General features: G+C 41.9%; 2 protein-coding genes and 1 pseudogene across 5 annotated transcripts; 1 reads left to right on the forward strand and 2 right to left on the reverse strand.

The window, feature by feature from the left end:
* The first annotated feature begins 28,870 nt into the window (after positions 1-28,870).
* Akap17a (A-kinase anchoring protein 17A) lies at positions 28,871-76,493 on the forward strand. 4 transcript variants are annotated; one of them, XM_042268820.2, is made up of 7 exons: positions 28,931-29,044; positions 44,557-44,658; positions 56,314-57,082; positions 62,071-62,201; positions 68,935-69,169; positions 69,563-69,631; positions 72,140-76,493. In XM_042268820.2, exons 3-7 carry the CDS (start codon positions 56,330-56,332, stop codon positions 73,775-73,777), a joined length of 2,826 nt encoding a protein of 941 aa, XP_042124754.1. In that variant the 5' UTR covers positions 28,931-29,044; positions 44,557-44,658; positions 56,314-56,329; the 3' UTR covers positions 73,778-76,493. The 4 variants fall into 4 exon arrangements, with proteins under 4 accessions (XP_076418122.1, XP_042124754.1, XP_015842593.1 ...); XM_015987104.3 differs by lacking the exon at positions 28,931-29,044 and adding an exon at positions 36,046-36,391; XM_076562007.1 differs by lacking the exon at positions 69,563-69,631 and having other exon boundaries at positions 28,871-29,044.
* LOC121825655 (riboflavin kinase pseudogene) lies at positions 60,189-61,609 on the reverse strand (annotated as a pseudogene).
* A 2,213-nt stretch (positions 76,494-78,706) lies between the features above and the next one.
* Pgrmc1 (progesterone receptor membrane component 1) lies at positions 78,707-86,530 on the reverse strand. The gene is made up of 3 exons (XM_006993614.4): positions 86,080-86,530; positions 82,652-82,807; positions 78,707-80,050 (listed from the first exon to the last, which is right to left on the reverse strand). Exons 1-3 carry the CDS (start codon positions 86,405-86,407, stop codon positions 79,947-79,949), a joined length of 588 nt encoding a protein of 195 aa, XP_006993676.1. The 5' UTR covers positions 86,408-86,530; the 3' UTR covers positions 78,707-79,946.
* Between the last annotated feature and the right edge of the window lie 57,649 nt (positions 86,531-144,179).

A 144,179-nucleotide genomic window follows, 5' to 3' on the forward strand; every position in this document is an offset into this window, starting at 1 on the left:
GCTCATAGCTCATTTTTCATAGAGGATTTCTTGATCCCTCAAGGCCATTTTTTTTTTAAATCTTGTCTTATAGTTTTCTTTGCACATAGTATTATTTACACTTACCTCTTTTAGGAAGAGATTTACATGTTTATTTTTTACATTCCCCCACTAGAATGTGGTTTCCTGAGGGCGGGAACATTCTTTGCATTTTCCATCCCTTTATCCTGGTGCTTGGAATCATGCCTGCTGCTGTGGGAAGTAGACACACTTCAAGTGTTTGTCAGAAGAATGAATGACTGAATGAAACAGCCAGAAGGGGGCAACAATGAAAAGTATAAGGGATCTTCTTGCTTCTCCAACTTCTCTCCTGAAAGGATCATGTGATGATGCTCTTGAAACTCTTGACCTTTGAGATCAGGTTGTGCCAGGATCTAAGTAAAACAGTGTCTTTCCAGACTGTCTTTACCTAAGAGACTCCATTTTATAAGCAGTTTTGATTCTGTTTTGAGGATGAACTATGACTGTACCTGAGTGGACATGTTAATAGTCCTTCTATCTGACACTACCTCTGTAGTACAGACTGATAAATGACTTGTGCCTGAAATTATGAAGGGTGATACTGTATACATTTATTGAGGTATATTGGGCATATTAAAATCATTTTAGAAAACCAGGCCTATGAAGTTGTTGAGTACACCAGACAGAGGAAAATGTGTAACTTTTTCGTCTAGACTCCATAAGGAGGTGAACACATAGAACTATGATGGCAACAGGCCCTATCCACCTATTAACTGACCAGTCTTATGTGTGCATCAAGGATGGACAGGCACAGAACTCCCGACTGACCTCAGGGACTTCAAATTGGTCTGCTCTCCTTCTGCCATGTTTGTCCTAGGCCTTGAGCTTATGTCATCAGTCTCAGTGGCAAGTGCCTTTGCCTGCTGATCCACCTCACCAGCCTTTTCTGTTGGTGTATTGCAACCACTGCTTCAATTTTGTTAATGATTGTAAGTCTGCTTGGTTTTCCCATTTTTTCTTGAGTGAATTTTGGCAAATTGTAGCTTGACGCTACATCTATCTGCAACTTCTTTTTTTTTTTTTTTTTTTTTTTTTTTGGTTTTTCGAGACAGGGTTTCTCTGTGTAGCTTTGTGCCTTTCCTGGAACTCACTTGGTAGCCCAGGCTGGCCTCGAACTCACAGAGATCCGCCTGGCTCTGCCTCCCGAGTGCTGGGATTAAAGGCGTGCGCCACCACCGCCCGGCTATCTGCAACTTCTTAACAAGACCTCTCCAGCAAGTACATCCTTATCAGGCTCCCAGCCTTGGTCTCCCAGGCCTTTTTCAATCTCTTTGCCTCTTTTAACCCTTTACAGCCATTCTGTAAAGCTCTCTCTCTCTCTCTCTCTCTCTCTCTCTCTCTCTCTCTCTCTCTCTCTCTCTCTCCTGTCTGTCTCTCCCCCATCTGTCTGCTGTCTGTCTGTCTGTCTGTCTGTCTCTCTCTCTTTCACACACACACACACACACACACACACAGAGACACACAATGTGTAATGTGTGCTGTGAGAGTTAACATTAGTAAATTGATATTGGCATAAAAGGATCCTTGTTTGCTTTGGCCAGGGCTATTAAGGAAAGTGAGAGTATCTGGCACCTTGCTTACAATTAACTTTCATACATTCTGAATTTATTCAATAAAATCTGACATTGTGGAAAGATACAAACAAGTCTGTTTCTTACATAGTTCACTCATGACATGATCTGTTTTTTTTCTTCTTGCTGGTGGCATTTCATTGGTTATTTCCATAATTCTTAGCAAGGTGCCTTTGTTTCAAAATATTGATTTATTTCTCATTAGCAATATTGACTCCTCTTTATGTCAGGTAAGGGATTTGTATCTTCCTTTCTTTTTTAAAGTTCAATTTTTTACCTTTACTTTATTTTATAATGCTCTTTAAGTTTCATTTGTACTTTTAAAATTAGTTTGTTGAGAACTTTGTACAATGAGTTTTAACCATATTCGTCCCCCAATCCCTCCCAGATCCATTTCCTACGTACTGAACTTTTTGAGCTCTTTTCCCCCATCAAGTACAATTTATGCTACCCATATATTCATGCATGTGTGGCCTTCCACTGGACCATATGGACATACTAGTAATATATACTTACTTCTTAAGGATCTACACCAGTGGTTCTCAACCTGTGGGTCATGACCCCTTTGGGGATCAAATGACCCTTCCACAGAGGTCAATATCAGATATCCTGCATGTTAGATATTTACATTGCTATTCATAACAGTAGCAAAATTATAGTTATGAATTAGCAATGAAATAATTTTATGTGGGGGTCAGCACAACATGAGAAACTGTATTAAAGGGTTGCAGTGTTAGGAGGGTTGAGAACCACTGCTTTACACTGTCAAATCAAGAAATAACTCCCAACTACTGCCAGTTATTTGATTCATTTCTATGCTGCTAAAGGTCACTTCTATATTTACAGTCCACTGACAGGGGAATGTCTTTCTGTATGCTGTGAAAATATGTTGCTCTGATTGGTTGATAAATAAAGCTGTTTGGCCTATGGCAAGGCAGCTTAGAGGCAGGCAGAAAATCCAAACAGATAGAGAAGAAGGAAAAAGACAGAGCAGGGGAGATGCTGCTACCCGCTGCCAGAAGAAGCAAGATGTAAAGGTACTGGTAAGCCATAAGCCACGTGGCAAAGTATAGATTTATAGAAGTGGGTTAATTTAAGATATAAGAACTAGATAACAAGAAGCCTGCCATGGCCATAGTTTAAAAATAATATTAGCTTGTGTATGTTTATTTAGGTCCAAGCAGCTGCAGGTGAGAGAGATTTGTCCTCACCTTGGGGCAGGCAGGACACAGGAAAACTTTCAGCTACAGTCCACTCTGTAACTGTATTCATATTTCATACTTTTTCTATAGGTTGACTTTGAAATCCAGAAAACATGACATTACCATCATCATGGTGTACATTTTATTTCCTTCACAATTAGAGTGTGTCATTTGATTACTGGAGAAGATGTAATCCTGTATCTTCATATATCTGGGCCATTTGAAGGGTAATACTACTACTTTCAAGTTCAATTGGTTTCTCTTCTTATTCTCTACCAATTGCTTACTCATATTACATTTTATTTTGGTGAAAGGGATGGAATCCAGGCCATACAAATGCTATGTGTACACTATTGATAAGCTATAGTCCCAGCTCCTTATGTCCCATTTTACATATGTATCATGACTTTTTGAGGGTATTTCTTGGCATTTAAAATTATCTTTTTGTAGATAATACACATGTCTTTATCATTGAATTATTGATGTCTTCCAACCATTTGCATAGACTAATTTTGAATTCGCTGGCATGTTTTAAAGTTTCCCTCCTATTTGGTTAGTTCAGGAATTTTTTTTTTTATTGCAATCTTAGGTGTCTTAGATAGGGTTTCAATTGCTATGATAAAATACTATGGCCATAAACAACTTGGGGAGCAAAGGGTTTATTTCAGCTTACAACACTCTCAAGTCATATTCCATCACTGAGGGAAGTTAGGACAGGAACTCAAGCAGGACAGGAACCAGGAGGCAGGAGCTGATGTAGAGGCCTTTGAGGAGTGCTGCTTACTGGCTTGCTCCCCATGGCTTCCTAAGCCTGTTTTCTTTCTTTTTTTTTGGGAGGGGGTGGTTTTTGAGACAGGGTTTCTCTGTGTAACAGCCCTGGCTGCCCTGGGCTTACTTTGTAGACCAGGCTGGCCTTGAACTTACAGAGCTCTGCCTGCTGAGTGCTGGGATTAAAGACATGCACCACCACTGCCTGGCATCAGCCTGTTTTCTTATAGCACACAGGACCACCACAATGGGCTAAGCCCTCCCACATCAATCACTAATTAAGAAAATGCATTACAGACTTGCCTATAAGCCAATCTGATGGGGGCATTTTCTCAGTTGAGGTTTCCGCTTTCCAAATGAGTCTGGTTTGTGTCAAGTTGACATAAAATTAGCCAGCACACTGGGTTATTGTTTGTTTTTCAGACCCCACCCAGGTCTTGTTGACTCTTTTAGGTTGCTTGTTGAAGCACATCCTTAAATCATGTTTTGTTTGTTTCCAGAATAGATAGTTGTGAGGTAAAAGTCCCAAGTTCTTTCATAGCCGATTATATATTTTTACTTTTGTTCTTGTATCTGACTAATATAAAATAGGTTCAAAGTTATTTTCCAACTTTGCAGGTGTTAATTCTAGGGTTTCTGTTTCAATGTTGAACTCTTGTGTGTTAATGAGGAGTTTCACTTCTCTGTAGATAAATCTTTCTTTTCTCTATCTCTCCAAAAGCTTTAAGGATATTTTCTTAGTGTTTGACTTTCTAGGATTGCACAAGCATGTTTTTATATGTAAGCTTTTCTTTTATCCTAATTACAATTTAGCGATCTTTTCGAACTGGAATCATTCTTCAATTACAAGAAATGTTGTTCTATTTTTAAAAATGATACCCCCATCTCATCTCATCTCATCTCATCTCATCTCTTCTCTTCTCTTCTCTTCTCTTCTCTTCTCTTCTCTTCTCTTCTCTTCTCTTCTCTTCTCTTCTCTTCTCTTCTCTCTCTCTCTTTCTCTCTCTCTCTCTCTCTCTGATAGGTTTTCTCTGTGTAGCTTTGCACCTTTCTGGGATCTTGCTCTGTAGACCAGGCTGGTCTCAAACTCACAAAGATCCACCTGCCTCTGCCTCCCGAGTGCTGGGATTAAAGGTGTGCACCACCACCACCACCACCACCACCACCACCACCACCACCACCACCCGGCCCCTTTCCCTCTCTTGTTTCCATTTGGAATTCAATATAAATAGACATCCCCCCAAGAGGAATATTTTATATTAAAAAAAAAAAAACAACCTTTTCTACTAAACTCCCCTTTTACTCATTAGCATGAAAGGCCTACTTTGGAAGAAAGACTGAAATTGTGATTTTTAACCACTGGAAGCCCACGCCTGGGTGTATGTGGTGGTTTATACCAGTAAGATTAGGTTGCCACTAGAATTCTACCTGAAATCCTACATACAAATTCTACCTGAAAGTAACCAAGACCTTGAGGATAGGATTTCTTTTTAATGAAGTATTTCCACTAATGAGTGAAAAGCAATGATAGAATATTTTCATTTGGAAACCTCCAAGGAAACTGAATCTAAATGATGATATCGGTAACCAATAGTGTCACAAGAAAGAGAGGTGGCCTCTGATGAAGGCATGTAGCGCACCTTGTGAAATTATTTTGCTCTAAATCAAACTGAAGTATGAACAAGCTGGACATAGATGAATATAGTCATAGTATCTGCTAAATATTCCAGACCTGGCAGTAAATAAGGGAGGTACTCTTAGAGTGATTGCATTCTATATGAAAAGCTAGCTCTTTTCTTTTCTTTCTGGCTACTTAGGTTTTTTTTTTTATTAAGGAATTTTTTTTTTTTTAAGATTTATTTATTTATTATGTATACAGTATTCTGCCTGCATGTATGCCTACGGGCCAGAAGAGGGCACCAGATCTCATTATGGGTGGTTGTGAGCCACCATGTGGTTGCTGGGAATTGAACTCAGGTCCTCTGGAAGAACAGCCAGTGCTCTTAACCTCTGAGCCATCTCTCCAGCCCCTATTAAGGAATTTTTTAACTCATTTTACATACCAATCACAGATCCCCCTCTCCTCCTTCCTCCTGCCCCTCCCACATCCCCCTCCCCAACATACCCCTCATTCCCTCCTCCAACAAGGCAAGGTCTCCCATGGGGAGTCAGCAGAGCCTGGTACATTCAGTTGAGGTAGGTCCAATCCCCTCCTTCTGCATCAAGGCTGTGCAAGTTGTCCCACCATAGGTAATGGGCTCCAGAAACCCAGCTCATGCACCAGGGGTGGATTCTAATCCTACTGCCAGGGGACTTAAGCAGATCAAGCTACGCAACTGCCTCACTTATGCAGAGGGCCTAGTCCAGTCCCATGGAGGCTCTGCAGCTGTTGGTCTAAAGTTCATGAGTTCCCACTAGCTTGGTTTGGTCGTCTCTACAGGTTTCCCCATCATGACCTTGATGCCCTTGCTCATAGAATCCCTCTTCTCTCTCTTCGACTGGATTCCTGGAGCTTGGCCTGGTGCTTGGCTGTGGATCTCTGCATCTGCTTCATCAGTTACTGGATGAAGGCTCTATGACGACAGTTCCTTTCTATAGGACAACCAATGAAGGCAGTTGAAAGATACTCTGGGGTGCAAGTAGAGAAATTCATAGAGTGAGAAACTCTACAGGAAAAGCTAACTATCACCTTCATCAGTAAATTCCAATGCATAACATAGATGGAGGAAAAAAAATCACATAGATAAAGAGACTTAAAAGACATGTCTTAGGTTGGCTTTCTGGAGCCCATCGCCTATGGTGGGATTCCTTGCTTGGCCTTGATACAGAGGGGAAGGGCTCGGTCCTGCCTCAGCTGAATGTACTAGGCTTTGCTGACTCCCCATGTGAGATCTTGCCCTTTTGGAGAAGGGGATGGGGGTGGGTCGCAAGGGGAGGGCTGGTGGGGAGTGGGAGGAGGGATGAATGGGGGATCTGTGGTTAGAATGAATAAAAAATTTCTTAAATAAAAAAAATTAGACATGTCTTAGTTAAGGTTTCTATTGCTGTGAAGAGACACCATGATCACAGAAACTCTTACAAAGGAAAACATTCATTTGGAGCTGGCTTACAGTTCAGAGGTTCAGTCCATTGTCATTATGGTGGGAAGCATGGCAGCGCATAGGCATACAAGGTGCTGGAGAGGTAGCTAAGTTCTACATCTGGACCAACAGGCAACAGGAAGAGACAGTGAGCCACTAAACCTGGCTTGAGCTTCTAAGACCCCAAAGCCTGTCCCCTGACATACTTCCTCCAACAAGGCCACACCTACTCCAACAAGGCCACACCTCCTAATAGTGCCACTCCCTATGAGGCTATGAGTGTCATTTTCTTTCAAACTACCACAAGACATGTCAACAAATTGCAATATGAGGATCTTATTTAGATGCTAATATGAATAAAAAGTGTATACAATTATGAAACTATCAGATATATTTGAATACTGATTGTATCTTTGATGATACTAAGGAACAATTCTTGACACTCTAGATATATTAGCAATATTGTAGTTGAGATGTAAAAAGAGTTCATACTACTTAGAGAGATGTAGTAAAATATTTAGGGATGAAATAATATGTTACCTGTGGTTTGCTTGAAGATACCCTATGGATAAGTAATCTGTGTATAAATATAATACAATTGACATCAAATGAGTTGTCAAGCTGAGTGAAGAGCTCATGAGGGCTCGTGGTTCTTAAAATACTCCTTGGTCAAGTGTACAGACTCAGAAAGGTAGCTTATTACCATGATGCCTATTTACTTATTTTAATTAATTAATTGTGTGTGGAGCATGTGTATGCAATGGTACATGTATGCACATATAAATTACTAATGGCAGAAGTGGAATGGTCTACTTTTCTAAAACTAAGGAGCAATGTTCTTCAGGGACATCTAAGGACCTCCTGATAACTTGTTTGACAGCCTGTGGGGGGGAGAGACACTCCCTCTACAGAGACAGACAGACAGACAGACAGACACACACACACACACAGAGAGAGAGAGAGAGAGAGAGAGAGAGAGAGAGAGAGAGAGAGAGAGAGAGAGAGAGAGAGAGAGAGAGACACTGCCTGGACTCCAATACATTTCCATATATGGAGAATGACCTTATTAATTCTTGATCTAGTAGAACCATGTACCTTAATCTTGTAGTAGGACAAGTTTGGAAAGGATCTTCTAAGACAAGTGGCAAATGCTGAAGTCTGGTATAAACCTGTGTAAAAAGTGCCCAGGGGTTGGAGGAAGGGAAGGAAAAAGAATGTGATTACATTTTCATTTCAAAAAATTAAAAGCTGTTTTAACAACAACAATCTGTCTGCAAAACAGGCAAAAATACTTGGGGGTATAGCTCAGCAATAGGGTGTGTGGTAGTTTGAATGAGAAATGTCCCCCATAGTCTCAGGCATTTGAACACTTGGTCCCCAGTTGGTGATACTGTGTGTGGAGGTTTAGCTGATGCACCTACGTCACTCAGGGCAGGTTTTGAGAGTAAAGACCCTCTCCTACTTCAGCTGGCTTTCTCTAATTCATTCTTTTTTTTCTACTACCTCTCTCTCTCTCTCTTTTTTAAGATTTACTTATTGTATATATAGTGTTCTGTCTGCATGTATGCCGGCATGCCAAAAGAGGGCGCCAGATCTCATTACAGATGGTTTGAGCCACCATGAGGTTGCTGGGAATTGAACTCAGGACCTCTGGAAGAGCAGCCAGTGCTCATAACCTCTGAGCCATCTCTCCAGCCCTTGATTCACTCTCGTGGTTAGAGACATAAGCTTTTGGCTTCTTGTTTTTGCTGCTGCCAGACCTACCGCTTGCTGCCATACTTCACTGCCATGGTGGACTCTTTTATTTTATTTTAAATTCATCTATTTATTTTACATTCTGGCCATGGCCTCCTCTCCATCCTCCCCTCCCAGCCCCATCCCCACTCCCCCAATCCCCTCCACTTCCATCCCTGTACATGATGGACTCATCCCTTTGGAACCATAATCCCAAATGAAGTCAGTCAGATATATATATTTTAAAAGGGATACAATTGACTATAAATTATAGTGGATAAAGTGCAGAACTCCCCTGACTCCACTTTCTTACTATATTTTCTGTCAAGAAGAAATTTTTATACCGAAAATTCTAGCTCAGTGTTTACATAACTTCGACATGTATATGCCATACATGGGGATTTGGTGGGTCTGAAAAATTTGCATTATGAGTAAGCTCCCAGATGACACTTGCTGCTGCTGCTGGTGATTCTTAACCACACCTTGACTGGTGTGAGTCTAGGTTAGATACTGATAAAGGAAGAAAAGTCCAAGTTGAGTAAAATGCTTATCAAAAAAAGTGTCCCATTGCTTGAAGCAGGTTTATGTCTGTGGTCTGGACAAATTACATCTCTCAAAATATTGAGGAGCAAATGAGACCCCTAAATGACTGTTGGACATAATTTTATTTCATCAGTTTGGAGATTAGGGGAAGTGCTAAAAGCCCAAGGGCATACAAGTTTAATCATAGATTTTTAAATGGAATGGAAGTGTGTGGGGGACCTGCTCCTACTTTTCCCCCAGGGTACTCTTGAGGAGGGAGAAGTGAGAAATATTTAGATACAAGGATAGAAGGGAGAGAGAAAGAAACACAAGATAGCCTCAGGAGGGCCTGGATCCTTATCCATCAGCCCATTGTCTCTTCTAAGGGCTTTTAAAGGAACACCAAGGGATGGAGCAAAAGACCTCTCTTAGCACAGCCAAGTGCAGACCACCCCAGACACCTGGTAACTACGCATGTGGTCAAGCAATCCTCTAATGCAGCTCTGCTGGGTAAAGCAAGCTCAGATCTCACTAGGAACCTTTGTGAGCCTCCACAGAAGTGTCAATGGATAGGTCAATACACTCGACAATTCCAGGAGACAGTCTAATAAAATGGCTTAGGTACACTGGGACTCCCTGGGAACAAAAGTTGACAGACTAGTGTCATTATCTGTCATAGGTTTACTAGCATACTAATTCAGGGAGATTGGATAGAGAGCTAGTGACATTTGCTGAATTCTACCTGAGGACATTCATATTTTTATTTGTGTAAAACACTATAATAGGGGCTGGTTGTGAGGATAGTTAGGGGTGGGGTTAGTGACTGGTTGCTCAAGTCTGCCCAGACAGCTCTAGTTAATGCTGACAAGCTCCCAAGGGGCAAATCTCCAGCCCTGCTACAAATCTTCGCCCTTGACAATTTTATTGGTCACTCAGGGATTCTCGAAGATTAGGGTATATTAGAATATCTTGGTGGAAAGGGGATGTCTGATAGAAATGTAGGTTCAAGTCTCTAATCCCGTACTCTGTTTTTGCAGGTTTTGAATAGGGCAGTAATTTTTTTTCTTTTAATGCTGGGGATTGAATCTAGTTCCTTGTGCATGCTAGGCAAGTGTTCTACCACTGAGCTTCAGTTTTCCTAGAAATAAGATGCTTTTTTTTTACTTTGGTCTATGTCTATGTTGTTGTATCAGAGGTCTACTGTATCTCTGATTTGTAAAGAATAGAGGTCTACTCTATCTCACAGTTCTAGAAGGTGGAATGTTTAAGAGCATGTTGTTGGAATCTTCTGGGATTCTGGTGAGGCATCATACAGTTTCAACTTATGGAGGCAAGAAGAAAATGAATCAAACGCATTCAGAAGAGAGAACGCAAGGGGTGGACTTGTCTTATAATAACCTCCTCTTGTAGTAAGTAATCAGTCCCACACTGAGAACTCATTCATGCTGGGAGGGTACAATCCATTCACGAGGGCTTTGGCCCCATGACCCAAATAGCTCTTACCAGGCCTCATTCCTCAACATTGCCATACAAGGTCATAGGTTCCAATGTATGGATTTTTAGGGGACACTCTCAAATTATATCAGTGTATACTGTTTTAATTAATTATTTATAAAAGAAGTCCAGGGAGCAGAGAGCGGGAGCTCAGCGGTTAAGAAAGAGTACTTGCTGTTCTTCCAGAGGACCAGAGTTTGGTGTTCAGCATCCATATCATGCAGCTTACAACTGCCTGTAACTTTAGCTCAAGAGGATCCAACATTATGCTCTGATCTTCATAGGCTATGTGTGTGTGTGTGTGTGTGTGTGTGTGTGTGTTTGTGTATGTGTGTATGTGTGTGTGTATATGCACAAATGAATGAATGAATGAATGAATGAATGAATCTTTTAAAAAGTAGTCTAGGACTTTTGCTTTTATTATTTCTCCCACAAATGACAACTAAAAACTCCTGACACTAATAAAGACAAAAATAAGAATACTGTGATAAATGGAGAGAAAGTAGACTAGCAATCTTGGAGCCTAAAAAGCAGCATAATGGTAGATTTCTTGGGTTTTCTCTTTGTACTATCTGTTCTAGTTGCAGTTAAGAAGGCATCTATCTGGAATTTCTAAAGACATCTCTAAATTTCTAAAGAGGAAAAGTCTGCTCTCTCTAGTCTAAAGATCAGAAAAGGGTAGCTTCCAAAGGCATATTTTTAGACAGAATCATACTCCAGGCAAACACTGCAGAAAGCCTGTAGCGGGGAACCTAGACTTCTACCCACACAAGCTTGTGACAACACATTCCAGTCCTCCCACCCAGTGGTATCAGAGACGCCTGAATAAGAGTCAGGGCTTGCAGTACTGCTGATAAGATAAGGAAAGAGGCAACTTCCCCTTGTGATGTCAGTAGAGAATCTACAGGAAGGAGCCTGGGACACTGTTCTATAAGCCAGGGAGGTATTGATGGAGCCTGTGTGGGAACCCACAGCCTTCATTCCTACTCAGTAGCCCTTTCTCAGACGTGAAAGGGAGTCAGGAGGGTAACCTGAACTTTCACCACAAACTCGCAGTAAAGTTCACTTATTTCTCCTTTTCTGTGATGCGACCCATCACAAGAAAACAAGCAGCTAAATCCTCAGACTTAAGTATGGTTCAGACATACTCAAAATGTCAAGGCTTCATTAGAAAACATTTGTTGAACCAAGAGCCAGGAAAAGCTCCAAATGGTTGAAAAAATAGTGAAAATCTATTCGTGTTTTAGACAGCTTTACATCACCAAAACAAAATGCATGAGACTTATAAAGAGAAAAGGTGGGCTAGATGGCTCGGTGGGTAAAGCATTTTATGCTCTTTTAGAGCACCCAAGTTCAGGCCCTAGAATCCACACTGGGAAGCCTCAAACTCCAGCTCCAGGGAATATGACATCCTTTTCTGGCCTCTGAGGGACACACATGGCGTGTACACATGAACACCACACACACACACACACACACACACACACACACACACACACAAGAAAATTTTAAAAAAAAGTTTAGCAAGGTATGGTAATTCAACCCTGAAGTTCCCAGCATTTGGAAGGCTGAGGCCAGAAGTTGGATGCCAGTTTGGGGAACATGTAGATAGAGAGAGGGGAGGGAGAGAGGCTGATTTCAACACATAGTTTGAGGTTCTGGTCCATGACTGGTCAGGCCCATTACTTTTAGGCTTCTCATGGCAGTAGCTAGATGGTAAGAGCAGGGAGTATGTGGTTCATCTCTTGGCCAGCAACTGTTATAATAGAATATTTGATTTTAGGATATCTTTACTATATATGCCTTGCCTATTTTCTAACTGAATATGTTAGTGTTTCATTTTATTTTATTCTGCAGTGCTAGGGATCAAACTCAAAGCCTTGAGAATGCTCGAGAATAACTCTGCCACTAAGCTACATCCCCAGCCCTAATACTTTAAATTGCATTTATTTTTAACTAATGACATAAGAACATAAAGGTGAGACCACGCATGTGAGAGAAAGTTGGGGGGAGGGGAGTTGGAGGTGGTGGGTTGGAAATAATGGAAGTTATAATGTAAAAATAATGTAAATAGCATTTGTGCATGAAAATCTTTTAAAAGTAAAAGTTAAATGAAAAGAACATAAAGATTGTACATATAAATGGGGTAAGACATGATGCTTTGACACATGCATACATTGTACACATTTGAAGTCATAACAACTATACCTATCTCCTCAAATATGTACAGTTTCTTCATGGTAAAATGTACAAATCCTGTCTCCCAACTTTTTGAAATGTGTAGTTTATTAGGGTTAAGTATGGAAGTTTCTTTTACAAACACTGGCTGACCCAGCAACTTCACAGAGTAGTCACTCTTCCTGGAATTGTCTTAGAAAGCATAAAACAGTGGAGGTCCAGTAGTGCAACAGGTTAGCTTGCAATATTTTCACAAGTATAAAATATCAAAGCACATGAGCACCTGGAGTTGCAGAATTACCAGCCGGCTTAAGAAATATGCAACCTCTCCGCCCCCACCCCCATCACCTTGTCTGTCACTCTAGATAAGCACCATTTCTCCCCTTGGCTAGCATTTGACCTCGAGGAGGTGATCCATCTGTCTAGGTTCTGTCTAGAGTTGCCTGGATTTGGCTCTCTTCAAAACCCCAGATATGTCATGCAGCTTTTCCCCTCCCCAGGGTCTAGGTAGCTGCCTAACACAGGAAGCACGGAACCACGAGGCAAGTAGGTGACATCCATTTTCCATTGCTGCCAGTACACTGCCTGGGATCACAATGGAGGTCAGGAAGCTGGGTGAGGCCTTCAGCTGAGAATTGACCTTCTCTACTTTCGTGGGTCACATAATGATTTGTGACTTCCCTCTGCACTGCACAGGTTTCTTGGCTTGCTTTCAAGGAAAGAGTCAAAGTGAGTCTACACCAATTCTTTTTTTCTTGGCTAGGGATGAAAGTTCACTTCCTTCCCCAGGGAGTCTTTGCCTCTCTTTCTCTTTCAGCTTGTCACATTTCCAGTCTCTTTGACTCCTTTCTCCAACTCATGACACCTTTTCCGATCCTTGCTGTCTTGTTTTCAATTTATGCTGATGTTTGTGTCATATGTGAAACTTTACAGGACCTCCGGCATACTGTGCAGTTGCAAAGCATCATTACTCTTGAGTCTTGGTTGGGTATGGCTTTGTGCCTTGTGCTGACTCACAGAAGTTGCATACACGAGATGGGAGTATAATTAATGTTAATACAGAAACATGTACTAAGAGTTATAGACATAGTATAGAAAGTAGCTTATAGATTCAGGTCTCTTTCACTCCTGTGTTCCAGGAATCCAGAGACTAGATAGAAGCTGAGGGCTTTCTTGGAGTCTTTTCCAGCGTTATGCTCAAAGATGCCATTGTTTCTCCAGTAATTTTTCATTGCTGCTTTAATAAATTATCACAAATACAGTGGCTTAAAACAGTGACCCATTATCTCTAGTTTACTCAGAGGCTCCTCAGGATGACAGTAACTGTCTCTGTCTTCAGTGGGAGTGAGTTCTCTGTCTCTCAACAGAAACCAGCATAACCCCGGAGAGGGCATTTCTTCCAGTCCTGAGATACCTGGGCCTAATTGACAGCAGAATTTCAGGAGTAAAGACAGCTAAATGTATTAGCTTAGAGATGTCTGCTCTGAGAGGGCCTCCAGCAGAATCAATGCCTTAATCAGCTTTTCTCAAAGGCCACTTGCAAATAATCTAAAAGTTTTACAGTATCCTTTGTAATTTAGTTAAAATTTTCTTTTAATTCATTTACCATTTACATTTGGATTATATCTGAAAATCTTGGCTAGGTGTACAGGATAGATTTTCTAACGGTAGATAATAAAATAAACACAACGTACTAAAATCCTTCCTACAGTGGTAGAGTAGCATACTTTGGGAAACACCTGCAAGTAAACCCGTACTGACCCTCCGGGCAGTATGGAAGAATACAGGAGACACTTCCAGTTGGCTCTGAAATAAAGAGTATAAGGAGACAATTTTTTTACAGGCTTTCAAATGAAATCATATCTACTCACCTGCCTGCATCTTTGCCCAGACTCTGCCCTCTGTCTGTGGTAGAATATTGTTTTAAGGTGTGTTACTTTTGTTTATGCTCTGGAACGCTTGTTTAGTGATGCAAAGATGTGTTACATTTGTTTGATTAAATAAAATTCACCTGTAGTCAGGAAGCTGCGTCAGCAACTAGCCGACAGGACGTGGTAGGGAAGAACCAGGTGGAGAAGGGCTTTTTATTTGGGGCTGAAAGAAGGATGGGGCGCTTTTTGAGACTGCTGCTGGTAGTGCTGGAGTTGCAGTTGCTAAGAACAGCGATTGCCTCAAAGGCAGCAACAGTTTTTAAGAAAGCAACATCGATCACATTTCCATCTATATCTTACCTGTACAACCCTTCCACTTGTATTCTGTATCCTCTTCATTCCTCCTACTCAGTATCATTGCTCCAGCCCCCCACTACCCTTGCCACCAACACATAATTACAAAGTTTCCCTCTTACTGGACAATTTCCATTAGCACATAAACATGATGTTATTTCTTCCACTGTGAAAATTAGTCTTTGGATTTAACTTCCTCCTTTAACTAGTGGACTCATTTCCTGGCTCCTTCCTATAACCAAGTTCCTTGAAAGATGTGCACATTTGACAACTCAAAGTTTTCCTCTTTTCCTTTTCTCTCTTAAACACAGTCTTTGTAAGTTATTACTGCAACTGCCATACCTAACAGCTTTTGCCAGGGCTACCTTCATCATCCGCCTCCCACGACTTAGAAGTATCTCACTGTCTGTGGGGTGCTCTCAAACTCAGAGATCTGCCTGCCTCGGCCTCCTGGGTCCTGGGATTAAGAATGTGAGCCACTGTACCCGACTATGGCTCCTCTAGATCATAGTCTCTATGGCTGTTTTCACTTCATCTATTCAAACTTGACGAATTAGTGTTCTCCAGGGCTCAGGCCTCAGAACTCTTTTTTTTTTTTTTTTTTTTTTTTTTTACCAGTATTCCCCCTTTGGAGGCCTCATCTGATTTCATAGCTTTAAGTACCATCTATATGTTAATGATATAACATGCATGCCCCATGCAGACTTTGTTCTGAACTCCAGACTCATATATCTGCCTGCTTAGTTGACATCTGCTCTTAGAGGTTGTGGTAGACAGAATTCTAATATAGGCCTTGGATTGTTGCATTTGTGCCCTGCACAATCCTTGTCCCTTCAGTGAAAATGGGACCTGTGCATATCTCACCACTTTGGTGATTAGATTAGTAATATAGCAAAAATAAAGATATTTTTAAAATCTAAAGATATTAGCATTTAGAGAGAGGTATTATTAATATTTTGGTAGAGGGGTTGGGGATTTAGCTCAGTGGTAGAGTGCTTGCTTAGCAAGTGCAAGGCCCTGGGTTTGGTCCTCAGCTCCAGGAAAAAAAAAGAAAAAAGAAAAAAAATAGGTCCAAGCCCCTTCCCACTGCACCAAGGCTGTGCAAGGTGTCACACCACAGTCACTGGATTCCCAGAAGCCTGCCCATGCACCAGGGACTGATCCCGATTCCCCTGCCTGGGTGCCCCCCAAACAGTTCGAGCCAAACAAACATCTTCCATGTTCAGAGGGCCTAGCCCAGTCCCATGGGGGCTCCACAGCCACCAGACCACAGTTCATGGGCTTCCACTACTGTGGCCGGTCATCTCTGCACATCCTCCCATCATGATCTCCACGTCCTTTGCCTGCAGAATCTCTCCTCTCTCATCAATTGGGTTCCCGGAGCTCAGCCTGGTACTTGACCATGGATCTCTGTATCTGCCTCTATCAGTCACTGGACAAAGGCTCTATGATGACAACTAGGCTATTTGCTAGGCTGGTCACCAGAGTAGACTGGTCCAGGCACCCTCTGGACCACTGCCAGCAGACCAAGGTGGGGTTAACCTTGTGGATTCCTGAGAGCCTCCCCAGCACCCTGCCTCTTCCTATTCCCATGATGTCCTCATCTATCATGGTATCTTACTCCCTGCCCTCCCACTCTGTCCCTGTTCCAGCTTTACCCTCCCATTTCCCTATGTTCTCACCTCCCACTCCTCACCCTCTGCCACCCCCACACCCAGTCCACTCATGTAGATCTCATCCACTTCTCCTTCACAGGGTCATCCATGTGTCCCTCCTAGGGTCTTGTCCTGTTAGCTAGCCTCTCTGGAGCTGTGGGTTGCAGTCTGGCCACCCCTTCCCTCCCATTTAGTATCCACTTATGAGTGAGTACATACTATGTTTGTCCTTGTGAGTCTGGGTTACCTCACTCAAGATGATATTTTCTAGATCCATTTATTTGCCTGCAAATTTCATGATGTCATTGTTTTTTTTTTTTTTTTTTTTTTTTTACCGCTGAGTAGTACTCCATTGTGTATATATGCCATATTTTCTTTATCCATTCTTGGGATGTGGGGATGCGGGGTGGCTTGGGAAAGAGGGCTGGGGGGTGGGAGGAGGGAGGATGGTCTGTGGATAGCATGAGGAGTGAGTAGAAAATTTTTTAATTAAAAAAAAAAAAAGAAAAATGAATGGTATTCCAACCTTAAGAGTTGGAAAGACAACCAGACTAACAACCATCTTGTTTTTACTATACTCCACAGGATGGTTTCCTGTTTCATATATGGAACATTTATGAATAATATGCTTGCATGCTCTTCATAATTAAGAGACTCTGATGGTGACTTATAATTGTCTTCCCTGATGAAAAACCCTGTTCACTGTATAGGAATAGAATGATATTTCTATTTTGACATTGAAGTAATATTCCTAGGGTTATTTCTTCAGATTATCCACAAAGGACTCTTTCTGATATGTGAAACTGTCCTTGAGATTAAAGGCATGTACCACCACAGCCCAGCCTATGGTCTTTTAGAAAAAGAAGAGAGCACATGAATTTGAGAGGTGTGTCTTGAGGTTCCTATTGCTGTGCTAAAACACCATGACCAAAAGCAACTTGGGCGGGAGAAGGGTTCATTTTACAGCTTATAGTCCACCATCCAAGACAGTGAGGACAGGAACCTGGAAGCAGGAACTGAAGCAGAGGCCATGGAGGTACACTAATTACTGGCTTGCTTCTCATGGCTTGCTCAGCCTGATTTCTTATAGCATCAAGGAGTACCAGGAAAGGGGTGTCACATCCCATAGTGAGCTTAGTCCTCTCACATCAATCAAGAATGGGGAAACTACCCCAGAGCTTGCCCATAGGTCAATCTGGTGGGGACATTTTCTCATTCGAGGTTTCATTCTCCCAAATGACTCTAGCTTGTATCAAGTTCACCTAATACTAACCATAATAGGGAGGGATCAGAGGGGAAGGAATGGTGGTGTACTTGACTAAAACTCATTATAAGCATGTATGAAATTCTGAATCAATTTAAGAAACAGCTCAGCACCTTCAGAGTCTTGTCCTCTGAATGGAAGTCGGCAAATCTACATTTGGAGAACTCCAAGCTGATGTAGGTAGTGTGCTGAGCTACTGGCTGAAATACTACTCCTTTACTCTCTCTATTTAGGAGATTCTTCATTGTTAGTCATGACACAAGACCCTCAATGTCATGATTTTAACATTGAAGGGAAACTTCCTCCAACCACTGCTTTCAAGCTGTTGCCATGGGCACCATTTTTAATTAGCTGGGACAAATTACATGACTCAAGCCACCCCCACCTCCTGACTGCCCATCAGGAATTAGGTATGGCCAAACAAGAGCTCAAGAAATACTATTAGATACAGTTAAGATGCCTAATAGAAAGTTAACTTAGAGTTAATCCACTGGGAACTTAGCCAGAGTGAGCCTGACGCAGTGAAGTGACTGAATCACACTTTGTTTAAAAGGGAGTCTGATACTTAGATTGTCTTTATGAGACCTGACACTATATATAGGATATATATACCAATAAAACAAGGGAGTTTGGAGAACAGACAACTGGTCTTTTTTCTTGGCCTTCAAGAAGCAAGCTGCCATGAGTTCTACAGCTTCTAACAAACATTTAAGGTTGAAAGGAGAGTCCTTCCTAGTACTACTCACCATCTGCCATTATAGATCTGTGTCTAATTTGTGAATTGTCTGCTTCATTCTGGTCCCTAATCCCTATGGGCAGGGATTTTTTTTAAGCTGTTTTGTTCATTAAGGGATTTCCTTAGTGCTTCAAGCAGTGACTGTTACATATTAAGTAGTAACAGATACTTGTCACATGAAGAAGTACATGAATTCGATTTATTGAATTTTGTGTGTTCCTATAACCAATTTCCCTCACTATTAATATTCCTTTACCCATGTCCATCAGAAACTGATACCCCTTACACTGAAATATGAATTTATTCTATACTCTTGTCCTGTGATGTTTTCCTAAGGAGATGTGAATAAATGTCTATTCACCCCAGATGTGTTACAGATGACAGGTCAAAGAAACAATATATCCAATTCCAAATTGGTGAACTGATAAATTAATTAATTGGGCATACTTACAGGAACATGGGCTAAAGGTTACTTGTAGGAGAGTTAATGATCTAAAAACAGCTATATCACTGAAAAGTCCCAAAAGCTGCATATCAAATGATGAGCTTCTGAGCTTCTAGACTGCCTTGATACCTGAATGGCAGTTCATCAAAGGAATGAACAACAGGGAGATACCAGTTACTGCAGAAGAAAGATTATTGCCACTGTTGCTGACTCCATGCTGGAACTATATATTATAAATTATTTCCCTAGGAACCTTGACTTGGCACAGATATTGCTACATTTGCTGTCAAGTGACCTGGGCAGGCCCCTTTATCTGCCTTCTCTTCTCTCTTCTTCATTAATTTAGCACATTATGCACCAAACTGACATACTGGGTTAAGTCATTCAAATCTCCCAGACCCTCCCCTACCTAAATAATGATCGTGATCCACAATGAGGCTTATTGAAACCACAAAAGCCCCATACCAATCCCAAGTCCCTTCTGAGTTGAGCTGCTTTCTGCACGCTCCTGTGAACACAGTCCTCACTAGCCAGGTGAACTTTGCATCACATACCACCTCTTTTGTGCCCAGTTCCCTCACTATTACTATTACTATTCTTCTGTGTTTTCTCCCTCTTCATTATTCCACTGTTCTCCTGAGTGCTGAGTTATTGGGTCCCAGGAGGGGCTGTGTAGCTCAAATCTAATTTGTACTCTTTTCCCTAGGACTCCCCATCCAGACATAAGAAATAGCAAGCCAGTACTGCTGTCTCATCCTCTCCTTCAACCAATTTACCTCCCAAGTCAGAAAATAGCATTTAGGATGCCACTGACATGCCTTTTATGTGTACTTCTAGCCTTATGTGCACACTCTTGCTGGGCAGCCAGCTGAACTTCAGTCTTATCACTCTCAGCAGTGACAGTACAACGTCTGCCACAATTTCCTTGCAATCGTGTTCTATACGTTTAGCCCATGTTTGACTGCTGTGAAGAGACACCATGACCGTGGCAGCTCTTATGAAGGAAAGCAGCTTCATTGCAGCTTGCTTACAGTCTGAAACTGTTTAGTGCATTATCATAGTGAGGAGCATGGCAGCATGCAGGCAGACATGGCGCTGGAAAAGTAGCTGAGAGTCCTATATTCAGATCCTTAAGCAGCAGGAAGAGAGAATGGCACTGGGTCTGGCTTGAGCATTTGAAACCTCAAAGCCCACACCCAGTGACACACTTTGACCAACAAAGCCACAGCTCCTAATCATTTCACATAATTCCACTCCCTAAGCATTTAAATATATGAACCTATGGGGGCCATTCTTATTCACACCACCACAGTGCTACTAGAAGGGATTGCGGCATATTCTGTGGTGTGTCAGCCATTTTCAGGATGTCCCCATATCTTTTGATAGACCACATTCATCAAGGAAGTATACCCCTATAAAAAAGAAAAACAATAAGTAAGATGATGGCTTTACTGGGGTTTCTCTTTCATATTTTCCACTTTGGATTTCCCTCTGGGCAGACGATTTGATCTCAGCTGCATGTCTTCACTCACAGTAGGAGCAATACACTATTATAGCAAAGAGACATACCATTCCAATATGACCGAAAGAAGGGCAGACATGCTGGGATTGCCCCCATAGCTTAGTTCCAATTGCATATCTTATCACCACTAGCAGAAACAGTGTAACTTCTTCCAAACTCATCTTTGGTTCTGCTGTGTTCCTACTTGGGAACTGAATGTTGCATGACTTTCCCTGGGGATATGTGAAGAACTTTCAAAAATGATATACCACCAGGCAGTGGTGGTGCACACCTTTAATCCCAGCACTCGGGAGGCAGACGCAGGCGGATCTCTGTGAGTTCCAGGGTAGGCTCCAAAGCTACACAGAGAAACCCTGTCTCAAAAACAATAAAAAAAAAATGATATACCGAAAGATTGCTGCCCCATCCCTCCAAATTGAGGGGTTTCCAGGTATTCCAACCTGAAAGTTTTCATTCATTTTGGTTTGGGGTCTATATGGACCTGAATAGAAACTTGGCAGCTGTGTGTACAACTCTGAGGCCAAGTTTCCTTTCTGGAGAGTGAGACTATTACCTGTAATCATAGGGTTGGTAGGACCAAAAGCAGGAATGCATTTCTTATGCCAAGATCAGTTCCTTGTATGAAGATGATATCAAATTATATGCATTGTTCTGTAACTTACTATTTGGGCAAAAATAAGTTTTATGATATAATCATAGATAACCGGTCCTTTATATTCTATAAGGTAGATTCCCAAAGCTAGTTTACTCCAATGTTACTTGCTTTCATTTCAACCCGGACTGGAATTTTTTGTAATAGCCAGAACCTGGAAACAACCTAGATGTGCCTCAATTGAAGAATGGATAAAGAAAATGTGGTACATTTATACAACGAAGTATTATGCAGCAGTAAAAAACAATGTCATCATGAAATTTGTAGGCAGATGGATGGGACTAGAAAAAAATCATCCTGAGTGAGATAACCCAGACCCAGAAAGACAAACACGGTATGTACTCACTCATAAGTGGATATTAGATGTAAAGCAAAGGATAAATCTACAAACCCAGAGAAGCTAGGTAAAGAGGAGCACCCTAAGTGGGACACACATGGATGTCTCAGGAAGGGGAAACAGTTAAAATCTCCTGGGTAAACTGGGAGCGGGGAGTAGAGGGGAGGGAATGGGAGGTGGGAACTTGAGGGTTCAAGATGGCTGAGTTGGGGGAGGGACAGAGAGGGAGAGTAGAGAAAGAGATATCTTGACAGAGTGAGCCATTAAGGGGTTAGGGAGAGGGCAGTGGAGGCGCACGCCTTTAATCCCAGCACTCGGGAGGCAGAGACAGGCAGATCTTTGTGAGTTCGAGGCCAGCCTGGTCTACAGAGCGAGATCCAGGAAAGGTGCAAAGCTACACAGAGAAACCCTGTCTCAAAAAAAAAGGGGGGGGGTTAGGGAGAAATTTTGAGCTAGGAAAATCCCTAGGAATTCACAAGGGGATCCCCAGCTAAGACTCAACAATGGTGGAGATGGTGCTTGAATTAGCATTCCTCTGTACTCAGATTGGTGTCTACCCTAACTGTTATCATAGAACCTACATCCAGTGACTGATGGAAGCAGATGCAGAGACCCACAGTCAAGCACTTGGCCAAGATCCTGGAATTCAGTTGAAGTCAGGGAGGACAGATTATAGGAGCAAGGTGGTGGTGGGGGGTCAGGATCATGATGGAAAATACCATAGAGACAGCTGACCCGAGTTAGTGGGAGCTCATGGACTCTGGACTGACAGCTGGGCAGCCTGCATGGGACCAAACTAGGCCCTCTGAATGTGGGTAACAGCTGCGTGGCTTGATGTGTTTGTAGGTCCCCTGGCAATGGGACCAGGATTGATCCTGGGTACATGAACTGGCTTTTTAGAGCCCATTCCCTATGATGTGATGCCTTACTCAACTGTGATGCAGTGAGGAGTGTCTTGGTCCTGCTCCAACTTGGTATGCTAGCCTATATTGACTACCCAAGGGAGACCTTACTCCCTATGAGGAAGAGATGGGGCGGGGAGAAAGGTGGAACAGGAGAAAGGGAGTAAGGAGGAATAGGGGTTGGTATGTAAAATGAAAAAAAATGTAAATTAAAAAAAAAAACAGGGTGGAAAGAGGCCTCAGTGGGTAAGAGCACTTACTGCTCTTATAGAGGACCTGGATTCAGTTCCTAGAACCCACATGGCAGGTCACAAACATGTGTAACTCCTGTTTCAGGGAATCGGATGCCCTTTTCTAGCCTATTCTGGCACCAGACATGCATGTGATAAGGTACACAGGCAAAACACTAATGTACATAAAATGAAAATGAACAAATCTTAAATAAACTAGTGTCAGATTATTTTCTAAAATGGTTGTAACAATTTATAGCCCTAACTGATGTGGTTTTTTGTTTGTTCATCTTTGTGTGTGTGTGTGTGTGTGTGTGTGTGTGTGTGTGTTAGCCAGTAGTAGATTCATTTTTTTGCTAGTCTGACTAGAGAAATTGTACCTTATAGTGTTGATTTCAATTTCCTTTTTCCTTTACAAAGTTGAACATCTTTCTTCATATACACTGTCATAGTTAGGGTTTCTATTGCTGTGAAGAGACACCATGACCACGGCAACTCTTTTAAAGGAAAACATTGAATTGGGGGTGGCTTACAGTACAGAGGTTTAGTCCATTAGCATCATGGTGGGAAGCATGGCAGCATGCAGGCAGATGTGGTACTAGAGAAGGATCTGAGAGTTCTTACATCTTGACTTCCAGGCAACAGGAAGTGGTCTGTATCACATGATGTGCCTCCCTCCACAGTGACACACTTCCTCCAACAAGGCCACACCTCGAATTAGTGCCACACCTTTTGGGAGCCATTTTCTTTCAAAGCGCCACATCCACAAATTCGTGTGTTTTCTTTGGGAGTTGTTTTCCCTTTTTCTAATCTTTTGAGTCTTTCTTTTTAAAAAAATAAATTTGCTAGTTTTGATCATGAAGAGTTACCATTAATGGGCTCAGATGGGTTCAAGTTCTCTTTTGAGAGAAAGTGTGTTCCATGTGTAAGATATATGGTTAGTTGGTGATGTGCAAGGTGGTAGAACCTTTAAGAGGCAGGGCTTGGTGGGAGGCTCTTTCCTGATCTTATTATATTTCATTATGAGTATGTACATGTGTCTCTGTGTGTATGTGTGTGTGGAAATTTGCATATGTGTGCAAGTGCCCATAGAGGTCAGAGGCATTGGATTACCCTGGTACTAGAGTCACATACAGTTTTAACCTGCCCAGTGATTGCTAGGAAAGGAACTCAGGTTCCCTGGCAAAGCAGAAAGTCCTCTTAACCACCGAGCCATCCCTCCACCTCCCTGGGTAGGAGCTTCTTGGATCGAGGTAGTTCTTTGGAGATCCTGAGTTAGTTGCTACTGTAGGGTTGTTATATAAACAGTAAGCCTGATCCCATCCAGACTCTGGTTTCCCGTTTAAAGACGTGGTCTCTTCAACACATATGTGCTCCTACCATTGTGATATAATGCTTTGTTAAGTCCTCACTAGATTCCAAATCAATGGTGCTGCCTGATTTTGGACATTAGCCTCCAAATCCTTTTGGACTAAAATCCTCTTTTTTTTTTTGTCAAAAGAAGTCTGTCTCAGGCAGTTCATAATAACAGTGCAAAATAGACCAACACATCAGGATATTTCTTCAATGTTGAAAATACACGAAAAATCTTTTGGAATTTTACAGCTTAAAAAGAAACTATGGAACATAAGTAAGTTATATCCCAGAAAACCCCAAAATATAAAACATTAGCAACAACAAAAACAAACAAATAAAACTCTTGAAAAGTGATTTTTGATGTCTGCATAAAATTCCCTTTTGTGGACTGTTGTATTTTATGTAATCCTCCCAATTGTTTCTAATTATTGCCAAAGTTCTCTTTTTCAAAAATACAACAAATAGGGTCTGGGGATATAGCTCAGTGGTTAAGAGCACTTGCTGCTCTTCCAGGGGTGACAGGTTTGATTCCCAGCACCCACGTGGCTGCTCACAACTGTCTGTAACTCCGGTTCCAGAGATCTGATTCCCTCTTCGGGTTTCTGTGGGCGCCAGGTACACATGTGCTTTGACACACATTAGGCAACACATTCAGGAACATTAAAAATAATAGTAAATAACTATTTGCTGGGCAGTGGTGGCGCACGCCTTTAATACCAGCATTCAGGAAGCAGAGGCAGGTTTGAGTTTGAGGCTAGCCTGGTCTATAGAGCAAGATCCAGGACATCCAGGGTTATGTAGAGAGGTCCTGTGTCAAAAAAAAGTGACAAATAGCTTTGGCCATGATTTTCTCCATTTTAGAGGAAACATTTATAGTGAAAATTACTGAAAAATATCTAGCCTTTTAAAGCTAGGCATAATAACTAATAAAAGTCTGACAATACTTGGCAGAGATTCCACATCAATCTGAATATTTGGGGATTTTCATGTTTAGTTCAGAATATCACGTTTAGCACTGCAAAACTCTGACTTGCCCCTTCTGACTCTGATGACACCAAGGGTCACTATAGCTGATAGCAGAGACCATTTGCTGGTCTCATCACACAGACACATAAAGTGCACTCTCTTTGTCACCAGTTGTTTAATGGTTACATACTGATTGCTAGAAAAACAAGATGAGAACTTAAATTGCTTTCCCTGGCTCAAATCCTTGGGGAATCGGGGCTAATTTTAGTGCAATTTTTTTTTTTGGTCTTGTCAAAAGCAGGAAGCAGTGCCTATGCGGTTCCATCTGCTACAATTCATGACACCTTCCCTTCTTGTTAGCATATGCTAGAATAATACAATAATAAGGGTAATAATAATGATGTGCACTATTGACTGGTAAGCTGAAGTCCTTCTTTGGACAGAAAAAACACGATTTTCTTGGTTAATTGTGCTAAAGTCTGAGAAAGAAATGTAAAGGAAAGAGTTCATGTTTCTTATCTTATATCTAGACTCACCCTCAAATCAAGGCCATATCCCATTGTCAGGTGTAGCTTGAGAGCAGAGTCTCTCTCTCTCTCTCTCTCTCTCTCTCTGTGTGTGTGTTTGGACAGGTGTGGTAGCTCATGTCTGTACTCTCAGCATCATTCTGGGGGGCCAAGGCAGGAGGATTGCCATGAATTCTGGGCCAACCAACTTGGGATACCCCTTTTCAAAACAAGGAAAAAGAACCCTTTCATGTAAGTCTTAAAGGGGCCCTTAAAATCAGCTAATTGAGCTAGGGAATACAATCTATAAGATCTGTGCAAGCTATGTAACAGGTGAAAGGCAGAGGCAGAGCTAAATCCCAGGATTTTTATTTTTATTTTTGAGAAAGGTCTCTATATGTAGTCCAGGCTGGCCTTGAACTCCTGATCCTCCTGCTTGCACCTCCCAAATGCTAGATTACAGGTATGTGCCACCATCCCTGGCTCATGCTATTATGGTTCTAGAGACATAATAATTCTAGAATTCTTCCATTAATGAATAGAGTATGAAATACTTTCATGTTAAGATCAGGTGAGACAAACTGGGTGGTATCAGAAATATATTATGATTTTGGATATTTTAAGTTAGATTTTTAAGACTAACACAAACACATACATTTGAGCTTGCATAGTTTTTTTTTTTGTATTTACTATAAGTCACAGAATCATACATAGTGGATTTTGTGGTATGTAAAGTTTACCTTGGTATAACCATTAAAACATACACCTGGCTATCATTCTATATTCAGATACTCATGATTTGGCTATATAAAACTATGTGCATTGAGAATCTGCTGATGTATACTCATACATTAAGGTGAGTGAGAACAAACACACATGTTAATCATCTTGGGAGTTTTCTTGGCTCAGAGAAGCCACTGGGCTCTGGGGAGATTGATGGAGCTAAAATGTCATTGTCACAAGGGAGGCAACTATTGATTTCACTGACAAACCCTGTAATTATGGGAGCACAATGCCTAGTTACATTAATTAGAAGGGAGTGAGAGAGCGGGGCTGGAGGCCCTGCTGCCAGGAGCGAGAGGAAGAGGAGATTGATCTGCTGTAAGGTGTGGCAGAGAGGAAGCTGAAAAAAAAAAAAGAGGAGATTGGTGTTTGGAAGCAGTTTGGAGATTTCCATGAAAACGGCCTAAGATTACCGCCTTGGGTTGCATGTATGTTCCATAAACTCACATGTGGTATAAATTCTCTAAAGACTGCCAAGCGTAGTTGTAACATAAAACATTGTAACAGAAAATACTAGCACATCACAATTCAAAAGGTATCAACAAATGATGAGAAGGGGTAGTTGGTGGAAAGTCATTCTCCTCCCCACCTTTGCCAACAGCTTGCTCCACAGAAGCATCCACTATTTGTGTTTCATGGATCCCTCCAGAGACAGGTCCACTACCCTATGCAATGCAAACATTGATGCAATTGTGTATGTATGTGTGCATTGCACAAATGATAGGATGATGCTCACAGTCTTCTTCAAATCTCTATTTGTATTCTCTTAATAATATGGCTTAGAAGATATTCATCAGCACATATCGATCTGCTTCATGTCTTTAAAACATTGAACATCTATTTTGTTTGCTAGTACTGCAATTTATTCAAGCAATCCTCCTTGAAGCTCATTGAATTTGTTTCCACAGCATCTGGTTTGTCTTTTTAGAGGTCAGTAAACAGGACAATCATCAGTCAACACAGTGTCACTGTGGAGATTGCAGATATTTTCTTTTAATGAGCATGCCAGTTTATTTTCATTTATATTCCAGTAAGCATACTAGTCTTTGTATTCCCCCAGACATTTTTAAAAAGATGATATTTTGATGACACAATAAAGAGCTGCATGGAAACCCAAGTGCAAATCACTTATAAAGAGCTGGTTTGGCCTGGACAGAGATAGCCTGCCAGGCAGACTGGGACGGAGGTTTTTCTGTATTCTAGGTCCACTGAGGGAGGACATCCAAAGATATAAAAACAAGTTCTCAGAAACAGTACAAGACTGTGATAAGATTCCATGGTCTGGCATCAGGAGACTTGTAGTGCAGCCTCAGTTTTATCACTCACCCTGGAGTCACACCTAGAGAGGCACAGGTCTTCCTTATGTGTTATATAAGGGCAAACATATCAAACTCATAATGCCATTATGAAGATTGAGTGAAGAGAGCCACACAATATGCTTGATGATTATTGCTAGTAAGTATTACCCTAAGGGACTGAAACAAAAGGCCAGTGTGCTCAGAGCATCAGGTGGAGTCAACACACTCTCCAGCATGGATTGTAACCTGCCAACTAGATGATGGGCTGAGAAACATGGAGCTCCGTCTAAGTCAGGTTGTTAGTGATCCAGACTGTAACACAGGGCAAGGTAACTCTTTTGAAAAAAAATTCCTGTGGTTGCACAATTAAAACATTCATCACAAACTGTAGGATTGTGCATTGGCAGTCTTTGTAAACAAATGCCCCTTTTCTTTTTAAAAATATTTATTTTTATTTATTTTATTTAATGTGCATTGGTGTTTTGCCTGCATGTATGTCTGTGTGAGGGTGTTGGATCCCCTGGAACTGGATTTCTAGACAGTTGTGAAATGTCATGTGGACACTGGGAATTGAACCTAGATCATCTGGAAGATCAGCCAGTGCACTTAACTGCTGAGCCATCTCAGCCCGCTCCTTTCCTTTGTATACTTCTCTATATTACACCTTCCATCCAGACCAAGAACATAAACTCTATGGCTATCAGTGAGCATGAAAGAGATTTGTATTTCAAGGGAAGGAATGCTCCTTGTTTAGATATGTCAATAAAGCTCAGGAGGTATGTTTTAGAAAATTATGCCATTGCCATTTCCTTTGGAAGAGACCTAGGAACAATACTAGAAAGGAAAATCAATCAGTTCCCTAGAGACAAGACAATGAGAGAGTGAGGGTTACTAGTGTTAACAGATGTTAAGATCCTCAGAGGGTCTTATATATCACATACATCAAAACTAAAAGCACCCCCCAGGCAATTCCCCTTCTTTCTCGGACACCTAAAGCCATTAGGTGAGGTGAGGCAGAGTAAGTAAGCCATCTGCAATGGACAGTGGTGGGAGCAGGGAGAGGTAGCTAGGTTAGAATGTTGGAGACTAAGCAGAGAGAAGGGTATTTTTGTTGAGGGTGCTCCTAGGAGTTCGAGTCAAGCGGGTTGATGAAGGTATCCCTGTGGAGTGGCAGTCTAGTGAGGAGACTGACAAAGACAGCCCCAAGGCCTGGGTTCTCAGACCCTGAGTGGGATGAGGAGGGTGTCCATGTGTGCGAGTGCTGAAGCAGGGGGCTAAAGCCTGAGCATTCTGGGGAAGGAATGTGTAGTGGGTAGCCATTCCAGCTTGGATCTGGAAGTTCCAACCCCCATTGAGACTCTGGCAACTGTCACGCCTACGAGGCGGGGCCAGGGGAGGCGCCTGGAGACCCGAGAGCTGGATGGGCCAGCGCTCTCTCGGCGCGCTCTTTCTGTTCCGGGACCCTGAATGTTGGAGGTGGACGGAGAACGCTCCAGAGAAGACCGCTGGACTGTTTTACACCTTTCCCAGACCCTGCGACCTACCTATCACTTAATTTGTGAGTTACCCACTGAAGAAATATCCTTTTAACTACGTGGAGTGGCCAAAATAATTTCTCCAATAGGGAATCCATGGAAGGGAGCAGTTGTTATGCAGAATCTGAAACTTCAAGCAGGGTGCAGTGGTAATGGAGATGGAAAATTGGTTGCTGTATTACTGATCCATATCTCAAAATTTGGCATCTTTAAACAAGACACATTCGCCGGGCGGTGGTGGCGCACGCCTTTAATCCCAGCACTCGGGAGGCAGAGGCAGGCGGATCTCTGTGAGTTCGAGGCCAGCCTGGGCTACCAAGTGAGCTCCAGGAAAGGTGCAAAGCTACACAGAGAAACCCTGTCTCGGAAAAAAAAAAACAAAGAAAAAACAACAAGACACATTCATTATCTCACGTGTGTGTGTGTCGAATCTGTGCACAGTTTGCCAAGGAATCATAGGAAGAAGGAGGAGGAAGAGTAGACAAAGGTCAATCGTCTTATTAACCTAATTTTGAAAGAAATGGCTCACATGTTTTCACTGTATTTTATGATTGGAAGTGAGCCAATAGATTCAGCTTACATTTAAGAGGTGATTTCACAAGTGGGTGAATAATAGGAAGCAGAGATCACTGGAGGTCATCTTTTTAAAATTAATTCTTTGAGAGTTTTGTACAACAACGTATTTTGATCGTATTTTTATATTCACCCCCTTCTCCAGCTCTTCTCATATATATCCCCTTTTCTACCTATAGAACTTTGAGTTCCTTAAAAAATCCTTCCAGACCAATTAGTTTTCTTGGCTGTATGATCTTTCATTGGAGTATTGCTGATTTACCAGGGACTATACTCTTAGAGAACCCCCCTCTCTCTATCAGCATCTAACAATTGCAACACAGCTAGGGATGGCTTATGTACCCCACTTCTCTTTCTATGCTGGAATTTGGTCTGGCTTGGGTTTGCACAGGTTTTGTGCATACTGTTGCAAATTCTGTGAGCTCCTATGTGCAACTACCCTTGCTGTGTCCAGGAGACACTGTTTCCTTGTACTCATCCACCACCTCTGGCTCTTACACTCTTTCTGACTTTCTTCCACAATGATTCCTGAGCCTTGGTGGGCGAGGGATTCTATATATATTTCCTTTAGGGCTGAACATTCTGCAGTCCCTTTTTATACTGTGCACCTTGGTCAGTTACAGGTCTTTGTGCTCATCGCTATCTACAGCAAGTAGAAACTTCTCTGATGAGGGTTGAGAGATGCATTATTTTATAGGTATAATGATAAGGTATTGGGAGTCAGAGTTTAATATTGTGTCAGTTTAGCAGCATAATAGTAGTAGGTTCTCTCCTAGGGCCTATAACTTGTCTAGTCATAATTTCTTGGTCCAATAATGGTGCCAGACATGGATTTTATCTTGTGGCGTAGGACTTAAATCTAATTAGAAATTGGATTTATAGTGGATGGTTGCTTCCACAATGCTCATGCCACTAGTGCATGAGCAGGCATGTATTGCCAGGCTAGTCTTTAGTGTAGCTTGAAGGATTCACAGCTGGATATAACTGATAATTACTTTTCTCCTCCGGCAGCTTGTGTAGCACCTCTAACACTATAAAAGCTAACCAGTAGGGGATGAAGATTCCAGGTCTGTACCACCTTGATTTTTCCATGTTCTATGTATGACTCAGGCATGTGATGTCTTCAGCAATAGGATCTTACTGTCATGTTCTGAAGTGCAAGCAAAAGCAGTGGCATTACTCAGTAATGTTTGGGGATCATTCTATTTCCTTTTCTCAAAGACAAATACACATTTACACAATATTTAAAATACAAATATATAATATAAACATGATATATGTGTGTGTTCTGATTATTAAACAGATACATGCCCATTACTTTTTGTTTTATTTGTTTATTAGTGAGAGGATCTTGCAGTATTACTCAGGCTGGCCTCAAATTCCTCTCCTCCCTTGATTCTACCTCCTCAGCTTCTTAGGTAACTGGAACCACAGGTGCTCACCACTAGTTTCCATTAAAGTATGTATTTAAAATGCTAAAGTGACAGGGGCAGTCTACTGTCTAGATATCAGCACTGTTGACATTTTGGCATATTGTATTATTTTTAGCTTCCTTTAAATTACATATTTCTTTCTACCCAGTATAATGTAATTTTATTTAAAAAAATCTCTTTTCCAGTCCTCTTATTAATAGCCATAGTGTTTTGGGAGCTGGCAGTGAGGATCTCTGATCCATTTTAGAGAAGAGACATATTAAGGAAATCTTTGGCTGGGAAGGAGCAAGTGTGCACCTGCACAATAAGCAATGCCTTCTGCTCACCCGTTGATGAATGTAAGTCTAGACTCTGTGCTCTTCTTTCCTTTTGTATCGTCATGACACTGTCTTCTGTGCTCTGTAATTGTTTTGAGGGATGGGGATGAGATTAGTGTTAGCATCTTTTTGAGACTCACCCTTGCTAGTAGCTCAAACCCTTGATCCTCTTATCTCAGGCTCCTGAGTGTTCCCACCACACCTAACTTGTCATTGCACTCTATTCTTAATTTGACACTTTTGCTGAGGTCAGCATGTTCAGCTGACTGTGTCTAGGGATGATGAGACATTCTGGAAAAATTTTCAGGAATCCCAGATTGGGGCACGAGAAAAGATTTTTGCAGTTTTCATTTATTGAAAAAGTATGATGATGGTGAGTTCTAGAGTATTAGAATGGTAGCCTCAAAAGTAAAGACCCAATTCTTCCCCATTTTACAATTGAAGAAACTGAGCTCAGAGAAGTTAAATGAATCACTGTAGGCCACACAGCCTCTGCAGGCAGAACCTGGCTAAAAGTTGAGTCTCTAGAGTTCTAAGGCCACTGTTAAAGAAGACTTGTGAAAACCTTACTATTAATTAAGTAATCCTTGTAAAAACTCAGTGAAGTAGGTTAGCGTTATTTGTTCTGACTTTAGAGCCATTTACTGCAAAGTGATTAAATGTGTATAAGCCAGAACTGATTCCACTATAATTAAACATGTTTTTAATCACTCTCAAAAGAACAGACTATTAAGTAGGGTTATTATTTTAGGAATTAGCTTTCAGTTTCTGGTCCAACCAGTTTGAAAATCACTTCTCACCTGGTATCATGGATTCCTTTTATATTCAGCATAAAGCCTGTATTTTCTCAGTAAGATTAAGCAAATACATTGTGTTTAATGAGCTGCATCTTAAGGCTCCTACAGCCTTCTCTAGTAAATAAATGAATGTGGAGGAGGAGGGGCCTATGGCCTGGAGACTTAGGTAAAGTGACATTGACCTGCTGATATTCCTTCCAAATGAAGACTTTAGGCCACGGTGTCTTTGTTGTTGTTGTTTTAACTTTTTCTTGTATTTGTGTGTGTGTGCATGCGTGTGCGCGCACATGGGTCAAATGACAACTCGTGGAAGTCGGTTCTGTCCTTCCCCCATGTGAGTCCTGTGACTGAACTCATGTCATTCAGGCTCGAGGCAGCAGGCATCTTTACCACCGAGCCGTCTCACCAGCTGCGCAGGCCTTGGTTTCTTATCTGTCCTCATTGCTACCCAGAAGAAGCAGGGGATGCTCAACAGATAGCTAAATATAATTTATTTTGGCTACCATTGTCTGAAGATGATCAAATAGTTTGCCAAAGCACTCTTTAATCAAAGTTTGCTTAGAAGACTCTTAGGTCAGTAGAGCAAACAAGCTGTAGTTTTGGGATCAGATCTGAAATGAGACAGGTGAGTTTTGAGTTTAGAGCTTCTTGTTTGAGATTCCCATTTTCTCTCCTGCTTTTCACTGTTTTCTGTGATGTCTGTATTGGCATTCTACCAGTACATGTCCTATCTAGAAGTACAGTTGATACCAGAATGACTTCCTGTCCCCATTAAAATCTCTAATCACCCCCACGCCACAGTGTCTTCCTAGCTCAGGAAGCAGGAAGGAACAGATTATCGACAAAAGATACCTGGAGAGACACTGAATTCTAGAATGGCATGGTCACACGTCCCAAGGTTAATGGCAGAACAATAGTCCAAATACCCTAAAAAAATGGTAGCTTTTCCCCTGTAAAATGAAAAGCAAGGTACTTACCTAAGTTATTATGTGGATAAAATATGATAAAAGAAGTAAAACACTTTGAAAATTGCAATTCAGTACAAGTACTTTTAAAATTTTCCCATAAAGCCATGTTCCTTTCCTTATGCAAATGTTAATAATTAGCTAATATTACTATGTGATTCTTCTAAATGGGATTTGAATTTGGAAAAAGGACATTTCAAACTATAGAGAAGTAAAGGATGGACAGGGGAACATCTGGGGAAATCACAAATTACCCCAGATGTGGTGAACTCAGCTGTGTAGACTTATTTGTTTTAACAGTAATAACAAAGCATGCTTGTAGAGGCCAAAGAATAAGAACTTTGTAAGGAACATGAAAATCTACCCCACAGTGGCAGTTCAAGCACATGAGTTTTGATAAAATTAATTTAAAAAACCTATTTAATACCAAAGCTCTGTAATTTCAAGATTGCAATTGGTTCATTTTGACAACATACACTCCTGTTCATGTGCTTGTTCTTTGGACCATTAACAGCTACAACATGCTATCAGTTTCTTATTTGATATGATACACAAGAAAGAGAAAAAAAGCAGCACACACAACATTTTAATAAGTTGAGTTTTAAAATTTAGGCTGAATATGAAAGAAAAAGGCCATAATCTCTAGCCTTCAAATTGGCAAACTTCGTGAAATGAATTTAAATACCATTCAGTGCTACTCAACAAGGGAGAAAGAAAAAACGTTTCATTTTCCCCAACCTCTCATTCATTTGGTCATATCTGAAGTCCAAAGGAACTGGGGTGTGTGTGTGTGCGTGTGCGTGTGCGTGTGCGTGTGCGTGTGTGTGTGTGTGTGTGTGTGTGTGTGTGTGTGTGTGTGTATAGCTGGGTGGCTGGCTGGCATGTGTGAAATCCTAAATTTAATTTCCAGCCCCCAACAACCAAAACCAATTAACAGCCTTGATGTCTGTTTGCCGATGCTAAGGAAGCAGGGCTGTTACTTACACCCTTCTCAGGAGCTCCTTGTGGAGGCATCCACTCTTACACATTTGTAATCTTACAAGAAAAGCAATTCACAGAATGTATTCCATGCCTAAGACATGTGGATAATCAACTATTAATATTATATGTTATTTTAATCTTCCACATCTTACACCCCCAAGTATTTGACACATGGTGAGTGTGCATAGCGATTTGCATAGTGAATAAAAAGATACACCCATGAGTTGTAGGTCAGGCAGAAGAGGGTAGGGATCAAGTTAGTCTAGACTTTGTATAAAAGGCATGAGAGAGAATATAGTTCACTGGAGAAACAGCAGGAATTTTGGTTTAGTTGAGACCTTACTCTAAGAGCAGTGGGGGCAAGAGGGGAGTGGAAAAACATTAGCAGCTGTGGTGGGCCTTTAAGTCGGGATGCAGTGTGGGGACCCTATTATATTTTAGAGCCAGAGTTATGGCTTCTTCTGTGAAATGGACAAGGAAAGGCGTGTTGGGAGCCTTCCTAGCCAGGAGCATAAAAGTTTAGAGGCAAGTTGGCCAGTTAGGGGCTCTGTGGTAATTGTGTAAAGAGGATGGGAGTCTGAACATCAAGCAGAGGCGAAGATTTATTTAGGACAGAATGAGCAGCAGGGATCTTGACAGAAGAGAGTGAAATTAACATTAACCCCCCACACCAGGTAATCAAGCAGAAAACAGCCCCGTGACAGCTGCTGCTTCGAGAACCTCCCCCAGGGAAGGAGTTGACAGTAAATCTAATGAGTGTCAGCTTTGTGACTTGTCATTCGAGAAAGTGAATGCCAATTTGGAGAACTCTAGGAAAGGTCCTCTAGGCAAGGGCTGTGACTCCTTGGTCTTCTCCGTGCGTGGGGCTAAAGAGTGAGGGCAAGTCAGCTCTTGGTGTCTACTTTCCAAAGATTTACAGCAATTGGCTTACATTCAGAGAAGACCCTTCATTTGTGTCTTTGAACAACAGAGTCTGGAACAGTGGGCCAGAATAGTCTCCAAATTGTTACATCACCACGGAGAAGGACAGGCAAGGTCCGCATTCTTATCCTCAAGCCAGAGACCCAAGTGGCCATCACAGAGCCACAGAGTCTTGGTGACTGGTCCCTGGAAGTTTCTTGGTGACTGGTCCCTAGCAAGCTCCTATACTGGGACAATGGACAACTCAAAGAAAATAAACACACAACCAGTGCACATTCTTTCAGGCCCTTGCTGACTATTTGATGGATAAGATCTGGTCAAGTGAGTGGCTGGTTCTCAGCTATAATGGTGGTTAACACTCTTTCCAGGCTTTTTTCCCCTCTCTTTATAAAAAAAAAATGTGTGCAAGTGTGTGGAGGCCAGAGGTCAGTGTCGGGTGTCTTCCTCATTGCTCTGTATCTTATTTTGTGAGACAGGGTCTCTCACTGAACCTGAAACTCACCAACTGGCTACACTGGCTGACCAGCAAGGTCCAGGAAGCCTATCTCCACCTCCTGCCCTATTCCTATTCCCTGAGCAATGGGATTACAGATTCACCCTGCCACATCCCGGCTTTTACATCTGTGTCAGGATTCTGGTCTGGGTCCTCATTCTTGCATCTCCACAGTCTTGGCTAGCTTTCCTATACTAATTTCTTTGAAAAAAAAAATAACGTGGTGGTGGTGGTGGTGGTGGTGGTGGTGGTGGTGTTTACAGTCTCTAAATCCCATAACTGGGGTGAGGGGGTGAGTAATCTGAATAAAACCTTGGGCTGATCAGAACCTTGCAGTGGTATTAACTTTGGCTCCAGCTTGCTGCACGGGAGGGGCGGGGGTTACATTAATGTTTGCTCAGGAGAAGGCGATTGGCCCTGGGGAACTCCAAGGGGCGGGTCTAGTCGGTGGTTGCTATTGGTTCTGCGGGCAAGTTGAAGGATGGCAGCGAAGGGGGCGGAGCTCACGAGGGGAGGCAATTGGTTCCGCGCAGGAGCCCACCGAGGGGAGCGAGCTGGCAGGCGTGTGAGCCCGCAGCCTGCAGCCCCCAGTCAGGATCCAGGAAGCATCCACCAGGGAGCTCACTGGGCCTGCAGCGGGGCGAGGGGCGCACGGGGCGTTGGCACGGGCACGCGCGCCTGCGTCGCCGTCTTGGATGCGGCGAGGACGCCTCAGTGTCGCGACCTGAGCCATTCAACAGCTGGCCTCGCCCGCAGCAGTCACAGAGAGCGACCGGGAGCGTTGATGGTTGACACTGCGGCGGCTGGAGGGAGGCGGTGGCAGGAGCAGTGGCGGTTCCGCTATCCCAGCGGAGCCAAGCGCGGAGGTAGAGCGGCTGCCGAGGCGCCCGGTAAATGCCCCAGCTCTGCTAATCTTGCAGGCGGCCGCGTCCTTCTGCGTCCCGGTTGGCTGGCCGCCCTGGCCTACCAGAGTCATGGGTGCCTGGCAGGCAGGGCCGCGCGGGACCCTGAATGGGGACTGGGGAGGGGCTTCCTAGAGGACCCGGGTAGCCAGGCCTGTTCTATCTAGCTGGAGTCGGGTTTTCTAGAGATGTTCCTAGGCTTTCCCCTTGGATCTGTCAGGCTGCTCGCTCGGTTCTTGGTGCCGCACTAGGGGGCGCTGTGGCTGCTGCTGCCGCCGAGGTCACTGGAAGCTTTCCCTTAGGGTGCACTAGATTGCTTAGGAAAGCTAAAGGATGTCCTCCCTACTGGATGCATAAGTCAAGGGCTCTGGTTCTCAACCTGTACCCGCGGCATTTATCCAGTTAACCGCTAGCCATGGTCTGTCGCCTCTGCCCTCTAATGACCACCAGGTTCTTGGTTTCGGGAGCTCGAATCTAAGCTTGAGGTTTTAGCGTGGGTGTAATTAAATTGCTTCAAATTTGACCAAGAAAGCAGGCTCACCCTCAAAGCCTTTGGAGTGCAAGTCTTGAGCTTGGGTAGATGGGCAGGAGGGTCAGAGAAGACTCATGCTGTGGATACTGCTATCCCTGAGCATGTTAGTCATTGGGGACTGGTGCCTTCTTTACATTTATCACCTGCTTATTGTGATTTTATTTGAATCCAATTTCTACCTGAGCACTTTTGAATGCCACTAACTCTAAGGGTGCTGATTGGAACCCTGGAAGTCAGCATGGGGAACACCAGGGCCTTATTATTTGCCACAGGGTCTCAAAGATCATGCCCATTTTACCTGGTGTTCTTTCTGCCTCAGATCTGACTTTGAAACCCCATACTGTTGAAAAAATGTTAAGGTTGTGCAGTATAATTGATGGTGATGACCTTAAGAAAATGTAGTTGGGAATCTCTCAAATTCATTTTTTTAAAAAGGAATTTTAAGCATTCGAGATTCTAGTAGCCGCATTTTCTGTGCTCTGTTTTTTTTTTTTTTTATTCCTGTGTGTGGACTGTGTCCACACAAAAGGATGGAGTAACTTGAAGCATGAGGTAACTTACATGAAAGTATTTTTTACTTCAGTTCTTGTAAAGCACACAGAACAGTGGAATAAGCCTCCAGGCACTGGTGCCCAGGGACTACCAGCTGCTACACATGAGAGCATGGATGGGGCTGACTTGACCGGGAATCATAAGGTAGAGGGTAGGGCATGCAGAGACCATCTTCTGCAGTAGGTGGACCCAAGGTTTCCCATTGATTCTTAACCAAAGATCACACCTGAAGTGTGGTCCATTTGTCTGCTTTTGCTAGCATACATTCAGGTAAAGTGTACCCTTTTACTGGCTTCATGTCATCTCTAGCATTAGAAAAATGGTGAGGCTTGGAGCTTAGGAAATGTGGATTTGAAGATGAAGCAATACAAAATGGTGGTGATGGTGTGTGTGTGTGTGTGTGTGTGTGTGTGTGTGTGTGTGTGTGAGAGAGAGAGAGAGAGAGAGAGAGAGAGAGAGAGAGAGAGAGACATACAGAGAGAGAGAGATGGAGGGAGGGAGGGAGAGAGGGAGGGAGGGAGGGAGGGAGGGGGAGAGAGAGAGGGAGGGAGGGAGGGAGGGAGAGAGAGAGAGAGAGAGAGAGAGAGAGAGAGAGAGAGAGAGAGAGAGGCAGCTTGCTGCTGAGACTAGCTATGCATTTATTTTCCCAGCATGCATCCCTGCCTTTGCAAGTGAAAGGAACTTTTGTTTTTCAGGATGGAAAAACAGTCTTACTTTAATTATAATTATAGAATCCTTTAAAATAAATAATATTTTATTAATCCTTTGAGAATTTCATACATGCATACAAAGTACTTTAATCGTATTTAGCCCCATTCTTTCCCCTAATTCTTCTCAGATCTCCTGCAACACCATGTCCTCTTTAAAAAAAAAAACATATAGTCTAGTTTGTGCTGCCTATATATTCATGGATGGGGGACCTTCCACTGGAACTAGACCCTTAATGAAAACTGACTGTTCCTCCCACCCCACCCCACCCCAAGCCATTAACTATCAGTAGCTGAGAGAAGGGTTTTTGTTGACTTCTTTTGGAGGTGGTAGGAGTTTAAGAATATTAATTCAATGTCCATTCAGGTCTACAGAGGGTTTTTTTAATTGTTGTTTCCAGCATACTCATGGTCTTTAAAGAAGCTTTTAAGCTCAGTTGCAGATGGAGGCAGGCTAATACCTGGCCACAGTTGGAGCAAACACAGACTGCATGGAATCCAGAGGGGTATTTCTCAGAAGAGGCAGTGTAAGAACTGGGGCTCATAAAGAAGGACGGCCAATGAAAATTGAGTAGCCATAATAATAATAAGGGCTCATATTAGTTGAATGCTTACTTGGGGCCAAGTACTTGATTTGCATCCAAAAATCATATATATGAGGAAATGTGGGCATGGTGGCTCATGTCTATTAATCCAGTACTCAGAAGATAGACACAGAAGAATTAAGGTCATCCTTGGCTAGATAGTTGGAGGCTAGCCTGAACTACATGAGACCCTGTCTTATACACATGTAAAAGATAAAAAGAAGGAAAATCCCTGTGAGGTAGGTGCTAGTCACTACTAGGGCTTTGAATATCTTGAATCCAAAAACCTGAAATCTAAAACACCCCAAAATCTGTAACTTTTTGAATACTGTCATTATGCCACAAGTGGAAAAGTCCACATATGCCCTTCTATGTATGATAAGGCTGTTGTAAAATGAAGCTGCATTAAAAAATATTGTCTAAAATAACCCTGAGGCTACACATAAAACATGCATGTGAAACATGAATGAGTTCTGTGTTTCTACTTGGGTCTCACTTTATATATAGACATTTATGATCGCAAACATTTTGGATACGGGATACTCCACATGGATCTTCTACAGTGCAAAGAATTTAGGTAACAAACCCAAGAAAAATCCCCTAGCTACTCAGTGGCAGAGGTGGGATTTAAACCTAGAATTACTTGTGCTCAAAGGTAATCGTGGCTGTTACTGTCTTCTGTCACAGTAAAGGTTTTGTGAAGAAGGCTTTGAAGGGTGGGTAAAATTTGTATTGGGAGGGGCTGTTTGGTGAGGGGCTCGGCATCACCTCCAGGAAGACTGGCTCAACTAAAAAGGGGAAGTGAGCAGAGCATCGGGCTATGATGTAGGTTACGGCTGCTGAGGTGGGGAGGGTCTTGTTTTTAGTGCTTCGAGGGCAATTTGATACAGTAATAAATTGAGAATGCTGAGAAACTATTTCTCTGGGGGTGTGAACATGTGTGTGGAGCCCAGAAGACAACCTCAGTTATCTGTCCTCACCTCCAACTTGTTTGAGATAGTCTTTTTGTTGTTCAACCTTGGGCATGCCAGGCACTAGCCTGGGAACTTCCAGGGATTAGCTCACTACATGTGCGGCCACGCCTGGCTTTCTGTGGGTTCTGGAGCCCTGAACTCAGGTCCTCACTCTTGCATGCAAATGCTTTAACCCACTTACTGAGCCATCTCTTCAGCCTGGCATGTTGAGACTCTTTGAGCAAGGAAGACTATGACAACAGTAGAGCCAGTTACCTGGTGTGACGGACCTGGGTCCCTGAGCCCGTGTCTCTCCCCATTTTTGGAGAGGCTTGTTCAGGTGTGAGTATACTTAATTATTGCTTTTGATATTCCTAAACCCTTAGGGAGTACCAGATGTATACAGTTGAGCAGATTCTTGGGTCTAGTGGACAGGAAGAGGAAGCTAGAAGCCTTGTATTCAATCCAAGCCTCAATGAGTAGGCTTTAGCCTATACTACTTGATTTTTGTTTTGCTATATTTATTTATTAATTTATTTATTGGAGCTGAGGACCGAACCCAGGGCCTTGCACTTGCTAGGCAAGCGCTCTACCACTGAGCTAAATCCCTAACCCCTTGTTTTGTTTTATTTATTCTTTTATTTATTATTTATTTATTTATTTATTTGAGACAGGGTTTCTCTGTGTAGCTTTGCACCTTTCCTGGAACTTGCTTTGGAGACCAGGCTGGCCTCGAACTCACAGAGATGTGCCTGCCTCTACCTCCCAGTGCTGGGATTAAAGGCCACCACCCGGCCTGTTTTATTTTTAATACAGAGCCTTAGCATGTAGACCAGGCTGGGCTTGAACTCACCGAGATACACTGCCTCTGCCTTCTAAGTATTGGGATTAAGGGTGTGAGCTACCACATCTGGCAGGCTATACTACTTGAAAAAGCAATTGAATTGAGGGAAGGTCAACACTGAAAAGCTGGAGATCTTGGTAAAAACCAAGATCTTTATAGCTCGTTTTGAAGTTCTAGAAGGTCTGGGTTATTTCACCCACAAAAGACTGAGCTTTCCAGAATGGACTCCTGTAGCTGGGGGGAGCTGAGTGCTGTTTCTCCTGTCCTGTCTCTGATTTCATTCCTGGTGGCCCCCGTAGTCCCTGGACTCCTGCCCAAGGGAAACAAGCCCCATCTAGGAAGATTCCAATTCAAGATTATTTTCTTGCCTTCCCCTGTAATCAGAAGTTTGTCAGCTGACCTCCCACAGCACTGCCTATGTGAAATGAACATAATCGAAGCATTTAGAGATCATTGTGGAAGAGAGGCCTGTCAGGAAATGAGCATCATCCATAGGCAGCTTCTTTCCTCAGGCCTGGTTACATTATGACACATTCTGTTGAATCTTTATTCTCTATTCTTTTCTTAGACTCTGGTTTTCTTTCTGTTGCATTCTGAATGTATATAGGATTTGGGTCAAAATATTAAAAAAACAGTTCAGGGTAAAAACAGAAGAAAAACAATTAAAAATAGCATGCTAGTTTGGAAGGAGGAAAGGGAAGGGGGAATGATGTAATTATATTATAACCTCAAAAAAAATCCAAAAAAATCTTAAAGAATAGCATGTTAAAATTATTAATCTAGAAATCTCTGAAAGGTTTAAATCTGTTGTGTGTTTCTGTGTATGACATATGTTTGTTCATGTGTATGAGAGGAGAGCATATACATGTGAGGCAGGCAGAGGACAACCTAGGGTGTCAGTCCTGAGCTTCTACCTTGTTTTAAGACAGAATCTCATGGTATTTACTGTTGCATTTGTCAGACTAGCTGGTCTTTGAGCTTTTGAGGACTCTCTTGCCTCTATCTCCCATCTCACCATGGGAACATTGGGGTTATAGACACAATACTCGTCCAGGCACACATGGATTATGGGAATCTGAACTCACATCCTCACACTGGTGTGGTTACCACTTGTATGCTTTACCCACTGAACCATCTTCCTAGCCCTGAAAGCACTCTGTGTTCTAGATAGGTATAAACCACTTTTGTGTTGGCACTAGGCAACATTATGCAGGTCTGTCCAGGGCATTTAGCATTAGTGGCCCTCTGTTTCCCAAATAGTGATGATGTTCTTCCCCAGGGCAATTGTTATGACAACTAAAATTGTTCTTATATGCATACCATTGCTCTTTAAGGGCGCAATAGTAGCACATTTAATGCCTACAGAGCATATTCTCAAATCTGACATTCATTTCATATGAACAAATGTTAATTGTATCATCGCTAATCTGTGGCACAAAGTGTTCTAGTCCTCTTATGGTACTTTCTGCATCAGATTCCAGTTATTTGTCCTAATTTCTCTCCCTTTAAACCCAATTCTTTGAGGGTGAACTCATTAAGACTCATCACTATAGCCCCCAGTGTGTCTAACTGAGTAGGAGATTGGTAGGGACACCTGAATTACTCTCAGTGTTCACTAGGCTTAGTAGGTCTAGTCCAAAAGAGCATGCTAGCCCCAATTACCATTGCACTATTGGCCCTGAGATGCTGGTGTCAGCATTCTAAATACAGAAGCAATAGCTTTGGAAAAGAGTTGTCAGGCAAGGTTTCTGTTAACTTGGCTTTAGGCTTATTGAGTTTCCCCTGTCTTCCAGCTGTTGCAGGCTCCGAGGTAACACTGGGGAAGCAGACATGCAATTCTTGCTCTGATGAAACTTAAGAGTTGAGGGAAGGAAGGAAAGGGGTACAAACTCAAGCGGATGAATACCCACTAGGACTGGGGAGCACTGATATTAGGAGGACAGTGTGTTTTTGATAGCATCTCTGAGGAGGAGACTGGACATTGAGCCAAATTCGAAAAACAAAGGAGCCAGGCATGAAGAAATCTTGGTTAAGGGAAACATGTTCTACAGAAGAGACAATGCAAAAGCCCTGAACAGTATACCTAATGCACTTGGGTCCAGTAAAGAGGCCAGTGGAACTGGGATGGAGAGGAAATTTAGGTGCAGACACGAATTGAAGGAAGCAGGTTGAGGCCATATTTCAAAGGTAAGAAGTATAGATTTCCTTTCAAGCCACTGGAGATATCTGACATGATTTGGCTTAGGGTGTTTAAAGTCAGGCATGGTGGCACATGCCTAATTCCAGTACCCAAGAGGTATTGCTGTGAGCAGGAGGATTGCTGTGAGTTTGAGGCCAGCCTGGTTACATTATGAATTTTAGGCCAATCTGGGTTACAGTGTGCACACCTGTCTCAAAAATATGCAAAAGTTTTGATTTTAAATCACATTGGCACTTATTTAGGGTAAGGATGGAAGTAGAAAGGCTAGTTAGGAAGCTTCTAAACGATTCAGGTTAGGGTGATGACAGATTAGACGGATTAGATTAGGAGGTAGCAGCAGCGGGGGAATGGGTTTGGAATATGTATTAGAAGTGAAGGGATTGAAGTGGAGAGGAAGGGAGGGTAACTCCTAGGTTTCTAGCCTGATCCCCTGGGTGGAGGTGCCTATACTCAGGAAATGAAAATTACTGGGTGGGAAGGAGCTAGTGTGAAGTAGAGGGCAGGTTTGGGGATGGGAATTAAGAGTTCGGGTGCACTTGTTTGGCTGCGATGCCAAGGCAAAATTCCACTGGAGACAATGAATAGGCAGTTGAACATGAATCTCAGGTTGGCAGAGCTTCAGCCCACATAAAATTAAATGCAAATTAAAGGTGCTTCGGGGTGCCAAAATATACTAGCATAGGCATCATACCTAAAATGATAATGATCCAGTGTGAGCCGGGCTGGAAAGGGATCAGGCATGGTAATTCTGCTGATGGCCTGATTCTTTGGCTTGATGCTCCAGGAGACCAATTTGACAAAAGGTAATGTAGCTGTATGTGATTATTCCTGACCCTTGATGTAGTAGATTTTGAAGAAACAATTTTTAAAAGCTTTGTACAGAGCTTTTCTTGCTAAGTGTTCATTCTTATAATAATAGTGCAGAGTAACACTCTTTTAAAACAGGTAATATTCTTTCAGGAGAGAAAAAAAGGAACCAGGAGTGATGGCTCTGGCCTGTAATTCCAGTAGTTAAGAGGGTGAGGCAGGAGGATGGTGAGCTCAAAGCCAGCCTGGGCTGCATAGTGAATTCCAGGCTAACCAGGGCTACCTAGGGAGGCTCTATCAGGAGAAAAGAAAACACAAATCCCTAAAGAGAAGGGAAAGCTAACTGCACTCGTTTAATTCTGTTGCTTGATGAGACACTATGACAGGAAGCAATTTAGGGAGAGGAAGGGGTGTATTTGGCTTATTGCCAGGTCCCAATCTATTATTGAGAGAAGTTAAGGCAGGATTCTAAGGCAGGAATCTGAAGCAGATACCATAAAGGAATATCACTTGCTAGCTCACTCACAAGCTCATGTTTAGCTAGCTTTCTTGCATAACCCTAGACCTATTGCCTAGGGATGGTACTGCCTGCAATGGGCTGGGCTCTCCTACATCAATTACTAATCAAGACAAGCCTCCACAGACATACCCGTAGGTCAACATGATCTACGCAACTCCTCAATTGAGCCTTTCCTCTCAGAGGACTGTAGGTTATAACAAGTTGACAGTCAACGCTAACTAGAACATTAACCAAAGCTATAGTAACCCCATATAGAACCTCTCTGTATATAATTTTTACATATCAATATCTGGAATTGTTAGCCATGCAGGTGCAAAGCTTGAAGAGGGGCAATGTGTGGGTACAACTGTGTAAACCTCACAAGCTGCCCCCGGTGAACGTGATAAACAGTTGTGTTACTTATTTGTCAATGACTTCATTCACTTTTGACTTTGTACCTGTGTCTCTCTGACAGTGTTCCTGCTGTAGGATGCCACAGCACAGTGCTCACCATGAAGAGTTCCCATGAATCGTGGCCTCTGTGACATTTCCTTCTTTGACACATTTCCCACATAAGGTATTGGGTAATATATCCTATTTCATGGGACTTGGATTCAAATAAAGTCACCTTGGGGTTTTAAAAAGGTTGGGAGACATGCTCTCAGAAACCCACGAGTACACCCTGGTGTATAGGTTGCTTTTCCCCTCTAGGTGGCGACTGGTAGGCACAATTTTGCTGGTAATTTTCAGACTGAAGCTAGAAGCTGCAAAACACTGGCAATGTCGTGATAAGCATTTCCCACGAATAATACTCAGATTATTCAAGGAGTGAAGCAAGAGCCTGGCAGATACTCAGCCACATTCCTTTAAATCCCCGATGGCCTTTCCCCCCCCCCCCCCATGTGTATAAGAGAAAGCAGTAAGTCTGCAGCATCGTGGTAAATTAATCCAAGGTAGAAAGCAGCTTTCTTGACTGGGGGTGTTTGGGAAAAGGTGTTTCCCAATAAAGAAAGGGAAAACGACCAAAGGACTTGTTAGACAGGTCTGCCAGCTACTTTGTGCATATAGTTTTTAACTAGCTTCCTCCCTTGCTGCCACGGGCTCACTCTTATATACAGTAGCATGAAGAGTCATGTAAACACAGCATTTATTTGTTTGATTGCTTGTTTATCTACTTATTTATTGGTTGCTTTTGAGATGTGGTGTCATGTATCCCAGGCTGGCCTCAAATTCCCTATGTATTCAAGGATGGTCTTGAACTTCTGACCCTCCCGTCTCTTCTGAGTGCTGGGATTACAGGCTTACGTCCCCCATGGCTGATATATGTGATGCTAGGAATGGGGCCCAGGGTTTTGTGCATAAGGAAAACAGGAAATTAATTTGCCTGAAACAAATTAATGAGTCTGATTTTCTCCTTTCCTGGATTCCCTCCCTTCTTCCCATCCCCTCCAATCCCCTTTTGTTTGGGTTTGGTTTTGAGACAGGATCTTGTTATATATCCTATGCTGGCCTTGAACTAGAGATCCTTCTGTGTCTACCTCTAGATCCCTGAGATGTCAAGGCCTGTGTCACCATGCTTGGTCAGTTTTCTTTGTTAAAAGATTATAGTTCCCCACACTGAACTCTGCCTTGCAGCTGAGTCTCAGTAGTGGTAGAAGAGAAGAAACTCCCTCTTAGAATTCATTGTTGAAAATCTGTCATTCCTGAATGGCTACAGGTCTCTAAAATCCCTTTCTTTTCTGTCCAGAAATCCCCCGTGTCTTATATGAGTTCTTTCAAACCACCAGAATCTGGGAATTCCACAGAAGGTCATAAATTGGCTACTATTGCAAAATTGAGTGCTGCACAGTTTAATGATGTGATTTTTGACATTATTCAAAGATCAGAGCACATGGTCAGTCTCAGTTTTTGAAATGATGTGTAGGTTAATGATGTGTCTGGATATGTGAGCATCTTGACTGAAGAGCTGTGGAATATTTGTATTCGATCATGGTTTACTGGGGACTCTGTATTTGCCAGAAGATTGGAGATGGGGCTAGGTTGGCCTGACCCAAATAGATGTTGGCTGTCCTGCTGACTTCCATAATGTGTTGGTAGAATTTAATATGTCCTAGGTGCTTTCAGAATGACAACCTTAAGATTCAAAAGCCTGGAGAAGAAAGGCAACAAAGAACCACTTTCAGAGAGGATTTGGGTTGTGTAGATTGTCCCATTTTTTTCCTGCTGCTACTTTTTGCACATCCTTCATTCAAATGGCCTTGCTAATATTCTGACTGCAAATGACTAAGAGTGAGAAAAACCAAGGAGTGGCTGTTGATGTGTATTTTTCCTGTAACACAAGTGCTTTTACTCTTTCAAAGACAATTTCACTAAAAAAAATTATATATAATTCCATGAAGTACTGGATGAATTTCTCTAGTCCGTCCTGAACTGAGGGAAACTACTAGAGTGACTTTGGATGCTGACTCCAGAATTTGAGTTGGCCTTGGGCCATGAACATCTCTAGTCTGTCTCTTCAGCCCTAAGCTCATATTCACTGTTATCTAGGCAGCTTTGCTCCTAGGTAGAAAAGCAGGGAAGAGCAGACAAGATGGTGGAAGATCAGATGGCTTGATGAGTAGAGAAAGCAGCCGTGTTTCCTGGGACTCTCCCAGGATTGTTCTAATGCTGGAAGCATGTGTGTGAAAAGTTCTAATAAAGCTCTGGACACAAGATACTGGTAAAGCCAGGTGTGGTGGTGCATGCCTTTAATCCCAGCACTCGGGAGCCAGAGGCAGGTGGTTCTCTGGGAGTTCGAGGCCAGCCTTGTCTACAAAGTGCCGGGACAGCCAGGACTACATAGAGAAACCCTGTTTCAAAAAACCAAAACAAACAAACAACAACAAAGCGATACTTATAGAATACATGCTGTGTAAGCATGGTTGAGCAATCATAAGGTTTTTATTTTAATAAATAAAATGACTTCATTTTATTAGCTCACAAATGAAAACATCACACAGCTGATTTAAGTTCCTGCCCTGACTTTGCATGATGATGACCTGGAAGTGTAAGCTGAATAAACCCTTTCCTCCACAAATTGTTTTTCATCAGAGTTTTATCACAGCAACAGAAAAGCTATCTAGAACACATATTGGCACCAGGAATGGTGTTGCAGCTGTTATGAACCTGACCATATGGCTTTGTATGCCTTTGGACTATTTTGTTGGAGGATTGAGGAGGATTTGGGCACTTTAAACTGAAAACAAACAAACAAACAAACATTGAGTGCTCAGGGCTTCATGGGCTGGTCTAGTGGAGCTTGGAAGATAAGAATATTGAGAGACATGCAGGCAATGGAGGCTTGGATTGTGAAGTTTCAGAAGGAAGCAAAGACTATTGAGGCCATTTGTGTGATATTTTGGATTAAGACTCTGTGGTTGCTGGTCAGCTGGGGCTGAAGACTCAGCTGTGATTAACAAGAGACCAGCACCACTAATGTGAAACCTGTTTCACGGAGACAATGGATGCTAGTCAGCTGGGGCTGAAGAATCAGCTGTGATTAGTAAGAGATCAGCGTAATTGAAGTGAAATCTTCTGGCAAGTATTTTCTCACAGTCAGAACACAAAAGCTGTGATTCAGGGGAGCCAAGTTGGCATCTCAAGCTGACAGCTGAACTTGTCAGTGTGTAAGAATCACCTGTATGGTACTGGTTTGAAGACATGAATGGGCCATGGAGAGCAGCTGAGGCTTGGTGCCTTCGGGCAGGTTTGGCGTTACTCCAGAAAGGCTCTGAGAGGCCACTGGTGAAGGGTAAACCTCAGATGCAGGGGAGACCCCGGAATATTAGAGATTCCAGAATTCTAGGCTGTTCACCAAGGGCAGTGGGAAGTGGGAAGTGGAGCCTGGCTAAGTCTACGAGACAAGGTGTGTGTTTTATAGATAGCAGAGCTTAAGTGGGGTTACCCAAGCCCTTTGAAGCCCAGAAGATCATGAGTGAGTTCCAGATGTCAAACATTGAGCTGCATTGTGGATTTTGATCTTGTTTAAGCATAATTGCTCCTATGCTCTGGTTCTTCCCTTTTGTAATAAGTTTTTTTAACTTGTTTTTAATTTTATAAGAGCCCACAGAAAAGAGACCTTGAACTTTTAAAGCACTGGAATTTTTAAAGACTATAGAACTTTTAAAGTTGTACTGTATTTTATATTATGATATTAACATGAGCTCTTGGAGACAAACAAGAAAGGAAATATTATGATTTAACAGTGATGTGCTCATGTGTCAAGTTGGTAAGGGATAGAGTGTCCTAGATGATTTTGATTGTCAAATTAACACAACCTAGAGTCACCCAGGAAGATGGAACATCCGTTAAAGAATTGGCTTGATCAGACTGGCCTGTGGGCAAGTATGTGGAGCATTGTCTAGATTACTAATTAATGTAGGAGGGCCCAGCCCTCTGTGCATGGTACCATTCCATACCTAGGCAGGTAGTCCTGGGCCATGCAAAGAACAGCTAGCTGAGTGAAGCAAATGAGCAAACCAGTAATCAGCATTTTTTCATGGTTTCTGCTTGAGTTCTTGCTAGAGTTTCTGCCCTGACTTAACTCAATGATGGACTGTGACCTGCAAGTGTAAGCCAAATAAACCCTTTCCACCGATATTTCATCATAACAACAGAAAAGCAAATTAGAACAATGAGAATAGTTAAAAAATTTAGATTTCAACTTTTGATAATTCATGGAGATTTTAATTACAACATTCTTTGTATGAGGATATGGTTTATACTAGACTCTTAAATTTTTTTTGAGTAACTGGTCTATGAGTATGATAGTGATTGATGAAAATGATGAGAACAGTGTGAATTAATTCTACTATTACTATCAATTGAAGCAAGGCTTCTTTTCTGTTTAGCAAATTTATTTTTAAATTTAATCTTTATGTTTTAAAAAAAAAAGCAAATCATCAAATCTACATCGTACCTTTCCCCTCTGATTTCTTCCTCAAACTCTCCCACCATTATTCCTTCCCAACTTTGTGTTTTTATAAGCCAATTGAGTCTGCTTAGTTCTGCCAGTATGTGCATGGATGTAGAAGCTTCTACTGGAGCATGAGCAGCCTCTCAGGGGCCATCCCTTGAGTAAACAACTCACCATCTCCCAGCAGCTATCAATTGCTACTAGCTCCTCAGCTAAGGGAGCTAATGATGGCTCTGACTCCCTCTGCACTCCATGCTGGGATTTTGTCTGGCTTGATCGTATGCAGATTTTGTGTGTACTGTCACAGTGATTGTGACTTCATGTACGTGGTAAAGCTGTCATGTTCAGAAAATATTGTTTTCCTGCAGATATCCACGGCATCTAGCTCTTACAGTCTTCCCACTCCTTTTCCACGATGATTTTGAGCCTTGGGAGAAGGGTATAATGCAGATATACCATTTAGAGCTGAACACACCATTTTCTTCCTAGCATGTTAACTACTTGTAGGTCTCTGCATTAATACCCATCTACTGCATAAAGAAGTTTCTCTGATGAAGGTTGACAAGTGCACTAATCTATGGGTATAAAGATAAGAACTTAGGAGACAGGTTGTTGTTGTGTTGGCTTAGCAAACAGTAGTAAGTTGTCCCCAACTACAGGTTCCTGGCCTAGATTAACAGTACCAAGCATGGATTTCATCTTACTGAGCTGACTTAAATGCAATTGGAAAGTAGTAGGTTAATCCTATAATATTCAGAATCACCAGCTTCTTTAAGCACAAAATTGGAATGCAAATTTGGCTTTTAGATTCGGTTTTAAGTATTATAAAGTTTTAAGTATTATAAATAGCCTAATAACTTGATTAAAGACATTCCACTTTCCTTGGTATCTGTATTTTTTTTTTGTTTTTTTGAGACAGGGTTTCTCTGTGTAGCTTTGGAGCTTGACCTGGAACTCACTCTGTAGCCCAGGCTGGCCTCAAATTCACAGAGATCCGCCTGCCTCTGCCTCCCGAGTGCTGTGATTAAAGGCTGGGATATAATGCTTAGATATGTTTATTTGATTTAAACAGGGTTAAAAATAGAGATCATTAAGCTGGGCGTGGTGCCCTTTGATCTCAGCACTCGGGAGGCAAACACAGGCAGATCTCTGAGTTCGAGGCCAGCCTGGTCTACAGAGTGAGTTCCAGGATAGCCAGGGCTGCACAAAGAAACACACACACACACACACACACACACACACACACACACACACACACACACAGAACTAGAGATCATTAAAAAAAAAGCCAGAGATTGTGTGGGGAGAAAACTAAAAATGTTTTTAGACCAATTTTCAAGAATAAAGTAGGATTCTCTAACAGATTTAATTAAATAAGGATTGGCATATTGACCTTGGAACCGAGAAAGTATTCTGATTTAGAGGAAAGTACCTGCTAGTTCATTAATATATAAATATTTTTGAAGAAATATCTATTTTTATCGTGTTACAATATAAATGGGTTGTGAATTAAACGCTTTGCAGGTAGATGAGTGATTGCTGAAGACAGAAGGAGGGATTACAAAAAGGCACAAGAAAATTTGTGAAAATAATGGTTGTTTCCAATCTCTTGATCATGGTGATAGCTTTTCTGCGGGTGTGTGTACATGTTGTCAAGACTTGTTAAAAATGTGCGCTGTTGGCATTTGTTCAGTTTATGATATAGAAATGGGTTATTACAGATCAATCATGTCTCATTAAAACAGTTTTTATGTTTTCATGGTACTGGGGATGGAACCCAGGGCTGCCTGCGTGCTAGACAAGCTTTTTACTACTGTGCCACATTCCCAACCCAAATCAATAAAGCAGTTTTCAAAAATAACCTCTGTACCCTATGATATAGCCAGCACCACAGTTTCGGAGTGATCCTTTGTTTCTCAGAATCCCACCCTAGTCTCACAGGCTTCATTCATTATGTACTTCAGTGATGGAGTCAGATGCCAGTGATGGCACATATTGGGGGTGGAAGGGGACTGTTACTGTATTAATTTGTTGTGACCCTTTCCTAGACAGTATATATTTTCAGACTTCATGTATGTGTATGTTTGTAGACATACATACCTTTTTACATTATTTTTATGAGTTTATGATATTGCTTTCATGAAAATATACTGTGAATTATTCTGCACCATTTTTTCTCTAAAAACTGTCATGGGTACTCCATCTTATCAGCAAGTATGACTCCTTCCCTCCCTTCCTTCCTTCCTTCCTTCCTTCCTTCCTTCCTTCCTTCCTTCCTTCCTTCCTTCCTTCCTTCCTTCCTTCCTTCTTTTCTCCATCTTCCCTTGTTTTCTTTCCCTTCCTTGTTTATTTTTCCCTATTTTTTAATTAAAAATCTTTTCCTGCAAAATATTTTGATTATGTTTCCCTTCCCCAGCTCCCCCCAGCTCCTCCCCTTGTCTCTACCCACCCAACTTTATGACCTCTCTCTCTCTCTCTCTCTCTCTCTCTCTCTCTATATATATATATATATATATATATATATATATATGTGTGTGTGTGTGTGTGCGCGCGCGCGCGCGCGCGCGCGCGCGCCTCTGTGTCTCTTTCAGTTTCTCTGCCTCTGTTTCTCTTTGTGCATCTCTGTCTCCTTCTTCCTCTCTTTTTCTCCACCCCCATCATGTCTGAGGCATCCTTAAGGAACAGGTGCCACAATGGAATTGATTGTTTGTCGCTATGTGCCAGGTGTTACACTAATTGCCCAGGGCATCACTATAGCACTGAAACTATGATATATGCAAATACATGACTACTTGGTATGCACCAGGTCCTTGACAGTAATTGGAAATTAGTCCTCTATTCATGGAAAGTAATTTAAGATGAAATATCTACATGCATTTCATTTTAAGATCTAAAGACTATGACTAACTGGAGAAGGTATAAGAACAACTGTTTTTGTTATTGCTGTCATAGGAAAATTGGAATTTGAGAATCTGAATTGTGACAATTTGAAAGGGGGGCATTTAAAAAGTTAAAAATTTTAATTGGTACATATATATATTCATGGAACACAAATTGACATTGCAATGTATGTGTGCAATGTAATGATCAAGTCAGAGTATCTGATATGTCCATCTACTCAGACGTGCATCGTTTCTTTGGGTGGAGAATATTTAAAACCTGACCTACTGGCTATTTTGAAATATACAATTATTTTTTCCTTATCTTTGCTTACCTGACTGTTCTGTAGAATAGTAGCAATTATCTTGCCTAGCCAGCTGTTCTGTATGCACACCAACCAGAGTCCCCAGTCCCTCTTCCTCTGTTCTTCTCAGCCTGTGCTGACTACCATTCCACTCTCTTTTTCTAGGAAAAAAAGAGGTTAAATAACTCTATAATAAAATCTATAAAACACTGGTAAAAGAAATTGAAACACAATCACACACAAACACACACACACAGAGAGAGAGAGAGAGAGAGGCCTTGTGGAAGGCCCTCCAATACTTGTCACTACGTTCCTGGCTTATTATAACAAAATATTTCTTAGCTCCATCCATGTTGTGGAAATGACAGGATCTTATTCTTTTTAGGGTTCAATAATATTCCGTTGTGCTTTTATACTACATTTTCTTTATCCATCTACTCATCTATGAGCATCCCAGTTAATTCCATACCTTGATTATTGTGAATAATGCTGCAGTAACCATGGGGGTGTTGATGTCTTTTTGACATACTGACTTCATTTCCTTTGGACATATGCCCAGTTAGGAGACTTCTGGGTCATAGTCTAGTTCTGGTTCTATTTCTAGTGTTTTCAGGAGCCTCCATGCTGTTTTACCTAAACCAGTATCCTAAAGTGTTTTCCCCTATGATTTCTCCCAGTAGTTTCATGCCTTACATGGAAGTCTCTTGCTCTATTTAAAGTTGATTTTTGTATGTGGTCTAGTTTCAATCATATATAATAGACAATATAATGTTAATATATCTATCTATCTATCTATCTATCTATCTATCTATCTATCTATCTATCTATATATATATACCATTTTTTGAAGACACTTCTCCAATATTCTTGGTGCTTTTTAATAGTTCTTTAGTTATTTCTGGGTTCTTTATTCTGTTGCATTGGTCAATATGTCTGCTTTTATGTTAGTACCATGCTGTTTTGGCTACAGTAGTTTCATGTGGCATGTTTTCAAGTCAGACATTATTATGCCTCCAGCTTTGTTGTGTTAGCTTTTGCTCAGAATTGCTTTGGCAGTTCAGGCTTTTTTTGCAGTCCCATACAAGTTTTAAGAGTGTTTTCTCTTGTTTCTGTGAAGGATGCCACTGGTATTTTGATAGATGTTGCATTGAATCAATAGATTGTATTGAATAGTATAGCCATGTCACAGTATGGATTCTTCTAGTCCAGGCATCATCCCAGGCTGTTGTTCATCATTCCAGGCTGTTGTTGTCTATCTTTGTCTCTGTCTCTGCTCCCTCCCTCCCTCCCTCCCTCCCTCCCTCCCTCCCTCCCTCCCTCCCTCCCTCCCCCCCTCTCTCTCTCTTTCTCTCTCTCTCTCTCTCTGTATGTGTGTGTGTGTGTATGTGTTTCAATTTCTTTTACCAGTGTTTTATAGATTTTATTATAGAGTTATTTAACCTCTGTGGTTAAATTAATATCTAGGTATCTTTATAGGTGTTTCAAATGGGATCATCTTCTTGATTTCTTTTTCATTTAGTTCATTGTTGTATAGAAATGTAAGCCAGATGTGTTGGTATACTCTTCAATCCCAGCACTCAGGAGGCAGCGACAGGATCTCTGTGAGTTCAAGGAGTTCAAGGCCAGTCTGGTCTACATAATGAATTCCATGCCAACCTGACATACATAGTGAGCCCTTACCTCAAAAACAAAAAAGAAGATTTATTTATTTTTATTTTATGTGTGCAAGTGTTTTGCATGCATGTTAGTGGAGCCCAGAAAAGAAGACGAGAACTCTGTAACTGGAGTTGCAGATGGTTGTGAGCTGCCATGTAGGTGCTGAGACCCAAACTCCTGGTCCTCTACAAGAGCAGCCAGTGCTTTGAATTGCTAAGCCATCTCTCTAGCCCAGTACTAACTTTTGTATATTGATTTTGTATTCTGTAACCTATCTATCAATTCCAACATATTTTTGGGTAGAGTTTAGTAGAATCTTTAGGCTTTTCTGTATATATTATAATGTTATCTGCAAATGGGTGGTTTGACTTCCTCCTTTCCTACTGGATATTTATCTTTTTCTCTTGCTTAGTTGCTTTAGCTGAAATTCTCAGTGGCCATATAAAAAGTGATTGACAGAGCTGGAGAAATGGCTCCAGTTAAGAGGACCCAGATTTGATTCTCAGGACCCACATGATGGCTCACAACTGTTTGTAACTACAGTTCCAGGGGATCTGACTCTCTCTTCTGGGATTCATGGGTACTGTACACACATGGTACTATATATGCAGGTGAAACACCCATACACATAAAGTAATAAAATTTTAAATATTCATTGATAATAGGTCTTTTGGAAAAAAGTTAGCTGGTTCTTTATAGTCATTCATTTTTTTTTCCAAAGCACTCCCAATTTCTAGGTCATTTTAATGATTTCTGAATATCTAATTCAAGGTCTGGGATGTAGTTCAGTGGTAGAGTACTAGTCTAGCTTGTACAAGGACTTGGGTTTATTCCCCAGCACCACAAAAAATTAATCTTTTATATTTTTGGTTGTGAGCCTAGCCTTTAATGGCTGAGCTATCCCTCCAGTCCAGAAAATTAATCTCTATTAATGCTATTTAGAAGAATGTAACCAAGACTTTGAAATTAATCTATGAGAGTCATTATTTAAAATTCTTTTTGTCTTCAGTATAATTTTGGGGGAGATGTGTTAAGATATCTTGTCCGTTTTTCTGTTGTTGTTGAGATCAAATTTAAGGCATACACATGGTAGGAAAATGCTCTCTTAGCTACATCCCCAAACCCGCTTGGCTGGCCCATTTAAACTTTTTGTTATTAGTTATGTGTATATATGTGTGGGAAATATGTATACAGGAGTCCAGTTGCCTATGGAGGCCAGAGAGAGTGTCATATCTCCTGGAGTTGGAGTTACAAGCTATTTTTAGCCAACTGAACCGGGTGCTGGAAACCAAACTTGGGTCCTTTGCAAGAGCAATGTGTGCTCTTAACATCTGAACCATCTCTCCAGCCTAGTTGGGCCCATACTTAGATTAGAGCATTTGAATGTCTATTATTCCAGCACTATTCATTGAAAAGATTATCTCGGCTAAGTTCTTCCTACATCCATAGATGATATGTGAATCTATTCTGTTTGTCTTTTCTTTGAGGAGTGTCATCTTCTCTTAATGACTGTGGTGTTAGATCATTTTTGAAGTCAGAGAGTGGCACTCGGACATTTCCCCACTCTCCTTCAATACTGAGTTGGTTATTTTGGGTTTATATGGAAATACAAAATATGTATTTTGTATTTCATTATAAACTTTAGAAATTTATTTTTGAGGTATGGTCCCATTATGTAGCTCTAGCTGGCCTAGAACTCTCTGTGTGAATCAGGATGGCCTTGAACTCAGAGTTCTGCCTGCCTCTGCCTCTAGAGTGCTTGGATTAAAGGCGTGCGCCACCATGCACTGGACTTAGATTTTATATTTGATCCAGAATACAACTTGTTGAGCTTTTTATTGGGATTATGTTTAATATACAGATCTAGTCAGAAAGAACATATTGAGCCTTCTTATGAATCTACTGCAATACTTAGTTCTAGAATATTTTTCATCAGAGTTTTGTAGTTTCTTTTATAACATCTTATGTATATTTTGTTAGATTTCTACCTAAGAATTTCATGGATTTGGTGCTAATGTAAATGCATCGTGCTTTTTTATTATTGTCATTGTTGGGGGAAGGGAGTAGTTAAGACAGGGTCTCATTTGGTCAAGATGGACTCAGAGTAGTAGCAGTCCCTGTACCTCTATTTCTTGAGTGCTGGGATTGCAGCGTGAGCCACCATACTTGGGTTGGCCTCATGTTTTAAATCTCTAATTCAGCTTGTTTGCTACTGGCATATAGGCATGCCATTGGCTCTTTTGGTTAATCTTACATCCTACAACCCTACTATAATGGCTTATTAGACTCAAGAGCTATAAGATACTATTTTAATTCTACTCATAGTATATTTTCCCCTCTATCAGTTGGATCTAAGTCTAGCAATGCTAACACCATTTCACAGTTCAAATCTGTGTTTTGCTCCATCTGTATTAAATTTTTCTCTTTTGTCCTCTAAGGTGGTGTGAGGACACCATGACAGTCACAGTGGTTTATGATAACTCTGAGGCAACAGAGCTCTGTGCTGCTCAGCACCTCTACCTCAAGCCCATAGCAAAATTAATGATCAACGTATTGCTCCCAGAATGTATAGAACCCGTGAGGCCCTTCTCTAACTGGGAAGTTCTTGACCAACTGAAAAGTCTGATTTGCCCTGACCAGTTTACCACAGTGAGACTCTCCAAGAGTACAAAAGACTTCATCCGATTTGAGGGTGAGGCTGAAACCCGAAGTTTGGTTCAGATCCTGAAAGCGAAGCTACATGGGAAGATCATCAAGCTAAATGGCTTGAAAACTGACTTAAAAGTAGTGGCTACAGATGCCCAGGGAGAGTGGGAACACTTCCCCAAAGAGAAAGAGGCCTCGGTGGTTGCGGGAGCTGAAGATCAAGACCATGATAAGAGCCCAGATTCCATCTATTTTGAAGGCTTGCCCTGTAAGTGGTTTGCACCGAAAGGTTCCAGTGGAGAGAAGCCCTGTGAAGAGATCCTTCGAGTAGTCTTTGAGAGTTTTGGGAAGATCAAGAATGTGGATATCCCCATGCTTGACCCCTACAGAGAAGTGATGACAGGTGGGAGCTTTGGGGGTTTTAACTTCGGCTTGCAAACATTTGAAGCCTTTATCCAATACCAGGAGTCAACTGACTTTATCAGAGCCATGGAATCCCTTCGAGGAATGAAGCTGATGCTTAAAGGAGACGATGGCAAAGCTCTGGCGTGTAACATTAAGGTAAGCAGGGTCCAGACTTCGGTTTCCATTGTTCCAGTGAGCCTGAGCCTGAGTTGGAAAGAAGCATCGAAATTAAATGTCTTTACATTCCACTAGGGTCGGATTAGTTGGTGCTGCAGAGATGCATGCTGTCATTTATACATGCATGTTTAGGAAGAAAAACCATCTTAATGTGAACACCCAATCTTCTGAAATCAGGTAGCCCACTTGCTGGGATTTTCAAGTGATGGTTCATATCACGTGGGTCTCTGCCCAAGCTTTGGGAGGGCATTATTCATGCCTCCCACAGGACTATTTCATATGCTTATTATACTTGACAAGTTGCTGTGAGAGAGAGTTATGAAGTCTGAAACCACAAGGCGAGCAGTTCTCTCCCTCCTCATTCCCTTGGACCAAAATCCTAAAGGCCTGTGTGCTTTGCTTTCAAAAGCAGCCTGTCTATCTAGACATGTCACTTCAGTGATGTCTGGGATTGCTCTGGTCATCTTCCTAGTTTATTTGCGTTCATCAAGATTTATTTCAAGGCCTGGAAACATTTAGACTTATCAAAATGGAACTGGTGTAATTTTTTATAATATATAAGCACAATATAAAATCTGAAAATGTACACAGTTAGCTAACACCTAAACAATATACTATTTTAAAAAACAATGGCTATTTAACAAAATATAAGGGGCCAATAAAATATCAAAACACTGGAGCTGGAGAGATGTCTTCTCAGCAGTTAAGAGCATTGGATGGATGCTCTTGCAGAGGACCCAGGACCCAGGTTTGGTCCCGAGCACCCACATGGTAGTTCACAAGCATCTGTAATACAGTTCCAGGGGATCTGAAGCTCTCTTATGGCCTCTGTGATTCCCAGGCATACAGGTGGTACACAGACATACATGCAAGCCAAATACTCATACACATAAAATAAAATAACCAAAGTATCACATGCTAAATGAGAACATAGTGAAGAACAAACATAGAGCTGCTTTAGCCATTCTGGGTTTGAGTTCTAAATTTGTCACACAAAGCCACTAATAAGTGAGCCTTCTTTTAGATATGGGATTTATAACATTAAACACTTTTTAAAAGCTAGACATGGCAGTATATGTCTTTTATCTCAGCACTTATGATATGGAAGCAGGGGGATCAGGAATTCAAAAGCAACTAGGACTCTGCGGGACTTCAAGTCTCCAAGAAAGCAGTAGCTGGTGCTGTGGGTGGAAGTGGGCTGGTGGAGTGCTTGCATCCACACAGCCTTAGGTTCCATGGAGAAATCTGGGTGGATTGTTGTACTTTTTTACTTATGATAATGCATTTTATTGCCTTTTCACTTCTTTTATATTTAAAATACATAGGTACAAAACCAAACATGTACATATATATATATATATATATAGTCAAAGTTTATATTGTATTCATATATATAAATCCATCCAAATTTCTCCATGACTTCATTCCTGTTCTCTAAGTTTTAATGTTCTTCTACAGATTTTTTTTTGGTTTTTCGAGACAGGGTTTCTCTGTGTAGCTTTGCTCCTTTCCTGGAACTCACTCTGTAGACCAGGCTGGCCTCGAACTCACAGAGATCCACCTGCCTCTGCCTCCCAAGTGCTGGAATTAAAGGCGTGTGCCATCACTGCCCCTTCTACAGATTTTAAGTGCTTATTTCCATCAGTAATTATAATTTACTTATGCATCTCAGAAATGATTTATAATGTGATATCTTTAAAATGACCTTCTATATACTTCAACTCTACCCTCCCATTCTGCCTCTCCACCAGAAAATCTGTTGCTGAAATGAACAAGAATATAGGGAACTATCTGATGCAGCTCCTAAACATCCCAAGATTTCTGCCTATATAAACCAAAGAACCCAATTGGCTAAAAGTTATAGTTAGTAGGAGGAAAAACACAAGATATTTAACCAAACCTTTTTAATCTCAAGTGATACAACACTCTCTAGTTGAGCATTAAATTATATTGGGTATATACAGCCGGGACAGCTTAGGGCTGCTGGAACATATAATCGTATTAAAAAAACAACAACCTTCTAGTTGTTTCAGAATTTAATTGGTTATTAATATTTTTAGGGGAGAACTAACTAACTTGTGTTAATAAGCAGGTACATATAAATGGATGGCTGTTTTCACTTATGCATTTATTTAATTTTAATTTATTTCTTTTGTTTTGAGACCAGCAGGCCTGAAACTCAAGCTTGCAGTCTTCCTGCTTGAGCCTCCTAAATGCTGGGCTTTCAGGCACGTGTCACCACGCCTGGCCCGTGTGCTCATTTAAGTCCTGCAGAACCGCGAGAGTGCCGTGCAGGCACACACTTGATCACGATTCCTATTGTGATGGAATAGAAGGGTATAGACGCATTTTCTTAAATGTGCAGTTGCAGGTTATTCCTAATGGGAAAAACTGACACAGTCTTTTCAAGCTAGAATGAACCAAAGAGAAAAACAGTATTGAAGGAAAAGAATATCTACTGTTTTGAAAAGGAAAAAGGTGTATTATAAAACACAAAAACAAGATCTGCAGAGCAGAAAAACACCTGTCTTTAACAAACAAACAAAAACCCCTGATAGGCAGAGGGAATCTAGGCCACTTGGAATTGAGGACACACCACACAGACACAGAGACAATACAGTGAACTGCCCTCGCAGGGGAAATCAGGAAAGCAAAATTCACAAAAGTCGTCTTGCCTATGATAAGTCCTCTTACCTGTAATTATATATTAATGCACAAGATAGCAAAAATTACAGTCTTGTGTTTTCCTTCTTGGGCTTAGAATGAATTATTAAACTGCTGTTAATACATTTACTTTTCAGGCTTCCTCTGGTTAGCAGTGTATGCTATACAAGTACATTTACACTCATATTTCACGATAATAATTTTGGTTCTTGTCTCAAATCATTGACATACTTTTTGTATATATCATCTTATTTTCATTATAATGCACTTACTATATTTCTAGTGATTCATTTTAGTTAACTTATCACATTAAACACATCTTAATTTTAAATGAATATTTTAGTAGTATAGTAGGATGCATTGAACTTAGCAACTGAAGCACAGTAGAGTAACTACATCGTATTGTTTAATTCACAGCTATAGAAAAATGTTTGCCTTTTAAAATACAATCAAGATGAGACTACATAGTTTATGAACAGCGAAATACTAGGAAACAGTGGATGAAGAAGTAAGGTCATTTTTCATCCATGGCCATTCATAATTTTGTTTTTAGAAACCTGGAAGAAGTGTTCGTCTTTGAGTAGTAAATATTCTGGTAAATCTAGTCATTTATTTGTTTCTTCAATCTCATGAGTTACCGAAATAAGTGTTGCTAAAGAACCAAAGTTCTTTTCTGGGCCGAGGTAGGCAACAATGACCACGTTGAGGACTTCCTCATAAAAGTCCTCTTTGAAGGTATGCATGATATGTGCTTCTATGGATTTTGTCACAGTCTTGCGCTATGGGTTCCAGCCTCGTATTCATCACCATCTTATGAGCATTCCCACTTCCAACATCAGAGAAATGATCATAAACTGGAAATCTGTTCTGGAAAAATTAGCTGTGGCAACACCCAGCTGCTTGGAGCTACAGCAGAAGCCTTGCATCACTTGGCCCAGGCAGAAGTACAGCAGCCTTTAGGCGTTCAGCAGGTTTCCAGCAGGTTTATTGTGAACCATTGCTGGGAACACGGGCTGTGGCCTGATGCATACATCCCATGGAACCAATAAGCTCAGTCCCCTGGACCAGGTTGGGTACTCAAGCAAGAACTCTGCATTTCCGGGTTGGTGGTACACTAGCAGGATTGCACCAGCAGCACAGGCATCAGCTCATGCTGACCCGAGTAGCTATCTCTAGGAGGCACATCGATTATCAATCACCCTGAAGCCCCAACTCAGCAATGGAAAAGACGCAGCCAAATTCTTCTTTAAACCAGTCTTTGGCATGAATTTGCACTTTCAGTTTCGTGTGTGTGTGTGTGTGTGTGTGTGTGTGTGTGTGTGTGTGTGTGTAGCTACTTGTGTTAAAAGTAACCATGGTTGGAAATGTATTGTTTCATGCATATCTACTTATTTATTTTTTGCAGCACTGGGAATACAACCCAGGATTTTGCTAATGCCAAGCAAGTACTCTACCACTGGGCTACATCTCTAGTCCCCTTGTGTACATTTCAATGACTAGTTCTCCTCTTTATTTATTTTTTTATTATTTATGGTGGGCATCAAACTAGAGATGTCCTATATACTGACGAGTTAACAGAACATCTGCCTCTGTTCTAGTCTATAAGCATGTCTATTTATCTCGCTTATTACATTTCAAGATATGAAATGTAGTTTGATAATCTGATTTTTCATTAGGTTAGTTTTCTTGTCTCTTTCTGCCTACCCCATTCCTTGCCATGTTCATTATTTTTATCTCTGCTAACTTAAAAAACAACAACACATCAATCTAGTTGATTTTTATGGCTTACTAGAGGTAATATATTTCTGACCTGTCCCTAGACAGCCCTGTGATGCTACCCATGGTCATATGTAAAGTAAGTTCCTGCACAAAAAAATTTAAGACATGAAAGTAGGCAGGGCACTAGTTGGGGAGGAAGTGGTGTTTGTTGGAGTGGGAGGGTAATAAGAGAGCAAAGAGGTGACTATGTTCACAGTACAGTACAAATATGTATGACATTGTTAAAAAATAAATTAAAAAATAACGAGAAATACTGCTATACAGTTAAGTTTAATTGTATAAAATTAAGATGGTAATTTGATCTACCATTTCAAAGGTTTGCCAAAGAACATCCTAGTGCCTCCAAGTTCTGTTCAGCTCCTGGCCCATAAGCAGTAGTGCAGTGTGGCTGGGATTCAAAGGGCATTTTGAATTCCTTGGTTTTGACTTGCTGTGTGCCGTCTTAGCTTCCTCTCTCTCATCTGGGACCCATCCAGTCTACTGACAAGTCTTTCTAAGAAATCTTTCATCTGTTTTGGGGGCAGGTTATGTTTGATACAACCCAGCATTTCAGTGAAGGAGCTATACAGAGGAGGAATCAGGAAAGGCTAAAATTACAAGAGCTGGAGGAAGAAAGGAAAAAAGAAAAGAAGAGAGAAGAGGAAGTAGCTGAAAGGTAAGTAGACTGATTTTTAACAATGAAGAGGTTTTTCCTTTTGAGTTTTGGATTACTTCATTTTGGTGAATAGCTAGATTTGATAGATAACATGGAGGCAAGGGCAGGCTTTGGCACAAACGGAAAACTCCATCAAAGACAGTCTTGGAAAGTGCGGGCAATAAAATAGATGAAAACAAGAAACCAGAAAGGCATGCCCAGAGTCAAGAACAAGTAATAAGGGATAACGAGACTAGCCAGATTAAGAAGTCTGGGGGAAAGAGATTTTAAGAGAGACCAAGGAACTTCAGTGCTGGGGTTTGAACCTATGGCCTTGTGCTTGATAGGCAAGCATCTCACCTGTGTGTTTATGGGCTATAGTCAGATCCAAAAGTTTGTAGTGATAATCCTAACATATTGAGTTAGAAATTTTATAACTTTACCAATATTATCTAACCTACCAATTTAAAATAAAAAAAAAAGTAGTTCTGGTAAAGCTTTCTTTTTCTAAAATGACCAAGAATCAAAGTAACCCAGAATCATAGACTTGTTGGGATCATTTTTTTCTTGTTGGGCAGAATTCTTACTGTGAATTTGAGGTACTTCTATTTTGTTTCTTTAATCTTAACATTAGTTACCCATCTTGGAGCTTGAGCCTAGCTGAATATTTGCCTAGTTAGACCATTGCCAAACCTTTGCCAAGAAAGGACAGATACCAGCTTTATAGGGCTCTGAGAACCATTTTTTAACCTTCTGGCCCCTCCTATTTTATGTAAATTATACTATTTAAAAAAATTAAGGACACTGTTGAAAGGATGACAAACAGCACTGGTGGTGGCACTGGTTACCGCATGGAAAGGTCATGGTCACAACAGAACCCACTGTTAGTTTTTAGAGCTTTATTAGGAGGGAAAAGGGGGAGGAGAAAGAGGAGAGCCAGGCCTGGGGAGAGAGAAAGATGGTAGGGTGAAGGAGGGAGCAGAGCAGAGAGAGAGCAGAGAGAGAGCATGGGGTCTGCATCCAGCTTTTAAGGTGCAGGTTTCATGACCATGCCATGTGTACGTAGTCGCCAATACCTGCTGATGACGTAAGACACAAGACCCTGAACTGCACATGTGTAGGAGTGAGGGCAGAATCCCAACATTCCAGACTTTTTGCTTATTATAAAAAGTGAGTGAATAGGAATAGGGGCATTGTTTCTCCCAGAAAAACTTGGTGGGCATCAGTTGGCTCTTACTGGGTTGGGAAGGGGGCCTTCTGAGGTAGACAGGCGTTCTGGGATGGTGGGCTGTTCCGCTGCCCTGGAGCTGTCCATACCTTTTGGCTTGTCACTCTGGCCACTTTTGTGTCTGACAGGATGCTGGTGAGACAGAAAAGGCCTGAAGTTAGGTCCGACCTGTCCAGATGGATTTAAGCTGGTTTCTGGAGCTTGGGAAAAAATTTGAACATGTTAAGAAGCAGCCATGAGAAAATTAGTGACCATTGTAGTGTTTAGTACTCTGCTTATATTGGTTAATGTTAATTAGAGAGACAGAGAGATTGGAACATGTTTTTAAGCTTTATCAGAGACAGATTATTTTAAGGCACCTGTTTCCTTTACTAGTTCAGCATCCAGGAGACACAGGTGATCAATTGTTGAGAGCATTTAACAGTAATAGGTGGTTATATTAAAGTCAGTTTTTGTAGAGCCCAGATACTCTTGGGTCTGGGAGTGTAAATACCTTTTAGCTGTTACAGTTTCTTACTTGATGATCTCTAGACTCCAGTTTTGTGGTGATCCTGTGACCATTAGCTGAGCAGTTAATTAGAAGAGGGAACTGGGAAGAGAAAAGTTTGTGGGGTGAGAACTCATTTTTTAGAATTAGGGACAGGGCAGAGATCAAGGCCCTGTATTGGTTTCAATATTAAGGCAACTCCATGTAGTTAAAAGGGAGGTTTATTTTGTGGGGTAACTTACAAGTGAAGGGATAGGTAACAGGGTCTGGGAAAGGTGTAGCGCAGTCCAGCGGTGTTCTCTGGAGAACTCTGCTCGGCCTACCTCCAGTGTCCAGGGTCCAGGAACCAAGAGAGCTGGCCTATCCAGATCTCGGGTCTTCAGGGTCCTCTCTCGGCTCTGCCTTGTAGGTGTGACAGTTCCCAAAGCCTCAATGGGGGTGGCACTTCCAGGTCAAAGCTGGAATGGCTACCCACTACAGCCCTATCTGTGTGCATGAGGAGGAGAAGCACTGTGACAGGTCTGGAGTGAGGCACATGGAGGGAGCAATGAAATGAAAGCTCCTACCTTAGCGGGGAAAATCTTTTCCCACTAAGTAACCCTGAAAGTGCAATTAAGTCTGGGGGTGTTGGTAAGGTTGCCCTCCCTACCCCAACAATAGGGAAACAATGAGAGGTGAGACCCCAAAACTCCCAGGACCAGGTTAGTGGCTCTGGTGTACAGAAGGAAGGAAACAGATCGCTTCCCTGCTGCATTCTGGGTTCCCTGCAAACGAGCCTGTGGCCAAGCCTAGAGGTCTGCTGGAGGTCTTTGTTTGTCCCCCTGCCTCTTGGTGACTGGGTGCAGTCAGCTGACCAGTTGTCTTTCTAGGTGGCACTCTGAACAAGGCTCAACTGATGGCCTGGCAGGGCACGTACTAGCCCACGTGACCCACCCCTCCCCCCCACTTAAAACAGGGACCCAGAGGCTTTTGGGAGTCAGCATGTGCCAGCACTTGGCAATTCTGTTTTTAGGCTTTTTTCTCTCTCCCCCCGGTATACCTTAAATGCCACAGCTGAAACTTCCACCTGTGGAGTCAGGAGCTTTGCTCTCCAGATGCTTAAGTTTTAGCCCTATGTTGGGGAGCTCTGGGAGACAAGAGATGGATTTTACTCCGTGTCTTGAATGTATTTTTCCTTGATGTCTGTTGGCTTGAGGATAGCTTTAGAAAGACCTGCCGGGAGGCAGGCTATAAACTGATCTCTGGCTAAAGAGCCATCCTGATTGCTGTAAACATATTTGCAAATATCTTAGCCTGCTTTCAGACCCACCCGTCTGTGCTTCTCAGGGCAGCTTGGGAATGAGTGGGTGGAGTTAAGGTGAGTTAAAGTGAGAGACAGGGTTGGGCAGAAGCGGCCCAACCAATACTGGAGAGTGGAGAGCAGAGTGCAAGTCAGATAGACAGTAGTGGCTGCACATGGCAGAGAAAGAAATGGAGAAGGAGAAGGGTTCAGAGCTTTGGTAGAAAGCTTGGGGATAAGGTAACACTTTTCATTTGCCCATTCACTGGCAGAAGTTAGATAATTCCTGTGAAATATTGAGGTTGAAACAGCCAAATTTACTGGTATCTGGGGATATTTAAGGCATTTGTCAGAGGAGGAATGGAACTATGAGAAGGAAGCCCCTGCCTCATGGCCGCAGTGCTGAGAAAGAAAAATAAAAAATTAAAATAACGAACGGGATCCCAGGCTCCTATTTCAAGTGTCCTTGAGAATAGGCAGTCTATGGACCAGCATTAACAGCACAAATTACCCAATCATCATCATAAAAAGGGTAAGGGCTGGGGCATACATACCGGAGGACCCCCGGGGGGCCCAGACAACATCCAATACTTTGTCAAGATTAAATGTGTCATGGTATGCAGCCAAGGTCCAGTGCAAAGAATATAGCTCAGGCTGCAGTCGTGGGAAACAGTGGGGGACTCACCAATCTTGGTGGCACATGTGGCGTGCGGGTCCAGAGGCTGGGAAAATGAAAAAAATCGGATTCGGATCAGGCAGTCGCAGGTCATCGGTATAGGTTCCCAACAATGATCAGCCCCAGACACTGAGTGAGTGGAATTTCCTATCTGAGTCACGACACCAATGAAAGGATGATAAACAGCACTGGTGGTGGTGCTAGTTACCGCATGGAAAGGTCACGATCATGACAGAATCCAGGGTTAGTTTTTAGAGCTTTGTTAGGAGGGAAGGGGAGGGAGGGGAAAGAGGAAATCCAGGCCTGGGGAGAGAGAAAGAAGGTGGGGCAGGGGAGAGAGGAGAGAGGAGAGAGGAGAGAGGAGAGAGGAGAGAGGAGAGAGGAGAGAGGAGAGAGGAGAGAGGAGAGAGGAGAGAGGAGAGAGGAGAGAGGAGAGAGGAGAGAGGAGAGAGGAGAGAGGAGAGAGGAGAGAGGAGAGAGAGAGAGAGAGAGAGAGAGAGAGAGAGAGAGAGAGAGAGAGAGAGAGCAGAGAGAGAGAGAGAGCGCAGAGAGAGAGTGTGGGGTCTGCATCAGGCTTTTAAGGTGCAGGTTGCATGACCATGCCTCACGTATGTAGTCACCAGTACCCACTGATGATGTAAGACACAGGACCCTGAACTGCGCATGTGCAGGAGTGAGGGCAGAATCCCAACAACCATTCTACATGTCCCTCATGTTTTTGGCTGGTCAAATCCAGGAAATTTGGCCAGAGCTTCAGCCACTTCAAGATATTTTTGTTTGTTTGTTTTTGTTTTGTTTTGTTTTTGAGACAGGGTTTCTCTGTGTAGGTTTTTTTTCTGGTACTTGTCCTGTATCTCTCTCTATATATATATACCAGGCTGTCTTCAAACTCACAGAGATCCGCCTGGCTCTGCCTCCCAAGTGCTGGGATTAAAGGCATGTGCCACCACCCCCCAGCAAGATACTATTCTTTCTCAAATTCCAAGCCACACATCCTATTTAGACAAATAATCCTTTGTCCTTTGGCTAAATCCTGATCCATGTAGTTGCTCTTCATTTCCTCCCACATTTTCATGAGGGTCTAACTGAATTTATAGGGTTCCTTTTAGTCTCTGTATCTTCTCTAGCATTTATTTGTTTTCTTTATAACATCTATTCTGACAGAGGTAGAACGGAATCTTAATGTAGTTTTAAGATGCATTTTAAGTTTTTTATTTGACTACATGTATTTATATGTACTATGTGCGTGCCTAGTACCTGTAGAGACCATAGAGGATGTCAGGTCTTCTTGAGCTGCAGTTACAGACCCTTGTGAGCTGCCATATGGGTATGAGGAACTGAACCTGGATCCTCTGCAAGAGCAGCCAGTACTCTTAACTGTTGAGCTGTTTATCCGATTCTTAGTGTATTTCTGATTTGAATGATGATGGCTATTAGACATTGTTTCATATCGCTATTTTCTATTCTCGTTTTGGGAACTGTCTAATTCATTTGTTCACTTATTAATTGGATAATTTGATTTTTGATGGCTAACTTTAAAAGTTCTTTATACATATTAAATTCTTTATACATATTAACTCCTTCAGATACATAGCTGGAAAAGCTTTTCTTCTATTCTCCAGGCTCTCTTACAATCAAGAAGAAATTTATATATATATAAATAAATACATATGTATATAAAAATTTAAAGTAAAAAGAGCAAAAAGTTAGATTTTTTTTAAATGAAGGGACTGGAGAGATGACTGAGTGGTTCTAGAGCACTGTCTCCTTTTCCAGATGTTCTAGGTTTAATTCCCAGGTCCCATGTGGCAGCTCATACCTGTCTATAACTCCAGTTCCAGGGAATATGACACCTTTCTGGCCTTGAAAGGCACCAGGCATACACATGGTACACAGACATACATGCAGACACAACATTCATCTACAATAATTAAATGAGTAAAAATAATGGTAACCTCTTAGAGCAGCTTCTTCCTGGGTCCTCTTATGTCAGAGTTGAAGTCTCCTATCTTCATACTGTACAAGCAGGGGTTGAGCACACACCTGTCAAGGCCAGATGTTCATTGGATCTGCATTCACTTTAGGGGTTTCCCCTTTTTGCATTGCCACAAAGGGTGGGGCCCACCCACCACTATGTTCTTCCCAGTCTGAGCCTTGTCCTGCCTGAACTTCTCAGCGTGGCATGTCAGTCTCAAATGGTAGGCCTCCACTCAAGATGACACTTGACTGTAGCCTTCCAAAGGATGGGGCGTGGCAGATCTATCTTCCAGGAGGAATCACTGTCACACTAAATCCTCCACCTGGATTTAAGGCTCGTGAGAACTGTAGCCTTCTCATGTGGCTGTGACTGCCTTCCCTGTTTTATCAGAGCTTGCTGTGTCTGAGACTCCAGGGAGCTGGGTGGACTGGTTTCGCCCATTGTTTGTTTTTCTGGGCTTTTCAGCTGTCCTAGTTTTGTGATTTCAGACCATATCCCTTTTTCTGCCTTCAGAAGAGAATCTGCTGTTCATCTTCTTGCCTCTTCTCCTTCACAGCATTACAGGAAAGGGCCAAAGCTCTCTTTCCTCTCCTTTCTTCCTCCCTTCCTTCCATCCACCCATCCTTCCTTCCTTCCTCGTTTCTAAGGTATCCTTTACACATTTATATTTTACCGAGAAAATTGTGTCTTTTCCCTTGACTGATGTTTTATGGATTTTAGGGGGTATATGTTTTATTTTTTTATGTATGTGCTTGTACAGAAGTGTGTGTGTGTGTGTGTGTGTGTGTATGTGTGTGCGTGCATGTGCCAGAGGACCTCAGGTGTCATCCCTCTGATGTTGTCCATCTGTTTTTTTGAGAAAGAACCTTGTGTACAAGCAGGTCCTTGTACATATAAGGCAATCACATTACTGATTGAGCTCTCTCCCTAGCCCCTGGTTATTATTATGTTACTATGAACTGTCAGTCATAGGTCCCAAGGTTACCTACCAGTCATAGGTTTCTAGAAACCTAAAGGATTCATTCTCCAGGGTGGGGGGATGGGAGGGAGACCCAATGGCTAATAATTATTGCTTGAACGAATGATGAATCTTAACTTTTGTCCAGAAAAAGAAAAGACGAAGTAAGAAAAGCTCAAGAGAAGAGAAAGAAGGCCAGGGACAGGAGGCGAGCTCTGAAGGAAAGAGACCGACACCGGCAAAGAAGGGAGAAGGTGAAAGCCAAGGCTGAGACTCGTCAGGAGCTGGATTCTTCAGAGGAGTGGGAGGAGAGAAAGTACTTGCTGGCTCAGAGGCGTGTTGAGGCCCTGCGTTTGCTCCGGGTACTCCTGAAGAAAATTGCAGTAAGGCTGTTTCCTAATTATTCTCTTCAGTTTTAGTAGGTACTAGTCTTTCTGAGCCCCGACCTTTGGCTTTAAGGACTGTTCCACTAACAATGAACTGTGTGGCAGACTTGTGGCATTCATAGGGGTTTCCTTTAAATCAATGGCTCCCACCTAACCCCAGCCATGGATTTCCAGAACCAGTCTCTAAAACAGTGCTGACTCAACTGTGCCCTCAGCTCATGCTTCTAAACTTCAGGATGGCATTCAGAACACTTTCGCTACTTCATCTTCTTTTCTGAGTTCCTACTGGATACGATGGGGAAATGGCAGGGGGAATCAAAGGGTGGGCATGGTGTGGGTGTTAGATCTGTGGCCTTCTAGTAACTGTATTCATCCATCCATCTGTAACAGGTTTGGGTGAAAAGGGAGAAGGACCTCGAGCCTTGTCAGGCTCATATTAGCCTTGTCCTCAACTATCTGGTAAGGAATTTTTTTAACTCACAGATTACCTTCACAGATTTTCATTTCTCAAAGACAGTTCTCTCCCTTTATGGGCTCCTAGAGATAGCTAGAATCACAGATACCCTGGAATAAAAGCCAGAGAAGTTTTGGAAGTGTTTGTTTAGAAGTCCATATGCAGTGTTTTTAAATAGGAAGGATGGCAGCTGTTGCTATTCTATCAAGTGAATTTTATGTCTATTTGCCATGTTGATCTCCTGCTTGTTACTATAGATAGCTAAACTTAGTGAAAGCAGGATCAGAAAAAATAATCTCACACTTGGATTATTGGTAGCAAGCCCAGCTAGATTGGATTTTAGTTTATCTTTTTTTTTTTTTTTTTTTTTTTTTGGTTTTTCGAGACAGGGTTTCTCTGCGTAGCTTTGCGCCTTTCCTGGAGCTCACTTGGTAGCCCAGGCTGGCCTCGAACTCACAGAGATCCGCCTGTCTCTGCCTCCCGAGTGCTGGGATTAAAGGCGTGCGCCACCACCGCCCGGCGGATTTTAGTTTATCTTAATGACATCCAAGTGGGACTCTTTTTGTAGAATCCACCTCTCCAAATGGGTATAGAAGCTAATTCTAGAACCCATTAATACACTGATTACAGGTTAATAGGGGGTGCTGTGACCTAACGTGTGACAGCAGAGCTTCCTGGGGATAGGGATGAGGCACCGTTGTTCCCCTACTCCTCAGCTCTGCAGAACACATTGCATCAGACTTGACCACAGGCAAATCTGTGGGCACAGCTGTATTTTCCACTTGCTGTTTTGCGTTGCTTTTCTGCCTTTGTGAGGTGCAAGTGTTATACTACTAAACTGTATCTCTGGTCCCCTATCTTCCATCTTAATGAGGCAGGCCAGGTGGCTCAACTCTGAGACATCCTCAACTTGCCATCCATAGGAAAAAGATTGGAATATGAAATGGAGGACAGTTTATTATTTCTATGGACCTTGCTGGACACATTTCACCCATGTGTCTTTTCTTGTGCTAGGGTTTCCTATGAGGGCTACAGAGAATCCCTTATTCTTTTTTGTTTCTCTAGCACCTATTGTAAAACCTAAAACAGTCAGGTTTTTTAGTATTAAGAAATTTTCTATTCATTTTACATACCAACCACAGATCTGCCACCCTCCTCCCTCTTCCCGTCCCCCAGCCTTTGCCTGCCAACCCACCTCCTCCAAGTCAAGGTCTCCCCTGGGGAGTCAGCAGAGCTTGGCACATTCATTTGAGGCAGGTCCAAGCCCCTCCTCCCTGCACCAAGGCTACACAAGGTATCATACCCTAGGCACTGGGCTCCAAAAAGCTCGCTCATGAACCAAGGACAGATCCTGATTCCCCCTGCCTGCCCCCCCCAAAAAAAACAGTTCAAGCTAAACAACTGTCTTGCATATCCAAAGGGCCTAGTCTAGTCCTATGGGGGCTCCACAGCTATTCGTCCACAATTTATGCATTTCCACTAGTGTGGCTGGTCGTCTCTGTATGTTTTCCCATCATGATCTTGATGTCCCTTGCTTATAGAATCCCTCCTCTCTCTCATCAATTGGACTCCTGGAGCTCGGCCTGGTGCCTGGGCATGGATCTCTGTATCTGCTTCATCATTAACGGAATGAAGGCTCTATTATGATAGTTAGGGTATTCACTAATCTGATTACTGGAGTAGGCCAGTTCAGGCACCCTTTCCACTATTGCTAGTAGTCTAAGCTGGGGTCATCCTTGTGGATTCCTGGGAACTTCCCTAGCACCCTGTTTCTCCCTATTCCCTCCATGTCTTCATTTATCATGGTATCTCTTTCCTTGCTCTCCCACTCTGTCCCTGTTTCAGCTCGACCATCCCATTTCCTTATGTTCTCATCCCTCATTCTTCGCCATCCATTACCCTCCCCACTCCCAGTTTACTCATGGAGATCTCATCTATTTCCCCTTTGCTTGGCTATCTATGCATCCCTCTTAGGGTCCTCCTTGTTAGCTAGCTTCTCTGGGGCTGTGGATTGTAGGCTGGTTATCCTTTGCTTTATGTCTAGTATGAGTGAGTACATACCATGTTTGTCCTTCTGAGTCTGGGTTAAAAAGAGCAAGGTATTTAAATGCCATGCCATAAGAATGGTCACAGATTTAGTAAAAACAGCTCATATTGGATCAAGACATTTAATGTAGTGCTGGTATTATTCCTAATTTGGACCCAGTCTGGGTTTCTTTAGAGCAATACCAGCTCAGTTCTTGGACAATTTCAATCTCTTTGTATTGAATTTTTGTTTACATTTATTTGTTTTGTGTGTGAGTGTGGAGGGGCAGCATGCCACAGTGTGAATGTGGGTGGAGATCAGAGGACAACTTCAGAGAACTGAAGTCAGTTTTCTTCCCTCTCACTGTGGGTCTCTGAGTTGGAACTCAGGTCGTCAGGCTTAGCAGCAGGCACCGTCACCTGTTGAGCCATCTTGCTGGCTCTGTTGGGGTTTTCAAGAGAGATCATTAAATCTTTTTTCTTTCAAGGGATCCACACAGTGTAACCCACAGGAGGTTGATGTTATGAAGCCTGAAGCTCATCACGCCCCGGGGACTGCAGTGAAAGCTCCAGAGGAAGGAGAATTAAACACTGTGCATCTTCTGGATCAGGAAGAAAGGCCAAGTTATCAGGTTCCCAAGTCTAACAGGAAACAAAAACAAAAAGCAAAGAAAAGAACGAAGGCCCAGCTACGGAAATCTTCACATAGCCCCAGGATGAAACAAATAAGATACTCAACCAGAAAAGAGGAAACTGGGAAAGTGCTGACTGACGGGTGTGATCACAGTTCGTTCTCTGACCAGAATTCCTTGCAGAGTACAATGAATCCTGACCAATCCCTTGAAAAAGAAGACCACAGAAGTTCTAATGAATCACATTCTTCTAAACAAGTTGTGATAAACCATGGCAGGAAACAGAAGATCTATGAAACAGATGAATTTATTGACTATCTCTTAAACTATTATCAGACTCCAGACTATGCCCGATTCTGCTTCGAAGCAAGTCCAAGCACATGTCAGTGGCAGAGAGACGTCTACGCTAAGGGGGATGGGTTTCAGATTAACTTGAGAAAGCACAGGTGCCACTCAACTAGTCTGAGTGAAGCTGAGAGCCTGGAAGGGAAAGAACAGGATCAAGAGCAGCACTGGCCAAAGGTGTCTATGAAGGATCCCGAGAACAAGTCAGAAAAGACAGACAAGGTCAATTATGCCAAAGAATTTACTAAGAAATTAAAAAACCATTGCAAGGACATCGCAAGTGAAACTGAAGATCACCTGTCCCCAACTGATGCAGAAAGCTATCCCGGGGAAAAGATTCACAACCCCAGAGTCGAAGATTCTCAACACACAAGAAAAAGCCCAGTTTCCTCGTCAGTAAGGTCAGTAGATGTAGGTTTGCCATTGGCAGACTTCTTGGAGGAGATTAGTAGTGATTCTGAGTGCTTCAGTGAAACTCTTAGCGTAAACGAAGAGGAGGAAGAAAGGTCTGTGGCTGTTTATAGCAGCTCCCCCGAAAAAAGACCTCTTGGCACCGACAAAATCATGACTTGCAAGCAGAAATCTAGGCCAAGTCAGCACACCTGGTATTCAGAGTGCAAACGTGAGAGTGAGGAAGAATCCTCTAAACACAAAGTCAGGGCACCAGGAGAAAGGTCCAAGTATGCACTGAGCTATTCATGGCTTGAGGATGAATGCGATTCCGTTCGAGTTGACAAGAACACAAGCAAACCTAGAGAAAAAATAGCTCCCAAATCCATGTTTGACGAAGGCTACTACCATGAGTCAAGTTCCAGTGATGAATTAGAGAGCATCGCAAGAAAGAGGAGGAGGGTCACTGGCGGTGCGTTTGGCCAGAATATGAAGTACAGACCCTTTCATATGCCATTAATGCCACCAAAACGTGCTAGAGCTTTCTATTTGGGATACTTCTCCAGAAAAAGGCAGAATCCTTGGAAGTCAGAATATAACCAGGATGTCAGAAGGTTTAAAAGATATGAAAGTTCTGAAGATTACATGCTTGATTCTGGTAATTATTATGTCAGTCCTGATGACAACCAGGAGCACATTGAGTATGGAAGCTACTTGGGAGACAGCTACACTGGCTCTTTGTATTTTAAAATGTTCTGATGGCCACTTTGATCAGGAACACCCTTATTTACAAGAAACAACTCACGAAAAGAAAAACTTCAAACCAAATATAGCTATGTTGTTAGCAACCACAGAGTAAGAACTAGAAGAGGGTCAAGTGCAAAAGCTTGTTCCTCTTGCCAAAGTTTCAAGTGTGGATCAAAATGACGGCAGGTATGCCAGCAAGCTTTGGAAATAGAAAGCCTGCAGGTTCTGAAGCTTGGTGAAACAATGTAATTGCAAAACTTCATGATCGGAGGACAGATTTTATTTCAAGCTTTAATTTGGTACCAGTAAAGGAGCAGACTAGCATTGAGAAGGCTGACTAACCTTCAGTGGCTCTTTTGCTGTCATAACACCATGCATCATCTGTTTTCAAAGAGGACAGTGGTGGACAAATGGGCATCTTCTGATGTGTTCGTAGATTTGTTCAGAAGTACTATGTATGGTAACAAACTTTCCTGAATTTTATTTCATAACAGTTCTAGATAAAGGAGAGATCCAGAGGCTAGAACCTATAATAGATTTCATGGCTTTAGAATTTCATGAATACCCACCTGAAGGAAATGAATATATTCACAGTACTCGAAGAAGAAGAATCTAAAAGGGCTGATTGCCCTTTGATGGGTAAATAGATGGGACCATTAGAATTTTTCTTGTTTTATGAACCCCATATCTTTCCATACAAAAAATAAAGCACCAGGATAGAATTTATAAAATCAGGGGGATTTGCAAAAGGAAATATCAAAAAAATCCTGGAGCATCAATAATGGCACTTGGGAAGAAAAGTTTTGACAGTATTCTATTTCAGGCTATGTAATTCTTTCACTCAGGGTTGGGTGACATCAGTTTGTAAAAAGTCACTGAATATCCCCCAAACTGACTTTTATAAAACAGTAGCAAGTGCCTCCTCTGTCCTTAACAATGCCACGGAGTTAGGAAGAATGAAAAGAAAAGTCCATAGTTTTCTAGCTGTGGAAAAATTGTATGTGTGAAGAATTTGTAAACAATGTTAAATAAGCAATTTATCTTTTTGCTGACTCATTTTGGACTTCTTAAATACATTTTTAAATTGAGATATTTGTAGATTCCTGGAGACTTACCCCTTAGTGCAGTGCACGTTCTGTAGAAAGCTTGGCCGACTCTTTCTGCCTTACATTGGATTCAGGACCTCAGGGCAGTTGGTTGACCTTCATTTTCCCAGCAAAGCTATACCTGACCTGGCAATTGGTGATTAGTGCAATTAGAGACTGCCTGCAACAGGAATAGTTGTTTGGAATCCACAGACGCAGTGAAGGGCAGCAATTTCATTTCAGTCTCCATTTGACATTCTGCAGGAACGCATCTGCTAGTGGAGGCAGGCAGGATGCCAGTCAGTGGGGTTACTTACCACTGTGTGTCACATTGTGTGCCCATAAACTGCCACTTGAGCAGCCTTGTGTCTGAAGCGGTTACAAAATCTTATGATGTACCTGAAGTAAAAGCCACAGGTTGTTTCATTGATCTGCATATTCCTATTTGAAGAGAGGTATGTTCAGCCACTTCAAAGTTCAGAAAGGAGTGTTACAGATCCACATGTATCACTAATATAAAAACAAGTGACGAGTGTGCTGCCTCTCATGTTGAATCCCACTTTCAAGCCAGTGGTTGGTTTCACTGTTAAAACTAGGTTTGACTTGTCCAATCCAAAAGATTGCTCATGGGTTGAGAGTGCCTTTTTTTGTTTTGTTTTTGAGGACTAGCAATGACTTCATGACTATTCATGTTCAAAGTACTGTTGCCCAAAGTAGCCTTCGAAATTACAGCTCATGCTTTGTCAGACAGTTTTCTGGCAACATATTCTCCTCCAATAAAGATCTGCCAACCCCCCACCATTGTTTTCCATTGACATGAAAAACATTATGGCTTTGTAATCGAAAACAGCTGATTGTTTTCAAACAAACCCCACTCAACTTCTTCCCTCATTGGATCATTTTTCTTGAGAGATTTTAGGCATTTTTGCTCAGTAAAAAAAAATAAAAATAAAAATCAAGTTGCAGAGTTCTGCAGCATGTGCAGAGTTTTTCCTGTGATAGATGTGGTGCTAGGTCATTTTGATGCAGCACTTTTGTTTGCTGAATGCTCTCCTGGGGCCGCTTTCACTGGACCCCAGAGTTTCGTATCTGTCTGTGGTAATGCATTGTAGATTGGTATCAACCTCTTTTCGGTGTAGGCCTTACACAAGAAACGTAATCGCTAACTTTGTGCTTGTCATTCGGCGGCTTAGTAAAGAATGTGATGGGACAAACTGTTACGACTACTTTTCTTCTGGAGATTGTTGTTAAGTTGTGAAAAGTATTTTCTCGTATCTTCTTTTTGTCTCATCAAACAAGGGCCTGAGTTGTTTTTAGTTAAATAGGGGTCTTCGTATGCTTTCCTTGTATGTGCTGCTAATCCTGTAAAGGAAAAGTCTGTAAATGTACTTTGTTCATTTGTTTGAATTTCTCAGGTAGAAAGCCATGTAACCTAGGTAATTTGAAAACACAACCAAATCAATGTGTTTTTGTTGCAAAACTGTTTCATGTGTTGATTTTAAAATAAATGGTGATTGATTCCACTTTGGGGAGAAGTTTCTATCTGTAGTGTATATGTTGCACTAATGTCGCTTTATTTGCTTATTTGCATTGTTAGAGAAATGCATATTTAATTTTCATATATTAAAAAATAAAATTGTCAATAGTGACTATTGAGTGGCTAGATCAATGCACACCCATAACACTTCCAACCCATTTCAATATTTTAATTCTACCTCTCCTTTATGGTAGGAACTGACTCAGAGTTGATAGAACAAAAAAAAAAACAGTTTCTTTTTCATTTTGGATGAACTGAAATCATACTTAGACTCAAAATTATCCTCCTCTAGGTACATCTAAAATTATTTTTGAGAATTTCATACAGGTATGTAATGAAATATGTTCTAATCTGGCCCCCCACTTCTCTCCATCTCCCCTCGTTTTCCTCCCTAATTCACTCCCTTCCAATTTAAAGTTTTTGTTTTTTGAGAACTCACTAAGTCTAGTTAGTGCTGCCCATATGTGCATGGGCCACCCACTGGACTGTGGGAAACTTACCAGTGACCACACCCTCAAAGAATGATTCCCCCTTCCCAAGCAACTATCCACTGTTAATAGCTCCTCAGTATAGGGTGGGGCCTGGGGATCACCTCTGTTATCTATACTGGGATTTTGACTGGCTTGACCTTGTGCAGGTAAGCAGAGCTGCTTGAGTGCATGGGGGAGTGATGGCCCATGGCATGTCCAGAAGACAGCATTTCCCAGCATTCTTCCCCATCCTTTGGCTCTTAGATTCTCTCTGCCTTCTTTTAAGTGATGACCCCAGAACCTTAGTGGTGATGGTGGGTGGGGTTAATATACATGTCCTGTTTAAGGATAAACACATAATACATCTTTTTAAGATAGTATCTTACTTGTAGCTCAGGCTGGCTTTGAAATCCTGACCCTCCTGCCTCGGTTTCCCAAGTGCTGGGAATACATGTGTATGCCACCATGTTTGGCATAGTATGTTTCAACATAGTATGTTTCAGTGCTGTTCAATGGTAGCACTGGATTCTAGAGAATTCCATTTCATCCCACTCCCTCAGTTGTGTGTGAAACTTAAAGTTTATAGATGTCCAAAAAGATGTGGAATGGGGAGTCTAGTCCAAGGAGCTTAGGCCCATAATTTGTCTTTGATCATTCAAGAGTTAACTGTATTTGTACATAAAACAGCAAACTGCTTCAAAGCACTATATAATGAGGACAGACTGTACCTTTAACTCTGGGCACTGGAGCTGTAATGTTCCTTGTTAGGTTTCACAAGCTCTTTCTGAAACACTAAGGACTATATGGATGCTTGTTCTGAATCAAAAAACAAGCAACCCATGTCCCTTGGTAGGTCGACCACATTCTAGTTAATGGCCCCTTGCCTATGGGTAGCATAAGTTGAACTTGTTTTTGAAGAAAAGAGGGCATATTTTGGGGAAGGGATAGGAGTTAGTCTGATAGGAGTTATGGGTAAAGTGGGGTGTGTGTGTGAATATGATCAAAACACGTGGCATGTATGAAATTCTCAAAGAAAAAAAATATTTAGGAAAACAAAAGCCAAATACTCCTGCCATAACCCCCCTAAACTTCCTTAACATTTGGTGACCCCAGTGCCTCCAGTAGTAACATTTCTTAATAACATTGCTATGTTATACTCTTCAGTTTAGAAAGCTGACTCAGAGGCAGAATTTGACAAGTCACAAGATAGTTCAGTTCACTATTTTTCAACTTGTTTCTTTTGTATTTCCCTCCTTCCATGCAGTTCAGGCAGGCCTTTAACTTATCTTCTTGCCTCAGTTTCCCAGTGCTAGGCTTACATGGTTGTTCCTCTTAGTACACATAGAAGCCTAACACCCAAAAGTTAAACTCAATGTTAAGCTAAAGTCAGATAACTAAATATGATTTATTAAATTTCTTACAATTTATCTTTTTGAGAATTTTACACATGTAAACACGTAACAGTGTTATGACCATATCTAAACTTCAACTCTCCTGGACCCTTGTGAACATGTCCCCCAGTCTTTGAAAAAATAGCCCACTACATCTAATTAGTGCTACCTGTATGTGTGGGTGTAAGGTGCTGGAGCATGAGTGGTCACACCTTTGAAGAAAATTAGCTATTCCCACAATCGGCCATCAACTACCAATAGCTCCTCAGATAGCGTGGGATCACCAGTTCCTCTTCAATTGGTGCTTGAATTTTGGCCGCTGAGCAGGTCACCACAGCTGCTGGGAGTTCATGAAGGCGATAGCCACAGCATGTCCAGAAGCCCAGCCATTGCACAGCCCCACCCCCTATCCCCCCAGCTCTTGGGTTTAAAAATATGCAAATAGGCTAGCCACACTATACTGGGCAAAATCTTTTTATTAACTGACCCAAGCACTTCATTTTGTTTCTGATTTGAGGTAAAACCATTAAACACGGCTCACAAGAAAATACAATGACTATTTAACTACAATTATGAGAGTTTGACACCTCACTAGTTGTTCATATAATACTTTTACAAATGTATACAACTGTAGAATCTACTTAAGCTAGGTTTAGTATTAACCAAAGAGTATTATCCAAGACCTAGACACTTGACTACTACTTTTGAAGTGACTACAATTTTGTAACAACATAAGGATTCAACTGTTACCTTAGGAATGTGTTTTCCTTTAAAAATCACTCAGCTAATGCCATGTAGTGTTTTCTCATTCTTCAGAGATGACGGTGAAGGCTTTTTGAAAAGCACACACCTGTTCTTGCCCTGTACGTTCCTCTCAAATTTCCCATTTGGTCAAATAACCACATAACCACTGCCCTGCTACAAGCAACAGAACTGGGAAGCCAGACCCACGATCGTCATGTAATTTACGGGCTTTGTTGTTGTTGTTGTTGTTTTGCAAAGCTCAACTTTGAATGTTCAGATGCTGTTTTAGTCCCAGCTGTCAGTTACTATGCATGTGTGAGAGTTACTGTATGTGTTGAGAGTGTCCACATGAAGAAAAGGACAATTAAATCAGTCCAGAAACACTGGAAATGTGTTTGTCTCAACTAAGCCCAACAAGGAATTTTCATTTTGTTACTGGACTTCTCTCTAGAATCAACACCATAGTTTTTGGAACACTGCAGATTTGCTTTAGAGGTAGATAAAACAAAAATCATGCAGTTAAGTCAATTGAGTAAAATGGGCTTGTTTTCATAGAACAGCATGACTCGAAGTTGATCCTTCATTCTTAGTACATTGACCATTTTGACCAGTTTGTGGACATTTACCATTTTGACCAGTTTGTGGAAATAGCCAAGTATTCGCTCTCTCTCAGGAAAATCAAATTGCAATTCAGCTTGTTCTAACTACGGATAGAAGCAAAACAGCATTAACATTTGCAGGACAGCACTGCAGTTCACTTTCTGGATTTGTGACACAAACATATCATGCATTCTAAGACAAATTTACCAGTGTCACTAGTGATGTTAATTAAAAAAAATTTACAGCAAGTTCAAAACGTTTCTAAATATTGAAATCACCATGTTTTAAAGACAGACTGGAATGTTACAAATGATTTTGCAAAATACAAAAATAGATATGCTCCCACTGAATGCTTCAATCATTTTTCCGAGCATTCTCATCTTTTGGTTCTTCATCATCTGAGTACACAGTAGGTTCCTCCCCTTCCTTCAGCAGTTTGCCCACATGATGATACTTGACTGGAGGGGTAGAGAAGAAAACAAAAATGGTCATTCTCATGCTTTACACACACACACAAAACCACTACATTTTAAAGCATTTACAAGAGGTCCAAACAACATACTCAGCAACATGTTAGGTTTCTTGAAGGATATAAAAGAATTGTATCATACTCTTTGCCAAAAATGGAATGAAGAGTTTTGTCCCGAATGCAGAAATATAAAGCAGCAAGCAATGTCTGGTAGTATCAAAATGAACTGAGCACTCTCTAAGGAGTATTTTTAGTAAGAGCACACTATGAATCGGGGCTTGTAGAGCAGCACTTCATGAGAGAAAGACATGCTTTGGAAAACGTATGGACCAACTTTGAGTGAGAGATAGTTCCAGAAAAAAGAAAACACATCCAAAGGTACACAGGCAAGCCTGGGCATATCTGGGAAGCCAGTAAGAACAAGTCGTCAGGAGTTGAACTGGCATTTGGAAATAGAAGATAAGTCTGGCCGATCAGTGTGGGGGACTATGATGAAAGACCTGAAAAGCCAGCCTGAGAAACCTGAACTTTTATAAGTGGCAAAGGTTCCAAAAGTTTATAAGGGAAGGAATGACACAGCAAAATAGTACTCCAGCAGCGACCTTATCACCAAGATAGGAAGGGCAGGTTTCAGGAAGAGCAGCTGAGAAGGCTGCCCAGGGGTCTGGGATGCAGCCCCGGATGGGAACAACCAGACCACGAAGGAGGGTAAGGTCCTTAGGAATTCAAGCTAAGGATATGAGACAGCTTCAAAAAAAAAAAAAAAAAAACAGAAACCAAACCCAAACTGGAAACATCCGTTAATGAAGCGGCAACTGGGCAGCCTGTACACCTTTAAAATGAGGACTGCCAAAAGGGAGCCACTCTGGAGGGCCACATGACAGGAGACCCACGGATGGGAAATGAGCCCTGGACAAGAATCAGGTCCTATCCAGCTGTGGAGGAAGGAGGGACAGAAAGTGGAAGCAGTGCTTAGGGGCAACTTGGAGAATGTGTTAGACAGTACTGGTACAGCCAGCAGGAGACAGACTTCCCAGCATGGGAAAAAGCTGTGCGTAGTTAAAGGTATGGCAAGGGACTAGGAAGGGACGGAAGATGTTGGAGACAAGAGAGTTCGGTGTGAAATCAGAATCAGCAAGCTCCATTATAACCAAGTGAATACAGGGTTAATGCACATTTCCTTTCTGAAATGGGGAGGAAGGAGAGGAGTAACTAACCTGTCCAAACAGGTAACTAAAGCTGCTTTTATGTGAAATAATCATTGGGAACAACTGAAACTTCCCTATTTGAAGAGAGCATAGAGGGGGTGGTGGTGGCTTGGGACGGTGCAAGATAAATACAAGGCAAGTGGCACCTGGGAAACCTGCTTAAGGGGAATCCACAAAGACTGAGTACAGCCAAGGTGTCACAACAGGGTCTTGGGTTAGTCCTAGGTGAAAGGGGTGGTGGGCATAAAGAAAAATATCACCTGTTTTCCACTGATGCTAGAAAGCTCTAGAACACAGAGCTTTGTGGATTATACATTATAAACGCATTAGTTTCATATAGAAGACTAGGATTACAAAGGCATCTTGGGACACAAATGTTAGTGACAATGTTAGGCAGCTGGGTCGTTTTCAAAGTCCAAAGATTTGCGTTCTGACTTGAAAGCTATACTTGGTCTGCTCGAGATCCAAACTCAAAAGGTAGTGTCACATCTGGTTAATTATTAACCAAGAACTCTGATCAGGTTATTCTGAAAAAAAAAATATGGTTGGATATAGCCAAAAGAGTATGTACTATTTAACTGATTGTGGAGATCAGTTAAATAAAAATCTTCCCTCCACCTCAAAATACCTCCCTCAAACAAAGTGGTCATGGTCTTCACATACATTTCATAAAATCTGGCAAGGATTATTATAGTTCGAATCTGTGGCAACGAAGTAATCATAAAATGATAATTTAACCCTTGGGACTGAGGTTCAACTGAAACCAATCCCTGCATTCTCATAATTTGAATTTAACCCTTTATTTCTACCTTATTTCTAAAGACTTTACCCCCTCCCACACACAGCATAAGCCTGAAACAAGTGTTTCTTTAAAAACAATGCAAGCACCATTGTTGCTGGGCAGATTATAAGCAGCATTTATAGATGAGATCTAATTTATAGTTAGGCTAAATCAGGTTCAATGAGAAGCTGTTTGGAAGAACACAAGTCTCCCATTCTTCAACAGAGCTGTGGGCTGCTTTTAAGCAGTAAGTGCTATAAGAGAGGGCTTATGAAAATCTCTTCCTGTAGGCAAGGGGGCCACTGTCCTTTCCCCTACACACCCAATATGGAATCTCTATACCTTTATGCAAAAACTTACACATCACAATCAGAAGCCCAAGTTTCTGCACAGGACAAGCTAAAAATTGGTATGCCATCATGGCAGTGAATGACTCAGCACTGCTATCATTACTTTATGCCACAAACCTGATCAATCCAAGATTTAGGAGCCTATCAAAATGCACTCAAGTTTCAGGGTGCTTAGTAATAACTATTGTTTGATCATGAATCTGCATTACGGGTAGAAATTTGATCCAGACAAAATATAAAGAAATGCTTACAAGTGAACTGAGATTCCCAGTCACTCAGGGTCTCCTGCTGGGTAGGAGTGAGGTCAGAAAGGTCATCATACTCATCCTTCAGTGCTTCTTTATCCAGGCAAAATGTGGCAAGGCCCCTGGATGCATCTCTTCCGGCAAAGACCCCATATGGCCCCTCTTTAAAAACAAAATGAAACCAAAGATAGATTCTTTACTAGACATTTCTCTGTGGCTTAAATACAGAAGAAGATGGCTTACTTGCTCTCGCACTGAAAGCCTCCTTTTAAATGTCAAATTCCACTCTTCATCTGTATACTGACACTTTGATCATTACATAAGGGACACTGAAAGATTTACCGTCACTTCAATAAGGAAAATTCAATAAAAATATGTAGATGAGTCAGAATTCGGCTTGAGGACTTTGAATCTACAGGTTGGCTCTCTATTCTAGGTGCTTGAGCCAAGGCAGTCAAAGTTTCTTAACCACTGAAGTGTAAAGAAAACATTTCCTTATCAATGTATTCTGATATGTTTTAAATGATCTTTGGTCGCAAGATTCAAGCCCTGAGACATCTGCAGGAGAAATAATTTTACAAATATCAGTGGTTCAAAAGTCTATCCACATGTTATATAACCATCACTGTCAAAAAATAAGAACTAAAAAAAAAAGGAAACCAGTTTATGTACTGTTTTTTTTTTTTAGTATAAATATAAAGATAAGCACAAAGAGTTGTGAAAAAACTAAAATTTTCACTGAAAAAAGGCTGCCATCAGTGCCTCCAAATAATCCTATAAAACCTGGAAAATGCTCTTATGTATAATATCATACCAAGCTTTTGTCTGAGAGCAGTGGATCATTTTGTATTCACCTAATTGTTTAGACTTACTTAAAGGTTACACAAGCAAATGAAAGAATTCAGTGTACTTTATTATACCAACTAGGAGAATTAATTTTGTTTCATTATGGTGTGGTCACCCGAAACCTTAAGGAACCCATATTAGATAAATTGTATGATCTTTTTTTTGGTAGGATTGGAGCTTTGTATATTCTAGGCAAGCACTCTACTGCTGAGATATACTTCAAGCCCTTATGGTCAACTTGTAAATACAATTAAGATTCTAAAACATGGGCTGTTTTTAGTCATCATTACATGCTGCCACTAGAGGTTAAAAGAAATAGCTTCACATGCTTTTCACAAATGTATACTGCTAATGGAAATAGCAGCACCTAATGCTTGAAAACAAATTATTTTGGTTTGGACTCCACCATTTTAGAAATTATGGTCCTGGACTGTTAATGCATACTTAACCAAGATCTAAGGCAAATATTAATATCTTTGGAGAATATATTTTGTTAACCACAAAAGTATACTAAGTAGATGCTTGCTGAACAGAGATGTGTGTGTTTCGTTCATTGGTACTTGCTAGCACCTACAACAGTACTGTGCCCATAGTACCAGGCACTCAAATGAATAATTTTTAGGTGTATTCTGTAACAGAAAATATTTCCACTATGATATATATTGTCACTGTTCCTGAGCCCCATTATTAATGGAGAGCAGGGACTCGGAAACCTCACACTGGGCTGTGCTTGCCTATTTTTCCAAGGGAAAGCAGGCCCTGAGACAACTATGCATTGTACCGGGTCACACAGCTGGTCAGTGACATTCTAGAATGTAGAATGCTGGTTGACTTCTAGTTGTTGTTATTCGTGTGCAGCCATCGATGTCCCTCACGATGACTCTGCAAACTACAACCTACCTGGTTTAGAATGGAGGCTTCTTGACTCCCAGCTGTGCTCTCTGAAAGCACGGAGGCTCCTCGTGATGACTTTGCAAACCACAACCACATGTCGATACCCCACACATTTGTTCTGACTGCTTTATGGTTTAGCTTAATAATACAGGTATTTACATGATTGTATATTGATAATGTACTGCTATAGTGACAAATAAGATGTAGTTTTCATATCATTTTGCAGTTACATGCTTACAGAAAATTGATTTTCTAAAATGTCTGAAAGCAAAAAGGAAGGGTGAGGGTTCACCAAGAACCTTTTGAACATGTGATTTTGATTGGCTGGACTCTGGAGACTTAAAAGAGTGGGTATGTCTGGTTTGGATTAGTCCTGGCTATTCTTTTCTTTCTCAGACCAATAGCATGTGAACACACCCCCTGAGTTCCTAGTGCTTAGAGGAATCCATATTGGAGGAGCTAAAACCTCTTCTTCCTCTCCAAATGTTCTAGAAAGCAGGGCTTTCCAAATCTGGATGATTCCCAATTTCGCTTACAGCAGAGTATTAACATGTAGATTTTTTTTTGCACCTCCCCCCCCCCCCCATGTAAGTGTGGCTATGGTTGGTCAGGCCAGGAATCTGTATTTTTCACAAGCATCAGGTGATTGTGACAGGCAATCCGGTTTGGAAAAACCTCATCTCTGGGGGTTCTTTCCAACACTTCCGCAGTCGTCCATCCCTTGTTTTCCCTCTGGTTGGCTTTTCCTGAAATCCCCCCCACCCATCAGGCTTCACAGCCTTACCCTATTGTTTCTCAGGACCCTCCCACTTCTCCCTCCCACTCCTGATTTCATTTATTTTTATTAAAAATTTTTTACCTCTCAGTCTCCCCACCCCATTATACACTAAATATGGTGTTTCTGATCAGCTTGCCACGTTATTATGGTCCCCCACATTCTGCTCTTAAGGCATCCGTAGTCTCCTCTCCATCAAGCTGGTTTGCTTGGTCATCTTCCAGCCTCAGTCCACCCAACACAGCACGTACATACACATACCAAATACATGTCACATTCCAAGCGCCCCCCCACCAGACAAACGGTGCACACCAAACACGCACTCACCGCGCATGCACACAGTGTACAGCACACGCGCGCGCACATACACACACACACACACACACACACACACACACACACACACACACACACACACACACACACACACACACTCTCTGCCAAGAACAATGGTTCTACCTGACACTAATCCCCTTCTCCACTTTCTGTCTACACACCCTTACATTCCACCATGGCTCCTCCGGCGTCATCGGCCTCCACGTCTTCTCAAGAGTCTGGGCCTCTCTGGAGACACCTTCATTTCCTTTTTAGTCCGAAGCCTCCCCCTTTTTTCAGGACACCCCCCGCCCCAACACCCGCCAAAGCCCTGCTACCTTCGAAAACTTCCCCAGCATCCCGGGCCTTCGAGCCTCCCTGTCCCTCCCACCCGCGGCTTCCAAGCCTCAACCTTCCCGAGCACCCCATCCCCCCCGCCGTATGCCCCCCCCAGCGCCTCTAGCCCTCGTCCGCTTGGGGAGCCGCCCGCCTTCCCTTCGTCCCTTCCTCTGGGGCGTCCCACCTCCCTCCGCCTCTCCCCTGCCCCACTCCACGCCCGCGGACCCTCTTTTGTCTCCCGGGGCCCCTGGCCCTGTCTCCATACCCGGCCCGTAGAACTTGCGGCCTTTGGTCACGTCGAACACCTTGCCATTGATGGCCATAAGAATGCGCGGGTCCTGGACGCCATCGAAACGCTTCAGCTCGGCAGGGGTGAAGTCGCGCCGCTTGAGGCGGGGCAGAGGGGGTGGCTCGTCGTCGTCGTTGTCGCCACTGGCTCCGGGCTGGTCCCCGCGTACGATCTTGTAGAGCAGGAAGATGCAGAGGCCGAGCAGCAGCAGGTTGAGAGGCGACGTGAAGATCTCGTGCAGCAGCCCGCCGCCCTCCAGCTCGCTAGGGTCGGCGCCCGTCGCCACAACATCCTCGGCAGCCATGATCTCTGGAGCAAAGGTTGGGCCCAGCTAGGCAGAGCTCCGGAGCAGTCCGCTTTCTCCTCCCTCTCGGCGAACAGTGGCGTGCGGCGTTCGGTGGCGGAGGAAGAAAAGCCTCGCGGGGAGGCGGGGCCGTTAGGGGGCGGGGCCTCCACGCCACGCCCTTCGCAGCCACCTAAGCACCCCGCCCTGCTCTGGTAGGCTCCGCTTCGGCTTAAGCCCTCTACGTAGCCTCGGGGTCTTGGCTCCCCACCCCCCAAAGGCTAGGTCACAAAGCCTAGCCCACCTCTCAGTTGTACCTGCTGGGCCCCTGCCTCAATTTCACAGCTCCCTCGTAGCTTTACTGCGGCTCACCGCCACACTGCGCAGTCTCCTGGGTGGGTACAGTGGGTAGCTTCCTGCCGACCCCCCGGGAGAGCCTTGCCTCTGAAGGCCTCTAAGGCCCGCGCCTCACTGCAAATGACGTCTGTTAAAATGAGGCCGCGTTTTTCTTTCTTCTCTCCCATTTCAAAGCCCCTCATACATCCTCCCCTGGCCATACCCTCAGGACCAGGGAGCTGTCTGAAAAAATCATACCTTCAACTCCTTTCCCACCTTACAGACCTCCGTTTTCAGTTAAGAATATCCATTTTGGGATGGTCCTTTTCCAAGTCTTGCCTAAAAGCTACGGGGCTCACACCCAAAGGACAGCCACTCATGTCAGAGGCCTGTCAACTCTTCAAAATCTGGGGCCAGATTTTGCGTTTGTTCTTTTTTATTTTTTTTCCTTTTGCAGCCATCAATTACGCTTAGTCACAAGGCATCAGCAAATGGCATTCTCTTGTTGAGCTTTTTTTTTTCCTTATAAAAATACCAGAATAATGTCTCTTTGCTTGGCAACATGCTTCTATTTGAAGTCTGTCCAGGCTATCCTTGGCAGTCATAGCAACCCTGAGTATAACCCCTGACAAATGCTCGAGTTTGGAAGGACCCTAGCCTTTATCTTCCTAGATACCTAGGCCTCTGATGTGCTAACAGGATGCATGGGAGCAGGCCTCTATGGAACAAGGGTTGACCCTACTCTTCGGGGAAACTAATCTGGCTGCCCTTTTTATTGTTACTTGGAAAGGGTAACAGAAGAAAGAGGAGGAGAAGAATAATTAAAACCAAGCCATGCACACATCTACAGACCAGAGCAGTACTTTTCCATAGAGTTCTGTTGACTTGTACATAGTTCACCACCACCACTACCACCACCACTACCACCACCATCACCACCACCACCACCATGCAAAAGATTTGTACAGAGAATTGTCTAAATTCTCAAAAATTTTGGCAAAGACTGCTTTAATCCCTTGTTTACCCCACCCTCATCTTCTTGAAGTGCAATGAGGGAAACAATCTTTATATCCAGCCCACACATTTTTTCCCCAGAGCTAAATTTAGGATTAGCTGAACCGGCCCCTCCAGCTCTTTTGTCAAAAGGCTTCAACTTAATCATCATGAAACAAGCTCAAACTGGGAGCAGTCAGCTATGGTTAGAATCCGATTACCCCTTTTAAAAAGAACCACGAGCAGCTAAGACATTTAAAAAAAAAAACAAATGTGGGAAAAATACTTTTTATTTGAAACTAATATGGCAAAATTTCTATCTTTAAGTGCTCATTTTAATTGATAAAACCTTTAAGGGGCTGAGGAAGTGGCTTAGAAGGCAAAACACTGGGCATACAAGTGTGAGGACCAGATTTCCAATCCCCAGCACCCGTATAAGAGTCAGGATGGAAGGCTGGGCAGCTTTAATCCCAGAGCTGAGGAATAGGAGACAGGTTAGCTAGGCTATCCTTTGTCTCAATATTTAAGGTAGGGAGTAATTGAGGCAGAAACTACATTTCAACCTCTGGCATCCATATAAATGCACCAACCACACATACATGTACACTTGTACTCATATCACACATGCATACATATGGCAAAAAAAAGGAAAAGAAAATGTTTAGTCAAATCCTCTAGTCAAAATGAAGGAATATCAGTGGTGAAGAAGCATATGAAAAATGTTCAGTTTTGCTAGTAATAAAAAAAACATGGAGACAACATTGTTACCTACCACCTTTTTATATGAAGGGTGTAAAGAGCAGAAAAGGACAACATGCTGGTAAGAACGTGGGGATACTCCCATACCATACATCAGTGAAGGAGTAGACATTAGCATCAACTTTTGTTATCTGTGTTTCCTGTTTGTGAAATCCACTTCTAGAAATACAATTTTTGTCCCAGTAACCCCATTTCTAGGAATCCATCCTGCTTAGAATGATGACAAAGGTTTCATTAGGAAGATGGTCATCACACATTCATTTTTAATATTGAAACTCTGGAAACAACCCAAATGTCTAACTTCAAATAAAGTGGCCAATTAATTTACTTTGTATTGTGATAAAATCATACTTGGACCATTCAAACATCATCACATCATGGGAAAATATTTACATTTCAGTCTTAGGAGAGAAAATAGGTTGCAAAACTATATACAGTGTGATTTTGATGATATGCTTAAAAATGTGTAAAGGGAAGCCTGAAAACAAACCTAATGTTATTCTTAACTTTTCACAAGCTGCACACGTCACCTTTCTCCCCTACCCTTCTTTCTTTCTTTGTTGTTCAAGACAAGGTTTTTCTGTGTAGCCCTGGCTGTCATGGAACTTGCTCTGTAGACCAGGCTGGCCTCGAACTCAGAGATCCCCCTGCCCCTGCCTCTGCCTCTGCCCCTGCCTCTGCCTCTGCCCCTGCCTCTGCCCCTGCCTCTGCCCCTGCCTCTGCTTCTGCCCCTGCCTCTGCCTCTGCCTCTGCCTCTGGAGTGATGCACCGCGACGACCAGCTGCACGTGTCACGTTAAGCTTTGGGGAAAATGGTTTACTTTAAAAAAAGAAAGAATGCTTATACATGTTCAGTATGACAAACTTAATAAGTACCTAAACGAATAGAGTGAAAACAATAACAAAAATGAAACTCAGGCACACACAAATTTTATTTTACCATATTGGAAGCAATTTCAAATAACAAAATATTGATCTACTCTTTTCTAATACAAATACCATTTTTAAAATAAAGAAGGAAGCCATTAGGTGCCTCAGACAACTCCTGCTAGAACTTTTTGAATTTATATTTGTTTAAGGTTAGAAATTATGGATCAATCTTGGTGGCACATACCTTTAATCCCAGCAGTCTTTAGGTAGAAACAGGAGGATCTGAGTTCAAGACTAGCCTGGGCTATATAACAAGACTGCCCAAGTTCAAACTGTGGAAAACCATAGAAGAAAATTAAATCCCCTCTTGTCAGTCTTCATTCTCCTTTCTCCAAGGTAACTACTATCAAAGGTGTAGAAATTGTATGGAGGGCCAGAGATTTGATATTCAGATCAATGTCCTTCTGGAAAGGGAATGGATTAAAGCAAGGAAGTTTTTAAATTTAAAAGAAAATATTTATTTTATTTTATGTGTATGAGTGTTTTGCCCACATTTATGGATGTACACCATTTGCATGCCTGGTACCCACAGAGACCAGTAGATAACATTGGAACTGGCGCTACAGATGGATGCGCATGTTGGGAACTGAACTGGGGTCATCTGGAAGAACAGCAAGTGCTCTTAACCTTGGAGCCATCTTTCCAAACCCAGGAAAGAAAGTTTTGCTTTATGTGGAGGATAGAAAATCTACACTCCAAAACCTCAAGTGATACAGTTTAAAAATATGCATGCTTTGATTTAATGTTAAATGAAGTGGGCAACTTGTAACATGTGGACACTGAGATTGTTCAAAAGTGCCTAACCTTTCTGGCTTTTGTTCAAATCGGTGATAGATGGACAGGCGTCATCTAGGGTAGCTGTTCTCAAGTTACCTAGACATAACCAAGGAAGCTTGTTGCTTTAAAAAATCCTCATAACATCAGACTTCCATTGTATGAACTTGTGGGTGGAAAGCAATCCCTAGATACTATGTACTTGACCCAAAATACATGTTAAGTCTTTTAGTCATTTCAAACTGCCTCCTTTAAATCATCTTCAATGGTTCTAAAGGATTTTTCAAGAAAGCTAGGACAATTGGCTGATTAGTTAGAAAATGTATAGGAAACAATTCAACCACAGTACAAATCAAATCCAAAGGAGCAGTGTATCAATTTTCACCATTCAAATTATTGGTACATTCTTTTCTCTCCCCTTGGAGTTTTTAAAAATGGAAATACTTGGAGTTGGCAGGCATATAGCATGACAAGTATTCTGACACATGCTGGCAAGAAGGACATTGCTAGAATGCAAGATTGGTTTTGTTCCCTAACCTACTTCAAGTCCCTAGACTATGTAGTAGGAGCTCAAATGTTTATTGAACTCACTTACATTGTAACTGGGTATAGGCTTTCTAGAAAGCCCCTTGGCCATATGCAACAAATGCTTCAAATTCTTCTTAACATTTTACAAAGACAGTAACTTCTAGGGATTTTTTCCTAGGGACATGTTACAAAATCTGGACACAGATTGATGTAGGAAAATTTCAAAGCATGATATATGATATGAAAAACATGGAAACCACCTAAACATCCCCAAATGTTTATTCATCTCATAGGAAAAGAAAAGTCCTAGCAGTATCTTGCAAGACTTAGGAGACTCTGCTCAATCCTCCCTACTCTTCCCTGCAGAGCTTTAGGCCCCTGCTTCCCACTACCTTTCCTGATGGACATGCACCAGCTACAGTGGCCTCCCCAGTAGCCATTAAACAACTCGGCATAGTTTTAAGTCAGAGATCCTACTTATGATTCCTATTGCCTGGCATACTCTTCTCCAGATTCCATCACAGGCCATACCTTCACTTTCCACTCATGAAGTATTCCCTTCCACTCATCTCTTTTCCTCATTCATTCATTCATTCATTCATTCATTTTGGAACAGAGTCTTACTATGTAGCCAAGGCTGGCCTGGAACTCATTATGTAACGCAGACCGATCTTGTGTCCTCTTTATCCTTCTGCCTCAGTCTCTAGAGAGCTGGAATTAGAAATGTCCTCCATTACCCCTGGCTTCCATTTTACTTTACCTCATCACGTTTACTGCTTACTAATAATATAAGTATCATTCTCATTTTTGTTAATTTCTTTGACTTAAATACAAATTATTCAAGAACAGGTATTATGTCTATTTTCTTTATGGCTGTCTCTCCAGTATTTAGAACAGTACCTGGGGACTGAAGAGATGGCTCAGTGGTTAAGATCACTGGCTGCTCTTCCAGACAACCCAGGTCGGATTTCCAGAGCCCATATGCTGGCTTACAACCAGGGTATCCAGTGCTCTCATCTGGCCTCTTCCAGCACCAGGCATACAAGTGGTGCATAGACATACATGCAGGCAATATACTCATACACATAAAATAAAATTATTAAAATTTAAAAACTAGGACAATACCTGAACTATAGTAGGTGCTCAGTAAATATTTGTGGAATCGAATTTATCTGACTGTGACATTGCATTATGGATATACACATACAGAAGGGGGCAAAGCTGAGAGAGAGACACCTAAAAGCTAGTAATAGTTGTCTTTGAGCATGAGATTATGGTAATTTTTGCTTTATTCTTTATGAGTGGGCATAAATTATTTTCATTATTGTAAAACAAGCAAAAGAAAAGTTTACAATGTAAAGAACAGAAAACAAAATGGTGCAGCTTCCAACTAGGTATTAAGTCTCTAGACAGGAGCGGTGATGGTTGCCTCCATGATGGAGACCCAAAAGGATGTGCCAACTCTTTCCATGTGGCTAGTCTCTGTTGCACTCCAGCTCCTTGTGAGCCTCTGTGTCCTGGCTAGTGATGCAAAGCTCTTATCTTTCAAAGAAAGAATTCATGGCAGAGGCATGTTATAGACATAGTAAGGGGGAGGTGGACACGCAGTTGGGCAAAGGTGACCTACAGAGATTTTATATAGAAAAACACATTTGGGTAGACTTAATTTTATCCGGTAGATAAAGATGAGGTCTCTAGGGAACTGGTGTTTCAATCTTTCGTAAGGATCAACAGAATCTGCAGAAAAGGAGACTTCTTAAAATCTCTATTCCCTCCAAAGTTTGGGTACAACGGGTATTGTATAAAATCTATGTGCTGGTTAGGGTTTTATTTACTTACTTACTTATTTATTTTAACAGTCACCTGAGAAGAGAGAATCTCAACTGAGAAAATATCTCTATCGAATTGGCCTGTAGGCAAGATGATGGTACAGTTTCTTGACTGGTATTTGATGCGGGAGGGTGCAGCCTAATGTGGGTGATGCTGGCCCTGGGCAGGTGGTCTTGGGTTGTGTAAGAAAGCAGGTTTAGCAATCCATGCAGAGCAAGCAAGAAAGCAGTGCTCCTCCATAGCCTCTGTTTCAGCTCCTGCTGCCAGGCTAATGCTTTGAGTTTTTGTCCCAACTTCCCTAATAAACCCTTTTCTCCTCAAGTTGATTTTTGACGTGTTTTATCACAGCAATAGAAAAGCAAACTATGACAGTCTGGGAATTGTGCATCTTTAATAATAACTAACATTGTCTGAGCATGGATCATGTGCCATGTAATGTTCTAAATGCATTGTGGATTAACTCCCTGTACTATTCATGAAACACCATAATGATACTGGTTATATTATCCCCATTTCACAACTGAGGAAACTTGAGTAGAGAGAAAGGGGGGAGCTTCCTAATGTCACTCAGCTAGTAAGTCAGAACTCAAGATAGTCAGCCTGGATCTAAATGTTAACTGCTCACCATTAAGCTAACATCTAACAACTTCACAAACACTCCCATATGATTCTAAATCACTTCCAAAGAAATTAAGTAGAAAAAGTTATTTGAACGAAGTCATAGGGATATAACATAGCTTGTCCCATTCTGGATAAACCGTGTCATTACCCTGTTGACAGTGAAAGTCAGTCCAAAGTCTGAAGCAAGGTTTACCTAACTGGTGCACTATTTGGATTTCACCTTCAACCTCCAGTCAGGATCTAAGCATTCAGTCTCTGGTTGCTCAACTGCTCCAAGTGCTGGCAGCTGAGAGTTTGGAAAGAGATCCTCTGAGATTGCACTGGCTTGAAGAGACCTTCCCACCCAAGTGACGCCTCCTTTTCAGTGCAGCCTGCAGGTAATGAATGGTGAACACAGGGGTATGAAGCCTCCTTCTCTCACCCCACTCACTGAGAGATGATGAGTGGAAGCTCAGCTGAGAATACACACTTCTGCTTAGTGTTTTCTTCTTTCTTTTCTTTTTCTTTTTTTCTTTTTTTGGTTTTTCGAGACAGGGTTTCTCTGTATAGCTTTGCGCCTTTCCTGGGACTCACTTGGTAGCCCAGGCTGGCCTCGAACTCACAGAGATCCGCCTGGCTCTGCCTCTCTAGTTCTGGGATTAAAGGCGTGCGCCACCACCGCCCGGCGTGTTTTCTTCTTTCCTTCCCCATCAGATATAGACACCGAGGGCACTTATCAATCAGCTTTCTATGTGCTACTTTCCATCAGTTTCCTAGGAAAGCCAGGCTTTCCTGATCAGGCCTGTTCACTTCTCTCTTCTACTTCTTCTTTATATTCAACACTCCAACCCCACTGTAGCTAGCAATGACCCAACATCCCAGAGAATGTGTAGCTATTGAGTGCTATAAACACTCTATGTCTCTAACTCCCTCTCACAAGATACATTACATTACCATATTGTTTTTTATAAGTGAGAAAATCATATATGGAAGACTTTCTTGCCCCAAATCACATAGTGAGAGGTACCAGTGGAATTTAACTTTCTCTGTGAGATCGTTTTCCTTTTTTGGAACTATCGTACTGGCAGGAGTTAAGGCTGCAGTCAGAGAGGTGGATACTGGACAATGATATTAATGAGGAGCCTTCCCACAGGGGGAAACTCAGGCTCACATCGTGGTTGTGAGAGTGAAGGTTTATATTCCAAGATAGCTAAGGCACATGTTGCAGAGCTGGGTGGACAGGACTTAGAAAGTACCAGAGGGGGAGTGCAAAGTTGCAGAAAAGACATTATAATCAAATGAAACTGTATCTCAAAGCATGGTTCCTGGGCCGCCAATGGCATTGGCTTTATGTGAGAGCTCACTAGAGGTGTAAGACCTTGGTGTAGTATATCTAACATACTGAACCAGAAGCAGTATTTTAACCAGGTGTGGAGATGAATCCCATATAAACTCGTGCTTTACAAGCACAGACAGCAGGAACACCCGGGGGGAAGACATCTAACAGCATTCCCAGGCAGATTTTTCGAATGTCTCAGGCCCATGTCTGGTTTGGAGAAACAAAGATAGATGATAGGAGCCTGTGTAGGTGGTAGCTGAGATCAATGGTGTCGAACTGGAAGAACAAAGAGAACAGAGGGCAGAGGTCTTTCAAAGGCTCATTGCACTCTGTGCTAAGTCAAGGGTGAAAACTGTTGGCTTTGGTGGTTTGGGCTGAATCAACACGTGTTTATTTGACTTTCAAGTCCTTTGAATTAAAAAAAAAAAGATTCTATTTAAAAGTAGGGGACAGAAAGGTACTCTATCTTCTTCCTTAGTTCTTTTATGAGCTTTTTAGCTGTATCTAGAAAAACTAATATAAGAGCTGACTAAAAAGGAAAAAGTACAAAGCTTTTATTTTTAAAATTTTAGACTTATTTTATTTTTTATCTGTGTGTATGGGGGGTTACTATATGTGTGAAAGTGATCACAGGGACTTGAAGAGGGTGTTAATTCTCAGGTGCAGGTGGTTGTGATTTGCCCAGTGGGGTGCTGGCAGTTGAACTCGGGTTCTCTGGAAGAGCAGTAAGCATTCTTAATCTCCAAGCCATCTCTCCTGTCCAGCAATTTTTTTGTTTATTTTTAAGATTAAAATTGAATTACAACATTTCTCCCCTTTCCTATCACCAAAACACCCCATATATCTACCCTCTACTTCAAATTCATGGGCTGTTTATTCACTAATTGTTATTGTATGCATATATGTGTTTTATAGACACACACACACACACACACACACACACACACACACATATATATATATATATATATATATATATATATATATATATATACTCCTATATAGAACCTGCTCATTCCACATAAGTTACTTGTATGTGTGTTTTCAGGGCTGACAATTTAGCACTGGACAACTAATTGGTGTGGCTTTCCCTGGGGAGGACCACTTCTGTTCCCAGCTTTACTGCTGCCTATAGTTCTTTGTGTAGGGCTGAGACCTTATGGGTTTTTCCCATACAGTTCTGCATGTCCGCTGGTGTCATCTTTGTTTAGTTCATGTTTAGGTGGTCATGTTAGAGAGACTTTATGTGTGTAGCTTCTGATGTTACTAGGAGACACAATCTCACAGCAAATGGCCTTGTCTTCTGACTCTTACAATTTTTCTGCCTCATCTTCTGTAATGTCCCCAGCAGGAGTGTTTTGTAGATGCATCCATTGGGACTGGGCTTCACAACTCTGCATTTTGATTGGTTGTGATTTTCTGTAATGGCCTCTGTCTGTGGTGAAGAGAAATTGCCTTGATGAGGGGAGAAGACTGTACTTATCTGTGGGAAATAGGATAAATGCTTAGATTGTAGTTAGGGGTTATGCTGTTTAGTAAATTAGTTGTAGATTCTCCTCCAGTAACGAGGATTTCACTAGCCCTGAGTAGTTAGCAGGGGTCCCAGTATCTGACAGTATCCCTCTTGTTGAGTGCATCTCAAGTCTGATTGATTACTGTCAAGGTATGCGTGTCAAGGTATGCATGTCACAACTGCACCCTTGGTTATCACAGCATGCTGGTCATTGATGTCATTCCTAGACATTGTACTTGGGTAGGATTGGTTGCCTCCCTCCTTTGAAAACTGGCATGAAGCTTTTTGGTACCACGAAAGCTAGTCTTCAGGGAGGGGTCATCAGGTCAGTTCCAGCTCAGAGAATTGTACATGAGGACCATCATGAGTGTGAGTACCAAAAGACTGTATTTTCACACCAAAAAGAATAATGGAATAAATGGGTGGCAGAATGGCAGAGCAAATGGATCTCTGAGCTAGGATAATAAATTCTAGGGTTGTTACTGCAGATACATGGGGCGTGAAAGATAAGGGTTACTTTTAAAAAATTCGTTCTGTATTACTGCAGCCCAGCAACCAGTCTTGGGTGAGCAAGGCTGTATTCTGGCCTTTAGATGGGAAGGACATCATTCTGCAAAGATTTGTTTTTGGCCTTTTTTTCTTTTAAACATTATTTTAGTTTATGGCTATGGGTGTTTTGGCTGCATCTATGTCCGTGCATGACTTGCATGTGTGCTGCCTGCAACAGAAGACAGTGTCAGATCCCCTGGAAATGGAGTTACAAGCTGTTGTTAGTCATAATGTGGGCACTAGAACTTGAACCTGGGACCACTGGAAGAACCCTAATGCTCATAACTGTTAAGCAGTCTCTCTAGGCCCCTGCTTTTGTTTTTCAGAGACAAGGTTTCATTCTAGCCTTGGGTGGCCTTGCACTCTGTATGCAGACCAAATTGGCTTTGAACTTGCCACCATCCTCCTGCCTCTGCCTTCTGAGTGTTGCGATCACAAGTCTGTACCACCATGCACAGTATCCTCAAAGAATATTTATGGCTTGCAGCATGAAGGAAAGCAAGTGGTCAAATGACCTTTTCTGAACTTCCAGTTCTCAAGTAATTTCCTCTTTAAATAATACATCAGTGTTGCATATTTTGGGGTGGCATATCTTTACATAAACATGTAAATACCAGATCTTTTCAGAAAACCTGTGTTTTTAACATGTCTTAAAAATGGAGCTGGGCCACACCTATAATTTCAGCATTTGGGAAGCTGAGGCAGAAGGATTATTTATGGCTAGCCTGGGCAACAATGCAGCAAAACCCTGTCTCAACAGAATAAAGTGACGGTGGGGGATGGAAGATCTGCTGTTATATTAATGCATGGCAACAGCTACAGAATCTCACTTATCCCTATTGTCTTTTACTGCATTTCTTTTGTTTAGTTAGTAGTATAATTAAGTAGATACTCGTATGTCTCATTTCTGTTTTGTTGCTTTGTTTTGTACTCGGGACTGTTAGTAATGGAAAATGAAAGAGAACAAGGTTAGTGTCTCAAAAAGACAGCTTTATTTCTTTGTGAATTCCAGCATATACTGTATCATAATTGCATTATTTAACCACATTAACAGGCATTTCTAGGTTGCTAGTGGGTTGTAAACAGAACAAAAGGGCCAAGACAGCATCTTGTTTTAAGGATTTATTTATTTTTATTTTATGTGTATGGGTGTTTAGCCTACATGTTTGTCTGTGTACCCTATGTATGTAGTGCCTATGGAGGCTAGACGATGGTGTCAGATCCTTAGGTGTAAGTCAGCGCATGGGCACTGGAACTCAAACCTGGAGCTTCTGCAAGAGCTGTAAGTGCTCTTAAACCACTGAGCCGTCTCCAGGATACGTGGTTTGACAGGGAGAGGCTCACGGTGCTGTACAAACAAAGCAAGCAAGATGACCCTGAAAGCGTTGGTCTAGGTAGTTAAGCAGCCCAGCTTACTTGTGTCAGTGTCAAATTTTCACGTGACATGGGAAGGACAAAAGCTTGGTGCTCAGGGGCCTTGGGAGTGAGTGGAATGTAAGAGTTGAGATCTGCATTTAAAACCTACAGTGGGGAAGTCTGATACTATAATTTTTTTTAAAGAAATAATCCTGCTATCATTACACATTCTTTGGTAATTTCATGCAGACATATGATGCATTTAGATCATATTCACTCTCTCCAATTCCTTCCAGATTCTGTTACATCTTCCTTACAACATCATGTCTTCTACTTCTTTTCAAAATAACCCACTGAATCCAATTAGCACCACATGTATGTGAGTGGCCGTAGGGTTTTCCAACAGAACACAGGCCATCTGATTTTGGTCATGCCACTGGGGAAAAAAATTGACTTGCCTTCCCCCAGAAGCCATTTACTCCTTGCTAACAAGCTCCTTAGTTCAGGGTGGTGTCCTGTGACAACCTCCCCTATCTGTGCTGGAGTATTGACTGGCTTGATATTGGAGGGAACCACAGCTGCTGTGAGGTCATGAGTGCAACTGCCCTGTCATGTCCAGGAGATACTATTTCATGATCCTTCGGTTCCAATGTGTGCCCCAAACTTAATCCCTAATGTAATGGTCATGGAAGGTAGGCTTTAGTGAGAAGTAATTAAGCCACATCGGGACCACTCTAACGAATGGACTAAGATTGCCAAAGGATTCTCCATGATTTCCTTCTGCAATGGGATGACGCAGACCTTTTCTGTCTTGGATTTCTCGGCCTCCAGAAGTGCAGTCATTTATACATTACCCTATCTGTGGTTTTCTGTTATAGGAGCGTAGATGAGCTAAATACTTAACCAAAGGTGGTGCAGTGGGTGGAGCTGAGAGGGAAGATAGACTTTGTGGTTTGATTTTTGTTTTTCTGAAAGCTGGAATAGATTTAGGCGACAGAAGCATGGCTTCTAGAAGCTTAGAGATTGGATACACAGGAAAAGGGGGAGGCAATGCTCAGCCCTGTGGTGTAAAATGTGACAGGAGAGAATGAAATCAAAAGACGAGACAAAGGATTATAGATCATCCTTTAATGAAGGAGAGACCCCTAAGGTTTACAGAATTCACACTTCACTGCCTCAACATTTTCCATGCAGCAGGAGACAAAGGTCAAGTGCAGCAGGAGGGGGAAGGGAAGAGCAAGCGCTTGAGTGGTGGCCAATGTTAATATTTTCACCATTCCCTCCATAGGGACTTTTATGAACAAGAACAAACAGGAGAAATGCAGGCATTGTGTTGCCTAGGAAACACAGCGGTTTGCTAAAGCAATACTGGGCCTTTTTGAATCACATTAACCCATTCATATCCATTGCCATCCAAAATAGAACTGGTAAGTAGTGAAGCCAGCAGAGAGATTTCTGCTCCATGGGGCACACAGTGGGCATCTTCTGTAGTCTAGGGGAAAAAGACAGGTATGGATTGCCCAGGAATTGGTTACTTAAATAAAACGAGAGAACATCAAAGAATTAGCAGGCAGTATGATGTCAAAGACAAATTTCTGTTTCTAGTGCTTCAGTGAATTTCTACATGTGCGCATGCGCATACACACACACACACACACACACACAGACAGAGACAGAGACAGAGAGACAGAGAGACAGAGAGACAGAGACAGTGAAACAGAGAAGATATATATGATGCCACAACATCACTGCTATGTTTTATAAACAATTTGAGTGTCTCCTAAGGATTGATTTTTGGAAATTTAAGTCCTATTTTAAGGTATTAAGAGAATAGAAACCTATTCTGCCCACCATTTTTAGAAAGTAATTAAGGTAAGGTCATTGAGATGGAGCTCAGTTAATTGAAAGTCAATGGCTCCTTGAGAAGAGGGAGAGACCGCACACACGCGTGCACACACACACACACACACACACACACACACACACACACACACACACCTACCATCATGTGATGTAGCCAAGAGGGTCCTCATCAGAATGGAGTGAATGCCCAAGTCAAGCTCTGAACCTCTGAATAAACATCGTTTCTTTATAAGATGCCGATTTTAGCTGGGTAGTGGTGGTGCACGCCTTTAATCCCAGCACTGGGGAGACAAAGCCAGGTGGATCTCTGTGAGTTCGAGGACAGCCTGTTCTACAGAGTGAGATCCAGGACTGGCACCAAAACTACTTGGAGAAATTCTGTCTCAAAAAAAACAACCCCCCCCAAAAAAAAACAAAAACCAACCAAACAAACAAACAAAAAACAAAAAACCCAAACAAACAAACAGATGCCGATTTTAGGTATTTTATTGTAAGAACAAGAAAATGCTGACTAATACACCCACTAACTGGAAACACCTAGAGTTAAGAGAAGAGAAATATTTCTTCCTTGATTCTTTTTTGTGACAGGACCAGTTAACTCTGAACTATTTTTCTTTGCTACAGAGTTATTGCTGCTAGGTAGAGTTCCCTAGAAATGGCAGGCAGGATGCAACCAGGAACTTTTAATGATATGGTTGCTTAAACAAGACTGACATAATGACAATAAATACCAGTGACATGCCAACATGGTTGGGGGAGATTCAACACAATATTTTACAGAGATTGAAAAAAATTATTTTTTTAAATTTTATTTATTTTATTTTACAATACCATTCAGTTCTACATATCAGCCATGGGTTCCCCTATTCTCCCCCCTCCCACTCCCTCCCCTTACCCCCAGCCCACCCCCCATTTCCACCTCCTCCAGGGCAAAGCCTCCCCCCGAGGACTGCAAACCACCTGGTAGACTCAGTCCAGGCAGGTCCAGTCCCTTCCTCCCAGACTGAGCCAAGTGCTCCTGCATAAGCTCCAGGTTTCAAACAGCCAACTCATGCAATGAGCACAGGACTTGGTCCCACTGCCTAGTTGCCTCCCAAACTGATCAAGCCAATCAACTGTCTCACCTATTCAGAGGGCCTGATCCAGTTGGGGGCCCCTCAGCCTTTGGTTCATAGTTCATGTGTTTCCATTCATTTGGCTATTTGAAAAAAAAATTATTTTATAGAAACACAAACTGCTATGGGCCTCAGGAAAATATTATAGGAACTCAGCTGGTTATGGCAAAGCCACTACCTGGAGGGATCAAGGAATTCCTCCAGAGGAAGCCAAATTCCAGGGAGCATTTGGTGTTACTTGGCTTGTTATATATCAGCTGTATTCTGTTATGAAAATCATGTGTGCCTTCATAGTTTTCCCAATTAACTTTTCCCTAAGAAGGGCTAACAGTGTGGACTGATCACTCTCTGGACATACACATTCCAGGTATTTGGAGAACAGCCTCAGGAAAGGCTTCCTTTACCCCAGCCCATCCATTTCTCCCCTTTCAGCACTGGAATCAGATATCTCCCTTAGCTACATTCAAGGACTAACAGGAATAACAGTCCAGACCACCACATGCTAGTCTCCTGAAATTAAGGTAAATTCCACAGTGAGATACCGCCTACATCAGGTAGACTTAAGTAATAGTTTCGCACAATTTAGCTCAGACCCTCCTTTCTTGTAGCCTTACTAATTTTATAGACCCCTAACTCCTTACCTAACCACTTCTAGGAATATTTAGATAACCTTCTGCGCTGACAGCTATGCTCAGTCTGAACTCCAGTTCAAGCTCCCTGTAATTATCGTCATTGGCAGCATCCGGCCAGGTCCATCCCCAGATGGAGGAAAGTGCCTTATCAGAGATACCTCTGTACTCTTTAAGTACAGACCCTAGCGTCCAGACTACCTGTTTGAGAAGGCCTGGAGGATGTGCCAATTAAGCTTTACTTCCTCCTTTTCCAAATCTTACCTCTAGTTCCAGATCTCCCTTTAACTATCACCAGAGGCATCTAGCTGTACACAGGTTGCCTAGCGACCGAGCACGTTTTCCTCTACCCTGCAGAAAAGCGGCAGATAGCTTGGACAGATAAGGGTCAAAAAGATAAAAAGGCAGTTTTATTTTCAGAGAGGGAAGATAGAACTGAGAGGTATGAGGAGATGGAGAGGAAGAGAGGAGTGGAGAACTTGTGGACAGAGAACTGAGAGGGATAAGGAGGATTTTGACCAGAGAGAACATGTGGACAAGATGGAAGATGAGGAAGAGCCAGATGGGGAAGTACTAGCTAGGTAAGAACGAGATGAAAAGGACCTAGATGAGGCAGAATTAAGACGAGAGAATTAAGATGGAACTTAGAGGGAGCAGTAGATAAAGGTAGAGAGAAATCAGGCAAGAAAGGAGCTAGACATGAGAACAGAACTGAAGCTGTGTATAAAGGATGCTATGCCAGAGGAATTAAAGCAAGTGGACTACAGAGCTCGGTGTGCTGAGATTCTATTTCCTGAAAATAGTCCTTGCCATTCGTAGTTTTCTCTCCCAAGCCCCTGGGAAGTATAATATGAAGGCTGGTCCTTCTAATATTATACAAGAACAAATGATCCAGAATAGCTAAAACAATCCTGAAAAACAACAAAAAGAACAAAAGCCATGGAGGAATTTCCATCCTAGATTTCAAATTAGACACACTGATCAATGGGATAGAATTGAGTACCCACATACAAGTCTACACTCCTATAGCCACCTGTTTTTTTTTTTTTTTTTTTTTTTTACTAAGAGGCCCACAATACACTTTGGAGAAAAGACAATATGTTCAATAAATGGTCAGACTGGATAGCTATATGAAGAAGATACAGTGAAACAAGTAGAGAGATTTCTGTTCCATGGGGCACACAGAGAGCATCTTCTATAGTCTAGGGGAGAAAGATAGTATAAATAGCTCAGGAGTAGGTGACTTAATAAATTGCTTATTGCTTCCTTTATTGCTGATTGTTTACCCTGTAAAAATGGATAAAAGGTCTCAACATAAGGCCTAATACACTGAATCTGATAAAGGAGAAATTAGGTATTATTGAACTCATTGGTACAGAAAATGATTTTCTGAACAGGACTCTAACAGCACAGGAATTAATATCAACAATTAATAAATGTGATCCTGTGTAACCAATATGCTTCTGTACAGCAAAGAACACCATGACTCCAGTGACAAAGCAGCCTATAGATAGGGTAAAATCCTTATGAACTATACATCTGAAAGAGCATCAGTATCTAGCATATACAAAACAAAACCACTAAACATTAAGAAAACAAAAATTCAAGGGAGTGGGAGTCGGGATGGGAGGTGTTTGGAAGAAGAGGAAATGGGGAAAGGACATAAATACAGTACACATATATGAACTTTTTGTTTATTTGTTTGTTTTTCAAGACAAGGTTTCTCTGTGTAGCCCTGGCTGTCCTGGGATTCACTCTGTAGACCAGGCTGGCCTCAAACTCAGAGATCTGCCTGCCTCTGCTTCCTAAGTGCTGGGATTAAAGGAATGGACCACCACCACCTGGCTTACATATATGAACTTTCAAAACAATTTTAATTTAATTTTTAAAAATGCTTCATGGAACTACACCATTCACAAAAGAGAAAATACAAACGCCTGAGGAACATTTTTTTTTTAAAGATTTGTTTATTTATTATGTACAGTGTTCTGTCTGCATGTATGCCTGCAGGCCAGAAGAGGGCGCCAGATCTTGTTATAGATGGTTGTGAGCCACCATGTAGGTGCTGGGAATTGAACTCAGGACCTCTGGAAGAGCAGCCAGTGCTCTTAACCTCTGAGCCATCTCTCCAGCCCCATTATTTTTTTAAAGTTCAACATCCTGAGTTATCAGGGAACTGCAAATTAAAACAACTTAAGATTTCCCCTTATCCCAGTCAGGATGGTTAACATAAAAAACAAACAAAACAAAACACTGATGATATATGCTGGCACGGATGTGGGGCAAGGGGAACATTTATTCACTGTTAATGGGTGTGCAAACTGGTGCAGCCACTATGGAAATCAGTGTGGAGTTTCCTCAAAAAGCTAAAAATAGCTTTCTTTCAGAGTGTGACCCCCTCAAGTCAGCCTTGTCTACAGAGTGAATTCCAGGACAGCCAGGTCTGTTACACAGAGAAACCCTGTCTCAGAAAACAAAAAACAAGAGAGAGAGAGAGAGAGAGAGAGAGAGAGAGAGAGAGAGAGAGAGAGAGACCCCCTTTGCCAGGTGGTGGTGGCACACACCTTTAATCCCAGCACTCAGGAAACAGAGGCAAGTGGATCTCTATGGGTTTTAGGCCAGCCAGGTCTATAGAGCTAGTTTCAGGACAGCCAGAGTTACACAGAGAAACCCTGTCTCAAAAAACAAAACAAAAAAGAGTGTGACCCACGGTGGATGATGTCATTCTGTATGCTGTGAATATGTGTTGCTTTGATTGGTTGATAAATAAAGATGTTTGGCCAATGGTGAGGCAGAATAGGGTTAGGTGGGACATTCTAACTAGATAGGAGGAAGAAGAAACACGGAGCAGAGGAGACGCTGCTAGCCGCCACCATGAGAAGCAAGATGTAAAGGTACAGGTAAGCCACGAGCCACATGGCAAGGTGTAGATTTATAGAAATAGGTTAATTTAAGATATAGGAGCTAGCTAGCAAGAATCCTGTCATGGCCATAGTTTAAAAATAATATAAGCCTGTGTGTGCTGCGGACCAGGCTGGACACAGGAAAACTTCCAGCCACAACCTCCAGTAATTTTATTCTGCTCCAGTGGAATATCACACATCCAAGAATGTACAAGTAGCAGAAATTTATACTCTATGGACTTAGATTTAGAAGAAGGAGGAGGAAGAGGAGGAGGAAAGAGGAGAAGGAAAGAGGAGGAGGAAGGAGGAGGAGGAAGGAGGAGGAGAAAAAGAAGTATAGGGAAAGGGGATGGACTTGAAATGAGCTGGGAAATGGGGCTAATATTATCAAAATACATACGATATTCTCAAAGAATTAATTAAAAAATTAGAAGAAGGGTGCTGAAGCCATGTTTCAGCAGTTAAAAGCACCAATTGCTCTTCCAGATGGCCCGGGTTCAATTCCCAGCACCCACATGGCAGCTCACAACCATCTGTAACTCCAGTCCTAGGGGATCTAATACCTTTTTCTGGCCTCCTTGGGCACCAGGGATACACATGGTGCAGGCAAAACATTCATACATGTAAAAATAAATTTAAAAAAGAGAGAAGTAAAATTTACACTAAAACTTCCTAATTGCAACAAATCTTTTAACCATTTAAAACAAGGAAATAGTAAAATATACACAAAAAGTACCTAAATGCAACAACTCTGAAAACTATCAAAATAAAACCCTTAAAACAAAATTGGAAAGGAAAGAAAACTTTTTACTTACACATGGCATGACCACATATGTATAAAATTCAGTGAATTTTTATAAACAAGCTACTAATACATAAATACTGATGAGTGTATTATCAATGTTCAAGAATGCAAGATTGATATAAGCATCAATTCTCTTTCTAGGTGTTAACAATGAACAATGAAAATGAAATTAGAAAGATAACATCAAAACAGAAAACACTTTGGGACAACATGCATATTTACCGTAGAAATTTTCATGATGTAGATCAGCAACTACCCAGGCAGATCAGTGACTACCCAGGGATAAGGAATGGGAGAGGGGCTCTGTGGTAGTTTGGCTCCCATAATTTCACAGGGAGTGGCGCTATTAGGAGGTGTGGCTTTGTTGGAGTAGGTATGGCCTTGTTAGAGGAAGTGTGTCCCTGAGGTTTTTCTATGCTCAGGATACCACCTAGTGTTTGAGTCAACTTCCTGTTGCTTGTAAGATGTAGGACTCTCAGCTACCTCTCCAGTACCATATCTGCCTGCATGCTGCCATGCTCCCCACCATGATAATAGACTGAACCTCTGAAACTGTAAGCCAGCCCCCAATTAAATGTTTTCTTTATAAGAGTTGCTGTGGTCATGGTGTCTCTTCACAGCAATAAAAACCCTAAGACAGGCTCACTTGAAAATATTTGACCATAATTCAAAAGTGGATTCTGCTGTCCAATAGTTGTACTTCATGGTTGCTGTTCATTTTCTCATCCTCATTCTGCAAGAAGACTATTGCATCATCTATACACCCTTCAAATATCTGATTGCCCCTCTTTGTTCTCATACTCAATTGATGGCCTCAGATTTTCTTTCATTAAGAAAGCAGATCTAAGGATCTCCACACCACCACCACCACCTCACCACCCAGACTACTGACTATATCTGTATTCATGCTCTCTGTTTTCTTTCTGGGCACACTACAGAGAATGTTCTCCAACCAAGGGCCTGGACCTTGAACTTGGCATTCATTTGCTTTCTATGCATTCTCAAACCCATGACTCTTATAGGTATCCTCTTTCCATTCCATATACTAATTCCATCATATTTGCTGCTCCATTATTCTTCTTTAGGTTCAATCGCCTGGACATTATTTTAACTTTGTCTCTCAAGATGATTTGGCAAGATTTCAGCATGCCACCTTGAGGTGCTTTTCTTCCTTGATTGCTGGGACTCATATTCTGGTATCTTTCTCTTTTTTTCCCACTGGCTACTCCTCATTAAAAACCTCCACAGTTTCCACTTCTTTTTCTAGGCTGTGAAATGTTGGAGTGGCCCAGGTGCCATTCATGGGACAACATCTCTTCTGGTTGTTACCACAGGCAATTTCATTTGTCTCTGAGGCTTAGCATATTATTCATATATGTATGAGTCAGTTATTTAAACTTTTTACCCCGATCTTACTACTGGGCTCCATATCCTAAATATATTCACTCATACTTAAGACCAATAAGCATCAAGATTTTACATATAGCAAACAGAATGCTTTGTTTCATGCCTATTATTGAAACTGAAGACTACAGGTTCCCATTTTGCTGAGTGCAAAGCTTAAACCAGCATAATCTTGAAATTAAAGGGTAGAGAAATATTTACTACCTACAGTGGGTAAGAACAGCATGGAGTCATTTCTATAATAATCTCTCTGAACAAATGAAGCATGGGGTTTTTATTTGGGGATTCTAGACAATTATATATAAGAAAAATGTTTCAGGGGTGGGTACATTCCAGAGCATGCTCAGAAGGTCATTATTTAAGAAAGAAAGATGGCAGATGTGTATGGGCTGTGCTTACTCAATGGTATGGAACACATGCTGTTCACATAGAAATACTTGTGAGTATGCTCAACTTGTATCATCAAATTTTAGCTGAAAAATAAAAAGAAAGCACCATGAAGCCGAGTCAATGGAGGAGGTTGCTCCTAAAGGTTCCTGCCTTGCTTGGAGGTTAACATTGTCATTTAGTACTTAATGGTAAGAAACAAACTGTTTGGTTATTTCAAAGAGAAAAGGATGTAGCATAGAGACTTAAATATTTTACAAAAACAAGTGCTATGTGCAAGGACCTGAGTTAGATATTTTATACTGTAAGAAATCAATCAATAAATAGAAATAAATATCAGTGGAGGGACTGGAAAAAATAGCTTATAGCCTCTGGATGCAAGAATGATCCTTAGGATTCTGTCACTAAATGGTCCCACTGTAGCCTCTGTCCCCAGTCACAAAGGTGAGCAATCAGAAGACTACTAACTTCCAGAGGAGAACATCAGAGGGGCACTTCAGAGAAGCTGACCCACCACTGTGGTCATAAACTGCCTCCTAATAGCCATGACATCAGTGATGAGATGTGGTAACATTAAGGTAGATCACCACCATTTCTTTTCCTTCTTTCTCAACACACAGGAGCACGTGCGCAATACACTCTAGTTGATATATGTGATACACACATGCACATGCCAGTTAATATATGTAATGTGTATATGGCACTATTCCAAGTTCTATTATTAAATTATCCTTATTATTACACCATCCTGCAAATGAGTAAACTAAGGTAGAGAAGAGTTGGGCAAACAGCCCAAGATTACACAACTAGTAAGTTATACATGTAATTATCTATCCTGCCTTTTATCTCTGAACATTTCTTTGATAGAGTTTTCTGGGTAACTAAAATTATTCATAAACATAATTTTAATGACTGCAGAAGATAGCATTATATATGTCTACCTTGATTTATTCTGCATAATTAGGCTTATTTCCTATTTTATTTTATGAATTATAACTCTGTAACAGATCCTATGCATACTAAATAGTTATTATATTGTATTGTTGGGAGAACAAGAACAAAATCTGTGCATGTTTAATACCCATACATGTTTTAGTAGGTTCATTGAAACCACCCTCTTGGCTTCGCTGAAATATGTATCGCAGTAGTTTACAGGACCATAAACAATCAGGGCCTGGGGTTGGAGAGATGGAACAGCCAAAGTGCTTGACAGAAGCATCAATACTTAAGTTCAGATCCGCAGAACTCACATAAAAAGCCAGGTGTGCCTAATATCCCATTACTGGGAGGCTGAGCTAAAGGATCCTGGAGATTTGCTGGCCATTCAATCTAACTAACTCAGTGAATTCCAGGTTCAATGAGAGACTGTGTCCCCAAAATTATGATGATGAGAGATGGAGGAAGACACCATGACACTGACCCTTGGCCTCCATATACACATATGCACATGTATCTTCACATACAGGAACACATAACACACACACACACACACACACACACACACACACACACACACACACAGTGCTCCCCTCCTCAAAGCCACAAACTGTGTAACAAAAATCCCAATGCCAGGCATGGGAAACCTTTGGAGTTGTTCGTCAGGTGAGCCCAAGTGACTCCCAAAGCCAGACAGGCTATTGCCATTGCCCTCGGTTGCCTCCAAGAAATTGAAAGTAATACCCTATTGCTACAGACCACTTCTGGAGCTCTGTAAGCTGCCAAAGGAGAAACACAATCAGCAGTTCTACTCAACTGTAAGACCTACAAACCATGATAATGACCAGAGTAGCAAGATCTACTAAAAGGTGCAATAGTGTGCTTATATCCTGGGGGTAGCCAACAGCAGTCTAATTGGCCAGAAGGCCAATTCAAGAGGAGAGAATTCATGCCTGGTATGTACTGTAAACCTAGCCAACTACTTGTGGCTGGTAAGGACATGGACCCTAGAGGAGAAAATATTATTATTATTATTATTATTATTATTATTATTATTATTATTATTGGTTTTTTGAGACAGGGTTTCTCTGTGTAGCTTTGTGCCTTTCCTGGAACTCACTCTGTAGACCAGGCTAGCCTCCAACTCACAAAGATCTGCCTGGCTCTGCCTCCCAAGTGCTGGGATTAAAGGCATGTGCCACCACTGCCTGGCTCAAAAATACTATTTTTTAAAAGAATGTTTCCCTTCATAAGGTCTTTTTTCCTCCTCCCCATTCATGGCCTCTTTCTAGTGTCCATCTAAAGATTTAACACTAAGCCACATATGAGTGAGAAAATGTAACATTTGTCTTTCTGAGTCTGAGTTACCTTGACAGTATAATAATGTTTTCTACTTCCATCCATTCACCTGAAAATGTCATAATTTCACTTTCCTTTACAGCTGGCTAGATTTCCATTATGTATATGTATATGTACCATATTTTCATTATCCATCCATCAGCTGATGGAAATCTAGGTTGTTTCCATTTCCTGGCTATTGTGAATAGAACAGCAATGAACATGGCTGAGGAGGTACATCTATGGTAGGATGGGTATATGCCTAGGTACCGCTGAATCATGTAGTAGATCTATTTCTAGCTTTTGGAGGAACCCCCACACTGATTTCCATGGTGACTGTACCAGTGGGTACTCTAACCAACAGTGAATAAGTATCCCCCTTTCCCCATATCCATATCAGCATTTGTTTTCTTTTGTTGTTCTGATCGTATCCATTCTGATTCAGGTAAGATGATCTCAAAGCAGTTTTAATTTACATTTCTGTTTGTTTGTTTGGTTTTGGTTTTTTCGAGACAGGGTTTCTCTGTGTACTGCCTGGTACACAGAGATCCGCCTGGCTCTGCCTCACGTGCACCACCACTGCCCGGCTTAATTTACATTTCTAATGGCTAAGAATGGTAAACACTTTTCAAATATTCAAAATATTTGGTGTTTGGGGCTACATAGAAAGACATTTATTAAAAACCAAACAAACAACAAACAAACCACAAAACAAGCAAACAAACAAAGTAAGTAAAAATCAAAGACAAGTAGGCAAAGATTTAAAACCAAGAAATCTGGCGGTAGCAATGATGCTTCCCTGAACTATGCTACAGCTTTCCTTTACTGATTACCTGCTGTGAACAAGATTCCCAGCCAGGCTGCCGGGCGGTGGTGGCGCACGCCTTTAATCCCAGCACTCGGGAGGCAGAGCCAGGAGGATCTCTGTGAGTTCGAGGCCAGCCTGGGCTACCAAGTGAGTTCCAGGAAAGGCGCAAAGCTACGCAGAGAAACCCTGTCTCGAAAAACCAAAAAAAAAAAAAAAAAAAAAAAAAAAAAAAAAAAAAAAGATTCCCAGCCAGGCATTTTGCAGAATGAGGTCATTATTGACATCTTTCATCTGAGGGAAGTAAAGATCAGAATGGTTAAGCAATTAGTCACATTCACAGACAGAGATGAAATTGAAAGCATCTTTCCAAATGTAATGCCATGGTGTTAATGATAAAAAAAAAATAGGTAAAAATAATGACGTCACCTTAGAGAGAAACTCTACTTTGGAGATAGTGAAAAAGAGGCATGGAACATGGTTGGTATGGTAAATGATGACTTTCCATGTAAGTTTTTTCAGACAACACGTTCAAAATAGTTTCCTTTTTTAATCTACTCTTTAGGAGCTAGTAATGGCGTGAGAACACAGGAAATTGGCTTTTTATGAAACCAGGAGTTCTTTACAAAAATGTTGTCTTTTGGGACTGGAGAGATGACTCAGTGGTTAAGAGAACTGATTAATTTTCCAGAAGACCCAGGTTCAGTTCCCAACACTCACATGCCTGCTCACAACCAACACTAATGCCACTTCCTGGAGATATAATGCCCTCTTCTGGCCTCTTCAGGGAACCAGGCATACCAGTGGTGCATAGACATGCATGCAGGCAAAACACACACACGTAAAATAAAAAAAATTAAAATAAGCTTATCTCATGATCAAATGTAGTTTGAATTCTAATTGGCCTTAATAATAAAAACCTGGAGTCAGATATCAGGGTGAAAGCTGAAAGATCAGAGAAGCAGAGCAGCAGCCACTAGAAAGATTTCTTACCTCTAGGAATCCTCAGACTGAAAGGGGCTGAGTTCCTGTCTCCACCCCACCTTATCACTTCCTCTCTCTCTACTCAGTCATATCACTTCCTGTTTCCTCCTCCCTAGTGCTGGGATTAAAAGGTGTGCCTCCCAAGTACTGGGATCAAAGGCATGAGATCCTAAGTGCTGGGATTAAAGGCATGTACCACCACTGCCTGGCCTCTAGAGGCTAGCTCTACACTCTGATCTCCAGACTAACTTTATTTGTTAGAGCACAAACACAGTATCACCACAATCAAATTAGGGGAATTAGCCTCCAAAAGGTGTAACTTAAGTGAGGTCCTGTGAGAAAGCAGCTACCTAACTAAATAATTATATTAGTTATCTGGAAAAACAAATTAACAAATAGCTAAGAAAAAGCTGAAAAAGAAGAGTATTGCAATTGAAATGTACTGTAAAACAACAACTTTCAAACACTTTTGGATAGTGCTGCAGAGCAATGGGAGAGAATAGATAGCCTAGAAACAAAACACGACTGCGATTGTGAACACAAAAGGCAAAGCAGACGCCATAACAGGCTGACAGTCTTCTCTCAGAGATCAGGCCTCAATTTCAGTTACCTGAGACTGGAGCAAGCAGTTTCTGGGAGGGCCATGAACAAAAGACATAGTAGTCCTTGCAGTAGCTCCCTTTCTGCATATACTCTGACTGCTCAAAGTTCAGCCAGATGTTTACTGTCTGGGACCCCTCCCCAACTTTGAGCTATGCACATGAGTCAAGGACAGAGCCTGGGACACTGATCAGCCCTCACAGTCAGTACATGCTAGGCCAGCGAGCTTCTATGGCAGCTCAAGGACAGAGCCTGGGACTTGTCCAGGCCTGCCCCCAAATGATAATTGTAACCCCCAACCAGTAAGTTCAAAGGTTACATACCCTCACCCAATCATATGACGCAAAGGTTTGTGCCACCCTCTTTGCGGTTTTTCCCTTTAAAAACTCCTCATTCTGAGAGCTCAGGGCCATCCTCCTCCACCTGCTGTGTCGGAGTGTTGGACACGGATCAAGCCCAGACTTGTTTATTATCAATAAACCCCTGCGTTTTGTATCAGATATCGGCTCTGCGGTGGTCTTGCTCAGGGGTCTCGTGACACAGGCACAACAAACATATGCATGATAGCATAAGGTGAAAGGAAGATTGCAAAGCCATGAGAGAGATTATTCAACAAATACTGCTAAAATGGGAAAATAATCACACTGTACATAGAAATAAAATTTACATGTATAAAGATTAAATTTTTAAAGGAAGATTATCCACCTGATTCTTGCCTTGAAAGGTGTTTCAAAGAAACCATGAGTGAAGAAGAAATTGATTGGCATACCTACATAAAACTTAAGCTTTCTGGACATCAAGAAATAACAAACAATATTGAATGGGGAAACCACTCCCTGAACTCAATGCAACAAATGGTAAAGGCAAATTGGGAGTGGTAGTGCATGCCCATAATTCCAGCACTTAGGCGGTTGAGGCAGGTAAAACACATGTATTAGCCAAGTGATCCAAGAATACACAGAAAGGCTAAACAGACTTACAAAGTAATGTAAACAGTGATCCAAAACCCCTCCCCTCACCACACACCATCCACACTCATAGCACACACTTTCACAAAGAAGACACATCCTACAATGAAGCAAACTCTAGTTTGGAGTTCAGGTTCAGGAATACTGGAGATGGGTAAGGCTCGTCATCATCTCCTTGACATACTTTTAATGATCTCAAGGGCACAATTTTCTCTTTGTAGCAGCCCATTGGAATGGCCACTTTCCCTTCTTGCAGAATTTTCTGTAAGGCAAACAGCAATTAATTTACACTCAATTTACTCGATAACTAATATATGCCTTTCTAGGACCATTTGTACGGTATTCATAATAGCAAAAGTAAAGGCTACAGCTAACAGGATGGGTTACTAAGTGGCCTATTATTCAAGGGAATCCACTGCCTGCCTCCACAAGCCTTCTCAGTACTCGCTCCTGAAAACTGAGCTACAAGGACTTGCTTGCTCTTCTCACCAAGTGCATCTACTGGCTGGCTACTGTCTTCCTTCTCTAGCCTGTTACTAGGTGTCTTGTGCATGCTGTAGTTACCCAGGGTTCCTCTTATTTAGAAACTTTGTGGTCTACTTCCCCAATCAACACTTCTTGGGCTATTTTTTTTTTTGAGACAACATTTCATTCTGTAGCCCAGGCTGGCTTTGGACTCATGACTTTCCTGCCTCAACCTCCCTCTTAAGTGGCTGGGATTAAAGGCTTGTGCTTTTACCCCTGGCTTTCTGTTCAGTTTTTAAATATCCTTCAAGGCCACCCAAACCATATATCCTTCTTTCTGAAATTTCTCACTCATTTGTTAATGGACTGACTGTTTTCAGCACCTTCTTCCTGGCACTGGTCCAAGTTGGGGAGCGTGGCAAAGGCGTGTGTAGTTTCTCGCCTTGTATTAGTTACTTTCCCGTTGCTGTGGTAAAGCACCGTACCTAAGGCAACTTACAGAAGAAAGAGTTGATTTGGGGCTTACCGTTGCAGAGAGTTAGAGTCCATGATAGAGGGGAAGCATGGCAGCAAGCAGCAGCTGTGGTATCTGGAGCTGCAAACACCAGAGAGGATAAGACCCTCAGCTCTCAAAGCCCTCACCCAGTGACATAATTCCTCCAGCGAGACCACACTTCCTCAACCTCCCCAATCAGCACAACCAACTGGGAACCAAGTGTTCAGATGCCCAAGACCATGGGGAGCACTTCCCACTCAAACCACCACACTCGCAGAACTCAGTTTATTGGGAAACACCAATACCAAATAAGTCAACAACATATGTAAAAATTATATGTAGTAAGCCATGTCCTAAAAGAAAAGAAATAGGATACAGTGAGAGGCAATGATGAGGGGCAATAATCAAGGGCAGCAGCTTCCTTGATTAACCTAGCTGGTCCTGACTTCCCATAACCTGAGCCCCCCCAAACCCTACTGTGTTGAAATTCTCATTCAAATACGAGTTACCCATGTGCTGTATGCCAGCTCTGTGTAATAATATGAGGTACCGCTGACCTATCGAGCATTTGCTGTGTATCAGACATTGTGCTGTGAGCTTCGCATGCTCACCTCATTTCTAAAATGGTCCTTTGAGATGAGTATTATTGTTTCCATTTTACAGAGATGACTGAGTAACAGTTTTCATGCTTTCCAAAGGCCCTGTTCATTCAGTTAGTGAGAAAGCTGAAACTGGAAACCAGATCGTCTGGATCCTGACTTCATCTCCCTAACCACAATACTCTATTATGTTTGTGAGATGTCTTCACAGAGGATGGAAATGTGTGTTGCATAGTTGAAAAGATAAGGCTAGTCAGAGATCTGTCACACACCCACGGGCTATGTCGTGCTATACCATAGTGTTGCCCTTGGTAACAAGGGAAAATGAAAGAAATCCATTCTGCTGGCCACTCTGTGTGGGTTGAATGCTCATAAGACATAGCGACAGAATTTGATTCAGATCTTGGCAGAATTGGGCTTATCTGATGGAGACAGGAAACATAATGGGAAGCCATGAGAACAGCCGGTGTGAAGGCACAGTCATGGAAAGAACATGTCGTACCTGAAGGCTGGGCAGTCTGCAGTGGCTGTGTTTGGGGCAATAGCAGAAAAGGGGGCAGTTGGACCACACTGACTTCTTCCTTCTGTGTGTGTGTGTGTGTGTGTGTGTGTGTGTGTGTGTGTGTTGTGTGTGTGTGTGTCTGTGTGTGTGTTGTGTGTGTGAGACTGTGTGTCTGTGTGTGTTGTGTGTGTGACTGTGTCTGTGTGTCTGTATGTGTTGTGTGTGTGTCTGTGTGTGTGTCTGTGTGTGACTGTGTGTCTGTGTGTGTGTTGTATGTGTGTGTGTCTCTGTGTGTGTTGTGTGTGTCTGTGTGTGTGTTGTGTGTGTGTCTCTGTTTGTGTGTGTGTTGTGTGTGTGTGTGTGTGTGTGTGTTCCCTAGAGAAGTTGCCCATTTCTTTACAGTGTTGGCAAAGCCCTGGCACTGAAGAGGCTTGGGCACAGACAGTCACATGCTCTCCCTCGGCTTTCCAGAGAGTAAAGATGGTCTTTATGGGAAGCATGACAAAATTATTAAAGGTGTTCCAATGTCCTCCACAAGTTGTGAGAGACAAATCATTCCTGCTTACAAATGGAAAACGACAGCCAGATGTAGTGGTACAAATTGAAGCAAGAGGGTTGCTTGAGTCCAGGAGACTGGGGTCAGCATAGCATTTCAGACAGAATTTGTTTTTGTTGACCCTTGCTTGGCTTCTTCTCCACCCTGCCTCCACTTCCTTGTCCCCTCCCACACCCAGGAGCCCTTTTTCCAATTTCGTGTCACATCCAGTGAATTGCCCTCCCACTTCTTCAGCACCTCTTTTCTCCTTTATGCTCCCCCTTTTAGTTCCACGTTGGCCTTCTTTTTTTAAACAATTTATGAAGCTGGAGAGATGACTCCATGGTTAACTGGCTTGGAACTTGACAAGGTCGGCTGTCCAGTGAGGCCCCCTGGGACCCACTTATCTCTGCCTCCCCAGTGTTTGTATTACAAATGTATGTTACAACGCCCAGCTTTTTCCGTGGGTACGATGAATAAACTCAAGTCCTCGTTTTTGCATGGCAAGCACGTTGCCAACCTATCTGTCTAGTCCTTCGCTTCCTAACTCAGGAAAGCATAAACACTCCTCAAATCACAATCACTGGCATCTTTAAAAAAAATCAGCCTGTCTAAGCCTCACGTTGAATTGCCATGACTTCTCACTACAGACCTCTTTTTTCTTTGCCTCTGGCAGCATCCTACTGATTGATTCTCAGCCTTGGTCTCCACATTAACCCTTCCTCCTCCCAGGTCTATTCTTCCAAGTTAATGCACCCCATTAGGTACATTCCTATAAACTCTAAGATGGCCAAGCTGGAAAATGCCTTAGGTCACAATAGGTCACATTCATTCCTTTATTTTACAAAAGACGATGTTTCAGAAAGGGAAGGGGGCAGGCTGATATAGTCAAAGCTGATGCTGAGTCTGTGACAGAGCCATGCCTAGGGCTCAGAGGCTCTGTGGACACAGCCCTGCGTTTGTGTTCTAGGTTCATGAGGCAGACAGGCTCGAATGTTGACAGAGCGCATAGGGGGTGCAGCTGTGAAATGTCATGGAGCTTGGAAAACACGACAAGGAGTTGCTTCACTAAGACTGCCAAGGCCTCTCAGCATGACTCAGCAGCAGTGCGAACCCAGGGCAGAAGTGAAGCTGGACAATTCCTGGCATACGTTTTCCTTTTCCTGGAGCATTTTGACACCCAACAGAACCCTGCTCCTAGGAGCAATCAAACAATGAGGGAGAGAAGAATACCCGAGAAGCAGCCTTGTTCTTTTATGACGACTGTGTGTGGTGGGCACATGATGAGCACTTATTGATGATGAATTTTATACATTTGTGAAGAGAACTGATTACTGAAGTGTGGGAGAAGATGTGTTCTGGGCCATGCATTGTGAGCACCCTTGATAGCTCATTCCAAATGCGAAGATAAATTGAATGTCTAGCAAATGTTGAGCAAAAACCTGCCCACGCTTAGAATCTGAGAGAAATGACATGAGCAGAGTTTCTTCTAATGCTGAGGCTCCCCGGCAGTCCATTAAAATGTGGGGTTATCTGAAATATGTGCTCTGGCCTCTTTCATCGGGTGCTTTTGCCTATTATATTTTGTTTTAGTAGGTTTTCCACCTTGTAGCCTAATCATCTGAAAAAAAAAATTGCATACACACACACACACACACACACACACACACACACACACACACACCTTTGCCTCATTTCCAATGTGTTTTACTCTTAGCAAATGAAGATTTGGAAGACCGGAAAGCTGTTGCTAAATAATGTGAGCAATGGAAATGCAGCCCCTACAGGGTTTCCCTCTGTGTATGTGTGTGCGTGCACATGCTTTATAGGAGACATGGATGGAGACATATGCCTGATCATTTTTTAAAATGATAGCTTCATTGAGATGAAATTCACATATCATAACATTCACACCTTTAAAGTGTATAATGCATTGGCTTTCTTAATCTATTCACAGAGTTATTCATCCATCAGCACCATAATTTTGGAACATTTCATCACTCCCAAAGGAAATTGTATCCATTACCAATCACTGTCCATTTCCACCTCTTCCTGGCAAGCACTAATCTGTCTTCTACCCCTATGTGCTTGCCTGCAGTTTGTGTCAGTGGAATCATATATGTGGTCTTTTGGATCTCTAAATGATGCCCCTGTAATGTGTCCTGCTATTTGAGCACTTTTGCCTACATTAGCTTCTAGGAAACAAGTACAAGAGAAGAGGCCATCATAGCAAAGAAGCTGGGAACAGACCAGAGCAGTGAGAACATGAAAATCCATAAATTAAGAGCATGATTTTCTCCCCAGACCCAGGCTTCAGACAGAGCCCAGCAAAATGTCAGGGGGCTACGGGAATCATGGTGCAGACCCAGGGACTACCGCTTACAAGGCAGTTTGGTGCAGAAGCCTCCCAGATCTGTGTCCACCGCCATCACCATGTAGCCCAGCTCTAGTTTTTCACCCAGTTTTGACTATCAAGTAAACAGAACTGCCCAGAACTTTTGTTATAAGGCAGTATAAAGGGGAGCAGTCGAGCCGGGCGGTGGTGGCACACGCCTTTAACACCAGCACTCAGGAGGCAGAGCCAGGCGGATCTCTCTGAGTTCGAGGCCAGCCTGGGCTACCAAGTGAGTCCCAGGAAAGGCACAAAGCTACACAGAGAAACCCTGTCTCGAGAAACCAAAAAAAAAGGGGGGGGGGGAGAGCAATAGAAGGTAAGGCTGATGGTAAAGGCATCTTGGTCCTTGCCATGGTCACCATTGGCATCCAATTCTTGATAGCAAGTAATTAACTCTCTTTACTTAACAGGGGAGGAAGCAGAGGCCCAGGGAACTAAAGAGAATTGACCAAGGGACAGAGTTTGCATTGAAGCCCAGATCTACTCTGATACCAAAGACGTTGAAGCACTGGATACATGAAAAGCAACTGTACTGAGGTCAAGCTCTCTCTCCTGACGTTTAAAGCTTTTCCATAAACCAGTCTCCCACATTCTCAATGCACCGCATCTGCTGTAGTCAGCTGTTTGAGAAGGGCAGGCGGTGTTGTTTTCCTAACTAACAAGGACGTTGCCGCAGGGCTGAGACAAGAGGCAACTCATCCTGGACCCCACATGGAAAGCATTAGTTTCTGTGAGATGGAATCAGAATGATCTTAAAACAGGCTAAGAAGTCACCAAGCCTTGCAGCACAGGGCTTTGGAGTGCTAAGACCTATCCTGCAACCCCTTTGTTCCAAGGGAAGAAAAAACACTTCTGTGTTTGCAAGAGAAGATCACAAACACTGCAAAAATCCCAATCCAAACTTTGAGAGGGAGGCAATAAAACAGAAAATGAAACAGAATATCCAGAGGGGGGAAATGGATGGGTGGGAACAGACGAGGGAGTGAGTCTACCCCTGAGTGTCTTATTGTACCATTTGAGTTTGGACTATGGCAGGATCCTAACAACTTACAAAATAAATGAAGACCTTTTTTTCTAATTGAAGAAGAGAAATTACATAGCTGTCTGAGATATAGGAAGGTATGTTTTGTTGTTGTTGCTGATTTTCTCCTTAAAAAATTTCATTTACTGTAGTCTATGAAACAGATTCTATTGCATCTCTTCCTCTGGTTCTAGGGTCTAAAACCAGGATGTGAAGGAGCACAGCATATGTCTCAGTTATTCCAAGGTGTTGCAGTAATCAGCTACCTCCCCCAAGGTGACCATAATCATTGTCATTCAGAATCATTAGAGCACAGAACCCCATATGTGGTGGAAATATACAGGCAGGGATCTGACTTAGTATCTAATGTATCTTTGGGAAAATGGATTCTTCTATGATCTTCAGAGGTATCTTGTAGACCCAGGAACTGGAATTATTGTCTACCACTGTTCAGAGGCTTGGCCTGAGCAACAGCATCGTGTCTGGGTTAACAATTGCTGAATGCTCTTGGATACAGTCATGTCAAGAGATGAATGCAAGCTTGGCTCAGTCTCACTTGTTATCCAGCTCTAGGGAGGTGGAGATGTGTTTCCCTTGGGTTCATTTATGAATTCCAAAGCAGTGAGAAACCCTATCAAAAAAAAAAGTAAGATGTCTGAAGAATGACGCTAAAGGCCTTCATGTGCACACATTCCTGTACACACAGGAATAGGCGCGCGCGCGCGCGCGCGCGCACACACACACACACACACACACACACACACACTTTACCAGGATAGCTGACTAGATGAAGCAGGAGAGCCATGTAAAATATTTTGCTATAGCTTTCTCTTGCCCTTGTGACTTATCTCCTATATTTTATTTTGCATAAAGCTGCAATCACACAAGATACCTAGACATTACACTCTGTTTCTAGACATGATTTTACTCAGAAAAATCAATGATTTTTAAGCCCTTAACATAATCTAAATTGCTAGGGATTTGGAGTATAAATCAATGAGAACCAATGTGGGGTAATGGACACAAAGAGAAAAAGCCAAGAGGCGATCAAGGGTTGAGCAAACATGAGTAGATCCAACATCATGACCCTAACTGCCTGGATATTTGTTGTCGTTGTTGTTTTCTCTTTGCGAAAGGCAATCACCTGTAATTCAACACTTCGAGCACTGAGGAGGAAAGATGGAGAGCTATGTGCAAAAGACAGGCTACAACGTGAGACCCTTTCTCAAAAAACAACAAAAGAAAACAAAAACAAACCAAAAAACCAGAGGAGATGCTTTGTGTAGGTTGTCACTTCTAATCAAGATGGTCTTAAAATGAGGCTCAAGGACTACTAATTGGAGGCTTCAAACACCCCTAAAACCGAAGGAATAACTATAAGCCCAACTCAAGGGCATCTTTTAAAATTTTGCTGGGAAGGATGTCCAAAACTATTCTATCAAATGCCTAAAACTGGTGATCAAGAACCACCACCTTGGACTGCTTTCCATTTTGCCCATCTCTCCTTCCCAGCCCACTTGGGAGGAGCTACCTGTGCTCCAGCCGTCTTGAGGGAGACGAGAGGGGGAATGGGAAGATGGGGTTCAAGGAACCCAGGGTTCTCATGTATCCCCTCACAATTCCTCACATCTTTGCTCCCACCTGATTTCTGAGAGGGAACCCTTGAGGCAGATGAGTGGGTTAGGGACCTATAGAGGCCTTGTGAAGGTGCAGGTAGGAGGAGAAGATGATGTGCTTCTTGGGCTTAGAGCAAACAAGTAAATGCCTGCAGGAAACTGCAGCTAGTGATGCCCCAGGGAATAAAAGATGGTCTCTGATGATCTTCATGGCTGTCTGCCTCCAAGGAAACTGCTTGTGATCATAAGGTGAGTAGGATCAACAAAGAGCATATCCTGGATCCTTGCTACTGGAGGGGCATTAAGGCTTTCTTTGTTTTCATGAGTTCTGTAGGAGGCTCCTGCGTTCTGAGAATATTCCCTCCCAGAGCTCACAAGGCTGGAGACTGGCAATAAGCAAGACTGTAAAGAAACAATTGTAATAGATGCTCTCATGTCCTACGTCCTTGTCTGGGCCCTGTCTCCTCAATTCTCTATCTAAACACTCTTGCAGGCCAGTTTAATCTCAACAGCCAATACGAGTGCAAAAGAATTAGAAAAATACATTTTCTCTGAGATGGCTCCTCCCAATGAAAATGAATTTTGGTGACTAAACCCCCCCAAGTTTTGTACTTGTGTGTGAGAAAGGCTCGGGATTAGGAAGACCTTTCAGATCTGGCATCTCTGAAGTCTGATTTTCATAAACCCTTGTTCCTTGCCCAAAGCAAAGGATATCAAGTAAAGGCTACACTGCATTTCCCCGAAGCTTATTCAAAACGTTGCTGAGACAAAATCAGCAAGGGTTACAGATGAGCACAGTCTCATCAACCAAGCAGATCTAATGTTCATGTAAAGGGCAGTCCACCCACTGCAGAGACAGCCCTTTCAAGCCCACCTGAATATTTGCTAAAGTAGCGATGTACTGAGTCATAAAAGGAATCTCAACAAACCAAAAAGAACTGAAATCACAGTGTGTTCTCTAACTCTGATGAGATCAGGCTAGAAATCAGTAACAGAAAGACGGATGAGAATCTCAAACACTGTGCTTCCAAAGGAAATGAGGAGATATTTTCAATGGAGGGGACAACAGAATTTAGAAAAGCTTGGGGGCCGCAGTGCAAGCAATTCAGAGAGGTACATTTGCATCACTAGATGCTTCTAGAAGAGAAAGCTTTTTAACCAATAAACTAAGCTTCTGCTCCAAAAAGCTGCGAAAGAGAATAATAAGACAAGCTTGCACCACGTGGTAAGAAGGAAACAATAAAGAACAAAGAGCAATGAAATTAAAAGCAGAAAACAAAAGAGAAAAAGCAGCAAAACAAACAAAAAATCCCCAGGTTTTTAAAAAAGAACCATGAAAATTCTAAGCCTCTCTTAAGCTCTCAAGATGAACAGAGAAAAGAAATGGAACAGACTGTATCTATACAGACACCGTATATATAAAGGAACAGTAAGGGGCTAATTCTAATCACTCTACATAAATATTTGAGCATTTAAATGGATCGGGCCAATTCCTTAAAAGTACGAGCTGTTCCAATTTATCTAGTATGGATTAGGTGTTCTGAGTAGGCCCATAGTCTTCAGCAGAGGAAGGTGCAGCTCCATGCTGCTGTGTGTGCGCTCTGAGGAGTTCATTCCAGAGACTTCTACTCAGTTGCAGCTGGGACCTTGACTTTTGGCACAGAAAAGAATTTAGGACAAGTTAGTTTGAAGCGAATTTAGGGTTTATTAACGAAAGGCAAGCACACACTCAAAGAAGTGGAAGAGAGTGTGGGCATGAATAAACACACACACACTTAACTGTTATTGTGTGGATGTAATTTATAGCCAATTTTAAAGATTAAGAATAAATGAGCTGTTTATTTTATCTTTTATCTTAATAAATTTTTTTTATAAATGAGTTTGTGAATTGGTTTATGAGGTACACTGAACAGATTTATGGATGATAAAGTTAGACTGATAATATGAAAAATCAAAGGTCATAAGGGTTTAAAGACCTATATTTTGGCCTTAAGCATAAATTAATAATTTGCTTTAATGTTATATTAGCATATGTTAATTATAAATAATAATAGATTTCTTTATGAAACCTTCATACATGTACACAGCTGCTCTCAAACTCTTACTTGAGATAGTTCTCAAAAAAACAGCTATTTTACAGGTTGTCTTTGCAATGGGTTCATCAACAGAATCAAAAATCTTGACTTTCAGCCAGTGAGGGATGTAAATCAGATCTAAGAGAGTGAAGGCTTTTAAGGGCCTTTTTCTTCCTTGAGCCTCCTTAATTAATTTTCTCTATTTTAAAAATTTTGTCTCACATTATTATTAAGGAAATTGATTTCGTGACTTAAAGCACTGAATGACACATCCAGGACCAAATGACTTCACTAATGAAATCTACCAAAACAGCTAAAAAAATACCACTTCTACCCAATTTCCTTCACAAAAAAATGAGGGTTGATACTTTTTGACTCACTTATGAGGCTAATATTCACTGGCTAGCAAAAAACAGACAACCCTAAATATCACCATATCAGGAAAACTACAGGGCTGAATCCTTTCCGAATGTAGGCTCAAAACTCATTGATAGTATACTATGACCCCGTGGAGTTTATGTGGCAATATAAGTCACATCCTGGGAGTGTTGTATGACTCACAGCCCTTCAAGATAAACAATGCCATCTTTATGGCCCCCTAGGTATACCAGCAGTACCGACTGAATTCAGTCGTTTAAAAAGGTGGAATCCGTGAAGTTGGGAGGGAGATACGGTAGTGGGGAGCTGGGAGGAGTTGGGGTTGGAGAAGAGAGACTGGGGAGTGGGTTTGACCAAAAGACATTGTGTGTGTGTGTGTGTGTGTGTGTGTGTGTAATTCTCAAAGAACAAATTAAAAACTACTTTTAAAAAAGAATACCGTCTTTAGCTTTTCATGAGCAAGCCTCCCTCTTCTGCTCGGCTTGCATGAACTGCTGCTGCACTCCTGAAGCTGGGGAAATACCTAACAGCTTCCAGTTGTTACCTCCTGCCACACACAGTCCATGGTGCCTCATCCAGCTGTTCTAGACCCTCACCTCACTGTTCATGTTCTACCCAGTCCAGGCCAGGTTTTCCTTGACAATTCTCAGGTTTCCTACTTAATCTGGCTCTACTTCCATACCCTCTGGGGTCCCTTCCCTCACCTCCCAGCCTGGGTCAGGTATCCTTGAGAATTCTACCACCTCCTGGGATTTTTCTCCCTCAGATTGCTAGCCAAATTATGCTCTGATTGTTACTTCCCTTAGCCATCTATATAACCCAGAAACCAGTGCTGGAGACCCCTGGTGGCGGGAAATAGGCAGCTGGTCTCCTCGCCTCTCAAACAGTATTGGATTAATGCCCCTCCTAAAATAGTAAGATGTCTGATTTATAAGTGTCTTTACAATAAGTCATTTTCAAGTAAAATGCTAAGCTCACACAAATACCTAACAGGCTATAACTAAGTAAAGGTTTCCTTGACCTTTGTTAATGAATAGATAAGACAAGGTAACCAGCACATAATTAGAAAACCAACGCTATTTTAAACTAAACAAATGCCTCTCGCCAGTTTCACTCAGATGATTAATTTCCTACTTTTCTCATTTTGTTTTTGTCATTGGGACAAAGGGAAACTTCAACTACTTATAAGAGTATTCACTGGTTATGATGTAGTGTGTATTTTTTTTTTCAGTTTATGAAATGTCACTGTCATTCAGAGGTCCAACCAAGGCTCCGTTGTTTATATCAAGTGACAAATTTGAAGCCAAGACTAAATCATGTAGAATAAACTGTTTCCCTTCCCTTCTCCCCCTCTTTGTCTCCTCTCCCCAGCAGCCAACATGGTCATTTCAAGAAAAGGCTGATTGAAAGCACCGAGCTGGACTTTGGTTCTGGGATTTGGGGAGAGCTTAAGTAATTCCGGATTTGCTCTACTTTTGATTCTATTGGCAACCAGGACCAGTTCTGACAGGGTATTTCCAGTTTAGAATGAGGACTGTAATTGACAAATCGTAAAGCAGCAGCAGTCACTCATATTAACCAGGAGAGGGCGATATTTAGCCATTTCTGTGGTTTTGAACAAACTTCACTGTTAATCATTATTGACATGATTATGGTACCTACCCCCACCCGTCTCTGTTTCTGTTTCCCTCCCTCCCTCCCTCCCTCCCTCCCTCCCTCCCTCCCTCCCTCCCTCCCTCCCTCATGAGCAAGCCTCCATCTACTGCTCGGCTTCCATGAAGTGCTGCTCCACTCCTGGAGCTGGGGAAATACCTAACAGCTTACAGCTGTTACCTCCTGCCACACACAGTCCATGGTGCCTCATCCAGCTGTTCTAGACCCTCACCTCACTGTTCATGTTCTACCCAGTCCAGGCCAGGTTTTCCTTGACAATTCTCAGGTTTCTTTCTATAGTCTCACAACCCAGAATCTACAACAAGCAATGTTCTTCCTTCTAGTCATTTATCCAGTGCCTAGTTTTCATTTATTGGTTTTCTCTGCATACAGATCTAAAACTCATTTGGCTATCTTGAGGTATTAATTTTTTCTCTCTGAACCTTCCACAAAAGTAGCATATCTAGAGGCCTCCAACACTTCCCTCATCTGAGAATAGGCTCGCTCCCTTGAAACTTACCCACCTCTTTCCAGCCCTACCTACGTCCATTAAAGGTTTCTATCTAAATGGGATACACTTGCACTTCACTATGAAACACCGTGGCACGTGAGCTACCCTGCAAAGATTTGTACTTGGTGCTATAAGAGGACCTAGCAGGACCCCACTCCACACTGGGGCCAAGGGGATCCAAAGCTAAAGGAAGGCTGTGAGATCGATTCTAAATTTTATATGAAGTAAAAGACTTAAAACAGTCAACTTTCTATTTAAGAACAGGGCAAAGTGTAATGGCTGACATTATCTGATTTCAAGACACAAAACTGTAATAATCAAGACAGTGTGGTATCAATGAAAGAATAGAAAACTACGTGAATGGAATAGAATAGACTAGGGAGCCTAGAAACAGATCCACTGTAATAAACTGGCCTTCAGCAAAGCAATAAATACAGCACAATACAGAAAAAGAATAATCTCTTAAAAAATCTAGACACAAACCTTACACCCTTCCACACAAATAAACTCAAACTGGATCATAGAATTCAATGCAAAATGCAAAACAATACAAATCCCAGAAAACAACATAAAAGAAAAAAATTTCTACTGTCTTGGCTATGGTAATAAGTTTTTGGGTACAGCAGCAAAGACAGCCTCCATGAGAGAAAGAATTGGTAACTTGGACTTGATTACAGTGTAATTCTTCTTTTCTGTAAAAGACTAAGAGAATGTGAAGACAAGTCACAGGCTGGGTGAAAATATTTTTAGAGATACATGTGATAAAACACTGTTATCTGAAACATACATGTCTCCTTAAAACAGCAAGCCAGAAACGACAATTTAATAGAAGACGGTCCAGAGCTCTTAACAGACACCCACCAGAGAAGATAGACAGACGAAGAATGCAGCATCAGCTGTCATTGGGAAACTGCCAATTAACACAAGAGCAACTAGGTCGGGTGGAGTGCTGGCCCAGCATGTGTGAGGACCTGGGTTTAATTCTCAGGATTGCAAAACACGAACCAAAAAATGTAAAATAACAGAGAGCTAATAACGTATGGGTATGCTCCTCAGAAAGGCCCAAATCAGAAAGGCAACAACAAATGCTAGTGAGCGTGTGGAGCCTAACCCTCACTTACTGCTTGATGGAAATGCAAAGGGGTTCAGCCTTGGCAGAAGACAGCCTCAATTACTTGCAAAACCAATATATTAACATGACTCAGCAACTGCATATCTTAGTGTTTTTCCAAATGAACTGAAAGCTAGTGCCTACACAAAACCGTGCGTATGAATATTTATAGTGGCTTTATTCATAATTGCTCAAATCTCAGAGCAACCAAGGTGTTCTAAAAGTGAATGTAAATAAGCAGTGGGGCTCATCAAGAAAATGGAATATTCAGCACTTAAAAAAACAGCTGTCAAGCCATGGGAAGACATAGAAGAAGCTTGGTGGAAAAAAAACATTCTGAAAAGACAAAATACTTTATAGATCCAACTAATGACATTCTGGAAAAAGGCAAAACTGTGGCAACAATATAGAGATTAGTGGTTGCCAGGGGCTAAATGCAAAGTGGTTATGGACTGGTAGAACATGAGGGATTTTTTAGGGCAGTGAAACTACCCTATATGATACTATACAGTCACTATGTATGATAGTGTATTCAGTGTACATCACCAGTGAGAACTATGCACTTTTTGTAGTAATGATGTGTCAGTGTGAATTCACCAACTTAAATGACTAGAGATGATGTTGATCGTGAGAGCTTAGGCCTGTATAGGGAATGAGGATATTATGAGAAACCTCTGGCTCTTCTGCCCAGTCTTGCTATAAAACTAAATCTTCTCTACAAACATTCTATTAACCTTAAAAGGTTCGTTTTGTTCAGAAGGGAGTTATTAGTGGAGGCATGGCCTACTAGAAGAACACTGATGTGCCTCGAAGGGGCTCTCACTGTGTTGTGGGATAGTTAGTTGTACACTGTGTGAAAATGTATTGCTGTGATTGGTGTAATAAAGAGCTGTGATTGGTGTAATAAAGAGTTAAACGGGCAATAGCTAGGCAGGACTTCTGGGTAGGGGAAGAACTCTGGAAAGAAGAAGGTAGAGTTGCCAGCCAGACTCAGAGGAAGCAGCATAGGCAATATGGAGAGATGTGACGAACCACGTGACAGAACGTAGATTAATATAAATGGGTTAATTTGAGTTATAAAAGCTAGTTGAGACAAGCCTAAGCTAAGGCCGAGCTTTCACAATTAATAATAAGTCTCCATGTGATTATTTGTGCGCTGTCAGCCCAAAGAAAAATCCAGCTACAACATTGCAAAGGTTTCCTGGACATTCGCTACTCAGACTTGGAGTCAGAGTTAATCTGAATAAATTAAAAATCTCAGTTGAGTCCTTCAAAGACATTCCATAGTATTCCATCTGTTACCCCAACTTCTAGTTAGCTTCCTTTGCATTATTACTTTTTTTTTAAGTCTTCATGTATTCACTTACCCTCTATTTCCTCTAGTTCCCTGTTTAATAGTCATTATTTTCATGAGTCACTGTCACAAGTCACTCAAGGTACCAGACAGTTCATTTCCCTGTCCCAAAAGAAAGTCTAAAAGCTTCCTGAGGATTTAGGGGAGGTATATGGTTTTAATTATAGGAAAATTTGGTTGAATGATTTCTATATGCCGGAAATTGTGTTTTCTATATTTTAAAAAAGTTAAACAAAAGTTTCAAATACAGTATAGATTCACAGGAAGCCATGAAAACAGAACAGAGTTTCCCATGTACCTCCATTTGTCCCCATGGTTAAATGTTAGATAACTACAGCACAATATCAGAAGCAGGAAATTGACACTGGTTTAATATATGCACATTTTATGAGATGAGTACCAGTTAATCAACATGTATAAATATTCCATCACCCCAAACTTCCCGTGAGCTACTCTCACATAATGCCATCTGCTTGAGACCTCAACCTCACATCCCTAAGCCCTGGCTGTCACTGTCTTCCATCTTTATACTTTTGTCACTAAAAGAATGGTCAATAAACAGAATAATACAGTATGTAGCTTTTGGAAACGGGCTTTTTCTCACATACAACCATACCCTTGACATCCACCTAAGTCTTTACCAAGGCCCTGGTTCTAAAGATTTTTCTCTCCTATGTCTTCTCATGACTATGACAGAGAATGACAATAAACTTTGTCCCCACCCCCAAATTCTACAGGGAATCCGTCACAGTGTTCCATTGACTCCACTTTCTAAATAGGTTGGGCTCCATGCACTCACTACTTTCTTAACCACAGCATACTAGTCAAGGCTTCCACCATCATTTCCCACCTAAAGGACTCTTCCCAACAGCCTCTTCATTTCCAGTATACCCTCCAACAAAAATACAAACCTCATCTAGCCTTACCAGTGTGGGCCCTCTTTGCCTATTTTCCGTGACTCATCTTGAGGCTGTCTGTTTCTATCTTATCCAACTCTAACCCTTGTATGTTTGTTGTTCCTTAAGAGGCAAAGTGAGATGGCTCAGCACAGGTAAATACATTTGGGTGCAAGTCTGGAGGCCTGAATTTTATCCCCAGAACCCACAGTGGAAGGAGAGAACTGATTACCAAATGTTGACCTTTGACCTCCAGGTGTGCACTAGGGCCTAAGCAAGTGAACACTAATAAATAAAAATTTAAAAATATTTTAAAAAGTAGAAGATTGAATTAATTGCATATTCCCTCTAGCAATGAATAAGGGTCTTGTTGGTTTGGGTTTTCTCACTGGGGTGAGATGGATTCTTCATGTAGCTTTGATTAGCATTTTCATGATTGCTAATGAAGTCGAACATTCTGGTCATGTATTTACTGCCCATTTTGCAATAGCATCTGTTCATTTACCCTGCCCATTGGCTAATTGGGTATTTTGCCTTCTTGGCGTTCAATTTTTCGAGTTCCTCATATTTTTCTGGATATTACTCCTCTGTTGGTTGAATATTTAGCAAATAATTTCGTCCGTTCTACAAGATGTCTCTACTCTGTTGATGGTTCCTTTGGCTGTGTCAAAGTTTTTAATTTTATGCAGTCTCAGCCATTAACCATTGCTCTTATTTCCTGAGTCATTAGAGTTGTTCTCAGAAAGTCAGTGTCTGTGCTTAGGTCTTGAGGTGTTTTCCCCCCATGTTTGCTTCTAGTGGTTTAAGTTAGATCTTTTGTTAAGGTCTGTGATCTACTTTGGATTGATTTACATATGAGAATTGATTTACAATGAGAGATAAGGGCTACAGTTTCAGTCTTCTACAAGTGGATGCCCAGTTTTCCCAGCACCACTAAGGTGTTTTGGAATCAGATACCTACAGCTGTTTGGGCTTGCTCATAGATCTTCTGGTCTATTCCATTGGTCTGTTTTCGTTCCAGCACCAAACTGATTTTTTTAAAAAAGATTTGTTTACTTTTATTTTATGCTTATGAGTGTCTGCATGTACGTGCATCACATGCATGCCAGTGCCCACAGAGATAAGAAGAGGGCATCGGATCCCCTGGAACTGGAGGTACAGATGATTGTGGGCTGCCCTGTGGGTGCTGGGAACCGAACTTGGGTCCTCTGTAAGAATGCCAAATGCTCCTAACCACACAGACATCTCTCCAGCCCCTATGCTGTCTTTGATTGTCTGGCTCTGTAGCGTAGTTTCAAATCAGGCATCACGAGTACTCTTTTGCTCAGGATTGTTCTGATTGTTTAGGGACCATTCATATCTCCATATTAATGTTATAGTTTTTTGTGAATAATGTAATTAGAATTTTGATAGGATTATATGTAATATATGCATATAGTTTTGGTAATTTGACCAATTTAACAATATTTACTTTGTTGATACACTAATGTGGGAGATCCTTTAATTTTCTAATGGCTTTCAATTTAATTTTGGTATTGGGGATTAAACTTCAGGCCTTGCACATGCTAAGCAAGTGTACAACCACCGAAATATATCTCCAGTTCTTTTTTTAGTCTTTTAATTTAATCTTTTTAAATTTAAAAAAATGTATTTATTTTGCATCCTGACTGCTGTTTCCCCTCCCTCCTTCCTTCCCAGTCCCTCCCCTCCCCTTCCCTCTGCCCCTCCACCCATCCATTCCTCCTCTATTTCTATTCAGAAAAGGAGGGGGTCTCATTCCATTGCCCAGGCTGTCCTTGAACTCCCTCTGTGACCCAGCAGGTCTTAAACATGTGATCCTCCTACCTTGGCTTCCAAATAGCTGGGATCACAAGTCTGTGCCACCCAGTCTGCCATTTTTCTTCAGAGCTTTATGATTTCATTGTAAATATCTTTACAATTTTTTGGCTATGTTTATGCCTAGGTAAATCTATCGTGAATGAGGTTGTTTTCTAACATTTTTTTTTTTCAGTGAGCTAATTGCTGATATATAAAAAAGCTACTTTTTCGCATGTTGATTTTCTGTCCTGGAGGTTCTCCCCTTCAAATCAAAAATAGAACTTTCATATGATCTAGACATACCAATCTGGGAATATATCCCCAAAGAGTCTAAGTCAGCTTACTGTAGAGAGCATTGTTTTGGTCATACAAGATGCAGTCCTTCATCAGGGAACACCAAAGCAGGAAGTTAAGGCAGGAGCTGATTCAGAGGCCATGGAGGGGTGCTACTTACTGACTTGCTCTCCATAGCTTGCTCAGCCGGCTTTCTTGTAGATCCCAGGACCACCAGCCCAGGCATAGCACCACCCACAGTGAACTGTCCCCCCCATACCAATCATTAATCAAAAAATGCCCCACAGACTTGCCTACGGCCAATATGGTGGAGATTATTTTCTCAATTGAACTTCTCTCTTCCCAGACAACTCTAGCTTGAATCAAGGTGAAGGAAAGATGTAACTAGGACAGCGCTGGAGGATGGGAGGCTTGCTGTGAAATGCTGTATTCTGTCCAGACACGGCATACCTGTGTCAATTCACTGCATAAGGCCTACCTAAGATCAAGCCCGTGATGTCAGTCAGCATCCCAGCAGACAAGACTAATAACTCCTCAGTGGGCTACAATATAACTAACTAACTAGGACATGAAATTTGGAGGGGGACATATTAGGGGCTTTCTGGGAGGAGTTGGGGGGTGTATCACCCAAATACACTGTGTACTTGTATGACATTGTTAATGAATACATAAAAGATACTGAAAAGACAAAAATATAATTAAAAAAGGGAAGAAAAAAGTACACTGTCTGGCCCATGACCATCTACATGCTGTTTCTCTGCATGACAAGCTCTCCTGGCTCATTCTTTAAGCTTCAGTTTTAGTTTCTTTGTTTGGTGTTTCTCTCTCTCTCTCTCTCTCTCTCTCTCTCTCTCTCTCTCTCTCTCTCTCTCTCTCTCTCTCTGTGTGTGTGTGTGTGTTTCTTTCTTTTTTCCTGGTGCCAGGGACTGAACTCAGGGCCTTGTACTTCCTATAGAAGCACTAAGCTAAATACCAAGTTTTAAAGCCTGTTTTTTATAAATGTCACCTCCTCAGGGAATTAGTCCTTGGCCCTTCCATTCAGCAGTGTCTTCCTTATTGTATGGTCTCTTTCAAATTCATCACTATGATCATATTTAATTAGTTATTCAAACAATTGTTTGTCATTTGAAGTTGACTAGACTGCAAGCTCCCCAAGAGGCCATGGCTGTGGAGTTCACTCTCAAATCTCTAGCCCCCTCCCCCCCACCCCCACCCCCCACCCCCCACCCCCCAACCCGAAAACTGCCTGTGTTTTGTGGCTGCTCAGAGTCTTCTGGAGTACATGCATGAAGAAAAGTAGAGCGGAGTAGTCCTAAGTACTGTGCCTTTAAGGCTGGGAGGGAATTTATGGAGCTATAGGGAATAAGGGATTAGGGAATGACGTGCAGAAACAGCTGGCTAGCCAAGAGGCCTCTCTTCAGCCCCTTTCCTCCTTCCCCAGTCAAACCCTCTCGCATGCTGGTGAGAGGCCTCGAAAAGGGGAAAGCTTTTAGAAGGTGCTAGGGACCCGTTTTCTGAGTCTTGTAGGCCTGCTAAATGTTGGCAGTTTCTCCAGGCGGCGGCTGTTCGACTTTCGGTTTGGCAGCAGGACTGGAAAGCATCTGTGGACTTTTAAGCAGTAACTCTTTCAGTGGGACATCACTCGCGGTAATGGTAATGGGAGACCTTTCTTAAACCTCCACCGCAAGGAGGACCCCCTGCCTCTTCCCTCCCCCCCCCCCCCCCCCCCCCCGTTTTCTTCCCTGCTAGGCTGTGAGCCAGAACAGCACTACTGCCTGTCTCCGATGCCCCAACAAACACTAATTAAGTGAAGGAATGATTTAATGAGTGAACAGTGAGTAACTGAAGTTATGAACATAGACGATCCTGTGAGTTGATTTTGGAAGCAGTCTCCACCCGCACCCCCGGGCCTGAGCAAATCATTTTGCCTTAGGCTTTCCCTGGGAGCTCTCTATCTGCTCAATCTAGACAAAGAGCAACCGAAGATGAGGAGTCGTGGTCCCTGGAACACCGCTTGGGGCTAGACACAGAGAGCGTATTCACTAAGGGATAGCCCAGTGACTCCTTGACTTTAAAGGCTGGATGTTTAAGAGCTTAAATACAACCACAACCCTTAGCCAACCCGGCATGGCCTCAGAGCTGTGCTCTCTTTCCCAAGTTGGCAGCCAGCAAACGAACTAATCCAAGCAAATGGCTTCTGGTATTCCTCTTCCAAGCACTGTTTTCATTTCCACATCCCAATTTTAACCCCGAGTTCTGGTGGGGGTGGCAGTGGACAGACAGGGGAAGCATCCAGACCCTGGTGGGAGCTAGCAGGGGTGGGGGTGGGCCACAGAGGGCTGGTACCTCCTCAAGGCTGCCTTCTAGGGAGGCCCTAATTTGGTTCTCTTCAGTCTCGGGGGAGCCTTCCGGGACAGTTTGAGCTTTCAGGATACATGACAAGAACGGCCTTCCCTCCTTGTTCCCTGCTGCTGCTAGAAAGAGGCTCTAAGAGGTGCCTAAGCAGACTCCCGAGGGAGAGCTCCCCGCGAGAGGCACTGCTTGCTCAGGGAGATACTCAAACCCCAAACTGATTTCTCTGCCTTGAAATAGGTCGCCGAGCCTTCAGAGTTGGGAGGGTGGGAAGCTGTCTCAAGCACCACCCCAAATCTGCCAGACCATTTTTGGCAACCGCTCCTTCATTTAGGGAATAAGGGATTCGTGAACGACATGGAAACAGCTGGCTAGCCAAGAGGCCTCTCGGCAGCTGCTTTCCTCCTTCCCCAGTCAAACCCTCTCAAATGCTAGTGAGAGGCCTCGGAGAGGGGAAAGCTTTTAGAAGGTGCTAGGGACCCGTTTTCTGAGTCTTGTATGCTCTTTCATTTTCCTGTGGAAAGAGCTAGGGAGGCCCAGCTCCAAGGCCCTGGAAAGAGGCTCCGGGCCAGAGCGGCTATGTTTTCCATGTCTTAGCTTCTTCGTTCGGCCTCTATCTGATGTGAGAAATGCCTGCCGCCCCCCCCCCCCCGCCCCCCGCCCCGGGTCATGAGCTTATTCACTGTGTGAACCTTGGGCAGGTCTCAGCTCCGTCTGGCGTCAAGGATTGCAAATGGGGACTGGTAAGGGGTCCTGCTCTGCTGGTATGGTAAGGAGCGAGGGATATAATAGAAAAGATCGTTCCTAGTCAAGGTGAGAAGTCTTTCTTTCCTTCCTACCAGGCCTCTCAGGATGTCTCTGAGGGAAGTTATGCTGTTAGGTCACAAACCCTGGACAAAGGGCTAACTGAGGTGCCTATTTAACATATCAAAGAGGAGCTGGCCACTAGGTTCTCCCAGCATCCCTCAGCTCCCACCTGTTACAGGGTATCGCTGTCATACTATGACCCTACTAAACTTCTCCGGCCCAGGGACTGGACTACCCTTCCCCCAGCTGCCCTTCCCTATATAATCCAGACCTTTTGGTTATCCAGCCCTTTTGTCTACCCTTTACTCTCCTGGCTAGCCCCTCTCCACTCGCCCATCTCCTCACATGGCCAGGCTGAGTCTAGTCATATCCACTCTGGACTCTCCCAGATGCGGCCTCTGACTATGCTCTCCCTTTTATCTACAATGAACCTCCTCCACTATACCTAGGAGCAGTCATGGCCTTTTTTCATTCAATGCCCACAGGGAGATGTCTACACGGGATGTTGTGAAAGGGTCTTGAAAATTTCAATAAGCAAAGACCTCCTCTAACCAGGGAGTTGAACTTCCCTTCTCCTATATTAAAACAAATTCCTAGCTTTAAGCAGTCTGACATTATGAAACATTACTGAGCACCCACTAAGTGCTTCCTGGGGCAGGTACTTGTGCTAAGCATATAGAGTAAAGGAATGCCTAAGACATAGTTGGCTCCTTTAGCTGAATTAATGAAGACAGCAAAAGGAGATGGTAGGAAAGAATATCTTGTAATTCACTAAGTGGTGATATCATTAGTGTTCCTCTCTCTCTCCACCTACAGAAACATTGCCAAGCTTGAGACCAAGCCTTTTATAATGGACTTTTGGGGGAACATTCCAGAGCCACACTATAGCAGTTCTTCTTATTCAAAAGGGGTCCTGCTCAATGCCCTGGAGAAAGGATTGTTGTACAGAGAGAGCAAGAGTCTGAGTAGATAGGCCTTCTGGTATTTCCCCACCCATTCTATTAACGATCATGCACAGGTAATGAAATCTCCATAAAACCTCAGTTGGCTGAGTACACAGAGGTTCCTGGAGGGTGGTGTTGCTCAGAGGGGAAGGAAACTTCCCCTCCCCCATGTCCCACCCTGTGTATCTCTTCACACGTACCATTTTCAATATCCTTTAATATAAAACAGGAAGCATAACTGTTTTCCTGAGTTCTTTGAGCTGCTGGAACAAATTAATCAAACCCAGGAGGAGGTTGTGGGGAGCGGTGCAGCCACTTAATTAGAAACACTGATAACATCGACTTGTCTGTGGGATCCAATACTTTTGAAGCGTCAGAACTGAATTCCAATAGAGGCCATCCAGCTGTAGTCAGTATGCTACAGAATTGCTTGCCTGCTTGTTGGTAGAGAGAAATACCCAGACCTTCTGACATAATCTGGTTTTTAAGTGTATATGGGAGAAACTGAGAATTTTGGGAATTGTTTTTTCTAATGCACAAATCTTTCCACTTAACTCCTTCCAAGTTTTTTCCTTGTTTCCTCCTATACCACATCAAACCCAGGGCCTTGAACATACCAGCCAAGTGGTCCACCACTGAGCCATATCTCCAACTTCTTTTAAATGTCTTTTGTCTGTGGATGATGAAATGCAATATCAGAGATAGTAAGCCCTTTGTCCAAGGTTGCAAAGCATATTAAGACTAGGCTTCAAAGTATCACAATTTTAAGGTCAAGGCAGGTTTTTTTCCCCTATAAAATGTTGCCCATCTTTGATCTCCAAGAAACCCTCACTAAGATATAGATGGGAACTGAGATAACGGCTGTGCCTTCATCACCCACTAGCACTTCAGCAAAGATTGCCATGGAGAAGCCTAAAAGAAAGACATAAACAGGAACTAGAAAGGTCCGTTTATGCTCTAATCAAACGACTTATTTATTTAGTAATACCGAATAAAGTAAATATTTTATTTAAGCCGGGCGTTGGTGGCGCACGCCTTTAATCCCAGCACTCGGGAGGCAGAGCCAGGCGGATCTCTGTGAGTTCGAGGCCAGCCTGGGCTACCAAGTGAGTTCCAGGAAATTCGCAAAGCTACACAGAGAAACCCTGTCTCAAAAAAACAAAACAAAACAAAATTTATTTATTATTCACATATATTATAAGAAACAAGGCCAAAAGGTCTCAGGTAGTCTTTACTTACCACTTCCTAAAGGTAACATCTCCAAACATTGTAGCACACTTCATAACTAGGATAGCAGCATGAACACAATCAAGATTTAGCACATCCATCACTACCAGGGTATATCACGCTGCCAATTTGTAGCCTCACCAACTTGCCTCTCACCCCAGTCCCCTCTTTAACCCCTGGAAATAACTACTTATCCACTTCTGTAACTTTGTCTCTCAAGAGTATTATAGAGTGGACTCATGTAACATGTGACCCTTCAGGATTGACTTTTTTGTTTTTGTCTATTCCACACAATTTCCTAAAGATTTGTTCTAGTAACTGCATGCATCAATATTCAGTTCTTTATTGTTGAATATTATTGTATAGTATAGATGTGTCGAATTACTTAATCATTCATCTGTTGAAGAAAATATGGCCTGCTTCTAGGTTTTGGCTATAATGAATAGGGATCTATGCCCATATGCAGGGGTGTGTGTGTGTGTGTGTGTGTGTGTGTGTGTGTGTGTGTATTTCCACACATGCATGTTTTTACTTCCCTGAGATAAAAATGTAAAAATGTAGTTACTGAATCATATAGTTACTGAATACTTTAAGAAATTTTTTATCTTTTGTAAGAAACAATCTAACCATTTTCCAGAATGGCTGTATCATCATTTTATATGCCCACTAGCAACATATGAAATCATATCATTTTATATGTCCACCAGCAACATACGAATGTCCCACATTCTCCAAGTCCTCCTTAATATTTAATATTATTTATATTTTAGTCTCTCTGATAAGTATCTCATTGTGGTTTTAATTTTCATTTTCCTAATAGCTAGTAGCATTGAATATATATTTTTAAGTACTTATTTTCTATCTATACATCTTTTTTGATAAAATGTCAGTTCATGACTCTTGGCTGTTTTAGATTGTATATTAGTCAGCTCTCCATCGTTATAACAAGAATATGAGATAGTCAACTTTTTTTTTTACTCAGTTTTTGAGGTTGCTCTGTTGGCTTGGGACTATAGTAAAAATTATATAGCAAAACTGCTCACTACATCTAGCTGATCCAGGAAGAAAAAGGAAGAGAGAAAGAAAAGGACTCTTTGGTTCTTTCAAAGATATTCCTCCAGTGACCTAAAAATTTCCTAAGAGGTCTGTAGCTAGAGTTTTCCGCCTTGCCCACAGTCAGGACAAATCTTTGTCACCCACCAGTCCCACAGCCGCTCAGACCCAACCAAGTAAACACAGAGACTTATATTGGTTACAAACTGTATGGCCGTGGCAGGCTTCTTGCTAACTGTTCTTATATCTTAAATTAATCCATTTCCACAAATCTATACCCTGCCACGCTGCTCTTGGCTTACCGGCATTTTCACATGCTTCTTATCCTGGCGGCAGCTGGCAGTGACTCCTTCTGCCTCCCTGTTCTTTTATTTCTCCTCTCTGTTAGTCCCGCCTATTCTTCCTGCCTAGCCACGGCCAATCAGGTTTTATTCATTGACCAATCAGAGCAACTTGACATACAGACCATCCCACAGCACAGCCAAGTGCAGACCATCTCAGACACCTGCACTCAGGCCCGTGGTCCTAATCATCCTCTATGCAGACCTGCTGGGTAAAGCCACGAGGAACCCGAGAAAGGGCTCCCACAGGACATACAGAACATCCCACAGCAGAGGTCTACTTCTTGAAGGTTCTCAGTAGCTAGTACATCTCAGTAGCTTGATGTTAGGAGTCAAGTTTTTAGTACATGGACTATACCAAAGATTCCAATTTTAGCATTTTTTATTTTGCAAACCTAGATATTTAATTTTGGGCCTTTTATATGACTCACTGGCAGCCTCAGTCCTCTAGTGAACTTGGAACATTCTCTATATATTCTAGATACTAGTCCTTTATTGAATATGTGGTTCACAAACATCTGTCATCTAGTCTGTAACTTATCTTACAATCTCTTAACAGGGTCTCTCATAGAGCAACCATTTTTATTTTAATGATGTACTGTTTAGTAATTTTTCCTTCTATGAATTATACTTTTGACTCTTTGCATAGTCTAAAATCCTTTTTACAGGTAGCTATGCCATCTATTCCGAGTGATTTTTTCTTGGGGCCTATAGACACTCACTCTAGGCCCATTTACTTTAAAAGCTATTTCCTTCCGCTGAATTGTTCTTGGACTGTTGTCAACAATGGGCATGTTTGTGTGGATCTAGTTCTGCTGTCTGTTTTATTTGTTGATCTATGCATCTATCTCTTTGTTAATGTCACACTGTCTTGATTTTGGTAGGTATGTAGTAAGCTTGAAATCAGATAGACTGGTTTCTCTAACTTTGCTCCCTTTGAAAATTATTTTCTATATTTCAGTTCTTCTCTGCTTTTCCATATAAATTAGATTACAATTTTGCATTAAACTGGCACATAATTTCAGAAACAGTTGACATCCTTATGTACAGAATCTTTTATCCATGAACATATGTATATCTATTTATTTAGATTATTTCATTAGTGTAGCAGATCAATTATATATATACATATACATATATATATGTATATATATATATATATATATATATATATATATATATATATATATTTGGATTCATATTTAAGTATCTTTAGTTTTATGAATGGTATTGTATTTTTAATCTTTGTGTCCATGCACTTGTTGCTAATATGAAGGAATAAATGGCCTTTTCTGTATGGATATCCTCTACTGTGTATTCTGTCTATCCTGTATTCTGGCTTATATCCTGGTGTCTTGTTGAACTCATCTAAGGTTTTTTTTTGTTTGTTTTTATTTGAGTAAGATTTTCCTTTGCTTCATGATGTGTGGAAAGATTTATTGCTACTACTCATTGCTTCCTATATGATCAAAGTCATGGTCCTGATGGCCTCAGATAAGAGGGCACTTAAGCAGGATGTATCTTTTGGCATGAGGAGTGAAGGTCAAGTTCTGATAAAAATAAAGTCTGTAACAAATAACCACAATAAAGTTAGATGAGAAAAGGCACATTACTTGTAGGCATGTGACAATTAAGGCTCGACATAAAAGAACAATTTTAGTGAAATTGTCAAGTTGATCTAATATACGATTGTTATGTGGATATCCTCTCAGTATTTGAAAACAATAACATTTATTAATCTATAACTTTTAAAGGCAATGAAGAACTGCTTTCCCAAGGAAATATGAATTAAAACTACTTACTCCAATCACAATGGCTATTTTCAAGAAAAATTGCAACTAATGCTGTCAAGGATATAGGGAAAGAAGAATTCTCATTCACTGTTGGTGGGAGTGTCAACTGGGGTAGCCACTCTGGAGGGTTTTTAGAAATTAAACTAAAAATAGAGCTATTGTAAGAACTAGCTATCCCACTCCTGAGCACATACGCAAAGGATGATATATCTTATTGCATAGTACTTGTATATCCATGCTGACTGTAACTCTACTCATAAGATCAAGAAGATGAAATGAGTGCAGATGTTTGTCAACCAGTTAATGGATAATGGAAATGTTGCACAGATACACAATGGAATTTTAGTCAGCCATAAAGAATGAAAGATGCAGTTAAATGGAAGAAAATAGAAAATATTATACTGGGCAATTTAATTTAAGCTCAGAAAGAGAGATGGTATATATATGCTCTCTCTCAGATACAGAGCCTAGCACGCCATTTCTGTGTGTGATTGTGTATGGTTAGAGTTCATGAAACTAGAAAGGGGCCCATGGAACGGGAAAAGGGCTTTAAGGGAGATGGTGGAGAGGCTAGTATGAAACATGTACTATGAACATGATATAAGGAATACTGAGGGCAGAAGGGTACACATAGGGAGATCAGGCAGGGAGATGAGGGAAGAGAAGTGGGCTGTGAGGGAAAGATCATCCACAACTAAGTGTGTGTGAAAATGCCATAAAGAAACCCATTGAATTTCATACTAATTTGAAAACAAAATAAAAATAAAAAGAAGTTAAAAAATCAAAATAGAAAATATACAGAAATCTTATTTCAAAAAGTAAATAGGAATTGGGCATAACGGCACAACACTCTGAAGGCAGAGGCAAGCAGATCTCTTAGAGTTTGAGGCCATCCTGAGTTCTAAGCCAGCCAGGGATACACAGTAAGGCCCTGTCCCCCAAAAAAACTTTTAAAAGGGGAAATAGGGCTGGGCAGTGGCGCACACCTTTAATCCCAGCACTCGGGAGGCAGAGGCAGGAGGATCTCTGTGAGTTCAAGGCCAGCCTGGTCTCCAAAGTGAGTTCCAGGAAAGGCACAAAACTACACAGAGAAACCCCGTCTTGAAAAACCAAAAGAGAGAGAGAGAGAGAGAGAGAGAGAGAGAGAGAGAGAGAGAGAGAGAGAGAGAGAAGAAAAAAAAGGGGGGCAGGGAATAGGAAGCTGGAGACATAGTTCAGTGGTTAAGAGTTCTTTGTACTTTTCCAGAGGACCCGAGTTGGGTTCCAGGCATTTGTATTAGGTGGTTCACAGCTTCCTGTATCTCAGCTCCAGGAGATCTGATGCCTTTTTCTGAAGCCCCAGGACAACAGAATACACATGGCATATATTCATTGAGACAGACAGATACACATGCATGCATGCATGCACACACACAGACCCACATACATACACACATACACTCAAGTTATAAAGTGAAAAATGGTAAATGCACTGAAGAAGTTATTTCATTTGAATAGAGTACACATATATATGAAGGGTAAGAACCTATCACTTGAGTCCAGTAGGAAAGATCCAACAACCTTCAAAGCTCATCTTAATGAACTACTAGACATAATTATTTTTAAACGACCTTAAATTATGACTAGTGGCATTAGAAAGACATTTGTGTTCACCCACTAATTCAACTTGGTTCAAAATACAAGTAGAGAAAAACTTGTTGTCTAACCTGACTATAAAAGATATTATTAAACTCATGCTATAGCTTCAATCAACCTGGAAGAATTATTTTCATCCTAATATTTATCTTCAAGAGTGAAATTGAAGGGCATAGTCCACAGATCTACTTAAAGAATCAGTCATTGATAATATATTTATACCATTTGGAGCATATAATTCAGCTTGTGTAATTTCTAGAACATTCCACACAAATTGCATTAGGCTCTCTCCTATTACTGATGACACAATTTTGTTCCACAAGGAACTTTCACAGACCTTTAACACTATTTGCTTACTGTCAGTTTCCATTTTCACATTTAGAACATTTTATTAATTGTATATTTGCACGTGTCTTCTAACCACAATTTTTCACTTTAGTGTGTTTGTTAAGATTTGGGAATTGAACTGAAAGGCTCAGAGCTGTCCTCACACATTTTATTTGGATAAAGATGGTCTTCATTGTCAGATGTGGGGTTGGTGAAGATCTTTTCCCATTCTGTAGGCTGTCGATTTGTCTTGTTGACCATATCCTTTGCTCTACAAAAGCTTCTCAGTTTCAAGAGGTCCCATTTATTAATTGTTGTTCTCAGTGTCTATGCTACTGGTGTTATATTTAGGAAGTGATCTCCTATGCCAATGCGTTCAAGACTACTTCCTACTTTCTCTTCTAGCAGGTTCAGAGTAGCTGGATTTATGTTGAGGTCCTTGATCCACTTGGACTTAAGTTTTGTGCACGGTGACAGATATGAATTTATTTGCAGCCTTCTTCATGTTGATATCCAGTTATGCCAGCACCATTTGTTGAAGATGCTTTCTTTTTTCCATTGTACACTTTTGGCTTCTTTTTCAAAAATTATATGTCCATAGGTGTGTGGGTTAATGTCAGGGTCTTCAATTCGATTCCATTGGTCCACATGTCAGTTTTTATGCCAATACCAAGCTGTTTTTATCACTGTAGCTCTATAGTAGAGCTTGAAGTCAGGGATTGTGATGCCTCCAGAGGTTGTTTTATTGTACAGAATTCTTTTGGCTATCCTGGGTTTTTTGTTTTTCCATATGAAGTTGAGTATTATTCTTTCCAGGTCTGTGAAGAATTGTGTTGGTAACAAGGATGACTGGACTGCTACTCACATCACCAGTGAAGCTACCTGGAAAACAGGACCCCAAGAAAGACATGAGGATCGCCCAATGGTGGAGAAATGGCTGAGATCTACATGAACAACCTGGACATGAGTGAGAGCAATGAAGGGCGAGGGTTGAGGGAAAGAGAGCGGGAGATCCCAGCTGGATCAAGAACAGAGAGGGAGAACAGGAATAGGAGACCATGGTAAATGAAGACCACATGAGAAAAGGAAGAAACAAAGAGCTAAAGAGGCCCACAGAAATCCAAAAAGATACCCCCACAAAAGACTGCTGGCAACAGCCGAGTGACAGCCGGGACTGACCTACTCTGGTAATGGGATGGCCAAACACCCTAATAGTTGTGCCAGAAACCCCATCCAAGGACTGAGGAATCTGGATGCAGAGATCCACGGCTAGGCCCCGGGTGGAGCTCCGAGAGTCTAATTAGCGAGAAAGAGGAGGGTTTATATGAGCGAGAATTGATGAAACCAAGGTTGGATAAAGCACAGGGACAAATAACCAAATGAATGGAAACACATGAATTATGAACCAAAGGCTGAGAGGCCCCCAACTGGATCAGGCCCTCTGAATAGGTGAGACAGTCATTTGGCTTGATCTGTTTGGGAGGCATGTAGGCATTGGTACCAAGTCCTGGGCTCATTGCATGAGTTAGCTGTTTGAAACCTGGGACTTATGCAGGGACACTTGGCTCAATCTGGGAGGAGGGGACTGGACCTGCCTGGACTGAGTCTATCAGGTCGATCTCATTCCTTGGGGGAGGCCTTGTTCTGGAGGAGATGGGAATGGGGCGTGGGCTGGGGGGAAGGGGAGGGGGCAGGAAGGGGGAGAACAAGGGAATCCTCAGCTGTTATGTAGAACTGAATAGTATTGTAAAATAAAATAAAATAAAATAATAATAATAATAATAATAATAATAATAAAATAAGATACCCACTCTTGGTGGCACTCGCTGTATTGAGACAGGAGTGCTATGTGTTACTACTACATAGAAGGACTTGTCTGGAAAAGCAAGAAAACAATATTGAGACCCAACCAAATTGTATTCTCAATATTGAGGTTTTCAATTACTGAATTAAATTAATACTATTTATTTGCTAGGATATTTGGTAGTTATCTGATATTTTTAAGTTTTAATTTGCTAATTCCTCTGCAGACAAATTTTATATTTTTCTTAAGATTTAATATGAGCTATTTAATTCTCTAGGTTTTTAAATATTATTTACCTTATTATAGTAGTAACATATGATTACCTATGTATTTTCCCCAACTGGCACATAAACTCAATGTAATGCAACTAGTATTCCTGAAAGAGTTACTAAGGTTGATTAACACAGTCTAGAATTTTTGTAGAAAATCAGAAATCATAACTAAGAAAATCTAAAGCCTGTAAAAGTGGTATTATGTCTGTTGTATAAAACTACAGTAATTATATCTGTATGTTTTTGTAGATGTATAGATTTGTGGGTAGATGAATGGAACATCATAAAGAAAAAGGAAATAGATCTTATCCTTAAAAAATAATAGAATATAGAAAAAAAGATGGTCTTCATTATGCCATCAGGTTTGAAAAAAATTGAGACAGTAGGGGCCTCCTCACATTCTGCATTTAGAGATTCTCTCCTTTTATATTTCAAAAGTACAGTAAATTAAAAAAAAAACTGGTAAGACGTGGCTAAAAATAAAAAGGTGAAGCACAAAGAAAAACAAGACGAAAGGTTGATGTGCATGATGTAAATGGGGGTGAGGTCAGGTAGACGTGTGGACTCGTGTCTTTTTTTTGCTGATTTCTTACCTGTCTTGCACAAGTTCAGGGTGTCTCCCAGTGACTCCATTTTAGTAGCTTCTGGTTTTTTTGTGTGTACTAGGGCCCTCTGGTGGCCACACTTAGTTTTGCAATCTCTGGGCTGGGCAGGTTCTCCTTCCAAGATTCCCAGATTGTACGCGTTGAGCTAAGACCCTAGCAGCTAGGTTCTAGCAGCTAGATTCTGGCAGCTAGCAGCTAGCAGTGGTTCTCAACCTGGGGGTCAAGTGGCCCTTTCACAGGGGTCACCTAAGACCATCAGAAAACACAGATATTTACATTATGATTCACAACAGTAGCAAAATTGCAGTTATAAAGTAACAATGACAGTAGTTTTATGGTTGTGCGGGTCACCACAATATGAGGTACTGTATTAAAAGGTTGCAGCATTAGGAGCATTAGGGCGGTTGGGAAGCACTGCTAGCTGGAGGGTGTGTCACAAGTTTGTACTGGCGGAAAACTCATCTTCGCCTTCCCAAGCCACCTAACAAGTGAGCACTCTGCACGGGGGATCCAGCTGCAGATAACAGGGTTTCAGTTGGACTTTCAGGGTTCTTAGGCTCTGTAGCTGTAAATGGCAGGCAGGTTGTTCCAGATGTTGTTCCACCTGTTGACACCAGGTTCAGGACTGCCAAAACCCAGAGTTATTTTCTGTGGACAGTCTAGCTACCGAG

The sequence above is a fragment of the Peromyscus maniculatus genome, chromosome X (genome assembly GCF_049852395.1).
Source record: "Peromyscus maniculatus bairdii isolate BWxNUB_F1_BW_parent chromosome X, HU_Pman_BW_mat_3.1, whole genome shotgun sequence".
Lineage (NCBI taxonomy): Eukaryota > Metazoa > Chordata > Mammalia > Rodentia > Cricetidae > Peromyscus > Peromyscus maniculatus.

Excerpts from the sequence above, each read along its gene's own strand:
- Pgrmc1 (XM_006993614.4), bottom strand. The coding sequence starts at position 86,407 with ATGGCTGCCGAGGATGTTGTGGCGACGGGCGCCGACCCTAGCGAGCTG. Across the intron at positions 82,808-86,079 it reads CCGCAAGTTCTACGGGCCGG|AGGGGCCATATGGGGTCTTT; the intron begins GTATGGAGACAG and ends TTGTTTTTAAAG. Across the intron at positions 80,051-82,651 it reads CTGGGAATCTCAGTTCACTT|TCAAGTATCATCATGTGGGC; the intron begins GTAAGCATTTCT and ends CTACCCCTCCAG.
- Akap17a (XM_042268820.2), top strand. The coding sequence starts at position 56,330 with ATGACAGTCACAGTGGTTTATGATAACTCTGAGGCAACAGAGCTCTGT. Across the intron at positions 57,083-62,070 it reads CTCTGGCGTGTAACATTAAG|GTTATGTTTGATACAACCCA; the intron begins GTAAGCAGGGTC and ends TTTTGGGGGCAG. Across the intron at positions 69,632-72,139 it reads GCCTTGTCCTCAACTATCTG|GGATCCACACAGTGTAACCC; the intron begins GTAAGGAATTTT and ends TTTTCTTTCAAG.